Source organism: Colias eurytheme, chromosome 10, assembly GCF_061535395.1.
Source record: "Colias eurytheme isolate Ceu_HAF_F1 chromosome 10, ilColEury1 Martin Lab GWU primary, whole genome shotgun sequence".
NCBI lineage: Eukaryota > Metazoa > Arthropoda > Insecta > Lepidoptera > Pieridae > Colias > Colias eurytheme.
In genome coordinates this window covers 11,067,289-11,195,883 of record NC_142989.1, presented here as the reverse complement: position 1 = coordinate 11,195,883, position 128,595 = coordinate 11,067,289, and the positions used below count along the sequence as shown (strand labels likewise).

Sequence of the window (128,595 nt, the reverse complement as noted above, 5' to 3'; positions counted from 1 at the left end):
TCAAAATTATTTGATCATAATATCGTAAAATAGTTACATTAATTATTGGTAGAGGCGCTGCAAGCGGTGTGTTTATGTGATAAGATGGCGGCCGCTGGCGAAACTTCATAGTTCGATTTATTACAATATGAAGAAATTCATAGCAAAGAATTTACAACGAAGAGGTTCGAGTACTATGGAAACTGCGGAGGTCTTATATTGAAGAAAAAATGCGTCTAATATCCTATACATAACTATATTTATATATCCTACTACATATATTATTATAATTGTTACTTTTTTAAAAAGCGATTCGATTCTGGCACTCGCCCGCCGCTGCCGCGGCACTAACTTACTTAAATGACAAATAACAAGTTCTTAAAATATTCTGATTTTTTTTAATATTTTATGTATGAAACGTTGCCGATTTAACGATCTGATCAAAATATGTTGGCCATTTCATGAATGCGACCATTTCGTGAAATGATCAATCATTTCATGAAATGAGCAAATCTCCGATATGGCCACGACATTTACATAAACATTATAATTTAAGTACCATTCGTTCCGTATGGATTTACTACCGAGAAAAACTGCCAGGAAACTTTGTAGATGTTCTTTCATAACCATTCATGTTATTAAAAATCTATAATATAAAAATGAATCGCAAAATGTGTTTTTGTAAGCTCATAGCTCGAGAACGCCGGAACTGATTTCGTTAATTTTTTTTTATAATTTTCCTAGAAGTACGAAGATAATTTTTATGGAGATAAAACGTAAACATAATGTACCACGGACGAAGCCGGGGCGAACCGCTAGTAATTATATATAAATGTTCCAATAAGCTATTACGAGCTTTTTTATTAGGGTAAACGGATAAGCACAATAGGAAATATAACTTCATCTATCAAGTATAAATTATAAACAATTATTAATTTTATAATAAAAATTAAAAAATAATGTACATAGATGCAACGCCATCTAGTTTATTACTAAGTAAAGTAGCTATGACGGAAAACAACACAAACTATACGATTAGAACAAACCAACCTGAATATGTTTTTTATACATATAAATTTTAATTTAAAAACATTGTTAAATAAAAAAAATAATTAAAAAAGTTCGTTATAAATACTGGCATCGAACCCAACTAAAGCACAAATAAACGTTAACTACTGAGCCTATAAATTCTTTGAATATCACACTTATCATTCAAATATATGGAGCATTATTTTTACAATAATATATTCTTTCACATCTAAAAAAAGCTTTCGACGAATACTATCAAATCTATGTTCGGTAGTAAATTTGTATAACCTATTGTCAACTTTATTTTCATATAATTTAAGGGTGATAATTCCATATAAATTTGGTGTAAATACGATCTTTTGTTATTCAAAGTGACATCCGTCTATCCGCACACAATATATGTCATTGATCTCGCTTCAACTTTCTGTTAACATAACAATAGTTTGCTTGTCCGTTCGTAGCAGTTAACATTTGGTGGATTTTTTATATTTCCGGGCCCTTGTCACATTATAAGTATTAATGGTTTCATTTAGGATGTTTACTTTGTCTTGTAATTGTTTTAAGTGATTTATTATCAAGCCAAATTGAAGATGAGAAAAAATATGGTTTTGGAGGGATGTTTCTCTTTTATGCAAAAGCTTTTCGATTTGGTAAAGTATTTGGGTATGCAAAGAGGTAAATTTTTGAAGAGAAACTTCTCAAGGTGCCTTAGGAGTAAAATTTCAAGGTCGTCATGGCAATACCGTCACGTCATGGAGATTTCTGTGTCTTTGAATCTTGCTAAATAAGTTTCACTTTTGATACATGTGCTCGGTACATACGCTCTTTTTTATTTATTAGTTAGATTTGTATTTTTGTAAGCAAGTAGATAATATCTTAAGATTTAGAAATTATTTCATTAACAGAATTAAAAGAGTAATTTTTTTTCAATAATTCTTCTTATATGTACTTCGAACCCACGACCCTGCGTCAACAAAGTAATAGGCATTCATCCAAGTGCATTCTGCATCACATTCAAATAGTGAGTAACATCCTTCATTGTTATTCTTAATATTATCAATCGTATCACGCACAAACCATCCTTTTATAAATAGACTGACACATTAGCAAATTATATTGTAAAGAAAAGGAAATATTTACCTATGATATATAAAAAAGCTAGATACGTTACCCGCTCTCTATTTTGGCAAGAAAAAACTCAGCTAAGTGCCCGAGTTTCACTTAGTCACGCACCATTCAGCGTCGTGGCTGGACGTTCTTTTTATATTTTAATCGGCAGTTGTTATTACGAAGTACATGAGTGAGACATGTATTATGTCTCGTGCGTGAGAGTGAAAGAGAGAACAACTGTATTGGTGATAATGCGTTAGTAAGTAGGTATGTATTAATTACGCTGTTTTTTAGTGCAATGATGTTGGCGTATGCCGCGTCTACTAGTATAATAGGTCATTGATATTTACTAGATTTCCAACCACGGCTTCACCCGCGACCACAGAACTAATATAGTTCTGTGCCCGGGACGGCAAATGAAATTCTCAAGGGAATACGATGTTTCACCGCGGTAAAGAATAGCCTATATCACTTCCTGGCTTTTCACTATTTTCAGATACCAAATCAGAAATTTTAATGACCTCTTATAAAGGGTGAATTTCAATCATAACATCCAGGGTTCCCTTGTGAAGAGTAAGAAAAAACGACACAAACTGCTTATGATATTTCTGAAAAGGAAGAAAATGACGCCGACTTTCTCTCTTATCCAAGAAAAAAGAGCTTTATCAGGTGATTATTTATATATTTGAGTCATTAGTCATAGTAATATACAAGCTAATAACTAACCTAATAACGGATTAAACGTAATACTTAATTGCTCCTTAATTGAGTATGTTTTCAATAATTGGATAATCACCCAAAATGAGCCAATAAGTGTAAATGTGTGTGTACTTCTGAAACCATACCATAATCTGCGCTTAACAAAACTATGTGTTTTAGTACATAATTGTATACTACGATGGGACAAAAAAGATTAATTTCTATAAATAAATAATTTCTATGGTTCTGTAGGTATTTAAATACATATTTTTGTCTGAGTACATATTAAATGCTAGTCTGGGTGTAAAATTAATGTTTTATCTTCTTTTTTGTCTTTCTTCTTCTAAGCGTGGTGCTATGATACTGCAGATAATTTTTCTGCTCATAAAATGTAATAACAATCATATTTTTATTGCCACGAGCTAGCGTAAAATTTGATTGACGCGACCATATGGGGCTATAAAGTTTCTTCAAGGAGGTCCCTGTTTTTATACACGAGATGATTTAATTGAGAAAAAGCTTATTATAGATTGGATAATTAGATTAATATTAATGGTCTTTTCAATACTTTTTAAAAAAGATGACAATTTTGCCGGAATTGCTCATTTTAGTATGCTTATTATTACACGAATTAAATATATACAGGATTAGTTCATACCATAATACTACTAAATACTTCCAAAAAATCCTGACGCAAATTAAAATGTAATGAACAAGCGTATCCCGGTCGTTAACTAATTGTTCTGTATAATTATTGCACTTCAGTTTTAACGTAAAAGGAATAAGGGTGAGTTTCGATAAGTTGGCATAAACTGATTTATGTGAACATCCTTTCACACGCATTGATAGCTCATATTGTTTTTAAATTCCTTGCCATTTGGTTGTGTCCTTACAGGATAGCAAAAAAAAAAAAAACTTAAAAATGTGTTCAAAATTAGTGATCTGTGCTATATTTTTTTTCTGTGGAGTGATTTCGGTAGCGTCTTTGAAAGTGGATTCGCCTGGTGTTTGTGTGGTGACCAAACAGTATGTATGATATTGTTTTTGTTTATATTTTAAATTCTTAGTCATTTTATTTAAAGCATAACTGTTAGTTTTAATTAATTGCGTCAAAATTGTGGATAACAAATAATTAACAGTGTTTTATTATGAACAATATAAGTCCTGCCAAAAACTATATATATTATTTATTTCTTCACTTCTTCTAAGAAATTTTATAAATTATATCTCTTGAAATACTACATGATTTTTAAAATCGACGTGTGGAAGGCAATATTTATATTACCTGTGGGATCTCCATATGATATGAGAGATATGTAGTATATAGGGTTTCGGATCGATCTACCTAGTTTATTGAACTTATAGAAAAACTAGATTTCCGCCCGCGGCTTCGCCCGCGTTTGCAAAGGAAAACCCGCATAGTTCCCGTTCCCGTGGGATTTCCGGGATAAAACCTATCCTATGTGTTAATCCAAGTTACCCTCTATATGTGTGCTAAATTTCATTGTAATCGGTTCAGTAGTTTTTACGTGAAAGAGTAACAAACATCCATACATCCATACATCCTTACAAACTTTCGCCTTTATAATGTATCTAATATCTAATATCTAATGATATTAGATATTAGATACATAACAAGTTCGAGTATGCAGGTACTAATAATAAAAATTACATTATTATAAGTAAAACATTAGATCATACTGGGAGTCTTGAGTAACGTGTTTTTAAAATAATAAAAAATTACACGTAATTTGCAATTTTTCTAAGGAAGTTATTAGTATTACTTTTAAAACAGCACATCGACATAAAATTCCTAGCTAAATGCTGCTAAAATATAAAATTAAAAAAATATATGAGTTAAAAACATTAAATAGAGCTTTTACCCAAGAATATTGTGCAGAGCTTTTACTGAAGAATATTAAACAGAGCTTTTACTAAAGAATATGAAATAGAGCTTTTACTAAAGAATATTAAACAGAGCTTTTACTAAAGAATATTAAACAGAGCTTTTACTGAAGAATATTAAACAGAGCTTTTACTGAAGAATATTAAACAGAGCTTTTATAAAAGAACATTAAAGAGAGCTTTTACTGAAGAATATTAAACAGAGCTTTTACTAAAGAATATGAAATAGATCTTTTACTAAAGAATATTAAACAGAGCTTTTACTAAAGAATATTAAACAGAGCTTTTACTGAAGAATATTAAACAGAGCTTTTACTGAAGAATATTAAACAGAGCTTTTATAAAAGAACATTAAAGAGAGCTTTTACTGAAGAATATTAAATAGAGCTTTTACAAAAGAACATTAAAAAGAGAGCAATTTATTATAGAATTACCTCCAAACTATTGGATTTCTAAAAAAAAAAAAAACACTTACTTCACTCACCTTTTTGTAATTAAACACAACATTACAAAAGTATATGTTAACTGAAAAGTATTTTTAAACATTTTAAATTATTAAAAAGGGGTTCTAAGCGATTTTTTCGCCGTGATCACAGCAACTATACATCGTGGTTTTAATCTCTTGTAGAGGCTTTAATATCTACAAACCATTTCTTTAAACAAATTAAATTATACAATTTTAAAAACTAGAAAAATAATTCACACGACGCGGGATTTGAACCCGCGTCTTTAGCCTGAACAGCCTCTAGGCCACCCTGGCCACCCGTGGTCCCGCCAGAGCAATCGAATTTATTCTACTCTTTCTTTTTCTCTTCTTATTTTTAAATAATTAAATGTTATTTTTGTTTACAGAGTAAGGAAAACCAGATACACTTCAGTGACCTTCGTGAAATGGTGCAGAGGCAGAAGATGTACAGCTGTCAAGAAGAAACCTATAGTTAGTATTATTATTTATTTATTAATAGCAAAAATTACTACGTTATTAATAGTAAGGTAAACTACATGTACCTTTAAGATATCGGTCAATAATAATGTAAAGCTTGGAAATTAAATTAAAAATAAAATATATGAAGGTATGTAAGCTTTATCGATCGTAATGAAATGTGATGAACAAACAGATAAATATGATTATATTTTCATATGAATACTATTGCTATAAACTTATAATGCCTTTTCTGGCGAGACTAGGAAAAGAAGGCCATAAGCCGAAATTTACGATTTCTTTATAAAGCTTTTCATTAGAAATTTCAATTTAATCGAAATTTTCATCAATATGTATATAAGTATTACTATGAAGTATTTCTTTGAATTTATACTCATTATGTTAATTTAAGCTCTAATGATTTCAATAACATTCAATCCAATTTCTAATTTCAGGTGTACACAAAGGCAGAACGTCAAACAGTATGCTGTAAGGGATGGGTCTACGAAGCGACAAGCGACTCTTGCGTGCCGTCTTGCAGCACCGGCTGCTATGGGGGGCGTTGTGTTGCTCCAGACCAATGCGTGTGCGACCCACCGACCATACTCGATCCTCAACACAACAATACTTGCGTTACACCAATATGCCTTCCAAACCAACACTCTCCCTGTGTTAATAGCGAATGCCAAAACAACAGTTGCATCTGCAAGCCAGGATATGAGAGATACAACACGACGCACTGCTACCACTGTGAACCAGACTACCAGATCGATGAGGACTTTACATGCAGGCTACACTGCGATCTGGGATATGCTGTAAATGGAGACCAGTGTGAACCCGTGTGCTATACGTGTGTAAACGCGAAATGTGTACAACCAAACGTGTGTCAATGCTATGAAGGTTACCACGGTTTTGGGGATGTGTGCGAACCGGTATGTAACTGTACAGGTAGATGCATAGCGCCCAATGTGTGTGAGTGTCCAGAAGGGTATAGGAATATAAGTGGACAATGTGAACCGATTTGTGATGGGTGTGTAAACGGAGTGTGTACAGCTCCTAATGTATGTACATGTTATGAAGGTTTCGCCAAGAATACAAAAGGCGAGTGTTATGATTGTGAAAAGTCGTGTACTAATTGTGATGATGCTGGGAACTGCTTGGACAATTGTACTGCTATGTGAGTATATTTTGCATGTTATAGAAGTTAAGTTAAGCGGGTGGTATAAAAAGATTAGACTGCTTGGTGAAGAGCTTTTGAACAATATTGCATATATTGCATGGCACAGATAAACTCAAACTTAAATATTTATTTATTCAATTAGACTTCTTCTAGAAGCACTTTTGAATCGTCACAGTCTTATCATTAACCACCGATTCGGAAAGCAGTGTTTAAGGAGCAGAACCGAGAAAAAAACTCCATATTATGTCAAAGAATACTGCTTATATTATTGCCTATCTACAACGGAGAGCCGGTCAACTGTGAAGTTGTTAATTTTAATTTATATCAATTTTGCATTTTAATTTACATGCATAATAAATTATGTTAAAACTTTTTTTCCTGTGGTTTAAATTAGTGTCAAGAGAAATTTATTTTTCTACATGTTCATTAATAATTATAATACATGGCTCTCTGACTGTTACGTTTTAAATGCTGCTAAAAAAATCTACCTACATGTTGATAATGTTAATTTAGTGGACATTAAGTGATATTACATATAAATGTTCATCAGATCTTTGATTTGCTTTTATAATATCACTTGTCTATAATAAATTATACATTTTAAACACTTTAATAAAACACAGCCCGTTTATCTCACAAAAAATGTACGCCTTAAAATTAATTCACACCGTTTTTTATTATGACATTTCGAGATAATATTCATGGAAGGCGTTTTAAACTTTTAATTTAACATTGTTGGTTTATTGAAGTGTATTAAGTAAATTTATTATTTTGAAAACTAACTGCTTATTTATGAAAACTATGTCTCTATCACAACTCTGATAATTACTTCACCTTATAAGCACAGAATAAATAATAGTAGCTAAACGCTATAAGTCAAAATCCGTCTAGCTTAGGCTGTAGAGCTTGCTTAGAAATAAACATAAACACGAAAAACATAACCCTCCTTCTGTCGCAGTCGGGTAAAAATCTACGTCATACTAAATGCATTATTGACGCACCTTAGTGCGCATTTAAAAGCCCTGACCGAGTTCTTATTAAGCTCATATAGTAAGTGTGACAACAAAGAAACTTACAATTTAAATCTTTGGCTTCTAATACATGAAAAAAAATATATTTTCATTACATGCGCTACACCATTTTTATTCTCTTTCTTCCCGGTTTTTATAGCATTGTATAAATGGTATTCTTCAAAAGGAGATTAATTTACAATTTTGTTCATTGCTCCATGTATGAATTAAAAATGTTATAAATAAAGAAATAATAAAATCATACCTATGAATGAATTAAAAACATACCAATTAAAACACCTTTATTAATGAAAAAAAAAAGACGGGTTGCACTCCGCGAGTGCCGGCAGAAGTGAAAACTTGATTAATAACGTTCAGCATGTTTGATATTTTGGAATGGTATCCGTCTTACGCATGGAATATAAGGGCTAAAAAAAACCGTCTTACGCTTTTTCGATCAGGCCACGTGTCCTGACGCGAGTTTAAGATTTTATACCCAACGCTGCTAAAGAAGTTTTCATTTCAAAAACTGAAATATATGTTCCTACGCTTAGAATGTAGAACCTTTTAGGAACATCGGTTAAAAATATACACCTCATGGACACCTCTTACAAAAATAAAGTGATACATTACCTTACAAAAACTCAATAACAATGAAGATGCACATACATAATTAATAGCAACATCTTGTTAAACTAATTTAAATACATAAGTTATAAATAAATCATAACTTAAAGTTAATGAACCTATAAATTATGGTTCTCGTGTGAAATCAATGAATAATGATTTATCATTTTCGCGATATCTATTTCCTGTCTCCCAGTCGTACTATTTCTAAAATATGTAGTTGGAATTATCAACAGCAACATAAATCTGTTTGTTTGTTTGCTTGAACGTCCTAATATCAGGAACCATGAGTCTGATTTGAAAAACTATTGCACTGTTAGATATACCATTAATCTAGGAGGGCTATTTAAGAAATTTATAAGAATGAATGAATGAAAAATTATTTTTTATACTCCATATAGGATACGTTATATAAACTTAACGATAAATTAATCAATGTACAGTAGGCGGCCTTATCGCTGGCAGCGATCTCTACCAGGCAACCCAAAAAAGATGAAGAAATTAATCAAGAAATAGTTTGCTTTAAGAGCTTTATTATAATTGTTGATAAATGTATATTAATATGTACTTAGTTAATAAAAAAATGCATTTACTTAGGCAAAATAAAACTTACCTTTCTCAGGTTACCATTTTTATTATTTTTACTAATTATGACTAAAAAATTTAGCATAATCGTTTATTTATTTTTTCTATCTATATTTGATACAATTATTGTATGGTTCACTTATTTTTTTACTATTACAACGACGACTTTGTTTAAATTATCTATACAGTATACTATAATATTGTAAAGCTGAAGAGTTTGTTTGTTTGTTTGAACGCGCTTATCTCAGGAACTACTGGTCCGATTTGAAAAATTCTTTCGGTATTAGAACTTCTTACAATTATATGGATATTGCAATTATCTGAAATAAATTAATTAAATAAATAAATAAATTAGATAGCCCATTTATCAAGGAAGGCTAGGATAGGCTATATTTAATCATCTTGCTGAGACCAACAGGAGCGGAGCACAGCTAGTAGATAAATAAATCCGCAATGTTCTAGAAACAATAGAACATATTAATTAAACTTTTAAAATTCCTATTACACATTGTATTCGTTTTAATCAATAGGAAAATTCCTGTCCTGTGGTAGATAATGTAGGATATTGAAATGTTAAAAATATTTGAAGCATTGTATCCTTTAAAACAACTAGGATAAGCGTGAATATTCCTTGTATGATTTGATGTTTCAGAATTGAATATGTTACATGCTGTACAAATAGTATATTGTTCTATATAGAGAAATGACGTGCTTTAAGCTAGATAATAACTTTTCCCTGTTCTATGACAATAAATAAGTAATATCATAATATACATGCTTCATTTTAATAAATATTGATATTTAGAATAGAAATCCATACTAATACCTATTATAAATGCGAAAGTAACTCTGTCTGTCTGTCTGTTACTCAATCACGCCTTAACTACTGAACCAATTTGCATGAAATTTGGTATAGAGATATTTTGATACCCGAGAAAGGACATAGGCTACTTTTTATCCCGGGAAATAGGATAGGTTTTATCCCGGAAATCCCACGGGAGCGGGAACTATACGGGTTTTTCTTTGACTGCGCGGGCGAAGCTGCGGGTGGAAAGCTAGTATTGAATAATTGACAAATTTTCTTAATAACGATGGAGAATTTTATTTTCAAATGATTTTTTTTTATTTATTTATAATGGAGCTTTTATATTATTATTTGAAAGAAATCACTTTCAGATATACGCTTTCTTACGAAAATTATAACATTCATCAAAGTGTAAGAACAATAAAAAGATTTTTTTACTATAGAAACGGTTAAACGCACATACAATCATCGAAATAAGAGTCGTTTAACCAGATTGGGCAAATTTAATATATTTACATTGGGATATTCACAATACATATTTACTTACAAAATATTGTGCAATAATTTATTATTATTTACACAGATTATTACCCTTAGGGCCGATTTTTCAATGCTTGGATAAAACTTATCCGTCCAATAAAGTATTACACGATAATATTAAAATGTCACGTAAACTGGCAAATACGGGCAATTAGAATACGTTTTTAAAATGGTAGTTTTATACATTATTCTACGAATAAGTTTTAACCAATGATTGAAAAATCAGCCCTTAATGTATTTTCTTCGTAAAAATACATATTGCGAGGTTCTAGAAAACAGATTTAGTAAATCTATACTAATATTATAAAGCTGAAGAGTTCGTTTGTTTGAATGATTGTTTGTTTGAACGCGCTAATCTCGGGAACTACTGGTCCTATTTGAAAAATTTTTTCGGTGTATGATAGCTCATTTATCGAGGAAGGCTATAGGCTATAATCACAGGCTATAATATAATATCATCATGCTAAGACCAACAGGAGTGGAGCAATGCGAGTGAAACCGCGGGGAACAGCTAGTTGTTTATTTATTTATTTCAAATTCAAATTACACACAATATCACACTAGTTTGTCTATTTTTAGTTAAGTAATTTATTCAATGTTTGCATTTGTTTCACACTGTTCCGGATCACCCAAGTTAAAAGTTTAAAAGTTTTATTGTTATTGCTAAATAAAACACATAATTGATCGTTTGTGTTAACACTGAGTTTTATCGTGAGTATTAATTCACTAAAAGCTGAATAATTCCATTGATTTGATTTGTGATAACACTTTCAGAGGAAAATCACACAGTTATAAACAATATCCAATAAAAATATCTCACTTTTGTGCACTAAAACTATTTTTACTTTAAAGATTTTTGCGCATCCAATGTTTACTTTTGTGACGTTGACGTACGATGTTGATGTTGATGTTGTTTATAAGAATTATAGTAGAATTCAATGGATGTGAGATTATAAATTTATACGAAGAATAATACATAAGACTTCGTAATGGCGTTTATAAAATTCCTGTACATTGTTTTCCTTTGTTATTATTTGTTTTCAATAACGACGAGTTGCGGTTGCATTTTAATTTATCGAAAAAATATATTTCTTATAGTATCTACTATATAAATAAAGAAAATAAAATAAAATAAAACAGCTTAAAATAATAGCTAATATTAGTTTATAAACTTAAATTTTATTGTTTTATGGAGAAAGCTTTCTATATTACATATTTCTATTTTCTGTCCTAATTCTCAAGTTCATGTTTTAAAATACTTAAACTTATTTATTGCGATTCTTAATATGTTGTTTATATTGTGTATGTTGTATCTTATATTATAAATGCGAAAGTTTGTGAGGATGTGTGTGTGTGTGTGTTTGTTACTCTTTCACGCAAGTACTACTGAACCGATTACAATGAAATTTAGCACACATATAGAGGGAAACTTGGATTTACTAATAGGATAGGTTTTATCCCGGAAATCTTACGGGAACGGGAACTATGCGGGTTGTTCTTAAAAAATGCGGGCGAAGACGAGGGCGGAAAGCTAGTAGCCTATAATACCTATTTAGAATATGTATCTCACTAAAAAAATTTCACTAAATAAATCAATGAATTAGCTATTTCATATTGTTGTGTACAAACATGCTAATGGAGCAAATATATTTAATTTTAGAAGAAAGAGCTTTTCTATAGAGAAACAATTGAAAGTATATGACATAACAATACCATAATAAGTGATAAAATAACATTCAAGGACAGTTAATTATTCATATATAATTAAGTGTTTGATAATATTGCATTAACGTTGTTAAAATATATATACAGGATGGTTAAAAAGAGCTTTTTCCATAAAAATCATACACATATTTTTTTTGCCATCTTTTTATTGTTTAATAATAATTAAAATAGGTCACATGGCACCAAAAATGGTTAAGTGTGAGTCAGATTATGAACAATAAAATTTATTCTTACAAAATATACTATGACGTGAGTGTGACGTCACACAACCATTAGGGTTGTAAGTTGCAACCAACGACGTCATTGGCTTTGACAAGCAAAGAAAACTGATGGTCCTTCTTCACAGGGGATAGCGTTGGGCGAGTAGAGGCAATCACGATAGTATAGAGGGCCCAAATGCTCGGCCGCCATTGTTTGTTAATCGCCGTAATGGATGGCAAACATCGATGTTCATTTGTTGGGCCATCGCTGCCCATTGTGTAGAGAGCCTATAAGATATGTAGTAGTCGCCAACTGTCGAAATTCCACCTCAATATAATCCTGTATTCCATCGCGTGATATGTAGCTAAGCATTCGCCACATCTTCATAGTAATATTGCAATGTATGCTTAAAAGGGAACAATTATGTACGACCAATGTTTAATGATTAAGAATATACTTAACGCTCCCAAATTATTAACTAAATGCGAATAACGTCCCGCCGAAGGCCAGACACTATAAATCATTAAAAAAATGCTTTGTTGTTTTTGTACCTCAGATAGGTTGGCTATAAAACATACAGTAAGTAGACCGTAAAATAGCTGGTCGATTAGTGTAACGTGACACGAATTTCAATCAATGGCTCATCGTCAATCGCTCGTTTGATTTGGCTTTGTGAAATTAGGGATCCGTCAAAATGTGTATGCTTGAAATGGATGGAGGAAATTGAATGCATTTTGTGTTTGGTACGTAATGTTTGCGTGGGTGCTAGATGAATCTGTCATTTAAATCATCATCATGCTTCAAAAAGTAGATGATGATATAAGGATTCAATTTTAGTATTATTTACTGGGAGTAGGTTGTAGGAGTAGGAATAGCAGAATTTTTAATTTTTTTGGTGTATAATATTTCGTTAGTATTAACGAGCTTTCAAGTTCTAATAGAAATTAAAGCTAGAACTAAACGTAAACTTAACAAACGTTTCATATAAGGACAAATAGGTATGCAGATTTAAAAAACCCTTTAGATTTCACATGCATGATCAACATTGTTATATTTTCAAATATTATTAGTAATTAATAAAACATTCCTAAATTATAGGTGTGTAAACTAATTAATACATTTATCCTATATTGAAAAACTTTTTTCAACGGAACCCACGACCAAATCGACACTGCTCTCACCGATCTATCGTCATTTAATAATCGGCTTTCGTTTTGCACGTGCAATTTTTTTATGAGATACCCGACAAATTTGCATAGCAATTTTTGTATATTCACATCTCGTAGCAAGCATCGCCGGATGTTCCGCTAGTCGATGGGAAATGCCATTGTTTGAGCCGTAAGTTGTAGCCGAGAAATGTGTTTTTTTTAACCGACTTTAAAAATTGAGGTCTTGATAAGGAGGTGTTATGTCAGTTGTTAATTGATTTATTTGCAAGTATTTTGATACGTAAAATATTTTTAAGAGACAAACTACAAGGGAAAGGGTATTCTCTATACAATTTAATGACAATGCTATAAATATGTTTTTATATGAAAAAAATGTTGTGTGGTTTTATGAAACCACGGTAAAAGTGAAACTGTTCGAACGGTTCCGAACACTGCTTTGTGTAGCGCATGTCGCGTGACGGTCGGTTGCCGCGATACACGCGACATGCGCTACACAGACCAAAAAGTTTGAGACGATGTAATAAAAGTTTCACTTTAAAAAAAAATGTAGAGATATTAATAAATAAGTTAATATAAATAGCATCTAGTACGTCTACATCGCAAGGTTTGAATTCAAGATTCCGTTGGCATAACTCTTATCCGATGCTACGATTTATAGAACTTTCCTGAGCTTTTTTGTGTTATTCAAACGGCCTTTCGTTTTTATAAACATTAAAATAAATATATTTCTTATAATTTATACTTATAACAATGGATATTTTTAGATGAGCACCAACTTTTATGGAATATGCGTATATCTTACATTATTCTCAGTAATTTGTGAATAGTAGGTACCCTACAGTATGGATGATTTTTAATTGTTATATAGTATTGTTAACGATTGACTATATACAGATAAAATTCTGTATGTAGTAAATCGTCTCGAAGCTATTCAGTTCCTATTGTTTTGCCAGAATTTCAATTAATGCAGTACCTTCCTATATCAAAATTCAGTGTTAAGTTACATTAGAATATAATCTATAACACTATCTTTCGAGCTTTAAATTAACTCCATATATCTGAGTATTGTTAAATAAAAGACGATCTATCGCCCATAAAAAGCGAATCTCTTACAGAGGATCCGTTGTGAGGATACGATGCATACATCGTCATAATTATAAACATAAAACAACGTCCTGTATGTATGTTCCAACCGTCAGTTGTTTACGTGTAGTGCAGGGGACTGACCGTGTTTTTTGTTGCGTGCGGTTGTGATAATTATTATCAGTTAGTTAGTGGAACTATGGATGCTTTAAGGCTGTTGATTTTGCTCAGTTTGATGATAATTGTCGTGCTTGGATTGAAGGAGGGCGATCCACATGTTTGTCAAATGTAAGTGCTTTTTTATGGAGAAAAGTGGTAATTGTTAGTAGCTTTTGATAAGGCTTGTGGCCTCAAATCCACCCTATTATCAAATAGGGTGTATTTCAGGAATTGAAGGACCTTGTAAGTGCCTAATAGTTGATAGATAGCTTGGTACACGGGTTGGTTTGTAGTTTTTGATAAGGCGTGTGTACTATAAATGGCAGGGTGGATTTGAGGGGTCTTGTTAGATAGCCTGATATTTAATAGCTTATAGCTTGACACTGTTTAATATTGGTTGAATTATTTATTTAGTTAAGTGAGACATGTAAAGAGCATATTTTTTATTCTCATATTATGTTATCAATGATGATTTGTAATGTGAGTGGGTTACAAGTTCAAGGTCATTGATAGAAATTGTTGTACTCTCTATTATTTTTATTAATTGCAATTTCATTATTAATAAATTCAATTGACAACAAGTTTACATGCCGTTTAAAACAGTTGATGTTTACTCAACGTATTTTCTGCAATTTGAAATGATCAGCCATTTTTTGTATAAAAAAGTAACTATACCAACCATCAACCTTTTGTGGCTATAGTAGTATTTAGTAGAATAGATCGGTAACTAAATAATGAATATTCAATAGAAAAGCTCAATTCCAAAAGAACATAGTTTTGACGCGATCTATGTTAATGTACCTATATTATGGGTTCTCGCTCTCCGCCCTCTATCTCGAGAACGGTTCACCGTATGAATTTTTTTTAAAGATTTGCAGAGAATTTTGTATTCTACAATATTGATAACTAGCTGTCCTCCCCGGTTTTACCCGCAGTGCTCAGCTCTTCTCGTCTTAGCGAGATGATATATAGCCTTCCTCAATAAATGGACTATCTAACACCGAAAGAACTTTCAAATCGAACCAGTAGTTCCCGATGTTAGCGCGTTCAAACAAACAAACTCTTCAGCTCTATAATATTATAAGTATAGATAAATACAAAAAGGCATGAGAAACCCCCAACGATCATAGAGCCATCTTGTCAAAAATAAACACAGAGCTACCACAAACACCAACGAACATATTTTAGTTAATTATGTGCTGTTTATCTTCAAAACAAGTTATCTAATTGTAACGACATTCAATTATGACGGTTAATTTTCCGTTTAGGAAAAAAAAGCACGTGGTTTTGTTTGAATTAATTATGTATCTAATTATAAATTTTAAGTATATTTATATACGCTATAATTAAAACATCATTTTAAAAGTATGCTTTGTTAATTTCATGTTTTTTCTTATATGAATATATTAAAAGGAACCATTTTTGCATCGCTGCTCAATTTCTATCCGCCTCCTCGGTACAGTGGTTGACGCGTGAGCGTAACACCGAGGGGTACTGGGTTCGATTCCCGATGGAGACGAAGAAAAAAAAATGTCTTGGTCTGGTAGGACACAGAAGGCTGATCACCTACTTGTCCCTAAAGAAAATCGATCAGTGAAACAGATGTATAATGCATCTGCCCCTTACCCCACTAGGGGACATGGGACTTCACTTTTTTCAATTTCTATTGGATGTAGAAATTGAGCAGCGATGCAAAAATGTCGTAATGTTACATAATATTTATAAATAAACTATCAATACAAACACAAAAATACTTTATCAATTCGAAGCCAATAATTCCTGAGATTAATGCGTTGAACCAAACAAACAATATTTCGGATAGGGAAAAGTTACGAATAATACCGCAATTTTAATAGAGTACGTACAAATACGATTGTACGATAATATATTATTATCTCCGAATGATTCATTAATTTAAAGGACCGAAACACAAACATAATATGGTAAAGTTAATTAATAAATTAATTATAAGTACTTGACCGACATGCTCGATTGTTTTTTGACGATTTACCGCCCTTGAAATCTCCTGCATACAAAATTTCATGAAAATTATGGACGACGTTAAGTAACCGTAATAAATGTCTGGGTCTAAGATTCTAAGATTTTAAAATATATTATTATGCAGTATTTATATACATTAAAATTAAGTTCTTTTGTTTCAGGCGAGATCCGAAGACCAAGGTATGTACCTACATTTATTAGATGATGGGGATTTAAAGTATTTACTTCTACATTTAAAGTCGTATGTCCACACATAGTAGAATAAAATGCTTGAAGCATTTATCTGTTTGTATGTAACCAGTTCATGAAAATAATTGCTATCCCAAGTTTAATAGTCTGACATCATCTCTTTCAGCGATTGAGGTACGCGTGCTGTGAAGAATATTTCTTCAACTATACGACTAAATCTTGTGAACCTAAATGCAAAGATGGTTGCTTGCGAGGGCGGTGCGTCTCGAAAAATCATTGCACGTGTACACCACCCTTGATTCTGCATAATAACAATGAGTGCATTGACCCCCCGCCTAAATGCGATAAACCTTGCACAAACGCCAACTGTACAGCCACAAACACATGCACATGCTACGATGGATACGAACACTCCGACGCCTTCACTTGCATCCCCAAATGTACTCCATCTTGCGTACACGGGACCTGCGTCGCGCCGAATCTATGTGCGTGCTTACAAGGCTACACGATGAACAATAATTCCGAATGCGAACCAGTCTGCACAAGCTGTGAGAACGGCAAATGTACAGCACCAGACACATGCGAATGTAATGCCAACTATCAAAAGATAAACGACAAATGCGAACCGATCTGCCAACGACCTTGTGAAAATGGAATTTGCACTGAGCCTGATAAGTGCGCTTGTCATGTCGGTTATGAAAGAGACCCGCTAGATCCGTATATCTGCCGGCGGACTTGCGATACTCCATGCGTCAACGCTTCCTGTGTATCGGGCGTATGTATTTGCCACCCCGGTTACTCAGCAGTTAATTCGTCAACCTGCGCTCCAATCTGTGACGATTGTGCTCATGGAGACTGTATAGCTCCTAAAACATGCAAATGTCACGAGGGTTATTCTTTAGACGACGGAAAGTGCAAGCCAATTTGCAAACGGGGTTGTGTGAACGGCTCCTGCATTGCTCCAGATCAATGCGAATGCTTAGGGGGATATAGAAAGACTAAAGACATTGCAGTATGTGAACGCGATGAGCCCATTTGTGGGAATTGCGATAATGGGAGGTGCGTATCACCGAACGTTTGCTTCTGTAACGAGGGCTATATAATGGTGGATGGTTCTTGTAAAGCGACTTGTTCGAAGCCCTGCGTTAATGGAGAGTGTGTCGAGCCGAACAAATGCGAATGCCTCGATGGCTTTATTCGAAACGGAACAGATATAACGTCATGTTACAAGACGTGCTCGTGCGATAATGGGGTCTGCGTGGACGGTGAATGCATCTGCAACAGAGGGTTTGATTTGATGAACGATACCTGTCAAGAAATTAAGCCGTAAGTATCTTTTAAAGTATAAAATGAGTTTATTTTTGTGTATTCTTTTGTCATCGTTCGTGTTCAACTAGACATCTATTTCTTTATATAATTTTGCAAGATCAATAGTTTTAAGTGCGCACCTGTTGTATGAATTATTCCCAAATATTGTTATTGTTAAAAGTTAACGAACTGTGTGGGGTTTAGATAGTTTATGAATCATAATCGAAAATTAGCACTAGTTCTTAGTTCATCGTAACTATTATTATGGTTAAAAGCAATTGTTTGAAAAACATAGCGTGTATCTGTTTAATGTTAATACGCATATGAATTATCAACAATGTAGAGTTAATAAAAAACAGGATTTTCTTAAGATAAAATAGGTTATGTATAAATGTTTGCCTGTGCGAAATTTATTTAATATTAACATTGCGTATCAATTGAATTTAAGCCTAATATAATGTATTTCTGGACTAAGCATAGATAGAAGAAATAAAATAAAATAACAATTTTCAGACATAATATAATAAAACGAAATTAATTCGACCTACTGACCTTACATCCATACTAATATTATAAATGCGAAAGTAACTCTGTCTGTCTGTCTGTTACTCAATCACGCCTAAACTACTGAACCAATTTTCATGAAATTTGGTATGGAGATATTTTGATACCCGAGAAAGGACATAGGATACTTTTTATCCCGGGAAAAAGACGTAATCCCAAAAATCCCACGGGAACGGGAACTATACGGGTTTTTCTTTGACTGCGCGGGTGAAGCCGCGGGCGGAAACCTAGTTATACATATATACAACAACACAATCGTTAAATTAACCAACGTTCCGAAAATAATGAAGTTCTCAATTTGTAGTGAAGTTTTTATGAAAACTAATGACTCAAACCTTTTCATATTATTCATGATATACATAATATGTTGTATTTCCAGAATTGACTGCAACAGTTGTAATAGCGCCTGTCCTGATGAAGCCTGCTGGTGTATGGATGGTAGACCATGTTATAAGGTCGATAACAGCGCTGAAGAATCTTCAGCAGTAAGGTATGGTAATAGAGTTATTTTTTGAATTAATTGCACATGTTTTCTAGTGGTAAAAGCTGTAATCGATATATGATAAACTTATTTATTACAAACATCAGATATAAAAAAAATATGAAAGAAAACATGAACTAACAAATCATCTTTTTAAATAAAATATATTATATAATAAATATATTATGTAATTCAATGTAATTCACATAATGTAATACAATATTATATTGTACTGTTTTTGTATATTATGTATTTTTTTTTCATAGTTCCCAGGGGAACGGGAACTATGCGCGTTTACCTTAAGCTGCGGGCAAAAAGCTAGTAAATAATAACATATTTCCAGGTTGGCTGGCCTCGAGATGGGATGGCTGTTGGGAGGCTGCGTGGGAATCCTTCTGGTGACCGCGATGATCATCGTCATAGGCCATATCTGGAGGAAGCGGCGCGAGTGTGGAACGGAAACGTTGGCCAACGGTACGATAGCTAATCACTTAGTCATCCTTATCGCACTGCTAAATTGCGTTTGACTACCTCTATTATCTGTGAATACATGTATAATTTGTTTATTTTCAGTCCAGTTGTAAATTGTAATGGAGAATTAGGTTAATATTGCTATTTGTGTAAATCAAAACTATAAGGACTACTTATAGAAACAAATTTGAGGATCTACCAATAGGTGTTCCCAAGGGCCCTGTTCTAGGTCCCACTTTGTTCTTTGTAAAAAAGTTTGGCGTTGATTTTTTACTTAATAATGGGGATACATTTAAGCTTTTTCGATTATTTATATATCGTATTACTTACATTGTTAATTTACATAAAACTACGAACTCTCAATAAGTATAATACTTATATTTATTGGCAAAAAAAAAAATAACTATAAATCTCTTTATATCATACCTTTTCAGGTGAACTCGGTAATAGTCCTTGGAATGGCAGCGTCCTCTTCGCAGCTCCGGAAACACTAAAGAAGCGAAATCTTAGTTTGCATGATATTCATACAAATATCGACGAAGATGACGAAAATACCGAAATTGATCCTCTCGCGCCTGCTGTGGTTTCAGATCATAGAATATAACGTAGTCATAATGTAGTAAATATAATAGGTGCTATCTAAGAGATCTGATTGGTTGAAGATATTCTCATTGATGCACATGATTTGTCCGTTGCGTTGGTGCACATCATATTTTACTATTTGTTGGTTTTGTTTATTATACTGCGAGGTATAGACACTGAAATGTGGAATTTGTGTTGGATTTTATAGCTTATTAGATTAAACTAGAAAAGTCAATTTTAGTGACCTAATAGATATAATAATTTTGATAATGTCCTTGAAAATATAATGATCGAAACAAAATTTATATTAGGTGATGACGCGGATTTTACTTATTGGATGAAACAACGAATTACGAAATTAAATACGAAAATGATGAAGAGCCGTTGGTTTAAAATGCAATTTTAAAATCAATGGTGTCATTAGGTAATAGTTAAAAATAACTTTAGGTATATAAGAGTGAAAGCTGTGACAAAGGAGGTGCTGTAGATACTGACTGCTGCATTCAGAAACGTTCAACGATTTTCAATATTAGAGACATATATGTTTGTATTAGGGCTGATTTTTCAATCCTTGGTTTAAACTTATTCGTCGAATAATGTATAAAACTACCATTTTAAAAACGTATTCTAATTGCCCGTATTTGACAGTTTACGTGACATTTTAATATTATCGTGTAATACTTTATTGGACGGATAAGTTTTATCCAAGCATTGAAAAATCGGCCCTATACTTATAAATTTCAGGTGCGGTAGATACTAGATTTAGTATGGGTTATAAATAATTACTTTGAGAGACAGATAAAAGAAAAACATCAATTATTATTAAATTATGAACCTTTCTGAGTGCACTCAATGAAAACTGTCGCTCTTAGAGAACTTATAATGTTTCTAGAAGGTTCTGTGTGAACAGCATGATTGTAAGTAAGTAGATATAAGCTTGATATTTAATATCGCTCGAATTAAGTTGAATTTATATAGAAACGCTAGAGCTATTTTTAATAGATAATGTTTTTAACAACGAATTTTAACCGTGACAGATATTTTGCGAGATGAGAGATATACTGATAAAGGTGCTGATAGCGTACTTATCATATTTGGCGTATATTTTCATACATTATTAATTTAACTGGCAGATAAATGTTATAGAACATATCTAAATGTTGTGAATCTGGCTTCTAGTGTTCGAATAATACTCTTCTATCAACAAACAACCATCTCTTAACAATAATAATCCATGTAACAATATTTTTGACACTAATTTAGAAGGGTGATTTATTTTACAATATTGTACAATATTTTTTTTTTAAAACGGGTTTACGACATTTTGCATAATCTATAGTTTCCAGTGACAATAATAATTCTTCCATCTACTTATTACTTAGGGTCTTTTAAGATAAATACGTAATCTCTACGGCATACTCATTTCACCTGTAGTTTTCTTTTTAAATTCAATTTGAATAATAGAGATTATTTTACACTAGAGGTCCGCCTCGGCTTCGCCCGGCGGGTATCAATTCTATAGCTCGCATCTCTTGCATGGTAAAAATTAACCAAAATTTTTGAATGTAGGTATTGATTTTCATATTTATTGATTTATTTATTTTTATTTATACAAAATGCATCTTTGTGTATTTCTTGTAAATTGCCACTTGTTAATAGTTTCTCTTGTAAATTTTTATTTTTTATTACTTAAAGTGAAATGTAACTCAAAATTTGTTACCTTAATAAAGATCGATAATTTAAGATATGGTTTTATTGTTTTCCCTTTATATTTTCCGCCCTAATGGGGGATCTTTTAAGATTTAATTAAAGCTTTTGATACCGTTTCAATTCTGCTCCTTTTAGAAAAGTTGGAGTAGATAGTGTATATTTTGTAGAACATATTATACAGTGCTAATAAGACCGCCTCCTTGGTACAGTGGTTGGGGCTTGAGCGTAGAACCGAGGGGTCCTGGGTCCGATTCCCGGTGGAGACGAAGAAAAAAAAATGTCTCGGTCTGGCAGGACACAGAAGGCTGATCACCTACTTGTCCCTAAAGAAAATCGATCAGTGAAACAGATGTATGAATAATACATCTGCCCCTTACCCCACTACGGTGACACGGGACTTCACTTTTTAACAATAATAACAAATGTTGTTGTCTATACTAATATTATAAAGAGGAAAAGTTTGTATGTATGTAAGTATGTATGTATGGTTTTCACGCATAAACTACCGGACCAATTTTGATGAAATTTGGCACAGATAATCTTTAGACCCTGAGAAAGAACATAGGCTACCTTTTATTGCGAAATATGTACCACGGGCGAAGCCGGGGCGGACCGCTAGTACATTATAAAATGTTATAGATCTCATTAGACATCCAATTCACTTGCTTTTAATCGGTCCAATTTTAAGTTTAAAATAGAGTTAGCTAATGTTGCATTAATGAATTTTGCCTGTGTGTACTGACAGGGTACAATAAATCTTGAAACTTCCAAATCATAAAAAATCATCAACATGAGCGTTATATTATAATAATTATTCGTGAGTTGTTCACTTTAAAATTAAATAAAAAATTTAATTATTTATGGATGATGAGAGGTTTTAAGAATATGTCAAATTCATATGAATGACGGTTATATTTTAAAACATCGTCGAATATTATCCTGTGATAAATTAATAGATTTTATGGCTGCTGTACACGAGTAGAGTACACGGTAGAGTGAAAGCATACTACTCTACCAGTTCTCAGTACCCTACCAGTTTTAGAAGAGTAACTGTCATACTGCCACGGTGCCAGTCACTCTACCAAATTTTATAGTACATACTCTACTCTACCAATGGTGGCTACATTAGTATAGTATCTAAGTAGGATAGTAACTTAGTACTCTACCACTCTACTCTACCGTTTACTCGTGTACAGCGGCCATTAGCATATTTTTCCTTTTAGGTATTGAACATAAGTCTGAATATTATCGAAATTGGAAATACAATGCAAAGCTATGAAAAGTAATAATTGGCAACGAGGAAAATATACGTAATTTTAATTGATAAACGTGCTCGATCAATATATTTATTATTTATTTTAATTAATTATTTATTGGATCACACCATTGTAATATAAGTTTTTATAAACGAAAGAGTGGTTTAAAGCAATTAGGGATATTTTTCAGGCGGAGATGAAGGATAAATAAACAAATAATCGTAACTTCATAAATGAATGAAGAAAATAAATAAACTAAATATACTACTTATATATATTTAATTTATTATTTTTTATTCCGTATATATTTATTCCGTAGAAGTGAGATTAGTTCATTAGAACGAAGCATCAATTGATTGTTTTATAAAAAGAAAGAGGATGCAAATTTAAACTTACAAGCACGTATGTACATTGTACACGTATTAGATTTAGATACCACAGTTGAAATTTTTCGTAATAAAAAATTTGCTGGGCGTCTAGAAAACCATAAAATGGTTCTAGATTTCCCTGTCTACATCTATAATTATATATTGTTTACAACTTTTCTATTACAAATCTATACCTACTACAAAATATTTTTCACTAAAAGGAAGGAATATTATTATACAGGATATAAATACTGAAGGATATAATTCATCAATATCAAGTTTATTATGGTGTTAATAACACAACAAAAAACATATTACGTAGGTACAGCAGAGGGGCGTAGGCGGAAGGAAGTTTTTATGTTATATTGACATTATAATTTTTAATTCCCGGCACTAATATTTTGAGTTACTTCGTCTGTTTGCTATTTTTCTATACAAAATAAAAAGTGCAAAATATTGAAGAGGAACAAAAGAACAAGAGGTGATATCTCAGCTTTTATATATTTTAAGCTATTGCATAGCTTCTATCGCGGGCCTTGAGCGCGGGGACCGAATCCAGAAATTCCGTAACGAAAGAACCTCACGCTCCCCACTCCGACGGACACGGAGGTGTGGCTTGAAGGCATAGCATGCAATAGCTTTACCGCGGCAGTCCCCGAGTGCCACACGTCTTTTTTTAACTTATTTTTAACTTTAATGATCGTAAATCGTAAAAAGCAGCCAGTACTAAAAAATACACTTACTTAATTCAATTGTTTACCAATCAACAACCTTTCTGCAGCTTGATAATGTTTAAGTATTGATTCTGTTTCAGATATTATTTATTTGAATACACATTTTAATAATAAAATACTAATTATAGTGTACTATAGGGAAGTACTAGTAGGGAAGCTAAAATACCGCCTATGTCTTTTATTAAATTCAGGAAACCTATAACGACATGTACATATTATTATATTTAGTCATCTTAGGAGGAAAAAAGGAAGTAGAATAAGGTTGAAGTATAGGATTATGTAACTCAGCAGAACATTTAGAAATCATGTATTATCTAAAAGAGTTAGGTTAGGTCTTAACCTACCTAACATAACCTAACCCTTAGGTTAGGTTATGTTAGGTAGGTAGGTTAGGTTAGGTTATGTTAGGTAGGTTAGCTAACCTAACCTAACCTAACCTAACATAACCTAACCCTTAGGTTAGGTTATGTTAGTCTTCCCTATAAACTAATTGGTGTTTGACTTAGCGATCCTGTAGAAAACAAGGAGTTATTTAACACATAGTTTTTATAGCATTTTTATGCATATAAATGATATGTTTGTTATTAAACCAAAAGAGTTAGGTATTATTGAGTTTTTGTTTATTATTTTCGGTAGATTGAACATTCCTCGCGGCTCCTTTATCAGCAACACAAGTAAAAAAAATTTCAACGACATAATATGATCTAGGTACCAAGCAATTGGCAAGCTTGATAGATTATGGCCCAGTGGTCATGCAGTGTTAACAAAAGTGCTATACAGATTATATTTAATCACTACATAATATAAAACATGTCATCTATCGCGTATGTCTGTTCGCGATAAACTCAAAAACTGCTGCAAAGATTTTCGTCCTGTTCTCACTAATGGAGCGTGGTTTCAGCGTGGTTCTCGAAGAATGTTTTAGTATATTTTTTAAGTTTTAAAGCAAGTGGGCGAAGCTGCGGGCGAAAATCTTGTATTTAATCACTACATAGTATAAAATAAAGTCGCTTTCTCTGCCCCTATGTCCCTATGTATGCTTAAATCTTTTAAAGTACGCAACGGATTTTGATGCAGTTTTTTTAATAGATAGAGTGATTCAAGAGGAAGGTTTTAGTTTATAATTTGTTATGTTTTAGACAAAGCGGGCGAAGCCGCGGGCGGAAAGCTATTAAGATATATTACACTTGGAAATACTTACCTACAACTTATTACAGAATATTTAGGATAATTAGCGACAGGAAAATATGTTTATATACCTAATATCAAATCGCTAATTAACTCCAAACGCACTAATGTAAAAATATAAGGCCTATAGTATTATTTGCGATTATTTTAATGAGGAAACAGGAAACATTAATTATTTTTAACGTAAAGTTGTCAAATATTCCGCATTGAAATTTGAATAACAAAATCTGTAAATTTTATAATCTTATAATATAAAAATGAATCTCAAAATGTGTTCTTAAGCGCATAACTTGAGAACGGCTGAACCGATTTCGTTAATTCTTTTTTTATCATATTCCTTGAAGTACGAGGATGGTTCTTATGTAGAGAAAACGTAAATATGTCAATATTATGTAATTGTATACCCCTGCTTCGCCTGTGCTCTTGCAATGCCAATTCAAATTCTATATTAATTGGTCAAATCAGAAATTGATGGAAGAAAATGCAAATGCAAATGGAGGTACCGAAACCACATATTTTTTATGAAGTACACAATTTGGGCCCTCTTTCAATTTTAATTTCGGGTTGGCAGAAAATTTTATCCTTTCTGGTTAACGTTGAAATTTTTTATTCATAAACTATAGTGTTATACATATATTTAATACTAGCTTTCCGCCCGCGGCTTCGCCCGCGTTTTCAGAGAAAACCCCGCATAGTTCCCTTTCCCGTGGGATTTCCGGGATAAAACCTATCCTATCTCTCAAGTTGGATCGAACTTGAGAGATAGGATAGGTTTTATCCCGGAATTGATGCTAAGCCATTAAAAAAGTAATAAGTTAATTAAAATTAAGAAAAATGTAGAATATTTCAGGATATGAAAACTCAAGTATGAAAAATGTTATCACTTTATGAGAACTGTTTTTTTCTACTTCAGACTTGTTAGAATTTTACAAGAAGACGCGAGAAATTTCTGATAAAAGATTTAGCAATTTAATATGTCATTGAAGGAAATAAACTCGGCTCGAGGCTCGCCACAGTTAATAGACTGGGGTAGAAGCCTTTAAAAATAATGAAAAGATAAAAAAAATCGCAGTCGGATGAAACCCATTAGAAAAGGAGGGGAATATGATGAAAATAAAAGGAAAAATAAATTACGGTCAATCCGAGTTCGGGAAGTGGGAGGGGGGAGCTTTTAAGAGAAAAAAATGGTTTCTCCTGATTTCCGACAAAACTACAAGTCCTATAGAAAAAAGTTCAATGGCAAAGTTGTAGGTTATTAAAAGTTCTACAATTTTTGTATTCACAATTTTTTCACATAACCTCAAAATTTAGGTGAAAAATTCAAAAAACCAAGTTTTTGGTCTTTTATTTTTATCTACTTCAAAATTTATTTTTTTTCTACGAAATTTGGTGGAAACTTACTTTATTATGTCCCAAATACACTGTAATTTATTTGATTGAAAATATTTATTTTTTCGCCTTATTTTGAATTAATACCAAAAAAACAACCTAATTTTCAATCGAAAAGTCACCCGTCAAAATATCAGCTTTTTTCAAAAACTTGGGGTGCCTTTTATTCATTGAAATCTCTACTTTCATATGGTGTAAAAAAAAAATAAACACCACCATAGTAAATGTTCTCAGGAAATGCATACAAACAGTGTAATAATGAGCTTTTACTAAATCAGGCACATGAATTAATAATTCAAAATAAGGCGAAAAAATAAATATTTTCAATCAAATAAATTACAGTGTATTTGGGACATAATAAAGTAAGTTTCCACCAAATTTCGTAGAAAAAAAATAAATTTTGAAGTAGATAAAAATAAAAGACCAAAAACTTGGTTTTTTGAAATTTTCACCTAAATTTTGAGGTTATGTGAAAAAATTGTGAATACAAAAGTTGTAGAACTTTTAATTACCTACAACTTTGCCACTGAATTTTTTTCTATAGGACTTGTAGTTTTGTCGGAAATCGAGAGAAACCATTTTTTTCTCTTAAAAGCTACCCCCTCCCGCTTCCCGAACTCGGATTGACCGTAATTTATATTTCCTTACATTTTTATCATATTCCCCTCCTTTTCTAATGGGTTTCATCCGACTGCGATTTTTTTTTGTTTCAAAAATTATCTACTCTAGTCTATAAGTCGTGTTTTTATGACAAACTGTACATGTTTTTATAGAAACATTTTAAACAGAAATGACATGATCAAAATATTGGGAAAAACGCAGTACAAAACAGATTTCATGGAAGAGTCAAATCTCTAATGTATAGTGATATTTTTTTCGATTATTTTAGATTATAATATTTGTTAGCATTAAAGGAAATCACAAAACTACTATCTATTATAATACATATGTATTTGTAAAATTAAATTGTAAAACTGACATGATTAAAAGAGCAACTATGGAGTTTCTTGCCGGTTCTTCTCCGTAGATACTGCTTTCCGAATCGGTGGTAAATGTTAAAAATATGTAATGACGTTTCAAAAGTGCTTCTAGAAGAAGTCTAATTGAATAAATGAATATTTGAGTTTGAGTTTGAGTTTACTTAAAACACAAATAAGTTATATTAATTAATGTATGTAATTCTTTCATGTAGACACAGGGCAAGCATAAAATAACAATAAGTGTCCACAAACAATTCTTACTTGAATAAAGTGAATTCGCGAACATCGGCTTGTGTCTTAGATAAAAATATTTAGTACAACTCGTATTTGGTAAAAAATAAATAAATAACAATCTTTCATTAATACGCAAAACACATTGTTATAAATTACTTATGAAAGAAATTTTTAAAACGTAATTTTTTCGTATGTAATTATTCAAACAACTCACAACGCAAATTAAATAATTACCAAAAACTATCTGTCACATACCGCCTCCTTGGTACAGTGGTTGGCGCTTGAGCGTAGAACCGAGGGGTCCTGGGTTCGATTCCCGGTGGAGACGAAGAAAAAAAAAATGTCTCGGTCTGGCAGGACACAGAAGGCTGATCACCTACTTGTCCCTAAAGAAAATCGATCAGTGAAACAGATGTATGAATAATGCATCTGCCCCTTACCCCACTACGGGGACACGGGACTTCACTTCTATATGTCACATCTTTACAAAATACTAACTTCAAATAGGCTAATAAAAACCATAAAATAATAAAAAGCTGCATGAAAGCAGGATGCAACAGGATAGCGACTGCAGCCTACTCCCTACTTATAAGGATAACTGAAACGTAAAATATAAAATGGATTTACATACGATAATATTGGCACATATAGTCGAAACTCCGGTAAAGTAACACCTCTGGGGGTTTCACAAGATGTGGTCGTTTAAATTAGTGGTCCTGACAATATTTTTGGTAAGTACATTGCTAAGAAATACCTAATCACCTATCTATTCCTAGTTGAAGATTTTCGACAATAGTAGAATATTTTAAAATTCATCAGAATTTCCTTAAATTCTCTCCTTTTAAATTAATAAAATATAGTTGGAATAAAGTAAGGTTTGATAAACTATTCGTATTTTGACGTGATAACGTTTTTAAAATCGTTTTAGTCGGGTGACATGTTCAGAAACTTGTGTCACACCAAAACCTCACGAGCGCGATCGCAGGTATAACGAGAGAGAGACGGACCGATCTCCCGTCTCATCTCGAGCGCTGCCACCAATAAGACGTTATTACGTAAACATCTCGATCGTAAACCTACTTTACAAACAACCAATTTTTTTTAAATATTAAATTATACCAGACGAAGGCTCTAGTTTCCCTTACGTCTCGTGATCTTACAAGATTTTCAGAGCGATTCGAACGTCGCTTACTGTATGCAACAAATAGTTCGTATATATTAATGTTATTTTAACTGATAGATACGCTAAATAGAATATATGTATAAATTGTAGAAATGTCTATAAGTCTTTGAAATTTGTTTCAGGTTTCTGCCACTGCGAGACCCAACAATGAAGACAATAATGGGTAAGTAAATAGCAAATTTATGTGATTATTATACAATAATATAAATACTTATTTATTAAGTCAAATGACTGGAAATCTAGTCGATATAAATTCTCCTAATTATAAATATACATAAAATTTTGGTTTCATCAAAAAAACTATGAACGAAGTAATCCTGCAGTGGGATCTTATATCTATGTATCTATAATATGTTCCCGACATTTCTGATCCTATCGGTGGTTGCGTGATGCTTGAGCAACTGAGCAATTATTTCTTCTCAACGAATTGAATATCCAACACAAAATATTTTTGCAATGAGAACCTATAGTTTTTGCTATTCGATCAAACAAACAAACTTTTCAGCTAAATTATTATCCTTTTATAAATTCGAAAGCATTATTATATTGTAAACTAATTGATACTTATTACAGGCAAATAACACCTCCAGGAAATGGACAAAAAGGAAACCAGCCACTTTCTGGTCAAGATGCTTCTGGAGCACCTGCACAGGTAAAGATATTTACGCAGTTTTTATAAACATTATTTAAATATAGTTAATATTATAGTAGAAAAAAGTAAAATCACGTACAAACTCATGAAATTATTGTATAATCACCAATCCAAGTGTACAAAATTTGAATTAAATCTGTCCTTTTAAAATAATAATATATATGGATGAACTTAATGAGAGTTTTTAAAATACTGTTTCTCAAGTGAGTTATTTTTTAGTCAAGTTTGTGATCGTACCTATACTTTATTTATTCTGTGTCACTAATTTATATTTTTTTTTATTTTCAGATTATTCCGACCACTGAAAGGGGGACAGATGAAAAGTGAGTGGTTCATTACAATTTATTGCATCCTACTAATATTATATTTGCGAAAGTTTATGATGATGGATGTTTGTTATTCTTTCACGCAAATATTACTGAACCGATTACAATGAAATTTGGTATGTAGGTCGCTGAAAATCCAGAATAAGACATATGCTTTTTATCCCGGAAATCCCACAGGAAATGACAGTAAAGGATAGGTGTGAAATAGTTCTGTTTGCAGATGATACCTCATTATTATTTAATGTGGATAGGCATGACGCAAATGTTGACGAAGTGAACAGTGCTCTTTTACACATATCAGACTGGTTTACTGCTAATAATTTATTATTAAATGCCAAAAAAAACAACATGTGTTGAATTTTTACTACCAAACGTTAAAAAGTTAAGCAGAAATATTACCTTGAACGGGGAGGTATTACACCCTACTGAATCGACTGTATTTCTTGGGTTAACATTGGACGAGAAACTACAGTGGGGAGCCCATGTCAACACCGCTGCAGGTAAGCTCAGTTCAGCAGCATATGCAGTCCGAAAGGTAAGGCATCTCACCGATGAAGATACAGCTAGATTGGTTTATTTCAGCTACTTTCATAGTATTATGTCCTATGGAATTCTACTATGGGGCAGGGCAGCAGATATAGAAACTATATTTATCTTACAGAAAAGAGCCATTCGTTCTATATATAATTTACGTGCTCGGGACTCACTAAGAGATCTCTTTAAGAATACTGGTATCCTTACTGTACCATCACAGTATATATTTAATAATATTTTGCATGTACACAAAAACGCCGACTTACACACAAGAGTAGGAGATAGACACTGTTATGGCACAAGGAACAGAAATAGAATTGAAATGCCATTTTTCCGATTAGCTAAAGTTAAAAATTCATTTATGGGTCAAGGTATACGCTTTTACAATAGAATTCCTCATAATATTAAAGAGTTTAGTAGTTCTAAATTTAAAACTTATATAAAAAATGTACTAGTTCAGAGAGCGTACTACAGTATTCAGGAATATATGGACGATAAAAACCCATGGAGGGTTGTCGCGAAAAAACCACTGGACAGTTCTTTGGCATGTTATTATAATATATGATGTTACATATGTATTTTGTAAAATTGTAAAACTGACATGATTTAAAAGAGCAACTATGGAGTTTCTTGCCGGTTCTTCTCCGTAGATACTGCTTTCCGAATCGGTGGTAAATTTTAAAATATGTAATGACGTTTCAAAAGTGCTTCTATAAGAAGTCTAATTGAATAAATAAATGTTTGAGTTTGAGTTTGAGTTTGAAAAAGAACTGCAGGTGCGGGATTTTCTTTGAAAATGCGGGCGAAGCCGCGGTCGGATATCTAGTATAAAATATATGAGTAATAATCTATATATCTTATCAGTTATCTTATCTTATATATAAATATGAATAGCAAAATGTGTTGGTAAGCGCATAACTCGAGAACGGCTGAACCGATTTCGATAATTCTTTTTTTATTATATTCCTTGAAGTACGAGGATGGTTTTTATGTAGAGAAAACGTAAATATGTACCACGGGCGAAGCCGGGGCGGACCGCTAGTATTCTATATATATATAAAAATGAAACCCGTTTCGCGTTGTCACAGAATCACGTGTGAACGGCCGAGCCGATTTAGATAATTCTTTTTTATTATATTCCTCGAAGTACGAGGATGGTTCTTATGTAGAGAAAACGTAAATATGTACCACAGGCGAAGCCGGGGCGGACCGCTAGTTTTAAATAAATGTGCATACTACTAATATTATTAAAGTGAAAATTTGTAACGATTGATGTTTGTTACTCTTTCACAAAAAAACTACGGGTTAGATTTGGATGATTTAGTTACTTGATTATTCCCGCGGGTTCGTCTGTGAGTGAAACCGCGCGGCACACCGAGTTTAAAATAAATGAGTAGGTATACTGTAAACTAGAATCTGATGGCAATTAGGGAAATCAAAATTTTGAGTAGGGTAAAAAAGTAAAAAAGTAAATGTAAAAAAGGTGAAAAGGAATATTATTTTAAACGGGGAGGTATTATACCCTGTAGAATCGACTGTTTTTCTTGGTTTGACATTAGATGAGAAGCTTCAATGGGGGGCCCATGTTACCACCACCGCTGCTAAGCTCAGCTCAGCTGCATATGCAGTTAGAAGAATAAGGCATCTCACCGATGAAGAAACGGCTAGATTGGTTTACTTTAGCTACTTTCATAGCATAATGTCCTATGGAATTCTGCTATGGGGCAGGGCTGCAGATATAGAAACTATATTTATATTACAGAAAAGAGCCATACGCTCTATATATAATTTACGTGCTCGAGACTCACTAAGAGATCTCTTTAAGAATACTGGTATCCTTACTGTACCGTCGCAGTATATATTTAATAATATTTTATATGTACATAATAACGCTTACTTACACACAAAAGTAGGAGATAGATATTGTTATGACACAAGAAACAGAAATAAAATTGAAATGCCATTTTTCCGGCTAGCTAAAGTTAAAAATTCATTTATGGGCCAAGGTATACGCTTTTACAACAGAATTCCTCATAATATTAAAGAGTTTAGTAGTTCTCAATTTAAAACTTATATAAAAAATGTACTTGTCCAGAGAGATTAAGAAATATATGGACGATAAAAACCCATGGAGGGTTGTCGCGTAACGTTTCAAAAGTGCTTCTAGAAGAAGTCTAATTGAATAAATAAATGTTTGAGTTTGAGTTTGAGTGTGCAACCCTAGGGAAAATGGACTGAACGATCTTGATACTGCTTATTTTTTATTTTGTCCTCAATATCATATAGTCACATTACATACTGTACTTGATAATGAGATATCCACATAATATTATGTAGGTACATACTTACATGTACAATATACCATATTACTTTTATATAGGTAAAGCATAATATTAAGTATTTACACATACCTATATTAATCAGGCCGTCAGCGCAAAAGTGGCCTAAGGTATTGATAATTAGTATCTATTGAGAAATTGCCATACTTACATAATTAAGTGAGAATTCAGAATATGATATTAATTTAAATTTTATCGTAAATTTAAATAATTTACTTGTATTTATTGTTTAAACTAAAATGCCTTTGTAATGGCATAAATTTTTGTAATAAAAACTTATATTTAAAATATTTTTGTGGGTTAGGCCACCTTTGCATTATGTTTTACGATAGTTTTTATAAGCATAGGCCAAAAATAAAAATGTAAATTCAGTAATATTCAGTTCAGAAAAGTAAAAGAACAACTTTAATTCTTTTTCCTAGATTTAAAACTTAGAAAATTTTATTCATCAGATTGTTAATCCACAAAAATGTCATCTGCCTCTGTTCCGGGGGTCTTCAAATTGTTGTAAAAGTCGTGATGACAAGGAGGAATGTAATTCAGTAGTTCAATTAAGTCTTTCTTCTGCCTTTCACAAATTGCATGATTAGCAGGATTTATAAAGTTTCAAGATTTTCAATAGTAATAGAGTTCTCTCGAAATGTAACCTCATCATTATTTGAGTATTTAAAATAGTTTTAAAGGATGCATTTGACAAAACATTAACCATTGCATCTTTAGCCATTCAACTTTACCTTTGTCTGCACAAAGTTTGCGGTAAGTAGTGTTTTATTCTAATGATTTGCTTGAGAAAAAAGTATCTTTGGTCATAGAAATTATTTCAAAGGGTTTAGTTTTTCAGGCAGCTAAAATAACTTGTTTCTATACTTCAGGTACATAATTTTTTTTTTAAATGCCGCTTCTGTTTTTGTACAAGACCAAAATCTTGGTCACATGACATGTAGGAATGTCCACAAACTAAAAATTTATGATCAATCTTAAAAATTTCGGGGTTAGGCCACTTTTACACTCTAGTTAATGAAGTAATTAGTTATGCAAAAACATTTTACCTGGTTCCATCAGCTATTATGTGCGTGGAAAATTATGGATAGGCCATTTTTGCACTGTAGAAATATGAAGTTCGAATATGTTTAATTGTTTATGCATATAACTTAGAAATAAGCAAAATGTTGGCTAGGCCATTTCTGCGCTGAAGACCTCTTGTATATATCATTATCATTATGCCATGTGAAAATATGGATGTAATTCGATTGTTTATATTTTTTTTATAAAATAAAAAAAAAAATATTTTTATTTTCATAAGTATTACCAGATACACACATTATAAAAATGACTTGGACAGCTTGGACTTGACGAATAGCCACATTGGAAACTCCTGTAATAAGTTTTCATAAAATTAAATTGCAATCCACAAACAATATTATATGTAGTTACCTACTTATAATATTTTTAATTTAAAGTATCAAAACGGGTAAGTCCAATTTGCCAATAAAATCATCCACGCGCTTCAAAATTTAAAATTGTGATGTGTTTGACCCTTCTTCATCGAATATTTTTCTATACACATTGTAAACAACACCTCCTGCTTGTGATCACAGCGGCTTTTTCGACATTTTCGAAGAGTTTGAAGGCAAAATCCTAAAAATTATTTAACAACTGCGAAAAAGACAAATAATTTGACAACCAATTTGATAGTTGTCAAATAAAGTTGCCACATAAAATCTTTTATTTTTTAAATATAAAATATGCCATCAGATTCTGGTATTGTTATTGTATGTACTTCAATATACGAGAGTAGCAACACTGCAAGCAATATTGCAAGAGAGATAGATATATGTTTCAAAACAAAAACTTTTACTTTTATTTCTATTTATTCGGTATAATTACGACTTAATAGTGAGATTATTATGATCATTATAAATACAAATAGGAATTAACAATATCTTGAATACGTGGCACAACTAAAATTTTACCGATACCACCCGTGATCATTCTCCTTTTGACTGGAAATCTAGTCGATATATATTCTCCTAATTATAAATATACATAATTTAAATTTTGGTTTCATCAAAAAAACTATGAACGAAGTAATCCTGCAGTGGGATCTTATATCTATTTATCTATAATATGTTCCCGACATTTCTGATCCTATTGGTGGTTGCGTGATGCTTGAGCAACTGAGCAATTATTTCTTCTCAATGAATTTAATATCCAACACAAAATATTTTTGCAATGAGAACCTATAGTTTCTGCTATTCGATCAAACAAACAAACTCTTCAGCTTAACTATTATCCTTTTATAAATTCGAAAGCATTTTTATATTGTAAACTAATTGATACTTATTACAGGCCAAAAACACCTGTGACAACTGAAAAACCAGCAAACCAGCCACCTTCTGGTCCAACTACTCCTGAAACAACTACAAAGGTAAATATATTTACGCAGTTTTTATAAACATTATTTAAATATAGTTAATATTATAGTAGAAAAAAGTAAAATCACGTACAAACTCATGAAATTATTGTATAATCACCAATCCAAGTGTACAAAATTTGAATTAAATCTGTCCTTTTAAAATAATAATATATATGGATGAACTTAATGAGAGTTTTTAAAATACTGTTTCTAAGTGAGTTATTTTTTAGTCAAGTTTGTGATCGTACCTATACTTTATTTATTCTGTGTCACTAATTTATATTTTTTTTTATTTTCAGATTATTCCGACCACTGAAAGGGGGACAGATGAAAAGTGAGTGGTTCATTACAATTTATTGCATCCTACTAATATTATATTTGCGAAAGTTTATGATGATGGATGTTTGTTATTCTTTCACGCAAATATTACTGAACCGATTACAATGAAATTTGGTATGTAGGTCGCTGAAAATCCAGAATAAGACATATGCTTTTTATCCCGGAAATCCCACAGGAAATGACAGGAAAGGATAGGTGTATATAAAAATGAAACCCGTTTCGCGTTGTCACAGAATCACGTGTGAACGGCCGAGCCGATTTAGATAATTCTTTTTTATTATATTCCTCGAAGTACGAGGATGGTTCTTATGTAGAGAAAACGTAAATATGTACCACAGGCGAAGCCGGGGCGGACCGCTAGTTTTAAATAAATGTGCATACTACTAATATTATTAAAGTGAAAATTTGTAACGATTGATGTTTGTTACTCTTTCACAAAAAAACTATGGTTAAGGCTGGTTCACACTTTGATTAGTACGAGTGCAGGTGAGTAGTGCGAGTGCAGGTGTGTAGTGCGAGTAGTGTCCAATTCAACTGCGAGTGCAGGTGATTAGTGCGAGTGCAGGACAATGGTGAAATTCGCGACGCTACACACCACGCTAAACACTAAACACTTAACACTCCTGTCCAGACGTGTTTAGGCAGGCACACTGCGAGTGAGGGGGAAGGGAGGGCGCGCGGGACGTGGCTACTCGCAGTCCACTCGCAAAAAAATAGAACACGCTTCTATTCACTTTACTACACAGCCTACTAAACACTCGCACTAAACAGTCGCTGTCCACACGTAGTACTACTCATCACCTGCACTCGCACTAATCAAAGTGTGAACCAGCCATTAGATTTGGATGATTTAGTTACTTGATTATTCCCGCGGGTTCGTCTGTGAGTGAAACCGCGCGGCACACCGAGTTTAAAATAAATGAGTAGGTATACTGTAAACTAGAATCTGATGGCAATTAGGGAAATCAAAATTTTGAGTAAATGTAAAAAAGTAAAAAAGTAAATGTAAAAAAGGTGAAAAGGAATATTATTTTAAACGGGGAGGTATTATACCCTGTAGAATCGACTGTTTTTCTTGGTTTGACATTAGATGAGAAGCTTCAATGGGGGGCCCATGTTACCACCACCGCTGCTAAGCTCAGCTCAGCTGCATATGCAGTTAGAAGAATAAGGCATCTCACCGATGAAGAAACGGCTAGATTGGTTTACTTTAGCTACTTTCATAGCATAATGTCCTATGGAATTCTGCTATGGGGCAGGGCTGCAGATATAGAAACTATATTTATATTACAGAAAAGAGCCATACGCTCTATATATAATTTACGTGCTCGAGACTCACTAAGAGATCTCTTTAAGAATACTGGTATCCTTACTGTACCGTCGCAGTATATATTTAATAATATTTTATATGTACATAATAACGCTTACTTACACACAAAAGTAGGAGATAGATATTGTTATGACACAAGAAACAGAAATAAAATTGAAATGCCATTTTTCCGGCTAGCTAAAGTTAAAAATTCATTTATGGGCCAAGGTATACGCTTTTACAACAGAATTCCTCATAATATTAAAGAGTTTAGTAGTTCTCAATTTAAAACTTATATAAAAAATGTACTTGTCCAGAGAGATTAAGAAATATATGGACGATAAAAACCCATGGAGGGTTGTCGCGTAACGTTTCAAAAGTGCTTCTAGAAGAAGTCTAATTGAATAAATAAATGTTTGAGTTTGAGTTTGAGTTTGAGTTTGAGTGTGCAACCCTAGGGAAAATGGACTGAACGATCTTGATACTGCTTATTTTTTATTTTGTCCTCAATATCATATAGTCACATTACATACTGTACTTGATAATGAGATATCCACATAATATTATGTAGGTACATACTTACATGTACAATATACCATATTACTTTTATATAGGTAAAGCATAATATTAAGTATTTACACATACCTATATTAATCAGGCCGTCAGCGCAAAAGTGGCCTAAGGTATTGATAATTAGTATCTATTGAGAAATTGCCATACTTACATAATTAAGTGAGAATTCAGAATATGATATTAATTTAAATTTTATCGTAAATTGAAATAATTTACTTGTATTTATTGTTTAAACTAAAATGCCTTTGTAATGGCATAAATTTTTGTAATAAAAACTTATATTTAAAATATTTTTGTGGGTTAGGCCACCTTTGCATTATGTTTTACGATAGTTTTTATAAGCATAGGCCAAAAATAAAAATGTAAATTCAGTAATATTCAGTTCAGAAAAGTAAAAGAACAACTTTAATTCTTTTTCCTAGATTTAAAACTTAGAAAATTTTATTCATCAGATTGTTAATCCACAAAAATGTCATCTGCCTCTGTTCCGGGGGTCTTCAAATTGTTGTAAAAGTCGTGATGACAAGGAGGAATGTAATTCAGTAGTTCAATTAAGTCTTTCTTCTGCCTTTCACAAATTGCATGATTAGCAGGATTTATAAAGTTTCAAGATTTTCAATAGTAATAGAGTTCTCTCGAAATGTAACCTCATCATTATTTGAGTATTTAAAATAGTTTTAAAGGATGCATTTGACAAAACATTAACCATTGCATCTTTAGCCATTCAACTTTACCTTTGTCTGCACAAAGTTTGCGGTAAGTAGTGTTTTATTCTAATGATTTGCTTGAGAAAAAAGTATCTTTGGTCATAGAAATTATTTCAAAGGGTTTAGTTTTTCAGGCAGCTAAAATAACTTGTTTCTATACTTCAGGTACATAATTTTTTTTTTAAATGCCGCTTCTGTTTTTGTACAAGACCAAAATCTTGGTCACATGACATGTAGGAATGTCCACAAACTAAAAATTTATGATCAATCTTAAAAATTTCGGGGTTAGGCCACTTTTACACTCTAGTTAATGAAGTAATTAGTTATGCAAAAACATTTTACCTGGTTCCATCAGCTATTATGTGCGTGGAAAATTATGGATAGGCCATTTTTGCACTGTAGAAATATGAAGTTCGAATATGTTTAATTGTTTATGCATATAACTTAGAAATAAGCAAAATGTTGGCTAGGCCATTTCTGCGCTGAAGACCTCTTGTATATATCATTATCATTATGCCATGTGAAAATATGGATGTAATTCGATTGTTTATATTTTTTTTATAAAATAAAAAAAAAAATATTTTTATTTTCATAAGTATTACCAGATACACACATTATAAAAATGACTTGGACAGCTTGGACTTGACGAATAGCCACATTGGAAACTCCTGTAATAAGTTTTCATAAAATTAAATTGCAATCCACAAACAATATTATATGTAGTTACCTACTTATAATATTTTTAATTTAAAGTATCAAAACGGGTAAGTCCAATTTGCCAATAAAATCTTCCACGCGCTTCAAAATTTAAAATTGTGAATTGTGATGTGTTTGACCCTTCTTCATCGAATATTTTTCTATACACATTGTAAACAACACCTCCTGCTTGTGATCACAGCGGCTTTTTCGACATTTTCGAAGAGTTTGAAGGCAAAATCCTAAAAATTATTTAACAACTGCGAAAAAGACAAATAATTTGACAACCAATTTGATAGTTGTCAAATAAAGTTGCCACATAAAATCTTTTATTTTTTAAATATAAATATGCCATCAGATTCTGGTATTGTTATTGTATGTACTTCAATATACGAGAGTAGCAACACTGCAAGCAATATTGCAAGAGAGATAGATATATGTTTCAAAACAAAAACTTTTACTTTTATTTCTATTTATTCGGTATAATTACGACTTAATAGTGATTATTATGATCATTATAAATACGAATAGGAATTAACAATATCTTGAATACGTGGCACAACTAAAATTTTACCGATACCACCCGTGGTCATTCTCCTTTTGACTGGAAATCTAGTCGATATGTATTCTCCTAATTATAAATATACATAATTTAAATTTTGGTTTCATCAAAAAAACTATGAACGAAGTAATCCTGCAGTGGGATCTTATATCTATTTATCTATAATATGTTCCCGACATTTCTGATCCTATTGGTGGTTGCGTGATGCTTGAGCAACTGAGCAATTATTTCTTCTCAATGAATTTAATATCCAACACAAAATATTTTTGCAATGAGAACCTATAGTTTCTGCTATTCGATCAAACAAACAAACTCTTCAGCTTAACTATTATCCTTTTATAAATTCGAAAGCATTTTTATATTGTAAACTAATTGATACTTATTACAGGCCAAAAACACCTGTGACAACTGAAAAACCAGCAAACCAGCCACCTTCTGGTCCAACTACTCCTGAAACAACTACAAAGGTAAATATATTTACGCAGTTTTTATAAACATTATTTAAATATAGTTAATATTATAGTAGAAAAAAGTAAAATCACGTACAAACTCATGAAATTATTGTATAATCACCAATCCAAGTGTACAAAATTTGAATTAAATCTGTCCTTTTAAAATAATAATATATATGGATGAACTTAATGAGAGTTTTTAAAATACTGTTTCTCAAGTGAGTTATTTTTTAGTCAAGTTTGTGATCGTACCTATACTTTATTTATTCTGTGTCACTAATTTATATTTTTTTTTATTTTCAGATTATTCCGACCACTGAAAGAGGGACAGATGAAAAGTGAGTGGTTCATTACAATTTATTGCATCCTACTAATATTATATATGCGAAAGTTTATGATGATGGATGTTTGTTATTCTTTCACGCAAATATTACTGAACCGATTACAATGAAATTTGGTATGTAGGTCGCTGAAAATCCAGGATAAGACATACGCTTTTTATCCCGGAAATCCCACAGGAAAAAGAACTGAGGGTGCGGGATTTTCTTCGAAAATGCGGGCGAAGCCGCGGGCGGATGTCTAGTATAAAATATATGAGTAATAATCTATATATCTTATCTTATCTTATCTTTCTATAATATAAAAATGAATCGCAAAATGTGTTGGTAAGCGCATAACTCGAGAACGGCTGAACCGATTTCGATAATTCTTTTTTTATTATTTTCCTTGAAGTACGAGGATGGTTTTTATGTAGAGAAAACGTAAATATGTACCACGGGCGAAGCCGGGGCGGACCGCTAGTCTTATATATAAAAATGAATCGCAAAATGTGTTGGTAAGCGCATAACTCGAGAACGGCTGAACCGATTTCGATAATTCTTTTTTTATTATATTCCTTGAAGTACGAGGATGGTTTTTACGTAGAGAAAACGTAAATATGTACCACAGGCGAAGCCGGGGCGGACCGCTAGTTTTAAATAAATGTGCATACTACTAATATTATTAAAGTGAAAATTTGTAACGATTGATGTTTGTTACTCTTTCACAAAAAAAAAGACGGGTTGCACTCTGGGAGTGCCGGCAGAAGTGAAAACTTGATTATTAACGTTCAGCATGTTTGATATTTTGGAATGGTATCCGTCTTACGCATGGAATATAAGGGCTAAAAAAAAATCCGTCTTACGCTTTTTCGATCAGGCCACGTGTCCTGACGCGAGTTTAAGATTACGGTTACCTATCTTAATCTCGAATTTTAATATTCCGAATATCATAATCCAGAAAACGTTTGGACATTTTTTCATAACCCCGAATTTTAAAATTTCGAAGTTTTGTTTGCCATATAATCGCAACTCCGAATTTCATTTGCCCATTTCTTCATTTGTACGACGTTTTACAATCCAGACGAATGAGTTCCAGACATACGAAATCTAAATGCACAAAATCCAGATGACCGTAATCCATATGCACGAAAGCCAGATTTTTAAAACACAAATTTTTGAAATACAGTTGATTGATATCCAGACAAACAATGTCCAGATTTTTGAAATTCAAATAAACGATATCCAGAAAAACGAAATCCTTCCAGGGGGTCGCAGCACGAACCTAACCTAACCTTCTGAATAGATTTTAACACTTTAACCTTTCTGTAATGGGCAAGTGAAACAATAGCGAGTCGGTTCTGGCACTCGCCGGCCGCTGCCGCGGCACGCTCGCTTCGCTCGCTCGGCTCGTGCATGGGAGGTCACAGTTCAAACCTAACCTAACCTACTGAGTCGAATTTGACACTTAAACCTTTCTGTAATGGGCAAGTGAAACAATAGCGAGTCGGTTCTGGCACTCGCCGGCCGCTGCCGCGGCACGCTCGCTTCGCTCGCTCGGCTCGTGCATGGGAGGTCACAGTTCAAACCTAACCTAACCTACTGAGTCGAATTTGACACTTAAACCTTTCTGTAATGGGCAAGTGAAACAATAGCGAGTCGGTTCTGGCACTCGCCGGCCGCTGCCGCGGCACGCTCGCTTCGCTCGCTCGGCTCGTGCATGGGAGGTCACAGTTCAAACCTAACCTAACCTACTGAGTCGAATTTGACACTTAAACCTTTCTATAATGGGCAAGTAAAACAATTTACTTACTGGTAATGTTTATTTTCAGGCAATAGTAAAAGGTATAATCACGATTGTATGGGAACCAAATAAAGAGATTATGAAAATCTGGCAATAGTTTATCTGCTATACGATTATATGGGAACCAAATAAAAAGATTATGAAAAGTTGGCAATAGTTTATTTGGAAAATGGTACGATGGGAAACAAAAAAAAGTATTCTGAGAATCTGGTATAACTATATCTGGATTATGAGAATATGGGAAACAAAAAAATACTTTTTAAAAATCTGGTTTTGGTGCATCTGGAAATTGATTCATCTGGGAAATTAAAAAAGGAATTTTAAAAAGTTGTCATTCATAACATCTGTCTTTTAAAAGTTCTAACAACCGTTTTCGGGATTTTAAGATTCGGGTAATAGAAATTCGAGTTTTTAATAGGTTACCTAAGATTACCTATACCCAACGCCGCTAAAGAAGTTTTCACTTCAAAATTAGGGGACAGATTTGGATGATTCTCTTCCCGTATTATTAAAGTACTCTTTGTTCTCTTCCCCCCAGACCGTCGTTAGATGTACACGTTTGCGCGGTTGTAATTTATTAATTTGTTGTTATAAAAGTGATTTAATTCAAGTACGAAAATAGGAGTGCATAAGTTTTGAAGTGAGAATTCAGCTTAACTATTATCCTTTTATAAATTCGAAAGCATTTTTATATTGTAAACTAATTGATACTTATTACAGGCAAAAAACACCTGTGACAACTGAAAAACCAGCAAACCAGCCACCTTCTGGTCCAACTACTCCTGAAACAACTACAAAGGTAAATATATTTACGCAGTTTTTATAAACATTATTTAAATATAGTTAATATTATAGTAGAAAAAAGTAAAATCACGTACAAACTCATGAAATTATTCTATAATCACCAATCCAAGTGTACAAAATTTGAATTAAATCTGTCCTTTTAAAATAATAATATATATGGATGAACTTAATGAGAGTTTTTAAAATACTGTTTCTCAAGTGAGTTATTTTTTAGTCAAGTTTGTGATCGTACCTATACTTTATTTATTCTGTGTCACTATTTTATATTTTTTTTTATTTTCAGAATATTCCGACCACTGAAAGAGGGACAGATAAAAAGTGAGTGGTTCATAACAATTTATTGCATCCTACTAATATTATCGGTTGAATGCATTCAACATGCGCTGTCTGCGTAGTATTCTTCGTATAACATGGAAGGACCGAATAACTAATGAAAAAGTCCCAGAGATTGCACAGTTGCCCAGTCTTAGAGCCCTGCTTAAGCAGCGTCGGTTGCGTTGGCTAGGACATGTCCACCGCATGGATCCTTCCCGATTGCCGAGGCAAGTAATGCTTGGTGCAGTTGCACATGCTAAAAGAGGCATCGGAAGACCTTTGCTGCGTTTTAAAGACAGTGTGAAACGTGACATGTCTACGTTCAAAATCAACCCCCCAGACTGGGAAAAGCTCGCCCAAAACCGAACATCTTGGCGTAGTCTAGTTCATGAGGGTTGTAAGGCACACGATCGCAGTTGGTTCGATGCTCTGCGTGATCGTCGGACTAGATTAAATAATTTATCACCAGTCACATCATCAACATATAAGTGCAGGAGTTGTGGGCGCTCTTGTCGCTCCAGAATCGGGCTCTTCAGCCATGAACGACGCTGCCCTAAATTATAACAATAATAAAATAACTCATATTACAATTAATTAAATTAACTTAAGTATGTACTAAATTGCTGCATTAATAGAATTTTAACTTCGTAATTAAAATGTAACTGCATATATAATCTACCATAGATTTAATAGGCCAACGACGACTAATATTATAAATGCGAAAGTTTGTGATGATGGATGTTTGTTATTCTTTCACGCAAATATTACTGAACCGATTACAATGAAATTTGGTATGTAGGTCGCTGAAAATCCAGAATAAGACATATGCTTTTTATCCCGGAAATCCCACAGGAAAAAGAACTGCGGATGCGGGTTTTTTTTGAAAATGCGGGCGAAGCTGCGGGCGGATGTCTAGTATAAAATATATGAGTAATAATCTATATTCTATATATATAAAAATGAAACCCTTTTCGCGTTGTCACAGCATCACGTGTGAACGGCTGAGCCGATTTAGATAATTCTTTTTTTATTATATTCCTCGAAGTACGAGGATGGTTCTTATGTAGAGAAAACGTAAATATGTACCACGGGCGAAGCCGGGGCGGACCGCTAGTTTTAAATAAATTTAATGTGCATACTACTAATATTATTAAAGTGAAAATTTGTAACGATTGATGTTTATTACTCTTTCACAAAAAAATTACGGGGCAGATTTGGATGATTTAGTTACTTGATTATTCCCGCGGGTTCGTCTGTGAGTGTAACCGCGAGGCACACCGAGTTTAAAATAAATTTGTTATTGTATGTATTTTCAATATACGAGAGTAGCAACACTGCAAGCAATATTGCAAAAGAGATAGATATATGTTTCAAAACAAAAACTTTTACTTTTATTTCTATTTATTCGGTATAATAATTACGACCCCATTGACCACCGAGCGCCCCGATCGGGGCGCGACACAATAGATTTTCTATTGTGTCTGTGATTCCGGGGACTGATGGATTAGTGATAAATATGATCATTATAAATACAAATAGGAATTAACAATATCTCGAATACGTGGCACAACTAAAATTTTACCGATACCACCCGTGGTCGAATGACCACGGGTGGTAAGGAGAATTCCTTTTGACTGGAAATCTAGTCGATATATATACTCCTAATTATAAATATACATAATTTAAATTTTGGTTTCATCAAAAAAACTATGAACGAAGTAATCCTGCAGTGGGATCTTATATCTATGTATTAGTTAGTTCTTTAAAGAAACGAATCTTCAATGGCGGCGCTTATCATTCCCTCTCGCTCACACACGGCCGTACGGTATGCAAAAAAAAAATGGAAAAATAAAATCACTAAAATGTATTTGATTTTCCATATAATAGTTTTTATCATAAATTTACAATGACAATTATGCATTTGCGAAAGTAAATAATGTTTTATTGGAATTTGACAAAATATGTTCTTTGGGAAAAGTTGTTCAGTTTTATGGGCTTATTACAAGTATAATGAGGATTTTATTACATTCTGTATACGTAAATATGATAATTCATATAAATACACAAATACAATAACAAAAAAGTCTGTCAACAAACAATTTGAAATAATTAATAAAATAATTATCAATTTACGTTATTTTTATTTTCTTTTTTGATGATCCTACCATCTGTCAAAGTCAGCTTTGGCCGCCATTGAAGATTCGTTTCTTTATTGAACTGACTAATATCTATAATATGTTCCCGACATTTCTGATCCTATCGGTGGTTGCGTGATGCTTGAGCAACTGAGCAATTATATTTTCTTCTCAATGAATTGAATATCCAACACAAAATATTTTTGCAATGAGAACCTCCTATAGTTTCTGCTATTCGATCAAACAAACAAACTCTTCAGCTTAATTATTATCCTTTTTATAAATTCGAAAGCATTATTATATTGTAAACTAATTGATACTTATTACAGGCCAAAAACACCCGTGGGAACTGAAAAACCAGCAAACCAGCCACCTTCTGGTCCAACTACTCCTGAAACATCTACAAAGGTAAATATATTTACGCAGTTTTTATAAACATTATTTAAATATAGTTAATATTATAGTAGAAAAAAGTAAAATCACGTACAAACTCATGAAATTATTGTATAATCACCAATCCAAGTGTACAAAATTTGAATTAAATCTGTCTTTTTAGAATGGGCCCATGAGTCGTTTCCCGTTACACACAAACATACTAAAATTCTGATTTAAAGGAAATTAATACATGGTCTGAACCACAGAATATATAAAAGAGGTTAGAATGGCAATAATTCGCCGTTGATTGATTGTTGATTGATTTTAGGTAATCCAAATATAATAAATAAAATTAATTAATATGACATAAATTTAATAATTAAAGACAGAAAAATTGACCGAGTGGGTACCCGAGGCTCGAAATTTAGGTATAATTTTTGACGAGAACTTAATAATATAAGAGCCCACGACGGCCAGACTTTCCTTTCTTTCGGAAAGTTGAAAGTTTCTCTGTATATGTCTCCTATACAGATAAGAACGACCAGCGACTATCAAGTTTGGGTTGTGGTTACTTTGGCAGGAAACAGGTAGTGAAGGTGTATAAAATAGTACCTAACTTTCATTATAGTTTAAAAGCTAAATTTTATATATGTTACTTGGGGACCTATAAAAAGACATTACCTTAAGAGCCAGACAGTTTTCATGGTTCTTACATCTAGCCAGACACATTTAAAAAATAACTAACATATTATCAAATTCACATAACTACCTAAAAGCGTAACAAATATGAAATAACCCACTAAAAACATTAGTTAACTATAATTATTAAAAAAATAAAAGTATAATATATAAGTAATAAAGTTATTACTTATCTTTTACTTAGACTTATGTTGATGGAATTTCACGTATCCCGATGACTTTTTTATTGTGTCATCGAGATACGTGAAATTTCATCAACATAAACCCCCGTAAAAGATAAGTAATAACTTTATTACTTATATATTATACTTTTATTTTTTAAATAATTATAGTTAACTAATGTGTTAGTGGGTTATTTCATATTTGTTACGCTTTTAGGTAGTTATGTGAATTTGATAATATGTTAGTTATTTTTTAAATGTGTCTGGCTAGATGTAAGAACCATGAAAACTGTCTGGCTCTTAAGGTAATGTCTTTTTATAGGTCCCCAAGTAACATATATAAAATTTAGCTTTTAAACTATAATGAAAGTTAGGTACTATTTTATACACCTTCACTACCTGTTTCCTGCCAAAGTAACCACAACCCAAACTTGATAGTCGCTGGTCGTTCTTATCTGTATAGGAGACATATACAGAGAAACTTTCAACTTTCCGAAAGAAAGGAAAGTCTGGCCGTCGTGGGCTCTTGATCTATAAGATTCGAGAAACATATCAACACTATTATTTCCAATTTTATTGCTTTTATCGCTTAAAAATAGAATATAGAATACGAAAATACATTGATACATCTCTTCGCATTCGCCTCTGTGACGCGCTTGTACTGTCCAAGTTCATTTTTTTTTTTTTGTGTGGTGTCTCTCAATGTTAGCCAGAAGGGCTTCTACATTTTAACGCGGACGCGGGGGTGAACTGAAGGTTCACCCTGGTAGCGACATGCACAAGGGCGTCCCCCCTTGACGGGGATCTCGAACCTCGGCTTGGGCTGTCGCTTGAGTGGAGGAGGCCAGAAGGGCCCTAATCGGACGGGGTCCAAGTTCAACTACGCTGATACTATGTACGGGCCTAGATTGCTCTCACGGACCAATTCATATTCATATATAGTTTCATATTATTGAGACCCGGTTCTCAAGATCATCAAAAAACCCGGGTGCATGGCCTAGTCACGAGTGGCTGAGTTTTTCAGGCATCCGCCCCGGAATGGCGCGTAAGGATGCGGGTTCGAGTCCCGCCTCGTGATCGAATTTTTTCTATTATTTATAAATTTATAGTCTTATAAACATATTTTTTTATTTATTACAGGGTGAAGGTGGTGATGCAGCTGAAATAAAGTAAGTAACTAAACTATCCAATCAGTACTGGCCAATAAAAACAAGTCTATATTGGAACATAATATAACCTCATTTAAAAAGTCGGTTACAAAAGTAAACTTATAATTATTACACACATTTTTTTGGAATGAAGTTCCTTATCACGCGTTGCGAAAGGGGGCAAGATGGAATTAAGCCCAAAAGTTGTAAGTAACGATATTTATTTCTATAGCCGTGCCGTGCGACGTGCGCGTATTTCTCTGTCTTTCTCTCTCTCTCATAGAAAGCAAGCCAGTTAGTTTAGTAAGTTCGTTCCATCCTGTCCATTGACACCTCTCAAGTACATATTTTAATATAATTTTCTTTTCTAGGGCGGAGAAGGGCATGAGTACGGGGGCCATTGCAGGCACATCTATCGGCGTCATATCGGGGTGTGGGGTCTTAGCTTGGCTCGGAACAATCGCGTACAAGCGCTTCTTTTAATTCAATTATATATGTAGTTCAAATACGTAGTACATATTACCTCAATGGTTCAAATAGATTAGTATCGTCCTAACATTGTATGCAAATTTTAAAGCAATAAGTTTAGGCCTGGAACTTTTAAACTTTATGGTCCTGTAAATAATTTTTTTTTAGTTGCAACTATCCATATTGTTTCAGATAAAAAGGTTTCTAATCTAATGTAACTCATCATTGTATTTGTAAAGCATACATAATAAGCAATTAAAATAGGTTTATGTATTGAACATAGACTTTGATCGCATTGTTATTGTATGTTTAAAATTACCTAACAATTTATTTAAAATGTTCAGTTACAGCTTATAGTTTCTTTAGTTTGTATTCAAGATAGTAATAAGATTAATTTTTGTACGAAGTTATTGCCCAATGTGTTTTTTAAACAAATGACTGAGAGAATAAATGTTTTTTTAAATACTTGTGCTTTTTTAATCTAGTCCCTTAAAATCTATTGCTGATCGTTTGTAACGCTAAAATCATAGAAAATATTTGGCTGTACCCGTTTTCGCTTGTTTTGATCTTTATATTATTTATATATTTGTGGAATTTTTACAAACGCTGATAAACAGAAACAGTCTAGGGAAAAGTGAGGGAAAACATCTTTCACAGATCAACACAAAATATTTTTTAATTTATAGTTTACTGCCATCTAGGGAGAGAATGTTGAAGCATTTGTTTTGTTTGAGCTATTAAAATAACCAATTACATTAGTTCAATACAATTTGTACAGATGGCGCTTTACGTAATAAATGATTTTTGAATCAAAATTTGGAAAATCTTCTTTTTTGTGGTGAAGTCCGTTGTTATTAATTGGGCTGTGTGGTACAGATAACAAAGAAAAGGCTTTCTTAACATATATAAATTACTAGTGGTCCGCCCCGGCTTCGCCCGTGGTACATATTTCGCAATAAAAGGTAGCCTATGTCCTATCTCGGGTATCAAAATATCTCCATACCAAATTTCATGCAAATTGGTTCAGTAGTTTAAGCGTGATTGAGTAACAGACAGACAGACAGAGTTACTTTCGCATTTAAAATATAAGTATAGATTAGTAAATTTTAAAAGTTGTGCTCTAGTTGTGCCCTTTGGATTAGCCGCGAAGAAAACCACGGACAATAACTTTAATTCTAATTTCTTTATTAATTTTTGAATAAGAAGTTGCGTATTTATGGTTAGCATTACATATTTTAATTCAACAATTCATCCATCGGTATATCATCAGTAGACATCGGATTATATGCACTAACAAAATGCCAAAATATGCATGCAAATATGCACTAAAAAAGGCCGAAATATGCACTAAAAACGACTGATATGCCTAAAATATGCACAATACAAAATCAAAAAACCTTTATTATTTTTATATATTTAAATCAAAGATTGTACAAAAACAGTGAAATTTTCTTGAAATTAAGTATAGTTTTTGTGCCAATATACAATTAAGCATTTTTACCAAATTTTCGAGCGCATATTTGTGACGTTTATCACCCGCGAGCCCAGTGTTGCCACTTTAGACTTTTCCGGGCTAAATCTAGCCCTTTTTTGGAATTCAACCAATGTTTTAAGTTTTTAGCCCCAAAAGGGTAATCTAGCCCTATTTTGAATGACTCATAATTTACTTAAAATGGAGCCCATTTTGTAATTTTTTGCCATTTTACCATGCCAAAATAGGGTTTTTTTACTCGCTGAGCGTTCTGATTGGCTAATAAAGGTTAGTCGACCAATCAAAACTCCCGCTACTTAACGAAATATGCACGATTGGGGAAAAAGGCTAAAATATGCACTAACGCCGTAATTGGAGAGTTTTATGCATTTGCATATGCAAATATGCAAATGCATATAATCCGATGTCTAATCATCAGTATATCATGATGATGATAGTACCTATATCAGGATGATATACCTATTTAGGTATAATAATTAATGAGAATCTAGATAAATTTAAGTTTTGTGTAAGGAATACTGAATTCAGCTACATTCGATTCCAAATTCTTCATAGTTCTTCAGCTTCAGATAGCACTATTATTTATTGTGTGGCAGGCGGCTCAGAATATAATACATACGAACTTATAATTATTATAAATTTATAATCATGCAGGTACACAATAATACACTAAACATAGCCTGGTCCGAATCTAGATATATTAATTACTAGCTGCTCCGCGCGGTTTCACCCCCGTGGCTCCACCCCTGTTGGTCGTAGCGTGATGATATATAGCCTATAACCTTCCTCGATAAATGGGCTAACACCGAAAGAATTTTTCAAATCGGACCAGTAGTTCCCGAGATTAGCGCGTTCAAACAAACAAACAAACAAACAAACAAACTCTTCAGCTTTATAATATTAGTATAGAAGTATAGATAGACGCGATAGGTATACTTAGTATAAATGGAAAATAAATTTGTATGATTTTAAAGAACAACTACCTAATTAGAGTTTCTTGTCGTATTTTCTCTGTTGAAACTGTATTCTGAAGCTTTGGTAAATTTTTTTTTTTTTTTTTTTTTTTTTTTTATTAAATAAGGTTGCTAATTAAAATAGCACCTTATACAAATTACAATCTAGCCTACAAGACTAATAAGTAATTTTATGTTAACCTAAATTTCTAAATAACTTATTCTAAGAGAGTGTCCATTGTCACTTGCTTAGTGTCTGTTAAGGGGAAGTAAGTCACTTTGCTCGTGTGCTTTGGTATACAGATAATTGTCACTGTTCACTTTTCACTTATCACTACACTAACTCAAAAGGTTTAGTCCTTTTTAGTCTTCGCACTAGGTCCGTGGTATCAAGGAGCTGGATAGCCTCAACATTCACGTGATGATGAAGTCGATGTTGATGAGCTTCTGCATGTTTTTGAACAATTTTGTCCACGGTGTCCACTTTTAGGTCACGGTGGAGGTCACCATTACGGATGTACCAGGGGGCATTTACAATGTCTCTCAGTACTTTATTTTGGAAACGTTGTATTATGTTAATGTTGCTTTTTTTGGTACAGCCCCACAGCTGAATACCATACGTCCATACTGGCATGAGGACTTGTTTGTATATGAGAAGCTTATTATGTATCGACAACTGGGAGTATCTTCCAAGAAGCCAATACAATTTCTTATAGCGCAAGCCTAATTCTTCTCGCTTCTTCTTGACGTGAGCCTTCCAGCGTAGCTTAGCGTCAAGCGTCATACCAAGGTATTTCGCCGTGTTAGCATAAGGTATTTGTTGGCCATTAAGGAGTATCGGGACAATCTGTGTTCTTTTGTTTGTAAAATTTATGTGAACGGATTTTGATTCGTTCAATCTTATCCGCCATTTCCGAGTCCATTCATAGACCTGGTTCACAGCTTCTTGGACTTTATCTCCTGCTTCCTGGTAAGTGATGCCTGTGGCCATGATAGCAGTGTCGTCAGCAAATGTTGCAGTAATGTTTTTTTCTAATACTGGGATGTCACACGTGTACAAAAGGTATAGGATGGGACCTAAAACACTTCCTTGTGGCACACCAGCTCGTATTTCCTTGAGGTCCGAGAAGGCATCGTCTTGTCGAACTCTAAAGACTCGATTGGTTATATACGATTCTAAGATATCTGAAATTTGTTTTGGTAGCATTGTTCTTATTTTATGAATGAGACCTTTGTGCCAAACCTTATCAAAAGCCTGTGCGACATCTAAAAACACTGCTGAACAGACTTTCTTTTCTTCAAACGCTTTTTCGATGACATTTGTTAATCTGTGAACTTGATCTATTGTGGAGTGTTTCTTTCTAAATCCAAATTGGTGTTCTGGAATTATTTTCTTCTCATCAAGTATTGGCATGATCCGTTTAAGTAACAGTTTTTCAAAAAGTTTTGATACTATTGGTAGCAACGAGATCGGTCGATATGATGTTACATCGTTTGGCGGTTTTCCTGGCTTTAATATCATAATAACTTCAGCAACTTTCCACAAATTAGGCACATATTTCAACCTAAATGCAGCGTTAAAGAGTGTTGTTAATTTGATTATAGCTTTGCGAGGCAAATTATGCATTATTTCGCCTGTGATTAAGTCAAACCCCGGAGATTTTTTTGGGTTAATACTAAACTTAATTTCGTTGGAGATTTCTTTGGGTGTTACAGACTTTATTTGTAATTCTTCATTAAGGTTTTGATCTTCAGGTAGTTCATTTGCGTCATCATCATATGGCTTAAAGATATTTTCCAGATGTTGCGCAAATCTTTTAGCTTTTTGTTCATTGTGGATAGCCCATTTTCCATTTTCTTCCTTAATTGGTGGAATATGCAGAACGGGTCTATTCATATGTTTCGTAGCTTTCCAGAGTGAGTAGTCTGTGCAGCGATCGTTAGTCAGTTTTTTGAGATATGACGTCATATTAGCGTCATTTAGTTTTTGTATCTCTCTTTGTAGCTGTTTTGTGAGATTATTTAGTAGCTTTTTATCACCAGGAAAACGAGTTTGGTGCCACCGGTTTCTCTGTTTTCTCTTTTCACGTAAAAGTTCGATAATGTTCTTCGGGTAGACTGCTCCCCTGTGACAAGGGCGACTATCTGGTGTGTTTCTCCATGCTGCTTGTTGTATGTCTACCATAAATTTTTCGACTTCAATGTCAAGTTGTTCTGGATTTTTTAATGGTATATTAAGTTTTATATGTGTGTCCAAGTCGATTCTAAAACTGTTCCAGTCTGTTTTCTTATTTACTAATCTTAGGTTATTATTCTTATTTATAATATTTATACATAATTTAAGAATTATGGGCGAGTGGTCTGAACTCATATCGTTCATACTCTTTATATCTAAATAGTTAGATGATATATTTTTATATATAAAGAAATCCAATAGGTCGGGTATTTTGTTTGGATCTGTAGGCCAATAGGTTGGTATGCCCGTAGATGCAAAGTTACAGTTCATATATTTCATGGCACTTAGAAGTTCTTTGCCTTTAGGTGTAATCAACCTGGAGCCCCAATGGGTATGTTTGGCGTTAAAGTCACCACCAACAATAAATCTGTCGCCAAAACTCTTGAGAAGGCTAACGTATTTCTCTTTATTAAAAGATTCTCTCGGTGGGAAATACAAGGCTGATATAGATACAGGACCACGTTTGGTTTCAACGCATACTGTTACGGCCTGTACTTCTTGTTCTTCGATTTTACTTATTTCATAGTGCTTCAACTTTTCTTTTATTATCACTGCACTTCCACCTCTAGCTGTATTATTTGGGTGAAGTGCAAGATATACTTTGTAACCTTTAAATTTAATGTATGATTGTTTGGTGAAGTGTGTTTCCGATACTAAGCACACGTCAATATTTTCTATTTCAAGGACAATTTGTAATTCATTGTGGTGTTTAAGAAGCCCATTGGCATTCCATTCCATTATGCTAAGTATTTGAGTCATTTTTTGGCAGTAGATGTAGCATTTCTATTGCTACTTTCCAGTTTCCTTAGTCTCTCGTCAAATGTGGACATAAGGCTTAAAATTTGGTTGAGTTTTCCTTCAACGCTGTCTTTCATTTGGTTGCTTCCTTTCGTCTGGTTACCACTCGCGATTTGTGCAAAAGTGATGTGCTTACTTACTTGCCTGCTTTCTTTCACAGCTGGAACCACTTTTGTATCTGCTGTTTTCCGCTGATTTGGGATATTTAGTTTTTTTGTCGCTTTATTTTTAAGCGTCTGCATTTCTTTTGCTACCATGCATCCTCTATAGTTCGCAGGATGTGGAGCGCCACAATGCACACACTTTGGCTTTTCTTCTGCTGGCTTTTTACAATCTTTAGTTAGATGTTTACCAGTGCACTTTACACATCTTGGATCCTTGGAGCAATATTTTTGGGTGTGCCCGTAGGCTTGACATCTTTTACACTGAGGAACTAATTTAGAGGTTTTCAAGGGATGGATTTCCACCCTGCATCCTAATATAGACGTTATCTCATAGATTTTGTTTATTTCCTCTCCGTTATTAAAGGTAAGCATGAACATATTGAGAGGTGTCTTGTCCTTCCACCTCAGCTTGTTTACTGCCTCCTCAACTTTGAAGCCTTTTCTTTTCAGGTCTTCTACAATTCTATCTGGGTTGCATGTATGGTGCAATTTCTTAGCTATAACTCGTATTGGTCTTAATTGTTTGTTTTCATAGGAATGCCAATGAAAGCCATCGGCAGTCAAAAACTCTGTGATGGTCCGATATACTGTTTCATTTTCAGTATTAATTTTTACGGTTTCTCCGTGCATAATTTTAATTGTAAAGCCGCCCCCTGGCGACTTTTCTAAGAGGAGATCAAAGAACGATTGGTAGTTCCTGATGTCATCTACTATTATAGGTGGAGGAAGTGGCACCTTTTTGGGTTTTACTTTCTCCTTACTTTCCTCATTTCGCTCTTCTTTATCGGAGATATGAGTGGGTGAAGTGTTCAATTTGCGTTTTTTCCTGCTCTTGGTTCTAATCCACTCCGTTTCTTTGGCAAGTTCTTCTTCATCAGTACTGTATTCTACATGGGAAGAACACTTCTTTTCAATTTCTTTTTTCTCTGGAATTTCCGTTTCCACTGGAGTCAAAGAGTTCAATTTTTGTTGAAGAAGTTTTACTTGTTCTTCCAGATGCCTTACGTGGGTTTGAAGATTTTCACGTACATTTTTCTCTTCGGAATAGTACTTGTACAACAGATGTTCAGTTTCAGTTCTTAAGTTTATTTTTGATTTATCGGTATTCATGGTTATTTATTTTAGCGAACGAATCTTACTTCGCCTTAATAATTGTTTTTGCTATCGGAGCGCAATAACTAGGTCATTGCGGCCGGCCGCAGCGACGGCGTTGTTGTGATGTGTTAGCACTTTTTAGTAGCTCGAGCGAGACGTCTACTCTCAGCAAGATCAAACAAACACTGACACTGTCATTGCGTACTAAGACCCCTGTAGAACCGCCATCCTGTTACAAATGACCCACAATTTCGCGTCATTTGTAACAGGATGGCGGTTCTACAGGGGTCTTAGTACGCAATGACAAAAAGAAAAATGATGGTCCGAACGCTGATACCGGATGCGTTAAGATACTGTAATATAAAATATAACAGTATCTTAAGATAAAATATTATAGTATCTTCACCGTGTGTGACGCGCTTTATTGATAACGACCGTCGTATACAAACTAAGTATACAAATATAATATATTTAATTAGTCATTTTTCATAGGGCGCCCAAGGCACTCCGGTCCCCTGAATGCGGGCCTGTTAACGTTGTACTTATTTCCTCGTCATAACAGGACTACGCCCCACGATTCCGCCAATTTATCAAACGACATTTAAAATAAATTTCCGCATCTCGATGGGGATTCGAATATTGGCTATATTGTAAACACCAAGCCCTCTTCCTATATCCTGAATGAATTTTTGCCGACGTGTCGCTAATTTGTGATTGTGGCTCTTAAATGTAGCGGAGTAAAAGGTCTCTAAATAATTACAAACATTTGTATGATAGATAATTTTTATGGTTTCTTGCTAATAATTATTCTACTTGTTCTGTTCTTGTCCTCCAATAGTGGTATTATTGCTTGTTTTACCGTGGTTGCCTGGAAGAGATGACTAATAAGTGATAAAGCCGGCAAATAAGTTGTACTTTGTCTTTTTCTGTAAGTAGTTGTAAGGTCTCCTGTTTGTGCAAGTGCATTAAAGTGTTAAATAAAATAAATACCACAAGTTTTATTATATGCGCTATAGCACTGGCGCAGCGACGTATTTGCTTTTGATTTCGTATTTTCTTTGACAAGGGCGACGGGCGGTTGTCATGCTCCATCTGCCTTTTATTTTGTAATCTAATCTTCCACTAGATTGTAGGTTTTGAATAAAATTGAATGCATTCTTCCACTCTAAGCTTCCACTATTATAATTATTAGGGACTAGAAGAAGCCTTTTGAGCTTTCATACAAAAAATAATAACAATATGGTCCGGGAGCCAGCAGCAGATTTTATGACCAAGTTCCTCTCAAGCGGTAATTAGTAAAATGCTTCAAAGTATAGTATTATGAAGCCTCGTGAACGTCAGCTGGAGCTCGGTTGGGGGGAAGAGCGGTTGTAGCCTCCCGTATCAGCTGACGGTTTTTCCACCAAGATACAGCCAGCTGACATATATATTTATCCACAGTTACATATAAGCTATCATCAGGTAAATTTTTGTTTGAGAGGAAATAACGGAAAATAAATTTTTCTTTAAATTTAACTTTCATGTTCGAGACACCAGCTGACGTATAATACACCATGTTGTAACCAGCTGACTATTTTTTTTCGTTGAGATATTGGGTTAGCTACAATTTGACAAATTTTTAGCTGAGAGGAAATGAATGAATGAATGTATTTTTTTTCCTATGTGCGTGGGAGGCTACAACCGCTCACCCCCCCAACCGAGCGCCAGCTGACGTTCACGAGGCTTTATAATACTATACTCTCATGCGTCTGACGAATTATCTCTTGAGAGGAAATAGTTAACCAAATTTGCACCTGGCTCCCTAACCAATAGAATTTCTATGAAATTGACACAAAATCTATAACATGGGATTAACATATGGGATGCTTTTATCTCGAATAAGATATAAGGTGACTTGACAGATAGAATTGACATTGATGTAATAGAGATGATAAATGTAGATATGTATGACAAGCACACAGAAGTGAGTAGGTACCTACTTCTGATGATGAGCCAATCAAAATAAAGATGATGTTCTGACGCACTCTTGTTACATAAAATTGTAAGGTTTCATAAACAGAATTCACAGGTAACTGATAAGTTCTGTTAATTTGATAGCTCTTATGGTAGTTACTTAACTTACTACTTTAAATACATACTTCGATAATTTTAATAAAGGCGTCATCTGATATTATTATGTGTTGTATCAGTACAAAATCCTACTTTCCGAACTTTTGGACACTAATTTCTATGTACTATTCGATTTTAAATGAAATAGAAACGAAGAAAGAAATATTTGGTGATGAACTAAGAATCTCTTGGGTGCGAAATAACTAATTTCTGAACGATGTCCTTATGTCCTTATGTGTGTTCTGTCCTTATAAAAGAAAGCTACCTAGTTGAACAAAGAAATGTTTTAGTTTTAATAATCGCTTATCGTCATACAATTTTCTATGACCAAAGTCTTATAACGTTTTTCCCGCCCTCGATATGAAAATTAGCTGATACTTCGAGACTTAACACCGGTAATGGCGGCTTTGCCTCTAAACGATTTTATGATTGAATTTCGATAAAGAGGTTATGAATATTTCATCTTCAATTTCTATTTATATCGACTTTATTTCTTTCAGCGGTGGCAAGGTGACTGATGGGTTTTTTATTTAATGTACCTATATTAATTGCTAACATTTTTATATGGACTGTTATTTACATTATTGACTCTATTTTTTGGTAGTTTGTATTTCCTAAAGTCCATCGAAAAAACGATTTTATAAATTCAAATTCAAATTATATTTATATTTATAGTAGTTACAAATAATAGATGTTTTAATTTTGATTTGATGATTGATGAGTTAATTTTTAATTACAATATTATGTGGCTAATACATTCTACCCGTTGATTAGTGTGCAAACTGCAAATATTAAAAAAGAAAGTTGAGCGTTCGTGCAATTTTCACAATTACGCGAACGCACTACGTTTTACACGATTATATCACACACTTATCACACGCAATTCAGTTTACACTATAAATTCTTCAATGACATAAAATTGTTTTACCATTTATCTAGGTTATAAAGATTTATTTAAAAAAAATGATGTTTCGAATTGAATACTGTTTAGTATCAATCTGAAATAGGTATATGGAGTAATATATAATAATTAAATAATTAATTGAATTCCTTATTATTATGTGCAAATAAAAGGGGTATTAAGTATTTTTGCTATTATAGGTTGTATAATATTACGAAGGTTCATTTATGCCATGTCACAATTTGTAAAAGTTAAGAGAAAAAATTTCAAGGACGAGATACCGTCACATAGGAGGGCGACGATTTTGGTATCTTTGAATTTTGCCAAAGAAGTTTCACTTCTGACACGTGTGCTCGGCACACAGGTTCTTTCTCTATTTTTTGTCCAATTTTCAACCTCTAAATCTTAAGGCTCCTATATCGATTACTATTAAGTCAGGCCATATATTGACGTGTCTGGTCCAATATTAATCAGGGCCTTGTCCGGGCCGCCAATCGCACTTGGCACTGACAGGCGTAATTAGTGACGTCATAGTCCTGCGGGAGCTGCGCAGGTTAACCGACTGGGCAAAAAAGGATAAATAGTTAGGTATCAGTTGTAAAATATGCTGAGAATTTTATTTATTTATAACCATAAATGTCTGGCAGAAATCGCTTAAAGTGGTAAGACCGCCCTCTGTACATATTTTAACTTGTATCGCTCTTATTTTGAAATCCTGTATTTTTGTGTGCAATAAAGAATTTTTCATTCATTCATTCATAATTTACACAATGACAGACTTCTAGGTGATCCAATTTGCCACAACGCTAAAAAATAAAAAGCTTTCCATACTAATCTTATATATATAAAAATGAATCGCAAAATGTGTTGGTAAGCGCATAACTCGAAAACGGCTGAACCGATTTCGATAATTCTTTTTTTATTATATTCCTTGAAGTACGAGGATGGTTTTTATGTAGAGAAAACGTAAACATGTACCACGGGCGAAGCCGGGGCGGACCGCTAGTATTAAATAAGAGTAAGTATGTACTTCAGTAATAACTATCCTGACTACATAATTTAGAACTTGAATCTCGGATCTCGCTTCATGGCAATACCGTCACGTCATGGAGTAAGGCGACGATTTTGATATACCTATTTAAAATTTAAATCTTGTAAAAGAAGTTTCACTTCTGACTCGTGTGCTCGGGACGCCTATTCACATTTGGCAATTTTCCACAGAGGCTCTAAGTATGATTGAAGTGCCATATATTCCATACCAAAGCTGTCAATACACCAACATATTACTTACTATGCTGATGTTTTCTCCCAGGCGTTCCCACGTTCGCACTACGTGTGATGGAAAAATTACAAACATGATATTAATGTCCCCGGAAGAATATTAAAAACCGGCCAAGTGTGAGTCGGACTCGCGCATGAAGGGTTCCGTACTATGGGGAGGTCCTTGATATATTTTTTATTTTTAGTATTTGTTGTTATAGCGGCAACGGAAATACTTACATCATTTGTGAAAAATTCAGCTTTCTAGCTATCACGGTTTATGACATACAGCCTGAAGACAGACAGACAGACAACGAAGTTTCAGTAATAGGGTCCCGTTTTACCGTTTCGGTACGGAACCCTAAAAGCGAGGTTATTAAGGGTTCGATCGGAATGCGTTTTATTGGATTCTCTCATAAAATAATATCGGGTGACATGTTTTCTGGTGCTATGGGTAAACGGAGTGGTTGGTAGAAATAAAGAGGTAGGGGAAAGGGGCCTAAAGTGGGCACAGAGCCTAAAGGGGGCACTCAGTATAGTATCGGAATTTTAAATAATGGCGCGCGCGCGACTCGTGAGCACGATCCCCACACCCCTCCCACCTCGCGGCAGTCGTTGGATTCGCTTGCGAGCACGCATTTACAAGCTGCAACAAATAAATGTTTTTCGACGATTTTTGAAAAATATTGCAAGGTATGTAATATGTGTTCTTTTTATTTTGGTGTTTACAATCCTTAAACCAAAATTTGTTAGTTATTAAGTGGCTATCTGGCCATATTTTGGTTCCATAAAATTCCACGTGTCTAAAAATTTTGAGGTAGAATTTCGTCTGAACCTTTCAAATGTCGAAAAAGGCAAAGCGGGCAGGGTAAAGCGGGCACGCGCCCGCTTTGCCCCGTCCGCTAAAATGTTACATTCTTTTGTTAATTTGCTTTTTCCTTTCAGATGACCGCTTATGACCGGCGTAAATATAAGCGTAAAACTTCACAAGCCTCATGGCAACGCTCAACTATGCAGCAAACAAAACGAGAAGTGCAAGAGTTAGGAAAACCTGTCAAAAAAGTAACAACTAAATATGGGATTCCAAGAACGACATTGCAGACATCTTAAATTGGGTTCGTGTAATGTAAAGCTTGGTAGGTTTACTACTTACTGTCTTTTCTACGGAACAAGAAATGGAGCTTTTGGAATACGTATTCCACATGGACTCTTTATTTTACGGGCTGTCTAAACAAGAATTTTTGGAATTTGTATACCTACCTATTACATTATTTTAGGATTTATAAAAAAAAATATATATGAAATAATTGTATCGCTTATTAGAGACTAAATAATGATAGACTGTAAACAGGGCGTTATTTTTTTAAATATTATTTCAGATATATCTAGAAATATTGTACCTAAAAGTTTAAAGCTCCTAAGAAGTTCCTTTGTTTCATATATTCATTTAAAAATAATTGTATGACTGTTTGAAATACATAACTTATAAAATATTTTTGTGTCTTTTATTATTGTATATATTATTTGTGACTGGATATTTTGAAATCTACTGTTTAAATCCAGGCATGCCCGCTTTACCCAACTACTGCCCGTTTTGCCCTAAACGAAAGCCCGCTTTAGGCCTCCCCTTCGGGCAAAGCGGGCAATCGTAGGCTTTTAGTAATCTGTTAATAATTATTATATACTTTAACTTTTGACAAATTTAACCACTTAGCATTCAAAAGTATTTATTAATGGAACTTTTGGCTAAAAAATAATTGGATTAACTTCTTTTCAAACTTCATTTTTTTTAATTTTCCCGTAAGGTGCCCCCTTTGGGCCCATCTCCCCTATGTTTGTGTGTTTGTTTGTAAGAATAGCTGGAATTATTTAACTGTATTGATATTTTTTCAACGGGAGTTTCCTCCTTTTATTGCTTCTAAACTGTATATCGTATTTATAATAAAATATTTATGAGCATATCTTTTAGCATATTTTCGGATTATTCCGGGAGACTAAGATACGAGTTAGATACTAAAACAATATTTAACATAATATAAATAAAATAAAACTATTCCAACTTAGGCGTACCCAACTGATTTTTTTTGTGAAACCTTTTCAGAAAAAACAAAAAATCGTATAATAGTTGCTGTCAATTGTCTGTTTCATATTGCGTTGAAGAAACAACTAGCAGATTAATCAGCCGTTAAAAGTGCAGCCTGCAGCCTCTGTTGAGCAACTGAAAACTAAAAATGAAAAATAAAAAAGGCAGTTGTTATCTACAACAGCCACTCGACAACAACGTAACAGCATCCATCTTCTAAGCAATCGAATTGTCAAATATGTGATGCCGATGTCAATTTGCTTCTGCACTATCTGTACCAATTCTTCCTTTCTTTCTAGTTTTCAAGAAAATAAAGCAAGCAAATAAGGGAACTGGTTTCTAAGATAGATTATATGGGTAACATAGTTACGATATAATCCGAAGGGTGGGAGACAATTACACATTCTCAGCTGCGATCCGAAGCAATGTTATGAACTCACTGTACCTTCAAATTAGAAGATGGTTTTGCAGATGTGTCGAAACGCTGTTTACGATTGGGTCAAGTTTTGAGCTAATAAATACTTTTTATCGATTATGTGTTGTTTTAATTATATAGTTTAAGAGCTTTCTCAAAGTATGATCGTCTCTTTGGTGCAGTGGTTATCGCGTGTGTCTAAAAACAAGGGTTCGATACCCGGTGAGGACGAACTCACATTCGTCACGAAAAATGATCGGTGAAACATCACAAGGGGACACGGGACTTCACTTTTTTTTCCAATTATGATTTTTTAATTCAGCCTTTATTCAAGAGATAATGTTAGGTTTATCGTAGAAAGAGCCAATGAGAAATTACAACTAACGTAGCAATCATGTAGCTTTCTACTGCAGTCAGAATATAAGAAACTGATTAAGTAGTTTTTCAAGTAATCAAACAAACAAAAATCGTTTTATTTTTCTTTAATTTGTTTCTTATTATAGAGAGTCTAGTAAATGTTCGCTTGCACTTGTAACTCAGGACTAATGACATAAGATAAGGAGGTTCGCGTTCAAAAGCCAATCAGTTTTTACATATAAAACGCTAAACAGATGCAAATGTGGGAAATTAAATGCAATATTTTTAGTTTTCTACTTTTACAAATAATCAACAGTCAGAACTACAGACTATTGCATCAAAAATTAAAGAAATACAGGAATCCAATCACAATATAGACAATTCCATCGCCATGCTAACAAGTCAAAATGAAGAATACAGAAGAAAAATACAAGATATGGAAATTCAGGCAAAGAAGGATAGAGAATATATTGTCATGCTAGAAGAGAAAGTCGAAGATACACAAAGGGATATTCGTAAAACAAACATTGAGATAAAAAATGTTCCAATACAAAGTGGAGAATCTAGGGAAGATTTAATAAATATGTTTTTACACCTGTCCAGAAATATTGATTGTAAATTGGATAAATCTCAAATTCGGGATATTTTTCGAGTGCGTCCCAAGTCCCGCAATGGGGATACTGTAAAGAACTCAACTATTGTAATCGAGATGGTTTCTGCATTATTAAAACGCGATATACTGAGTATGGCGAAATCCTTCAATATTAAAAACAAAACGAAACTACAAGCGAAACACTTGGGACTCATGACAAATGGTGACACCCCTATTTTTATCTCAGAACAATTAACTCAAAAGGGCGCTCGTCTATTCTTTCTCGCAAGAGATCTCACAAGATCGGGTAACTTTAAGTTCTGCTGGACGTCTTTTGGTCGTGTATACGTAAGAAAGGATGAAAAGTCTTCAATTATCACTATAAAAACCGAGTCACAAGTTCATCAGTTAATGCAGCAACAGCAAACTTCGACACAAGCATGACTCGCGGTACTACTATCTGTTTTTTATTGTCTCTCATTAACTGCTCTAGTGTTAGTTTTATATATTATTTTTTACTTTACTTTTAATTTTTGCATTGTATCTAAGCATATACAGGAGTTTGAAATGTTTGATGCCTCAACTAGTATGAATTCTCGATGTATCTCAGTACACTATTCTACTCACCTAACTACTCATATTTCAACTCACACCACACTTAATTTAACTATTATCATAAATTACACTACACACACATACACAAAATCCGCACACATATTGCTATCATTCAAACAGTCTTACGAGTTCATAAAACTTGGCTTTTTATTGGGGGAATCTATACTAACTACCGTATATTTTAGCATCTCATACATAACCTGTTTTGATTATGACATTATTATCCAGTGTCAATTTCTCTCTGAACTAATACAATATTTCTGCTTTTTAATAAAAGCCTCACTGATACATCATGTGTACACTTACTTAAAAAATGGCAGCAGTTAATCAACTTTATGCAATAAGAGACTTAGACCAAACAATGCCATTTCCACAAATAAGTTGTGATATACAGGACCTTACTAAATCCATAAATATTTCAAATGCAGATCTTACTATAATGTGCCAAAATATAAGAAGTATCTACCGTAACCTAAATGACTTCCTAACAACTGTATCGGTACTAAAATCTGATGTGGACGTACTAATTTTTACAGAATGTAGATTAAATAAATTTAAACCTATCCCACAAATACCTGATTATACTGCACTAGAATCGGTATTTAATCAAAATCAAAACGATGGAGTTATTATCTATGCTAAATCCTATCTCAGACCTAACCTAAAAGAAATTAAATTGGTACATGCATCTTGTGTGCAGCTTGAAATCCTTGACCTTACCATTTTGGGCATCTACCGATCGCCCTCTAAACAAAATGCGTCCGAATATATAGAATCTCTTAATAACCACCTTGTAAATATAAAATCACATCGTAACATAATTATAACAGGTGATATAAATATTGACATTCTAAATAGTATGAACGAACAATCTTACGAACGTAATAATAGAGTTACTTATTTAAATATGCTGGCTGATCATGGTTTTCTTGCTGCACATACGCTGCCAACGAGAGACTCTAGTTGCTTAGACCACTTTATGGTGAAGCTAAACAATTCAAAATTTTCGGCAAATTCTGCTGTATTAAATACCAGTATCACTGATCATCTAACAATTTTCTTAAGTATAACAAAACTTAAAATTCATACCGTAAATACAAAAATTATTGAATATGTGAATTATGATGAAGCCTATGATAGGCTTCTTCAAAAGAATTTAGAGTCTCTGTTATTGTGCGATGATCCTAATTTAGTCACGGAGTGCCTACAGTTATATCTATCTGAGGCATTAGATGAGAGTAAAACAATAAGAAGAACGACCAAAAAACACCGAACTATTAAACCGTGGATAACAGCAGGTATTCTCAGGTGTATCCGAAATAGAAATCAAATGCAACTTAAAGTCAAAGCGGACCCTCTAAACGATATTTTAAAACTTACATACAGACGTTACAGAAACCATTGTAATAACTTGATTAAAAAATTAAAACGAAATTATGACAGAGAAATGTTAAGTAAAGCAGCTAAAAACTCAAAAGAATTATGGAAATCGATAAGACAAATTACCAACTTTAAACCAGCTAAATTACACAGTAAAGATCTTCTCAAGTCGGATTCTTCTCCTTGCAAATCGGTAAATTTGGTTAATGATTTTTTCGCTGATGTCGGTAAAAAGTTGGCAAATCAACTTTTGACTAAAAATTCTAATTTGGTAAGGAACCCTACTCCAAACACGACTAACCTAAACAGCTCTTCTTTCGTTCTTCTAAAAACCGATGTCAGTGAAGTTAAAACAATAATCACGACGTTAAAATCTGATAGTGCCCCAGGGTGGGACAAAATACCTACAAAATTTCTTAAAATTTGCTCTTCTATTGTAGCTCCTGCTATTTGTCACTTAGCGAACTTATGTTTTAGTACAGGTATATTCCCCGCTCAGCTGAAAAAGTCAGTAGTTGTTCCGGTGTATAAGGGTGGGGATGGATCCGATGTCAATAATTATCGCCCCATCTCAGTTCTGCCAGCAATCTCTAAAGTTATCGAAAAGCTCATTAATAGTAGACTCCTTAATTACTTTGAAAAATATAACATCTTCTCTGACTCACAGTTTGGGTTCAGGCGCGGTCTTTCAACCGAAGATGCTGTGCTGAAATTAACATCTCTTATATCTGACAGACTGGATGAAGGCAAAAAATGTTTGGCTGTTTTTCTAGACCTGAAAAAGGCCTTTGACACCGTTTCCATCCCTATTCTTATCCGTAAGCTGGAGCATGCAGGCATTCGTGGTACACCCCTTAATCTAATGGAAAGTTATTTAACAGAGCGGACTCAATGTGTAAAAATAGAAAATTATATTAGCTGCGATAGAGGCGTTACCTGTGGTGTGCCACAGGGAAGCGTTCTCGGACCAACGCTCTTTTTAGTCTATATCAATGATCTCACTAATTTAAGTATATTAAATGGAAAAATCTACTCTTACGCAGATGATACGGCGATAGTGTTTAGTGGGAATTCATGGCTTTCTGTATTTAACGCGGCACAGATAGGTATTTCTAAAATTTCTGATTGGTTAATAAGTAATCTCCTCACTTTAAACATTAAAAAAACTAATTACATATGCTTCTCAATTAATAATAAAACACAACCTAATCCTAATCTTAACCTTAAGCTACACGAATGTGATGGAACTAATAATTTAAATTGTACTTGCGACACTATTGAAAAAGTTTTTACTACAAAATATCTCGGCATCATACTTGATCACCGCTTATCTTGGCATTCACACATTGATTATATGAACGAAAGAGCACGGAAACTAATCTGGATTTTTAAATCTTTGAGACATGTAACTTCACATAAGCTTAGGAATCAAATATACAAGTCCTTAGTTCAATCAATCTTAGCATATTGTATTCCTATCTGGGGGGGAGCTAACAAATCTAAATTCATAGAAATGGAGCGTGTGCATAGGTGTCTTCTGAAAGTCATGTATCAAAAACCTCGCCGGTTTCCAACGACAGATCTGTATAAACTATGTGATATTCTATCAGTCAGACAACTATACATCTTACTTATTACAATAAAAACACACAAAAAAACACCATTTATTTATACCACAGTGGAGGGAAGAAGAAGGAAGGAGGTAATTAAAACTCGTTGTACCAAAACTGTTTTTGCCAGACGCCAGTACTCAGCTAACTCAGCTTATATATATAATCATCTAAATAAATTATTTAACATTAATAGACTAACTTGTTGTGATTTAAAAAATAAAATAATGAATTGGCTAAAAACACTAAATTATGATGACACAGAAAACCTTCTTGCTACGTCATGCACTGTGTAATTATTACTTTTATATTATTTATTTAACTATAACCACGTGTAATCATTAGCTGGTAAATATTAATTGCTATTTAAATTCGTTCACTCACAAACTCGTGCTCATACATAAACCGACAAACACACACACACACACACACACACACACACAACACACAATACACAAACACATCACACACACACAATCATACACTCCACACTTAACTATTAATATTTAGTTATTAACAGTTTATTTTTTTCATGTAGATAACCTATTTTAAGTTAAGGAAGAGCGGGTCCTCCTGACACAGGTTTTATCTTAAACTTACTAGGAGGGCCCTACTACTCCAAATTGTGTAAAATTTAGAAAGGAAATAAACTATTTTTTATTTTTTATTTATTTTTTTTATTTTTAATATTATCACCGACATTGCTAGAGTAATGAATGTTATTTGGATGCCAGACTAAAATAATGAAAAAAAAACTTAGTCATTTGTATTTTTTACATTTGATTTTAATTTCTATACATTTTCTAGGTACTAAGGCAACTTTAGGTTTCGAATTTAGTTCATGAATTATTTTACATTTTATGAATTAATTAAATATGAAATATACATATATATTAAAAACAAAATATGAATTATTTTATTTTTAACATTAATTAACCCAGAAATTTTATATTGAAAAAACAATCATAACAAGGGTTTTCGAACTCTACCTTCATTATCCATTGATTTTCATCACCAATTAATTTAGAACAACTAAAACAAAATGAATAAATCGCGTTTAAAATCCGTTAAAGTTTTTAATTTCCAAACTAAAATTACTCAAAAAGTCGAAATCGAATTCGTACCGATGTTATGCCCTCCCATTTCCCAATCTCACACATAATATACATAGAAATAGGTACGACTTAATACATATATTTTCACGAAGGAGCCGATATAATGGTATCATTGAATATGTATTAACTCTAACAGATCGGACGTGGCCCAGAAATTGGCTTGTTATCATAATTTTATTACTCACAATAAGTACTGGGCTTGACTTCGTTAGCTGGTAAACATTTTTGGGAAGATCGTCGTATAGACTTGTATATTGTGTCGTAGTACATGTGTTATACGACAAAATTCATATATCTATACTAATATTATAGAGCTGTAGGGTTTGTTTGTTTAACGTGCTAATCTCAGGAAGTACTGGTCCGATTTGAAAAATTCTTTCGGTGTTAGATAGCCCATTTATCGAGGAAGGCTATAGGCTATATATCATCACGCTATAAGACCAACAGGAGCGGAGCCACGCAGGTGAAACCACGGGGCGCAGCTAGTGTAATATAATACATATATTATACGATAAAATGTAGTATTATATAATATTGTACATAGAGATATAGAAAAAGGACATTTAAATATTATGTTATTAACAAGACGGTGTGTTTCAAACTTCTGGTAGTAATTTGTAAGAGCGTAATCATCAGCGTAATATCTTTGTTTTTGTATTTTACTTTACGAGAAAGTATTTTTATTCTATTTCTTCATAAACATCTTGGATAATTAATATAAATTTTATAAGGAAGTTTGTAAGTTTGTGAGTTGAATTGAAGTCTCTCATATTGCATAATTCCTGGGATCTATATTTTTATTAGTTTTATCCTGGAAGCTAGCTTTTTATTTTTTGCTGGAACATTTTATTAAAAGCTCGAAAACGCTTTAAACTGAATTACCCGGGTTTTACAACTTCATAAAAGTAGGAGAAAGGAAAACAATAACACAGAAGTACTTTGCAAACTGACCCAGTTTTCGGATTGAATGCAGTTGGCCAATAGAGAAGCCTAAAAGGCACAAATAATCCAGAAGTGTACTAGAATAAAGCTAAAAGGATTTTCACAATAATTGAGATAACTATCTGGTGGATATCCTTTGTCGGTTTGTGTATTTGTTTAAGATGGACTATTTTATTATTAGTATAGGGTGTTTTATATTCTTTGACTAGCTTTGACTAGCTTTTGCTTTGTCTAAAACCTAATAAATTATATACGTCCTCTTGAATCGCTCTATCTATTTAAAAAACCGCATCGAAATCCGTTGCGCAGTTTTAAAGATTTAAGCATACATAGGGACAGAGAAAGCGACTTTGTTTTATATTATGTAGTTATGATGTATAAATCAATATCTGTAAGTTGGCTTTAATTTCGATAGTGCCGTGTTCCCTAGTGGGATATGGGGCAAATGTTTTTAATATTTTCTCCATACCATACAAGTAAAGATAATAGAAACAGATGTTGAGATTTCATCTTTCCTACTTATTTGCAGAAAATAGTTATAAATAAATAAATAAATAATTAAATATTATAGGAAATTATTACACAAATCGACCTAGTCCCACTGTAAGCTCAATTAAGGCTTGTGTTGTGGGTACTAGGCGACGATAAATATAATATTTAATAAATACATATATAGATAATAACACCCAGACCCAAGAACAAATAATTGAGTTCATCACACAAATATTTGCCCTGACCGGGGATCGAACCCGGGACCGTCGGATCAGTAGGCAGTTACTTTATCACTGCGCCAACCGCGTCGTCGAAGCGAAGTTGTGCGAAGTTGTAGTTGTCCTGCCTTCTGTGCCTACAACTTACAAGAATCAGAAATAAGACCGATCGTTATCGAGTATTGCGCTTAGCTTACAGATAATATTTTTGTTTTAATATATAACTAGCTTTATATTACTATCCCGGCATACGTTGCCTTACTCTTATCATTTATGTTGGCCGATTCTAAGATCTACCCAATGAGCACATAAAATTTCATGATAACCGGTCCTCTGCTTCGGAGGAGTATGGTTACTAACATTGTGGCACTAAAATTGTATATTTTTTACAGAATGAAAGAAAATCTATACTAATACTATAAAGCTGAAGAGGTTGATTGTTTGTTTGTTTGTTTCAACGCGCTAATCTCAGGAACTACTGGTCCGATTTGAAAAATTCTTTCGGTGTTAGATCGCCCACTCATCGAGGAATATATGTTACGCGGGTGAAACCGCGCAGCACAGCTAGTAAATTATATAGAGAAGCGATTGTAGCCTTAGTTTGTATTACTTGCGTGGTAGCAGTAGAAATCCATACTAATATTATAAATGCGAAAGTAACTCTGTCTGTCTGTCTGTTACTCAATCACGCCTAAACTACTGAATCAATTTGCATGAAATTTGGTATGGAGATATTTTGATACCCGAGAAAGGACATAGGCTACCTTTTATTGCGAAATATGTACCACGGGCGAAGCCGGGGCGGACCTCTAGTATTGTTATAAATATCGTAATATCTTTATGACGTCTTTGCTGACTTTTCCGAGACTCAACGCCCACTAGTTTCCTATTGGATTTAATATATAGTTATTAAATAAGTTACTATCGAATTTCGGTACAATCTAATCCCAGAAGGCTATCCATTGTGACTTAATATTTCACTTTTTATGACATAGGTGGGTCTGTAGGGTGACCATTAATTAGTAACTTTGAGAACTTAATTTTATGATGATTTTATGTACTGAAAATAGAATTTTACAATGCTGAGTCTACTTTGATGTAAGTTGAAAATATTAGTTACTAGCTTTCCGCCTGCGGCTTCGCCCGCGTTTTCAAAGAAAATCCCGCATAGTTCCCGTTCCCGTGGGATTTCCGGGATAAAACCTAGCCCATGTTACTCGTGGATAATGTAGCTTTCGAATGGTGAAAGAATTTTTAAAATCGGTCCAGTAGTTTATGAGCCTATTCATTACAATCAAACAATCAAACAAACAAACAAACAAAGTTTTCCTCTTTATAATATTAGTGTAGATGTAGATGTAGATGTACGTAATTTATGAAGTTGAAGTTGAAAAGCCCTAAAGTAGGTAGGCCCTGTAGTTTGGCAAAATAATACATGTTCACTATCCAAACATTTTTTAAAAGTGCGTCATTTTTTTCAGTAATGCACTATCATTTAGATACGGCTGGAAAAGGAACTTTTTCCATTGATTTTTCAATAAAGGAAGCAATTTCTATTGAATTTCCTTGGGAAACTTCACTGTCGTATATAAACGACTGTACAAGGAAGTAGGAACCTTTTCCATTGATTTTTCCATACATTTTCATTATCGAAGGAATTTTTTTAGAAACATTTCCCGTTAATCTGGTCACCCTTAAGATCAGAGTGGCGTAAAATATTGGGAAAAAGATGCGACAGGGAGTTTTACGGCTTTAGTAAGGGACTGTTTTTAGTCGCCTCTATAAAGAAGCCTCCATTTTGCACATCTATTACGTTTCTTTTACGTTATTATCAAATTAAAGCTTCAAAAAGTACTTGAATTTATTCTTATTGGTGTTAGATCGATCGACTGAAATTATACCGATAAATATTATTAAAACTGGAGTAAATGATTTTATTGGTATTAGAAGTACCTTAAACATTGAATTTTGATTGATTAATTATAATAAAGCTCAAGAAAAGTGCGCTACTCAAATTAACTCAGTTCACTAACATAGTATTTTATGAACCATTTATTAAGTAGTTGTGAAGTCGCATGCCCCCAAGTGGAGTAAGGGGCAGACATCTGTTTCACTGTTCGATTTTCTTTAGGGACAAGTAGGTGATCAGCCTTCTGTGTCCTGCCAGACCGAGACATTTTTTTTCTTCGTCTCCACCGGGAATCGAACCCAGGACCCCTCGGTTCTACGCGCACGCGTCCGGCGTCAACCACTGTACCAAGGAGGCGGTACTAAGTAGTACATAGTGCTTAAATGCGCAAAAACTGTTATTGAATAACCTTTTACTCTTTCTCATAATAGTTATTTTTTCACCACACTTTACCTGTCGTTTTCCACTAAAATATACGCGGTGGTAAAAGCTCACTTTTTATGCAGAGAAATAGAATTGGTTATCCATTAAAAATACGCGGCTATTCCATACGTTTTATTGAGTTGCGTATAAAATAGAATCGTTCTACATTCCGATATTGGGCCATAAGTTCCGCCAATACAGCGATAGAATACAAAACATAGGCCAGTGGGGCTCATATTTGAAATACAGGGCCGGACTATAGTTTTCAGTTTTATTTTGATCTTTAGAGCGTGAAAATTCGTAAATTGCAGTGTGATGAGTTAATGTAAAGATATTATTATGTATGAAATCATTGCATAGAAAGCCCTTAGAAATAATAAATCGATATTATAGTTTGTAGTTCTTGTAGTTTAGTTATAAGTGCTTTAATAATAATAATGACACAAAAAAATATAACATTGGAAAATAAATTCCCAATACCAAATCAATCAATCAACTTTAAACATATGAGTAATATATCAATTAAATGGGAAATAAGTTTATATTTTAATGATTTCAGATGATGATTTAATTTTGGTTATAATTTTAACAAAGCACATGCGTTATAATTGAAATCTAAACTAATTCTGTATCAAATCAGTTTGAATCGACCATTAGTTTTCACATAAGAAAAATGTAAATAATAATAAAATATACAATAAATGCAGGGCCTTAAAAGGCCCGAATCCGGCCCTGGCACCATCGTGTTTGTGAATTTCCAGCAGTTCGTGATTGATTAAGTGTCACCGACTCGGCCTTTATGAATTCTGTTTGCGACCGCTTTCAGCCTAATGTATGTAGCGATACAAGAAATAAATTGATTTCGCTGTACGGCCCAATTATTAAATAGTATGTTTATTTGGGTCACGTAGACAGGATTGGGTGAAATTTTGAGTATGGGGAGTATTGAAACTAGTTAGTATTTTTTTTGTAAGTAGTATTGATCTTTATAATTCTATTTAATTCAATGTCTTCTTTATTGCAATTTTTTTTCTTTTCTATCAAAGAACATGCTATTTCGACTCCACTTCCTTCACCAAATTGTAAATAATATTACCATAGAACTAAATTTGCTTATAAAATTGCCCATACACGCAATATGCTACAATAGGAGCCCATATAATACGCCCATAAAGAACTACTATACAGAACCACTTTAGTACAGGTTGCGTAACATTACCCCATCATGCATGGATATAAAAAGCCTAATCATTGTAAACACAGCGGTGGTTAATGAGAATGGCCGTCATTTCGCGTCCCGGAGGCCCGAGATCGAGCACTGTGGTACAATGTAAAGGTTGTCGTAGATTATGTAGCATATGCAAAATGTTTGTAAAAATGTTCGCGATCTACATTGTTGGCAAATTAATTGATCAAGATTGTTCATGTGTCAATGTTATTTATATAGATATTTATATATCTACATAAGCACAAGTCATACAATATTCATAATTTTAATAAATTAATGTAATAAACATGTATTTAATATTTATTAGTAAGAGGTTATTATAAGATTCAGTTGGACAAAGTCAGAACCAAATCTATTCTAATTTTAAGCCAATTAAAATGCTTAAACGATATTAACACTAAATAATTTTACAGAGGTTCGTACATATTGCATTCAATTCTAATTCTATTATTCCGTAAATATTCAAGCATCGAAAACAACTGCCCATCTATGATTCATAGCATGAATGGCAAGCATGACATGTCAATTGAGCGCGCACCTTACCATATTCAGTAATATAGTTGGACAGCGATTAACAACGCGTAAACTGATTTAGTTCAAGCTGATTCTCAGTGTATTGTGGGGACATTTCACCTGTTTGTGTAATGGACCATGCTACCTTCATTTGGAGATCTTATTTTGATACTGTTTTGGGACGTTTTGATTGTGTGTAGTGGTTTTGAAAATTGAGGTCAGTTTGGTTGTATTGGATATGGTTTTGTTGTGTTTATTTTGTATGCCTTTTTAATGATAGGTATGTATTGCAAAGTAAGGTAAAAATATATTGTAAAATATAAATGTAAGAAGCTTAGAACGAAATAACTCGTGTAGTTTATAAACGCTTCTAGAGCGAAATAATAAATTTAATCAAACTTTCAAGGTGCTTGTGCTCTAGTTTAATATTCATTATAATTTTTATACTTTAAATTAACGTTTTCCTTTTAACCGATCATGAAATAAAGTTATAATACTTATACAGTATGACAGGCTATAATTGTATGTAGGTACGATATAATGGGCGTATTAATGTAACATCACTGAATCTTTTTATTTCTTTTTTTTTGTGGGATCTTTTAAAATGATTTTAAGTGATATTTTGACAGTAAATTAAATGAAATATTTTTGAAAGGAAATTTAGAAAATAATCTGTCGAATTTGACTCTACATCTAATAGTAGCTTAATAGAAGATACAATTCAAGAAAATTGCTTCCTTTATTATGTATACAATCAATAATTAGTCTAAAACAAAAGAGAATGAGTCGATTTACCCATACAATTAAAAACAACTTAATGCTAATTGGTTTACAAAATCGCGTTGTCAACTAGTTTTATAAATATATTTATCTTACCTCATTAAGAGGCGCCGTATCAGCAAAACGAAATATACGTTTTATGGACCATTAGTGAAGGGTAAAAGTAAATTTGCTGGAACTAAAATTGCGCCTTGCTACCATTAGGGTAACGAGGGGTCCGCTGACATTGCGCGGAGAGGGGCGGTTGCACATTGATACGTTTTTTATATAAAAAAAATAAAAAAAGTGGCTAATTTAAAGTTGAGATGTTCAAAAAAGTGTGTTGATAACATTGAGATAATATTACTACGTATGGAGGAGACACCACGAACAAAATCTGTGCACCATTTTTTTGCTCTAACTAAGTTTTAAAAATTATTATCTAGTTAGGTACTTACCGATAAAAATTATTCCTTTGCACTTTTCCGTATTATTTGTATTATTTGTGCAATATCGTAACACACACGAAGGCATATTTGATGCGTTTTACTTTAAAACAAATAAAAAATGAGCGTGCAGTTACGCCATATGGCGTATGTTGAGCGGAACATAAGTGATGTAGGCGGTGTCGTCTCCATATGTATATCTCAATGGTTGATAACGTTCTAAATTTAAAGATAAGAAAGTTAAGAGGATTCGTGGTTTATGTTCGATGTTTAAAGTTAAAATATTAAAAAGTAATTTTGGATTACGTTCTATACTTAAACTTGGGAAATATATCCTACGTTATATTATATTCACAGTTAAAATCTTTAAAAAACTTGTCATGGTTTTATATTTAAAAGTAGTATTATACGTATAATACGCAAACTTCTTGTTTAATACGCAAAAAGCTTTCTTAAGTATTAAAAAAATTGCGATTCTAACGCGCATGGCTATAATATATTGCGTTGATTTTTGCTTATCAATCTATATTTTAATAAAGGTTGCCTGGCAGAGATTGCTTGAAAGCGATAAGGCCGCCTATTTAACATGTGTACCTATCTTATATGTTTTTCTCTTTTCCTTTTCTTATCTTCTGTATGTGTGTGTTAAATAAAGAATTTTGTATTGTATTGTATTTTTTTGTACATTTTACAGAAGAAAAGTAGATTTTTTTTAATAACGTAGCGTAGTAGTGCGAGAGACACGTTATTACATAACTGAATTGCTTATTTTCAATTTACTTAATTTAACCCAATTTTATTAAAACCAATGTGGCAGTGCCCTTACAACTAATGAAGCAAGACATCTGAACTACAAAATAGCTGGTTTCACATGGATTTAATAGACTTACAGTAATTTTGGTAATTATCATAGTTGATTGTGCTTTTTAGTTTTCTACAGACTGCAGAGAAATAGTTTTTCTTTTCCTAAACCTTTTAACCCGCTTAAGTTAATTTCAGCACGTGGCTTCACTCGTTTTATTCAGGCTAAGATTAGCCTATGTGCTAGGAACTCTAGATTTTAATCTTCTAAATTATTAATTTTTATAATTTCTTATTGTGATTGTGGCCAAAAATGAATCTTCATTTATGGACTACACATACACTGCGTTCACTTGTTCATTCGAAGCTACATACTTTAGTAAATAAATAAAATAAGAAAAAATTAAAAACCTTACAGATTTTAATAGTGGGGTATAATTAAAATGCGTTATTGTGTCTCTTGAACCATGAAGCCGGTAAAATAATGAAAAGATATGAACATAATATTATATTTGTTGAAGCACAGTTGACGGGGCATTTCCTGACTATGATTTATTTTGGTCATTTTAATATACGATGAACAGGATACTGACGAGTCGGAGTCCAAGTGAATGGGCATTATTACAGTAAAATGACATGATTTCTTTATTCATAAAGTGTAGTCCCATGTCCCCAATTGGGGCAAGGGGCAGATGCATTATGCATACATCTGTTTCACTGATCGATTTTCTTTAGGGACAAGTAGGTGATCAGCCTTCTGTGTACTGCCAGACCGAGACATTTTTTTTTCTTCGTCTCCACCGGGAATCGAACCCAGGATCCCTCGGTTCTACGCACACGCGTCAACCAGTGTTCCAAGGAGGTCTTTATTCATACGCGTTAACAAATGAATGAATGAATGTCTGAATTAACAGATATTGTTATTTTCTTGAAGTGAAACTTCTTTACGCGCGTTGAGAGTAAAGTTTCAAGATCGCGTTATGGCAATACCGTCACGTTATGGAGTAAGGCGACTATTTTGGTATCTTTGAATCTTGCCAAAGAAGTTTCACTTTTGACACGTGTGCTCGGCATACACGCTCTTTTTTTGTCATCGACGGTTAAAGAGCTTGTGGGTTACCTGATGGTAAGCTCCACTACTGCCCACGAACAATTCCTGAGGTTTGTAGACCTTATGCGTGTTCAAATAAATAAATAAATAAATAAAATAAAAATCGTTTATTTAGTACTAAGTAATACATAACACAATACAATTTGAACTCGACGATCGCCTCAACTAGGTATAAACCTGTGCTAGAGGCGACCGACGCCTTCCACACAAGACATAGCCGGTAATAGTACTGCACAAAAAACTAAATTAATAAATATTATAAATTACAAAATACATAAAGAAACAAAGGCCGGAATTAGACACAAGGTACGTATTAAATAAAATATCAGGCATGCAATGTGTGTATGAGTATGAGATTGATTGTGAGCGTGGCGGTGTGTGTGTGTGTGTGTGTGTGTGTGTGTGTGTGTGTGTCAGGGTGCGTATGTACGAATATGTGTATATAAATTTGATAAAAATGGTTTGTCGACTTTAAAAGGTATGGGAAAAACATTTACGAGAGGAATAGAAGTAAGTTTCAAAGAGTATTGAAAAGCTCTCTAGAAAACGTATAGTTATTATATATTAAATTCTATTTATAATTAATTGTCTCTACACTAGTTCAAACTCGACATTCAGTTTGATACAAACAGTAACAAACTCCTGGTTTAAATTAATACAAACATGAAATACAACGAAAACAAATTAAATTATAAAGTTATAGAAATACGTTTAATTTCAGAAAACAACGACCAACATTTAATTAATTGATAGAGTATGCGAATGACGGTATTGTCATAATAATTTATTATCTATTTTAATGTAGATATATGTTACCGGAAATGTATGAAATCAAGGAATTGTATACAAATCCTAGGAAATGTGTAGAATTCAGATACCATTTAGGAAATGTATAAAATTATGTTTAAAAAACTATTTAATGCATATACCTACCTATGTATATCCTAGGAAATGTGAAATGTAAAATGTTTTACATTTCCGATTCCTATTTAGAACATATATAGATTTCCTAGGAAATGTGTAATGTGTAAGTATAAAATAATTTATTTCACACATTTCCGTGCGATTTTAGGAATAACATACATTTCGTATGAATTGTATACAATGACGGATTACATACATTTCCGGTAACATATACAAATAAGTGGAATTTAAGTGTCTGTTTGTTATAACGTAATTGATAGGTTTTTAATAAACACTGTTAATACATTAAATAATTTGTATAACAAAACAATAATAATTTAAATTATAAGTTATATTATATTAAAATTAATATCTATTTTGTGCTAGTAAAACGCAAACAATCGAACAGCAAAAAATTTAAATAGATACCGTTCTATGTGTTTAAGCAACAACCATCAAAAATCGAAAATAAAAAATTGTAGGCACAGTTAGAATATAAAAGATGCACATCTTATATTTATTAAGGTCTCTAGATATTTATTTCCATGAGAAAGGTCCTATTAAATAGATAAGTGAAAGTATTATAAGCAACACAATAAACATAATCTTCCAAGAATAAATTTAGGGTGAGATGAATTCAGTTCCCTCCTTTATTGAGGCTTTAATAAAAAACGAAATCTCCATGTTTCCATAAGCCTTCGTTATTGTGAAAATACAATTATTAATTTTCCTCAACATTTTTACTATTACTTCCAGGGTAATAAATTCGAACCAGTATGATAAGTATCGTTTAAATCATAGTTCCGAACAGCCCAACGGGGAGCAATCTCGGAATGCCCAAAAAATATAACGTACATTTACAAATACTTGCGATCTCAAAATATTAGGGAGCGCCGTATGACATACATAGTAAAAGTCAGTTGACTATATAAAAATGAGGGTTGAATGCAGAGCGCCGGCGCTAAGAGAAATTCTCCTGAACGCAGTAGTTGCCTCAGACGAGTCGGCGCCGTCGGCCGGGGCGGACGTGTAGAGCAACCGTTCTAACCAAAAATTATCACGTGTGCACCTTCGTTACTCGACTGCGCCGGTAATTGAGTATGAATGACAGACAGGTCGCAATTACTCACCGTTCCCACACCCACCATGCGATCGCGAGCCCCTAAAATGCTCCGGCAAGTGCTAAAATATCTCATTTTCAACCCAGCATAAGTTTCAAGTCCGAAATGGCTTTCAAAGTGTTTTTGATTGTTTTCATAACGTGGATTGTGAACTGTACTCCGTGTGACGTTTGTTGTAATGTGACGACGTGTGATTGTTCATATGTTTTGAGTATCAAAGATAGTGGTGACCGCATACGATGTTGTGAAGATTCTCTCGTTTCAAATAAGACGTTTAGGGATGTGTCAATACGATTTAGTGAAAAATGTGACCTGAGCAACATTCATCTCAATCTACCAACATTGGATACCCTTTCGATCGCTATGACAAATAATAGTATAGTGAAATTAAAAATCAACGTAAAACCGAATAATCTACGTGAAATGAACTTATCTATGAATAAACTGGTTTACATTAACAAAGATCTATTCAAAAATTATACAAATCTCCGAGTTTTGATTTTGAGTAAAAATAGCATAAGTAAAATATCTTCCGAAAGCTTTTCTGGCCTCACGAAGTTAGAGACTTTAGATTTATCAGAGAATAACCTAACAAAATTAGAAAATATTTTCGGCCCGCTGAAGAATCTGCAACATCTTAATTTGAGTAGGAACAACATTGAATTCATTCTTGAAAACTACTTCAATAACTGGTTGCTTCAACATTTGGACGTATCGCATAATAATTTAAGGAAATTAGCACCAGGAGCTTTGCAGCTATTGCCGAATCTAGCTCGATTACTACTGACAGATAACCCGCATTTGGGGATTACACAGCTGGATACACAATTGTTGGTAGGCACCGGCCGCAGACTACAGCAAATCGATGCATCTAGGACCGGATTATACCAAGTCCCTGAAGCGTTCACACATTCGGTTCGATTTCTATCCCTCGTCGGGAACAAGATCAGCTCGATACGCTGCGGTGACCTCGATAGTTATCCCTTATTGCAATCCTTAGACTTCTCCGACAATAAAATTAAAACTATAGAAGAAGACTCACTAGGAAGATTAGAAATGCTTCTTTTTCTAAATCTAAATAAGAACTTCCTTACAATAGTACCGAAGTCTCTACCAGATGAATTAAAGTACTTATCGATAAATAATAATATGATACACAATTTATCCATACCAGACTTCAAAAGCTTGCCAAATTTACGAATTCTGCTCTTAAAAAGCAATGATATCCATTTTATTCAAGACCACGTGTTCGACGATTTATTATCGCTGGAAATATTAGATTTGTCAAATAACCCATTGCAAATGCTGTCACCGAGTACATTCGATGGACCTTTATCCCTCCGCGATCTCAGATTATGCTACTTGAATATTTCCGTGCCTGCGAAAGATGGCTCGTTTCCAATGTCGTCCCCGGAAAGTGTGCAAATGCTTCATTTACAATCCAGTCCAGGACTCGCTAGACAGTTTTTGGCCGACTCAGCAGCGCTCGCCGCCTTCTCGCATTTGCAGTACTTGGACCTGAGAATGAATAATTTACCGAGCATACGTAACGACCTACTGTTCTATCTGGTGCAATTAAAAACTTTGAGGTTACACGGCAATCAGATAAACTGCAGCGCCGAGCTGTGGCTCTCCGATTGGATGAACTGGAATAAAAGTTTATCAAACAATGAAACATGTTACTATTCGACGTCCGAAGCGAAGACAGAAATAAACAAGTACAACTGCACGTTCCCAGAAACTTTTACAATAAACGAAAGTTTGCCACCGGTTAATTTATACAGCACAGAGATGATAAATAAACTGTTGAGGTATTACGGTTATTTAAATAATAAAACGGAGCGGTCGTCCTTTAAACGTAATTATAACGGCGACAAGAACAATAGACAAACGCTGAGTGTAAATGATACTTTTGTTACGAAGCTTGAAAAGAAAACTCTCATGAATAAAACAGCGAGCAAAGAAGATGAGAAATTAAGCGTATACAGGAATAAGAAAATAAATCTTCGAGATTATTATAATGAAACTCGACTGCGATTGGGCAAGTCATTGAAAACAGACGAAAAATACGAGCGAGCGACTGACATCGATCGGTTGGATATTGGAGCGTTATCATACCGGCATTCAAATAAAACGGATCGAAAGGCTTCGTGGAAACGGTTAAACACGCCCGTGGCGAGCAAAGATGCTTTAATAGCTGAGAATCAATACGTACAGAATGGTACGGAGAAAAATGATACATACACGACTCCGAATAATAAATTGGAATACTCTTATGTCCGACCTACGAGTCGCTTGGCCCAATACCTTGGTACCGCTTCGGTTACGTTTTTAATAGTGTCGTCAATGGTATTGTGGCTCAGTGTACGATTGAGATATAAAAGGAGGTATGTGGAGGTCGACAGTGGAGACCAGATAGAGGTGTCGAATATATCCGGAGGGGTGCTGTGGTGACATTTGCGTGCAGCCGATCCGATGCCATTCGAATACGACTCGCTTTTGACATAGTACTTAAGTAAGTATTGGAACTTCTTTTAAAGCTTTAGTTTTGAATGGTATATGTACTGGTTATATGTTGATGCATACTGAAGATCAACCTTTTAGTTTCGTTTATCGATATTACAGTAGTAATCTTAATAATGTTGTTAGTTTGAGGCTATAAAAAAAGGTTCTGAAAGTAATTAATTTTAAATCCTTTATATTTTAATTATAGTAACTGAAATAATCGTTTGCAATTTCCTTTGATCATAACGTTTTAGCTTTTTATTAATAAATATTGTTCCATTTTTCGTCAATCGGTCGAGTAAAATGTAGAGTCAATTTTTTACTTATTTTGATGGTCTTTTCAGAAATTATTTATGCGGAGAATACTTTAATTACTTTTTTAAAATTAATTAACTTCAAATTTTGTAGTATAATACCAGTACCTTGTTATCATTGATCTATATTATTTAATTTAATTGTACTAATATTAATTAAATTTGTTTTTATTCAAATTTCATGCAGTATTTCAATTAATAATTTTAAAAGCTCTTGTAAAACAATGAATACAATACTTAAACTATTTCTTTGGAGCGATTTTTATTAAAATATTTTGTTCGTATTTTGCGAATGTGAATTTATTCATTTTAAAATTATAAAGTGAATACATTTCGAGTTTTATAAATGAATAAACAAGATTCCACTTATCTATTTAATTAATTTATGAATACGGGTTTGTTTTGGAAATATTTTTTATAGAATTATTATTAGTTTTTTTTAACTGTGCCAAGGTTATTTATTTATTTATGTTGATTATTTATATGTTTCGTAACTAACGTACAGGAGAGTAATTTATGTTTTACTTTCTATATTCGAAATATCAATGATAAAAAATGAATACACATACAAAAACTTATTCCCTATACTCATTTTTCCAATTCAAACCAAAAACATAACCTAGTTTGTTAAAAGCTCTCAAAGGTACACATTTTTGAAACACAATACGTAGAGTATGTTTTCAGTAATATAGGTGAGGCAATTGAATTGTTATTTATATATGTTTTCATTACAGTCCGGGGGTCGGCTGCAAAAAAACTCATGTGATATGATTGGACGTACATATTTTTCTATGAGTAAGTACAAATAGTGATTATAGTTAGCAATAAGTCATATATTCATGTATAATTTGTAAATAACGTAAGGCCTATTTTTATGGACTGTATATATATGTATAAGTGTATATAATATGTATAAAAGCGTAATTACATAATTTGCTTGGAAGTAGTGAGAAATTTCAATACGTTGAACTGTAACTACGCTTTTTTGTATTGAAATATATAACTTTAAATTGATTTTATTGATTCCATCTATTCTAAAGAATGCATGTATACATCTTGTACTTCCATAACCATTATTTCAAACAATTTAAAACACGATTTGTTCATTAAGCCTATTATTTACCTGCAATCCTATTATTCTACAGAATGCGTATTTAATTAATTTTAATTGTAATTTTATCTCAGATTGTCGCAAGATCTTACTGTCTTCCTAAATCGTTCTAGACTTTTCTATTAAGTGCCAAAGTAAAATAAAATGTAAACATCTTAGTGTTTGATAAGGGACTGAATAATAAATTGTACTTGTAAAAGTTTGTTGATTTGTTATAATGTATGTTTTGTTTTCTTCTGATACTTTGTTAATGTATGAATTACACTGATATTATTGTGAATGGTTTACTTTATGTGATGTCTGTTATCAATAGAAACGTTTGGGTGCCTAACTTTTTATTGGCACATAATTTTTTTATATACTTAGACAAATTTTCCAAAAATTTTCATTAGTATAAAGTAACCGAATTGATGCTGTGTGCCAAAGGTTTGCTTTCTCTATGCTTTACGCATTTATAATACCTGCTATCTTTTATATTTTTGCCTCACAATTACATTGAATACTTGTATAATTTATGCGAATTTAAATTATATAAACTTACATGTTTACAATTCGATAAAATATACCTACATAATACGTTTTATTAATACTTTTTGATTTAAAAACGATTTTGTGAAAGATTTAATAATGTATAAATTTATTGCAAAGGTAAAATTTGTACGAGCTTAAAAGCGTCACAAGTCACAAACATTTTCAGAATTTGCTTGCAATTCTAGTCACTATTATTTGAAACTAAGTGATAATCCTGTACAAGATAATAAGTACTTACTCAGTTTGTATTGCTTATATAAATGGTTTATTACTGGCGATAATTAGAGGTCGTTTAAATCAACCAATAAATGAAGTTACGCTAATGAGACTTTTCTACTATAATTTATTTCGGTTAAATCCTCACTGCTACTAATTGTATAATATGTTATATTAATTCGACTTAGAAACAGATAATTATTTAGAAGAATAATATGACTTTTTAGTGTTTTTCCGTAACAATACTTTTACCGTTTTTAATCATTATTATTCAAGTATTATTTCCGAATAGTTATTGCTTACTGAATATGATAAACCTTAGATGATTTGAGTATTGGAATTGATGATAATTTTGTATTTGTTGATGAAATTAGTGATAAAATGTTTTTGTATTATGGTTTTGATGGCGAATTGACTTTTTAATAACATGTTCACACGCACAATTATCTAAATTGTTATAGTTTAAATCATGATATCATATTATAGATAAGATGAGATATAAATCGATATAATTATGTTCAGTTTCAGTTTACATGTGATATGAAAACTGTTTTTAATAGTAAATATTGAAAATGAAAATAAAGACAAAATAGTAAATTCGAGTCAGCTCTCGGACTATGCCAAAGTACGGCCAATTCAATTGCATTCATTTTAAAAAACGGCTCGATTCACAAACTGAATGCAACTATAGAAAATACATTTGCTTTATATGTATAGATTTCTATTTTTTTTAAGTTAAAAATAAGGTCCAAGAGGTGTTTATATTTCCGCCATATTGTTTGTTTATTAAACTTTTTCTTTTGTAATGGCCACTAAAACCCTTAAAGACTAGTCAGATAATCATAAATATTATTGAACCTAAGATAAAAACTTATTGTTATTTACCGCCTCCATTGGTACAGTGGCTAACGCGTGAGCGTAGAACCGAGGGGTCCTGGGTTGGATTCCCGGTGGAGACGAAGAAAAAAAAATGTCTCGGTCTGGCAGGACACAGAAGTTTGATCACCTACTTGTCCCTAAAGAAAATCGATCAGTGAAAAAGATGAATGAATAATGCATCTGCCCCTTACCCCACTAGGGGACATGTGACTTCACTTTTATTGTAGTTTAATCCTATTACGAATACTAATGTCATTATATAAGTTTGATTATTCAACTAAATTCTAAGATTTATATCTCATCCTATCCACGTACTCATACTATGAAACTATGGTTGTAACTCGATACATAAAGTTTTCAAGAAAATTGTGGATAGTTATAAGTTTTTACGTAGATATGATGTACAAATAGCCGAAGATAATAAATCTATAGAGACGACTGAGTTTTTTTATTTATTCCTTTGTCTCTTAAATGCATGAGGAAAAGTAAAGGCAATAAGATAAGATTATATAGGTAACCTATCTATAGTAACCCTACTTATACTACCTTTGAAACTACCTTTGAAATATTAATATGTATTATTTTGTTAACAATGACTAAACATTTTTTTTCATACATGCATGACTGTAATACTCAAAGAAAGACACTCTTTCCATGCCTACTAAGTGCTGTTGTCTTATATGTATAAGAATTATAATAAACAATTTTAGTAGAAGGTATAAATAAAACCTAAAAACCTTTAGCCTTGGCCACTAACTACTGAGCTGTAGAGACAAAAACATAACAATGACGAATATATAACAATTTTTCTACACGAAAAATGTTACCTCCGATCCAGTTAGTAAATGGTCACTATCGAATACATTTTTGTATATTCCAACTATACGAAATTGGTGAGAAACGCCAAATCCAATTCAATATCGACATTTGTGATTGAAAATTCATTTTGATCATGAATTACGCACGTGAATTCAGGAGTTATTCTCCCATGCTTCCAATGAATCGGGTGAATTGATGAAATTATAAATGTATTTTGAATTCACTAATATTTTACGGTGCTAAATATGGTTGTTGGTTGAAAATCAGCGCTGCACACTTGCACAGTATGTAGTGCGTGCTGAATTACGCTTAGCTTTTTAGACTTCTGGAAAGGTTTTATTTATTACTAACTGCGCTCCGCAGTTTCACCCGCGTGACTCTGCTTCTGTTGGTCTTAGCGTGAATATAGCCTATAGCCTTCCTCTATAAATGGGCTAATTAACACCGAAAGAATTTTTCAAATCGGACCAGTAGCTCTTGAGATAAGCGCGTTCAAACAAACAAACAGACTCTTCAGCTTTATAATATTAGATACCCTTTTTGATGAAAACATTTAACATTAAGGTCGCTATGTCGTTCACTTTAGATGTTGTGAATGGATCCCTCAGGATAATTGATGTCTGAGATTTAATAAAGAGCATTTGCCTTGATGCTTCTGTGCATCGAATATTATTGCCTCAATTAAAGTGACGTCACACATTTTTTTTGTTCAAACGAACGTGAAACATGTTAACTCAATAATATATGTAATCACTTCTCGATCAGCAATCACATAAATATTCCCGTTTTTACATTACAACAAGAGAACGTTTTACTTTTTACAAAAGTTGCAATGGGCGGAATTGAACGTTGTTAATCTTGTTAAGCACATTTTCACGTTAATGACACAGTTATTATATGAAATAATTATCCTACTAATATAAAAAATGCGAAAGTTTGTGAGGATGTGTGTGTGTTTGTTACTCTTTCACGCAAATACTACTGAACTGATTACAATGAAATTTAGCACACATATAGAGGATAACTTGGATTAAAACATAGGTCAGGTTTTATCCCGGAAATCCCACGGGAACGGGAACTATGCGGGTTTTCCTTTGAAAACGCGGGCGAAGCCGCGGGCGGAAATCTAGTATTAAATATTTATCACCTTTTTCAATTGTAATCTTAGTAGCATTTACTCAATTTAATGACTGAAAGACAAACTAAAAACGTTTGAAATTGTGAATTGAAGCAAAGATACTCTCAAAAATCTCGAGTCAACATGCAAGCCGCAAGCCCTGAACAAAGTCAGAGCTCCATTCAATTGTACCCCCTTTTTCAATTAGTTAAGGTCCAATATCGAAAAATAGGGAAACTCGAAGCAAACATGCCCCTGGTTACAATACTAACAAATCGGTCCGTCGTCTGTTGATATTCGATCGACCTTTCTCTGAATTTTGAGATGAATTATTCAGTCTCGTTCATATTGTTCTTGATATTTATAATGTTTATAAAACTCTCATAAATAAAGCTTTTAAGATTGAAAGTCTGTGAAGTGGATAGTGAAATTAAAAAAAAAACAGAAATGTTTATTTATGTCCCAAAATCTTTGTCCTCGAAGAGCCGATTTTGCATTAATTCAAAACTAGCTTACCGCCCGCGGCTTCGCCCGCTTTGTCTAAAACCTAATAAATTATATATACTAAAACCTTCCTCTTGAATCACTCTGTCTATTAAAACATCCGCATCAAAATCTGTTGCGTAGTTTTAAAGATTTAAGCATACATAGGGACATAGGGACAGAGAAAGCGACTTTGTTTTATACTATGTAGTGATATTTCAACAATAAGGCAGGAGTGATGTCCAATATTTTTTTTTAATCATTATATTATTATGTTTTTCGATTTAACTCTACGTTATTGTTCTCGAAAAAATATAAACTTGAGGACAAAGTGTTTTTAAATTACTGAAACTCAAATATATCGCGTCATTCATTTAACACTGGGATAGTCACTTCAGAAGTGAAACAACGTTGTCGTATAATATTAAAACAATGTATGACGAATGTATCTTAGTTTGTATTGTAAAAAATATGATAATAATATTCATACTTTTATCGTAAACTTTAGTTATTAAAGTGAAACTTTTATTACATCGTCTCAAACTTTTTGGTCTGTGTAGCGCATGTCGCGTGTATCGCGGCTGCCTACTATACCTACTCGGCAGCCGACCGTCACGCGACATGCGCTACACAAAGCAGTGTTCGGAACCGTTCGAACAGTTTCACTTTTACCGTGGTTTCATAAAACCACACAACATTTTTTTTTAATCCAGAAAGTTCTAATCTAGGTACATAACCTGGCTTGTCAAACATACAGTTTTTTAATAATATAATAATAATAATAAAATAATTTTTAATAAAATAATTTTTATTAGGCACACCAAATTACCACCACCAACACAAACAAAAAAAAAAAAATAAAGAAACAATATAAAAAAACACTCTTAAATATAATCTAACATAAAAATTAAAACTAAGAATATGATTTGTGTGGCGACTGGCGACCTAAAGGGTAAGGCCGCTCAGCTTATGCTATGCCGATATGGTCAGCATAGCGCTGGTTTTCAGGGCCCCACCAGACAACAAAATGCTTAAGTCTAAAGTGTCTCTCTCTGCTGTTATATAAGTAACGTGTATAATATCTCTGCTGTTTTAATAGTAACGTGTATTACACAGAACTTGTAGTCATTAAACATTTGCCAGTCAAAGCTAAAACTTTCCTCACAAATCCACTGAAATGAATGCGAACTTTTAATTACAATTCTTTACAATAGAAACATCGTATTTGCTTTGCGGAGGACAAATAACTGTTATATGACTAGAAACTTTTTAAATTGTGTCAAGACAGTAGGTATTGGGAAAGATCTGTCCCAAATTTATTATCTACTAGGTTTCCGCCCGCGGCTTCGCCCGCGCAGTCAAAGAAAAACCCGCATAGTTCCCGTTCCCGTGGGATTTCCGGGATTGCGTCATTTTCCCGGGATAAAAAGTAGCCTATGTCCTTTCTCGGGTATCAAAATATCTCCGTACCAAATTTCATGACAATTGATTCAGTAGTTTAGGCGTGATTGAGTAACAGACAGACAGACAGAGTTACTTTCGCATTTATAATATTAGTATGGATAATAATTTTTTTATGAGCAAAGTAAATTGGTACGGTACTATATGAGATCCTGCTATAGTATTCCAATTTTAAGATTTTCTTATCGGAGTATTCAATTTTGATGTATTTAAATTTTATAATAGACAATTAAAATTCAAAAATAAAGTGTCACGTATTTTTTTTAAACGACGTATGACGAAAAACGACGTAATCGCGGACGCAGTCGCGGGCAACAGCTAGTAGTTATAGTTAACAAGGACAACTTGCGAATCTTTTATCATAAACTTTTTATATTGCTGTAGCATTTAAGTTTTATTCTGAGCAAAGTTAAAAAAATATATATTATACGGTCGGATTGAGAAACTCCTCCTTTTTTGAAGTCGGTAAAAAATAGTTTTATTATAAAATCTTTATATTTTTATAATAAAGTTTTATTCTGAGCTTTTTTACAGGAGTTTAAAAAAGGTTAAGAATCAGTGACTAAATACCTAAATTAAAATACTTTTTGCATTTTTTTGTTATTTTCCCCATAGTTGGTAATATATTATTTACAAAACAACTAATGTGTAGTGTGAACCTTATATAAACCTCTTGAGACGGTAAAAAGTCGACTAGAGGACTATTAGGTTTTTGCACTCTATTCAACCAAAGCCACACGCGAATTTTCAATTATAGTACATTTAAGATTGTACGTAAAAGCCCTTATGAATTTCTTATTCAGTTATAACTTTGAGTGCTTAATTGATCAATAAATATATAAAAGAATATAGTTAATTACTTTAAAGCTTCGTTTTGCAGCTATAAAAACATATCTACGTTATCGTGGTACACTTGCGAATAAAACCAAAAATTTTTTTCATCTCCTGTTTCATACCAAATATCATCCGAATCGGTATCGTTTTTTGAACATACAGTTTATCGTATTTAATAGTACCTAGTAGATATTCGATCGAAAATGTAAATTACTTTATTTGTGAATACCTATTTAAAAACGTTTCATTCATTCTACACTTTTATACTTATCAATTACTAGCTGTGCCGCGCGGTTTCATCCGCATTGCTCTTCTCCCGTTGGTCTTAGCGTGATGATATATAGCCTATATGGCCTTCCTCGGTAAATGAGCTATCTAACACCGAAATAATTTTTCAAATCGGACCAGTAGTTCCGGAGATTAGCGCGTTCAAACAAACTCTTCAGCTTTATAATATTAGTATAGATTACAAAAGCCACTCCAGGAAGGTTAAACAGTATCATTTAAACTTAATTTAAATAATTTAATAACACTTAATAAATCATACCTCAGACAAAGGTGGTTAATCTCTAGTCTTAATTGGCTTCTATTTTAATCTCAACTTCAATAAGGATTTAATTAAAACTGACTTACCTGTTAGTTGTTAGCTGCATAAGTGTGCTATCAACAAACGTAATTAAATGGTTTAAAAATATCTTTTCTACTTTCACTGTTTTACTTCCAAGTTTTTGTCTTAAGTCTTGTCGTGTTTTCAGTCAATCTAGATTACTTAATTAAGAGAAAAAAATTGTATTTTAGTGTATAAAAAAAACTCAAAAACTATTATATCGATTGAGTATTGTTTTATATTTTAAATGCCTCTTCCTGGAAAGACATCTTTAGCATGTAAAATAGGCTATTTTCCTTGGTCAACGCAGGCGAAGTCGGAGTATGCAGCTAGTCTTTAATATGTATAATGAAAATGTAACATGTCATGTATTTGTTTGCGTTTATGTATGTATACCTATAATATTTTCAATATATAAAAGCTGCAATCAATGTAAAGTTATAATCGAAGTAATGGCTTGATGGCATTTTTGCAAAGGAATTTTCACTTATATGAAACTAGAGGTCCGCCCCGGCTTCGCCCGTGGTACATATTTCGCATTAAAAGGTAGCCTATGTCCTTTCTCGGGTATCAAAATATCGCCATACCAAATTTCATGCAAATTGGTTCAGTAGTTTAGGCGTGATTGAGTAACAGACAGACAGACAGACAGAGTTACTTTCGCATTTATAATATTAAGTATGGATTGAGTGTTATATAATTGTTACTAAATGGTGCATTTATAATATAAATTAAACATTGCCTATCTCTATATAAATATTACAATAATGACCTTTTAGTTGACATTAATATAAGTTGGTCCTTATATTATCTTGTACATTTTCTAGTGTCAATCTTGAAGTGATAAAGGGTGGGTGAATTATGAACGATTATGACGTCATTACAAATTCAAAATGGCCGACGAGACAAGCGCACAGGAGTAAATGCTTGTTCCAGTCTATTGTCTGTCACAATAGGAACTAAAACCTTTAAATTTTCTCACAGCCGTTCCTCTAATTTCTAACAATGGAGGGAATTTTTTTAATTATTTAAGAAACCCGACGAAGAATTCCCTAATTAATTATAAATTCCAGAAATTTCCAGCGACGTCGGAGAATATATTGACTCGGCAAATATATTTATATTGGGGTTTCAATGTTGATAGCTTGTTAATATTTAAATAGTTGATTGAAGAAAGTTTCGGCACGAAATTTTGGTAATTCAAAGTAAGGGCTGAATATTAAAAAGAATAACTTCTAAGATTAATTAGCTTGGAGTCATGTAAATATTGGCGTATAATAAACTTAGCTGGAATCCAATTATATAACCGGTCAAGATAGAGCCGAACTACTGTGATATTTCTTTAATGTTTTTATGTTGGTATTCGTATTTCATACAACCGACTGGAGTTATGGATGTCTATAACTACATAAATATATTATATCAATGAACTTTGTATTTTTCTTCTTAACTCTGTTTACGATGTTATAAAAAAATAGAAATACAATTTGAAACCAAATAAATACCTATATTTTAAGTGTTTACAGACTTTGAAATACATTCACTTCAACTCGGCTTTTTCAGTAATATTTCGTTTTACGACGTTCAATTATTGTAAGTTCATTAGTTAATTAACACCTTAACTGGTGTTACTGAAAACCATCGCTGAAGAAACTTTAGCTTCAAATTATATGGGGACCATTTAATCATCTTTGTATATTTATGTTTTCCCTAAATAAATCGGTATCCTTTCTTTTATTTCCCTGTCTATATCTTAATAGTTAAATCACCTAGGTATAATGATTTCCCAAGCTTGCTTCTATCCATACATACAGTTTTATCCCATGTAATCCAGCACTTAGGTATTGTGTGCTTGTAGGAGCCGGGTTTTAATACATTTTTAAACAGTTTTTTGTTGGACAGCGCTCTGTTAGAGACTATGGAGATTAGCTGTTAAATCCCAGCACATTTTGGATTAAAATAGACGAGTGATTAACGTAAAACTTGGACAAGTTGATGGAGAAAAAATTGCGTAAGTATTTACTGGTTTTAGAGGTAAATGTTTATATTGTACCTATATCATAAAACAGTTATTTTTGTGGCAATCTCTTGAAGTAAAATTCAAATATTTATATTTAGTCGAATAAATAAATATTTGAGTTTTAAACAACACTTTTCAGCCTTTGAATGTCTTAGTAATAGGTTGCCATTTTACCCTTTGGTTACGGGACTCTAAAAAGAGTCGCTGAAATTGATCATAATTTGTGGAAAACACTCATATTGTAATAAAAAATAAACAGTAAAAATGAACTTATCTTTACAACTAATAAAGCTCTTTTTTGAAGTGTTACAACAAGTGAAGCCAGGGCATAACACTAGCAGCATTTACATTTGCAAATTTCAAAGCAAGATACTCAAACTACACTGCATCAATTTCTCATTATACCCTCGTAACGATTGTAGCTCAATTCGACGTTACAACAAAAGATTCATTTTCAATGGAAATGCCAAATTTCAATTTATTCGATATTATAATATGTATTTGATTCGAACTTGGCAAACATCGTTTTACAAACTCATTTTGAATAAATTGTTGGGCAGTGCTTTTATTAATTTGTATTTGGTTAATTGGTTTTATTTTATGGTTTTATTAACAGACTATTTTTGTTTGAATCTGAAGAAGAGTTCATTGAATATATAGTATACTAGCTTTCCGCCCGCGGCTTCGCCCGCGTTTTCAAAGAAAAACCCGTTCCCGTAGGATTTCCGGGATAAAACCTATCCTATGTCCTTTCTCGGGTATCAAAATATCTCTATACCAAATTTCATGCAAATTGGTTGAGTAGTTAAGGCGTGATTGAGTAACAGACAGACAGACAGAGTTATTTTCGCATTTATAATATTAGTATATAATATATAGTATATTATTATTACTTAACGTTATATTCAAAATCAAACATTCATTTATTTAACTACAGTTCTTTTAAAAGTGCTTTTAAATTGTTTTAATACAAAGGAATTATTTACTGGCTCGGAAAGCAGTTTCTACAGAGAAGAGCTGGGAACTCTGTAGAACTGCTCTTTTTATTTATAATATCTACCTATGTTCAAATTACAATTGGAGTCACCTGATAAATATTTTTTTTATGTTAGAGCTTTTTATCTGATAGTAAACGATCTCTACAACTATACCGAGTATGTACATTCTATATATTACCTCTTATCTAACAAAAATAAACCTTTGCTTGATCTTGAAAAAAGAGTAGTTTAAAAATTATGCTCTTGTAAAAATAGGCATCGCTTTTATAAACTGTAACAAATTACGCCTTTTGTATTTCATAATTATTCCAGTAGCATTTGATAACAATTCTTACCATTAATACTTTTTATAAAATACAATCTTCAATATAACCTCCGTCGAATATCCATCAATTATTTTTGCTAGAATCCAATTTATACACAATACAGATGGAACAGCCTTGATCTGAACGCAATTGGCAAAACCATAAATATAACGGACAATAGACAATAAAATTATATTATGCTTTATGGTTAAATGGCGGGAAATATCGACGGATATTGTGCGCAGATGTAGGGGATAATGTTTCGTTTTTATGTTGGTACTGGTTGGCTTTTTTTTTCTGTGGTTTAACGCGCGCATTGCACGTTAGCGCGCGAAATGTTTTAGTTTTTTTTCTCTTTTCTAGTCTTGTTTTCGTTATAAAAATTGCTTTTTTGAAGGAAAAGATGTTAAAATAAAATTGAGGTTAATTATGTAGTAGCTACTATGTACATGGTTTATAATAGCTACAGAAGCGTAGCGATTTATTTATAGAAATAGTTAAGGGAAAATGTTATTCAAATAGTAAGAAAAGGTATTAGGAGAAATCTCTAACAATACTAAATGAAAACAGGGTTTACAGGTCAATATTCTATTTTTAATTCTTTTAAGTAAGTAACACTGAAATAAATAACAAAAGAAATAATAATAAAAGTAACCATCCCTTCTCGAATACGTATAGATTTATGAATGACTAGATTTCCGCCCGCGGCTTCGCCCGCGTTTGCAAAGGAAAACCCGCATAGTTCCCGTTCCCGTGGGATTTCCGGGATAAAAACTATCCTATGTGTTAATCCAAGTTACCCTCTATATGTGTGCTAAATTTCATTGTAATCGGTTCAGTAGATTTTACGTGAAAGAGTAACAAACATCCATACATCCATACATCCTTACAAACTTTCGCCTTTATAATATATAATATATATTAGATATATTAGATGTTAGTGTAGTATTTTCTCTACACAATACGTCAAATAAATTATCAGCCTTTATTTCAACTCCTTCGAGATTTATTTTCTCGATAAAAGCACTCTTTCTTAAAAGGTCACATCTTAAAGGTTGTTTACTTTAAAGGTCATATTATACTAAATAAAAAAAATACTCTTTGGTATAAATATAACAAACGTTTTTAGTTATTTTATCATTGCACTATATTAAAGTTATTATTACCTTTTATTATATGTTTTTCAGGTATTAACTAGCTGATCCGGCAGGCGTTGATAACCCAGCAAAAATATTGAATTTTCAGATCTACCGAATATGAATATACATACAATTTTATAAATATCGATGAAGCCGGCACTGACTATATACTATAGGTAACAGGTACTATAGGAACAGGTACTTTCGTGTAACAAAAAATGTTACACGAAAGATTTATATATGTGACATAGCTATATTTGAAATCATATTTACTTTGTAAGACCATAATGAGAGCATTACAATAATTCATAAATACTCCTACTACTATTACAAACTACCTATTCTCATATCTATAAATAACTAGCTTCCGCCCACGACTTTGTACGTGCATCCCCGTTTTTCCCCGTTCCCGCAAGAATTTCGGGAAATCCTTTCCTAGCGGATGCCTACGTCCTAACATCTACCTGCATGCCCAGCCCGATACGTCCAGTGGTTTGGGCTGTGCGTTGATAGATCACTATATCAGTCACCTTTGAGTTTTATATACATATATATAGATACACTCCTTTATTTATAACTAGCTGTGCCCTACGGTTTCACCCGCATTGCTCAACTCCTATTGGTCTTAGTGTGATGATTATAGCCTATAACCTTATAACCAGCAAATAACCTTCCTCGATTAATGGGCTATCTAACACCGAAAGAATTTTTCAAATCGGCCCATTATTTCCTGAGAATAGCGCGTTCAAACAAACAAACAAACTCTTCAGCTTTATAATATTACAAGCTGCTCCGCGCGGTTTCACCCCCGTGGCTCCACTCCTGTTGGTCGTAGCGTGATGATATATAGCCTATAACCTTCCTCGATAAATGGGCTATCTAACACCGAAAGAATTTTTCAAATCGGACCAGTAGTTCCCGAGATTAGCGCGTTCAAACAAACAAACAAACAAACTCTTCAGCTTTATAATATTAGTATAGATTAGTATAGATATAGTTATTCGTCTGATTTTCAAAGCACACTCTCATTAAGGCAATTAACATGCATGCATACACATTATTTCTCAGGTCTGTGAAGTGAATCGTCGGCTTCCCGCGCCTAATCTCTCATCGGTTTATTATAAGGGCATGTATCCAGTCACATAGCTGGGCTAATTAATTACTATTTATTATATATAAAAATTCATTTGTAAGTAGGTAAGTAATAGAGAAAAGCTTGAGATTTTTATGCCTTCTTTAATATTAATGTTGTTCAGTTTTTATAAGTTAAGAAATTGCATAAGTTTTCCTTCTTGATGCACATATTTGTGTTGAATCGTTGATCATCAACGATTCATTACAAATATGTACAAACTTATCATAGGTATTATATATATTCTATACACTATCCATTTTATATATTACATTTATTTTATGTAGGTATCCTTCCGCAAAAGTCTAGCACAATCAGCCAACGCGTTTCGGATATTGACGGTAGTGACTCACACAAAACAAAAGGTTATTTTATCACACATGAAAACATCACAAAAAATTTCTCATAATAAAAAAAAATGATGTTCAGAAACGATATATAATTTTTATATCTATCGCTTCGCCATACCACTGGATAACCACGCTCCAAGTTATTTTAGCGTCAACAGTTCTTGGTAATTTTACATCCCTTTATCTCTATGGAACTTGTGATGTCTTTTGTGAAACTTTGCCGACTATGTAGATAGCACACTTGAATAAATTTCGTTATAGTTATGTCTATAAACGAACCTTGAGTATATATGACAAAGTTTGGTTACACCTAATATATGGAGTGGGTACATAGATTGTTCTGATTTGATTTTTGGTTTTGTCTCTAAAATTAAATTATTTTTTTCAACCAAAAATACAAAAGATGGCATTGTTATTGGTAAGATAGAGCTTATTATTTATTTAATTTCTCCATTTTTTTATACATAAAGACGTATACAGATAATATTATAATACCTACTAGTAGATAGTATGACCAAAAATTAATAGCTGATCCAATTTTTTGAGACTCAACTCTTTTATATCTGAAACTTACAGATGATATATGAGTATTGACGAACACATTTCAGTCAATTCTGCTTATCACTACATAGTATAAAACAAAGTCGCTTTCTCTGTCCCTATGTCCCTATGTATGCTTAAATCTTTAAAACGAAACGGATTTTGATGCGGTTTTTTTAATAGATAGAGTGATTCAAGAGGAAGGTTTTAGTATATAATTTATTATGTTTTAGACAAAGAGGGCGAAGCCGCGGGCGGAAAGCTAGTCTACAATAAAAAAAATTACGTAGCGCATCACCTAACACAAAACTATCTATCTAAAATCTGCCCCATGCCCCCGACAAAGTAAAGCAGAATAAAGGAACAGTGTCGTTTGACAAAGGCATTTGGTTGTTAATTACATTAGTCGGAGTTTCACAGGGACAGTTTGTACAAGTTTCTACCAATATCCTTTTGATTATGAACTGATGCTTTCTGAATGTGATTTTGGTATAGCAAATAAGGTTTGAGGTTTCTATTTATATGGCAGTATTAGTTTTTAACTTCAGGACTTCCTTGTGTGTAATAAATACAAAAGAGGACAAAGGACAAAAGAGGAGGTATAGATAAAATATCAAACTCAAATATCTAAAATCTACAAATATTATTATATCGATACCTTATAATATTAACGATGACAAAAGTAAACATAACCTACCTTTCAACCTAACTATCGTGAAATGTTAACATACTCTATAGTTCTGACAATAATTGATAATCTTTATTAAAATCTTCGCTATCGTTCATGTAAGTATTAGAAAAACGGAATCAAGAGTCTCTAAAGCGGACAACAGAATATCCGTACATCTATAGATAAAGACGCCATTACCCTACGTTTTTACTCTATAGAGCAAAAGCGCATATAATGATTTTTAAAGTAAAGAGCTTGCGATATTATTTTAAATTGCAAACGACACTATGATATTTAATTAGTGTCGTAATTGAAATAAGTTGTAGAATTAATATAAAATAAAAAAAATCATTATTGAAAAAGTTTTAAAATAATACATTTTATATATTTGGGGAAATTAAAGCCTGTGTTAGTTCAAAACTGTGTTACAGGCTTTAGAATCCCCTAAAAATTTTAGTAGATTGGTATAATTTTACAAATTAAAAAAGGGGATTACAGGAAAAAATAATATTAAAAGAAAAAATCAATTTGTTAGATAACCTCCCGAGCTCAGCATTTCCGGACAGATACGACTTAGGGTAACTTCAAAAAGAGAGCGTACTCTTCCCTAAAAGGCCGGCAACACACCTGCAACCGTACAGGTCTTGTGGGTGATTATGGGCGGCGCCAATCATCGCATTAATCCGGTGACGCGCCAGCTCGTTTGCCCGCTAATACATAAAAAAAAATTTATAGAAGGAAATTATATTTTTCTACGAATTTACCTTCGAAACATTCTCAGTTTTGGAATCAAGATATAGGAAGTTTGTATTAAAATAATAGTTTCAATAGCAAGCAAACTACCTTGGCGGCTCTCTAATTACTTTAGTTGGCAAGTTCCAAACGCTAACTGGACAATACTATGTTTGCGGTCTATTTGATGTCAATACCTTTGGGAATGCGAAAATTTGTGTTTTATGTTTTCAATCGACATTTAAAAGAGGGATGAAAAGTATACAAAAAACAAGTACCTATACAAATTATACGTATGAAATTCAGACATTTTATACATGACTCGATACTTCCTTTAATTATAAATTGTTATTGTGATTTTTTTCTTTGCATATTTTATTTGCATAATATTAATTGTAGAGTAAGTTGTTAAGTATTGAACATAATTCACGTGTCTGTGAAAGATAACGTAAGTAAGGAGGCTATACATTATAATATTATAATGTTTATACAATGATGTGTCAGTATTTTTCGTCGATAAATCCAATTTTCCATGGAAAGTTAGATTTTTCGACTCCTGATGATAATAAGAAATTATCTTAGGATCGTCAGGAGTGTTTAAAAAGGCGTAAGTACCAATATCTGCTTATTCACAGTAATAGAATTGTCAGGTCTTTAAACCGTTAGATATAAATAGATTACGAATCGAGCTTTCGCAGAATCAGTTCTAAAATATGAATTTATTTATAGGCCTGCAAGCTGACAACTTTGTTGGAACTTCTCGAACTCTCTAACAACAAGTCACTTGGTGACACCTGAGAATTTTAAACAGTTGGTGAACTACAGCGAAATATTTATGCTTTAATCTTACGGAAGATAACAATGAAGTGTATTAATAATATTCTGTTGTGAACCTAGTTTGAACTTTGAACCTAACAAACAAGATGAAAAACTTATCAGGGTTGAGTAATCAAACAGCTACATAGTTTTTAAAATGTTTTCAGACTTATGCACTGTTATAAGATAAATTAATGTATTCATTGAATAATAATATTATTTGAAATAGATCGCTGTAAAACTTTAAAACGTTAGAATTGCTTTTTAATAGCTTGTAAAATAAAACCTTCATTGTATAGGTATTCGTACTAAAAATTACATATAAATCTATTATTACTTTTGATGTAATGGATAATAATGCATATTACTATGTCAATAGTAATATTACGTAGTAACTATTAAATACTCTATGTGTATACTCTGTGTCTTCAATTAATTTATTGAGAGGCACAAGTTGAGACAATTTGTGTATTACATCCGCAAAAATCCAACTATTTATATAATAAAAATGAATCGCCAAATGTGTCGCAACTAAAACTCGAGAACGGCTCAACCAGTTTTATTTTTAACGTTTTTGTTTAGGCACAATGCTCATAAAATAAAACACAAGTCATTAATCCAACTTACATACAACATAACCCACTTGATATTCAGAGATACTTCAATAGTGTACAAAAATACTTGTTCCCTGCTAGACATGCCAAATTACCACATTATACAGGCCCGTATCGCTTTACTGCGTAGATAACGTCGTGGTCTTGCCAAATTGTACTCTATATAATAATATAAGTATACTAGCGGTCCGCCCCGGCTTCGCCCGTGGTACATATTTACGTTTTCTCTACATAAAAACCATCCTCTTACTTCAAGGAATATAATAAAAAAAGAATTATCGAAATCGGTTCAGCCGTTCTCGAGTTATGCGCTTACCAACACATTTTGCGATTCATTTTTATATATAAGATAGGTATGTTATGTACACTTTTTATATGCGTAATGACGTCATGCAAAAAATGCGAAAGAAATAATATAACTCAATAAACAGGCTTCGTGAGATTTCTTAACTCTATTATAGAGATATTGAGAGATCGTAGCTGCTGTAGGTTCGATTTTAAGATTGAAAAATGTTGTTAGGATACTGTAACGTATTGATTAAAATTGGTTTGAACTTTTCGTATATATTTATAATTCTTTTACAAATATTTTAATACTGAAATCTTATATATAAAATTCTCGTGTCACAATGTTAGTCTGCAATCTGCATACTCCTCCGAAACGGGTGGACCGATTCTCATGAAATTTTCTGTGCATATCGGGTAAGTCTGAGAATCGGCCAACATCTATTTTTCATATGTACCACGGGCGAAGCCGGGGCGGACCGCTAGTAATTTATAAGAATTGATTTTAACCCTTCGCACTTATTTCTAAATCGCTTACAATTAATATGGTAAGCTTTTTTAAAGTTTTCTTTATCATTGACTTTAATCCCTACTAATAATATAAATGCGAAAATATCTTTATTTGTCTGTCTGTTACGCTTTCCCGCTTTCCCGCTTATCCGACTCCCGCTCCCGATTTTGATGAAATTTGGCACTATCTTTAGACCCTGAGAAAGAACATAGGCTACCTTTTATCAAAACACCACGCGGGCGAAGCCGCGGGCGGAAGCTAGTATAACATAATTCAATATGATGTAGAAAATAGTAGAATATTGTGATATCTTCGATATAAATTTATATAATCACGGTAAATTAACTTAATTAAATTACAAGAATAAGTTATACGTCATTTTATAAAACTTAAATTTAAAAAATCTATTACAACATAATCAAAAGCCGTCTAGCCCTGTCTAGCCATACTTAGTATTTAGACATGAAAATTCGAGTTCTATTTCTGAAGCTACATTTCTAACATAAAGAAACTTAATCTCAATCTAGTACACAGCCCGTGTGTGTAGGAGGCTCGATCTAGCTGAATCGATAGCCTCGTGTTCGACCTCTGAATAACTGGAGGGCAGTCCAAACACCCTGTATATGTTTAAGCTTACATAATAAATATTGTGTACTTTGAAGTAGATTAAAGATTATTTATTTATTTTATATTATGTTTACATTGTAAAAAAAATATCGTTAAAGATCGTATATATGTAGGTATATTGTACACTTCCAATAAGATATTTTTTTTTGCAAAGAACAGTATATAAGCATTTACAAACGTATTATAATAACATAGATAACAGTTGTATATTGTTTCATATTTCAAACTAAGAAATATCGAGAATTTCTTGAGAATTTCTTGAGTATTTGTATCAAATACACTGTACATAATAAAATGAATAATTTGATATTACCGATAAACATTCTTGTACAATAATAATTTACCAGACTATAAATAAACTCTTTCAACAAAAACCGTATATTTCACGCAATTTCATAATTCCTAGCAATTTATTACACGACTTTTATTAGACGTAAATTCATAAGAGCTTAGTAAAACCTAGGCAAGGCTACTATAAAAGTTAATAAACAAGTTTAACCATAATAAAGATAACACTTGATTATAAATCTCGGTTAAGTTGAGGCTCATATTTTCCAAGCTAGCGGTTAGCGTTAACCTAAATATACTGGAAATAAGGAAAAGTGATATTAAACAGCAAAATGCTTAGGAAATTATTTATAAAACATGCAAGTTTACGCTTAGGGTTGTTCTAAGTTGGAAATATATTTTTATATCACATATTAAAGTACGTTTATAAATATGTATCTTAAAATCTTAATACTATTATAAAGGCGAAAGTTTGTATGGATGTATGGATGTATGGAGGTATGGATGTTTGTTACTCTTTCACGTAAAAACTACTGAATCGATTACAATGAAATTTAGCACACATATAAAAGGTTACTTGGATTAACACATAGGATAGGTTTTATCCCGGAAATCCCACGGGAACGGGAACTATGCGGGTTTTCCTTTGAAAACGCGGGCGAAGCCGCGGGCGGAAATCTAGTTATTTATAAAACATGCAAGTTTACGCTTAGGGTTGTTCCTTGAGTAAGTTGGAAGTAAAATATATTTATTATTTTAAACTACTTTTATAAAACTAGCTCTCCGCCCGTGGCGGAAGAAGAAAAGCCGCATTGTTCCCGTTCCCGTGAGATTTCCGGGATAAAACCTATCCTATGTGTTAATCCAAGTTACCCTCTATATGTGTGCTGAATTTCATTTTAGGGTGCACTCACACACATCAGTCACCGTCACGGCACGTCACCGGACAGGATTAAAAAAAAATATGTATCAATAGTTCTAGTATGACTCTGTTCCCACACGACAGTCGCCGGCACGAAATCTATCAGTGACGTCCCCGGTCAGGCACGTCAAATAATCTTTCCATACATGTATCATACTTTTATCCCCACTCACCCGGTGCCGTCACGTCTCAGTTCAGTCACCGTCGTGCTACCGTCAATTGCTACATGTTCTCTAGCGTGACACACGTCTAATCACTCACTAACCTGATGTATGTGTTCAATGATTCAGTCAAACCGGCGACGTGACTGACGGACAACATGACGGTGACTGGTGTTTGTGGATACGTACACAAACCGTCACCGATCAGTCATCGGTGACTTGACGGTGACTGATGTGTGTGAGTGCACCCTTAATCGGTTCAGTAGTATTTGCGTGAACGAGTTACAAACACACACACACACATATCCTCACAAACTTTCGCATTTATAATAGTAGTAGGATATTCGAATCAATGTGAAATCTCTATTATATATATTATGATTATATAGATAATAATTTCTGTTAGACCTTGGCTTGTTCAAGAATTGTTGATTCTAATTTCATAAATTGGTGTTGTGATTTATCCATGAAAGTACAGATAAGAAATAGAATTTACATTTGTAATATCACACTCTACAAAAGGCCATTTTTAATTAAAGTTACTTACTTTGCACTTTATATAATATTAATTATTGTTTTTAAAGTGAAACTTTTATTACATCGTCTCAAATTTTTTGGTCTGTGTAGCGCATGTCGCGTGTATCGCGGCTGCCGAGTAGGTATACCTACTCGGCAGCCGACCGTCACGCGACATGCGCTACACAAAGCAGTGTTCGGAACCGTTCGAACAGTTTCACTTTTACCGTGGTTTCATAAAATCACACAACATTTTTTTTTTCTCTTTATACTTGTTTATGTATCATGGATGCTGTTATATTATGTTTTTAATATACCAAACAATTCGTTACGGAGTTGTACCAAAATCAAGACAAGTTAATAAGACCGTTTTAATTTTGCTCGCTCCCGCTGACCGTCGCTAATCAGCTTATCCTCTTTGAAAGGGATTTATATCTTCCCTCTGACGTTTTCCTAATGAATATATACCAATTAATTTTATACCAAATTAAATATACTGATATGTTGGTGGGATTTGTTTCCAATTAGCTAGAAACTTTGTAAGTTGCTGACAGTTTTGCATACAATAAAAATTCTGTATTTTTTTTTATAGTAATATATATAGCTATAATACACTTTTTAGTCTTTAACTGTCATTTAGGATGCATTAAAAATCGATTCTGCATATATTATCTTCGTCATAGTCTATCGCGTGTGTCTATAGTGGTGTTTCTTTAAAATGGTTTCATGCTGCACAGAGACAGACCACAATATGATTAAGTATTTGTTTTTTCTCATGAAAAATTTATTTGTTATTGTCTATATTTTTTTCTTTATTTTTTTTAGTTCAGTTGCGCTTATAAACCTTTTTTTAATAACAGACCTGCCAGTAAAAAAGGTAGTACAGAAATCCGAAAAATAAACAGTTAGCCCCCAAATGCGCAACACTTCAAGACCAATCAATAAACAGCTTAATACGCTGGAACCAATTAAATTGTTCCATGGGTCCATATTTTAAGTACCACTATAGCCATTTCTCTGAATCGAAAACACCGCACCTGTATCGGTAATCAAATTGAATGGATTTGCCGGTACCAGTAAACATTATTGAGTGAGGTACGGTCCTTTATTAAGGGTATTTTATTGTAGCGTCCATCGGTTGTACAATGGTCTTTGTTTCTAGTGTGAGCTCTTAAAAATGGCCGGTCTATTTGACCGCGCGTGTGGTGTTGTGTTATTAGGTACCGCGTTTGAGGGTTAGGTTTGAAAATTACGTTTTGATCAATAGAACTTGAATTATGAATTAAATAATGTATTCGTGGAATTAATATTGAGCAAATGAATTATATATCATGATCATATTACAAGATATAGGTAAGTACATACATGTTTTTCTGAATTTCAGATTTTTCATCCATAAAGATAAAATACTTAATTAACAATTATCTATTTAAATAAGTGTTAACGTTTTTCTCAGATATAATGTCTACTATCAAATCAATTTAGAAATTATCCACACAAAAACAACTTAATTTTATTTAAATAGAGGATCGATCATAGATATTATATTCGCCACTTTCTTTATAACTTTTTTTATAATAGCTACTTACTAAGTAGTACCATGGTAGTACTTATTATAAAGCCGAAGAGTTTGTTTTTTTGTTTGTTTGAACGCGCTGATCTACTAATTGATCCGATTTGATAAATTCTTTCGGTGTAAGATAGCCCATTTATCAGGGAAGGCTATAGGCTATATATCATCACGCTAAGACCAACAGGAGCGGAGCAATGCGGGTGAAACCGCGGGGCACAGCTAGTAAATGATACCAATGTCACTGATAATAATACTTTAATATCATCAATTCAGTATAAAATATCGTACGAACATAAAATGTTCCGTTACATAACCTGAATATTACTGTAATATTTATGACCATATTACGGCCATAATGAAGTTATAAATGAAATATGACTTTCAATACTGAATCCATAATGTTGTTACATTTGCAAGCTCCGATAAAAGCGGTATTATTTATATATTTGTTTAGTAAGCTTGTGATAATTGAGTGTAAGAGGATTGTGGGTTGATTTTATTGAAAAGTAGCTGAACCCAGCTCGGTTTACAGTGGGTTTGAATATAAAAAAAATATACCATTAAATGCGCTGTACGAGTAATATAGCTGGCAGTTAAAAAACTTTTAAAGTTATCTATTACAAACAAAAAAAGAGCATGTGTGCCGAGCACTGAAGTGGCAACAAAACATCATACAAGATTCAAAGATAGGCACTCCATGACGCGCCTAAAGAAGTTTCACTTCAAAAACAAAATTAAAAGCTTTACTATTTATAGTCCGTCTAGACTGTTTGATCTACTTGATTTGTCATCGTTAAATGATGAGTCTTCCAGGCTCTTATTATCTCTTCTCTTTCTTTGCTTTTTGTCTCACAAATCTTGATAGTTGGTGTCACATTATGAAAAGCAGTAAAAAGCCATATAGGCAAACACAAGCTTCATGTAGTTCTGTAAAAATCGGTACAGTTGTTTCGATGATTTTCTGGAAGAAACATACATTTTGAAAGTAACTATTCACACTATAATATCTCCATATTCGTCCATGCAATTATTAAAACATTAATTAGACTTTGCAAACAATGAATTTACATTTATTTGAATATAAATAAATATGTTTATAATGATGAAATTAATACAATAATATCAACGTATTTCATAACTATATATTATATTTCTCGATTCTAGGAAAATATGCATTCGTTAACAACGTTTTGTGTTTTTAAATAAATGTTTATTTGAATTTGTTTTAATTTAATGCATTTATTTCTTTACTATAATTTTCTGGCTAGATTAATTAATATAATTATACACTAACTGCCAGGATATCCTTACCATTTTGAGGTAGGAAAAATATATTACGACAGATTTTACACTATTATGTATATCATACTCGTACACTAGCTGTGCCCCACGGTTTTACCCGCATTGCTCCTGTTACATATATAGCCTATAGCTTTCCTTGATAAATGGGCTATCTAACACCGAAATAATTTTTCAAATCGGACCAGTAGTTCCTGAGATAAGCATGTTCAAACAAACAAACAAACTCTTCAGTTTTATAATCGTTTAACTTTCGTGTATAAAAGGAAAGGCGACCCCATTGATTTCTATATCCATTTAAATTCACTTCCCATGGCATTTTGTTATACGAATGTAGGATAAAGGTTTTCTATTGATATTAGTATAGCCCGTCGCAGCACCACCTGTAACAAAAAGATACATATAAAATGGAAATACCCAATTATGTAAAGTTCTTGCCTCGATAGGGACGATGCATAAGACATTGATCGATTATTTTAAAATCAACTGAGCTTATGGGTTCAGATAAAGATAATCTATTAGACTAACATCTAAGTCAGTTTGAAACTGTGTTTTAATTTAATATTAGTAGTTGGTTTCATTGTTCACGCAATCAGTACCAGGATTATCAACATTGAACTCGGAATGTATAGTTTAAAAGTTTTCATTGTTTCTTTTTCTTTCTATAAGGCATCCAAGCTATTCGACGAGATCAAAAGTTAATATTAAAGAAATAGTTTGCTCATAATTTCTTCGACAAACAGACAACAGGTATTGCAAACAGAAGCATTTTTGTAAAATATTAAAGCTTGCTCTTTTTTGCTCTTATGTCCTTGTCAACGCGATAAAAACTTAATTGTACCTACTTTACCGTTTTTGTCATATATTTTTAATGACCCCATTAATTTAGTATCCCAAAGAACCCTTGCTTATCGTCCCGTGACACGACGCTCATGAAAAATATACGTAAAAATGTTCATAATCATAGAAATTAATCATTTCGTCCGGTCAAATAAGTCTTGATTGACGCTAAGCCTCACCTGCGATACATTTTTATCCAAAATCCTAATTAATATTCTGGCCACAACCTGTCCCCGGGGGGAAAGGGGAGTGGGGGGGGGGACATATGGACGTACGGGGACAAAATACTAAGTTGATCCCAAGATTCTTTATGCCTTGTTTAAATGTATTTATTATATTTTTTTCGTTATGCCCATGTTATGCCTGTGGGACTTTTGTCATGGAAAGTTTTAAGAAATATTTTATTTTGACGGCACTTATTTTGATTGCTACTTTACTATTGTGTGGGTGTCTAAATAGAGCGCTGGTATTTAGGTCAGACTTGTCCTGAATGTGTTTTAAGAATTGAGGATAGTGTTTTTTGTTGTACATTGTTTAGTTTATCTACTAGGTACGATTCTAGTATTCTTTCTTGTTAGTGAAACATACATTTAGTGACTTTTAAGACAAAGAGAATCTGGGTAAAATTGAAGGAACAAATGGCGGCACAAACAAGAGAAATAACAGAAGCAGTCACTAAAAACGTTACAGAAAGCATAAATGAGAAACTAATTGCTCTTACGGAAGAAAATAAAAACCTAAAAACGGATGTTAAGAAACTACAAGATAAAATCAAAACTATGGAAGAAGATAGAAGACGAAACAACCTCATATTCTTTGGCGTAAAAGAAGAAAATCGTTATGAGTCCCAAATTGATCTGATTATAAACTTGCTTGATGAGAATATGAATATCCGTTTGAATCATCATGAAATTAACAATGCATACAGACTTGGAGAAAAGAACCATAAAAACATGCGCCCTATACTAGTAACTTTCACAACAAATTGGAGGAAAATGGAAATTCTCAAGAATAAAAAGAAATTAAACTCGGATATTTACATAAAAGAAGACTATAGTAAAGAAGTTCTAGAAAAGAGAAGACAGCTTTTGCCCCAACTAAAAGAGGAACGAGCGAAGGGTAAAATCTGCTACCTCGTTAAAGATAAACTGATTACTAAGGAAAACAAAGAAGATCAGAAGGACAAAAGAAAACGAGATCGCAACGAATCTCCAAGTAAATCACCAAATCACGCAACCATGCCTGCTCCAAAGAAGGTTAACAAAACAAATATGTTGGATTATGTTGCTAGAGGAAGATCTTCGTCACTAACCATTCCAACAACTTCAAAAAACTGTTAAATGACATCGGCAACCGGAAACAAAAACAAATAAACGAAACTTCTTTTAATATCAAAAAAACCAATCAATACACCCCAAGACGGCTGGTCACCGCGGGGAAAAGCGACCACTACCCTCCAATCAATTCCACATCCGCGCCAATCGTTTCAGAAAGCGATAAACGAAATTCAAAACAAATTTTTCATATAGCAACATTTAACACGCTGTCATTAAGGTTAGATGAGAGTTTACAAGAACTAATTTTAGCCATCCAACATATTAAGTGGGACATAATAGGCCTTAGTGAAGTACGACGAATGGGTGAGGCTATTGAAGAACACAGCGAATTTCTTTTCTACTACAAAGGAGAAACACCCGGAAGACACGGAGTTGGTTTTTTAATAAAAAAAGAACTCAAAAGTTTTATCAAGGAATTTGTTGGCGTCTCAGAAAGAATTGCGATATTAAACATAAGACTTCCGCCAAAGAAAGAAAATTGGTCTATTATACAGATTTACTCCCCGACTGAGCAATCGTCTAATTCTGAAATTGACTCCTTCTACTTATCTCTAAACAATGCCATCAATGAATACACATACAAAAATTGCATAGTCATGGGAGACTTCAACGCTCAAGTTGGAGTTTCAAGAACAGGAGAAGACATCATCCTAGGTCCTCACAGCAAAGGTAAAAGATCGAGAAACGGGCAAAAATTATTGGAGTTTGCTTTTGAAAATAACTTGAAAATACTGAATAGTCTATACAAGAAAAGAAAATCAAAGAGATGGACATGGGTATCACCGGATGGACGTTATAAGAACGAAATCGATTATATTCTCTCAAACAAAACGAAATCATTCGAAGACTGCAGTACTATCGCAAATCTAAATTTCAATAGCACAGAATGATGCGGGCTCATCTAAATACATCGTCAGGTTCAGACAACAGTCGCCCTTTTAAAGTCAAAACTCGAACGCCAACTAACGCAACATCATCGGCTACGATTAGAGATAAATTAAATTCTTTGAAAGGAGCGCTTACTCAAGACCTAACTACTCAACAAAAATATGATATGCTCTATAAAATATTAATAACAAAATCTGGAAACAAAAAAACAATTAAAACGAAATCGACAATATCTGAAAAAACTAACGAACTTTTGGAAAAACGGTTAAATCTAATAAAAATACCTAATAAATCTAGAAGCATAAGAATGGAAATAGGTAAGTTAAGTAAAGAGATCAAAACACAAATGAAAAAAGATCGTAAGAGTTTTAGACTAAAAATCTTTGAGAAACATATTGCCAAGACAGGGGGAATTAAAAAAGCTGCTAAGTTTGTAATAGATAAAACAAACTGGATACCAAAGATGAAAGACCGAAAGGACACGACGAAGACCAAAAGATACGATATATTAAACATCGCTACCAAATTTTACGAAGACCTGTATTCCAAAAAAAATAAAACCGACGAAACTGACTTACAGAGCAACGAAACTGTTCCACCAATACTGAAAGAAGAAATAATCAAAGCTATAGAAACACAAAAAATTGACACAGCTCCCGGACCAGACTCTATCAGCAATGCACTATTAATGGAGTGTAAAAGCGTTCTTGCACCAATACTGCAATATATATTTAATGACATACTGGACACGGAAACCATACCAACCCAGTGGGCGAACTCATCAATAACCCTTCTCCACAAAAAGGGAGATAAGAGTGAAATCAACAACTATAGGCCCATTAGCCTGATGTCTAATATATATAAAGTATTCGCAAAGATCATCCTCCGTCGAATAACCAGGAATCTAGACGAGAATCAGCCTAGAGAACAGGCTGGTTTCAGGGCAGGATATTCGACGCTGGACCACATACACGCAGTGAGACAGATTTTTGAAAAGAATAAAGAATACAATATACCGTTCTACTGTTGTTTTATTGATTTCAACAAGGCATTTGATTCAATCGATCACGAATGCATCTGGCGAAGTTTAAAAAATCAAGGAGTTGAATTAAAATACATCAGAATTCTAAAAAATATTTACACAATTAGTACAGCGAAAATAAAATTAGAAAAACATGGAAAAGAAATAAAAATAAACAGAGGCGTACGACAGGGAGATCCTATTTCCCCTAAATTATTTACCGCGGTCTTAGAAGAGATCTTTCGAAAACTCGATTGGGATCAATATGGCTTAAATATACATGGACAACACCTAAACAACCTGCGCTTCGCCGATGATATTGTCATATTCGCGGCATCAAGTACTCATCTCCAAAGCATGCTAGAAGACCTAGAGAGGGAAAGTCGTAAAGTCGGCCTCACAATGAATATAACAAAAACTAAAATCATGACGAATGCTACGGAATCTCCTATTATATTAAACAGTAAACCCATTGAATATGTGAAAGAATACACTTATCTAGGCCAACAGATATCCATAAATAATGTTATGTCGAAAGAAATCGATACAAGAATTGGTCTTGCTTGGAAAAGTTATTGGAGACTGAAAGAAATAATGAAAAATGAGGAAACAAAGGTATACATTAAGAAGAAGCTTTTTAACACATGTGTATTACCAGTCTTAACTTATGGTTGCCAAACGTGGTCACTTACCAAAGCGCAAAACTCAAAAATAAGGACATGCCAGACGTCTATGGAAAGGAGCATGTTAAATATTAGGAGAAACGACAGAGTAAGGAATAAAACAATCAGAAAGCGTACGAAAGTAGAAGATGTGATATGTAAAACACGGAAGCTTAAATGGGAATGGACTGGCCATATATTAAGAGGATGTGAAAAATGGAATAGAACATTGATTTTCTGGTATCCCAAAAATGGAAAAAGGAAACGGGGGAGACAGATTAGAAGGTGGGAAGACGAAATCGTAGCAACAGCGGGAAAAACTTGGACGAGAACAGCACTGAACAGAAAAGAGTGGAAGGGAATGGAGGAGGCCTTTGCCAAATTAGGGCAAACAGACCAATCTGCCGATGTCGACTCATCAGAGTCTTAATTAAGTTGTTATATGCACATATTGTTTACCATTGTTGTGTCTGATTAAGGCTAATAAATAAAATAAATAAATAAATAAAGACAAAGAGATTACAATGTTTTAACCGACTTCAAAAAAAAAGGGGGAAATTATCAATTCGGCCGGTATATATTTTTTTTGATGACACAGTTATGCATATATTATAAGTGGAATTTACGCTTACAGATAATATAATAACTATAGATAGCTCAGAGAATCGATACATTCGAAGAAGTGATTCAATTTTATTGTGTAAACAACAACATTTACTGAATTCAGAAAACCACGAAATCACAATTGTATTGATAACCATATATATCTTTAATTAATCCAAGGAATCAGATAGACGTGTTCCAAGAATCACGAAACAACGTTTTGGTTAAGTTGCTAAGGGCTTCTGTGAACTGGGGGAGTTGTGAGCAAGGCTGGGTATTGTAGCCTTGATGTATTGTACATGAAGGACAATTTAATGTTAGAGGAATAGTATGCAAACATTTTGAACTGAAATTTCATATGAATCTGCTTCTTGTTTGCATAGCTACTGACCTACTGATCAAATAAAAGAAGGATGGATTGTTGAATTGTCATATTATTATCAAAAATCACCTACTTGATGTATTTAAAGTATTCACCTACTTGATGTATTTTTGGCAACAGAACTAGTGAACTAGTGAACAAAACTAACTTACTTTTTAGGTGTATTGACCTAAATTTCGACTTATTACTACTTACTAGGTAAGTAATATACTACCTAGTAAGTAGTAATAAGAATGATACTCATTTACGACCCTTTCTTCAACCAATATCTAATATTACTTCCCTACCTTCCCTTAACAGATTATCATAATACCACAAAATGAAAGTGCCGTTCGAGTCTATCATGGCGAGACCAACATAAAAGCGATGGAAGTTGGTTGCAGTACACTTAAACGGAATCATACGTTTCATTCATGAGTCGATATTTCGTACTAATGGCCCTTAAGTTCCCTGTGTATTGTTGGTTCAGGAGACAATGAAATAATATGAGGCACAAACGTTAAGGCAAATATAGGGAACGCTATGTACAATGGTAATGACGTTAGCATGGATGGTTCCTTTTTAAAAATTATACTAGAAGAAAGATTATGTACTACGTTATGTGATGATAACCTTGTCCATAAGGGCAAGTATATTATTTCCCTGGAGCTTTGAATATAAGTGGGTTATATCCGATATCTACAGATTAAATAAAAGTGTGTCTTGCTTTTAAGTGCCTGTGTTGCGGTAGCCTATTGGGTACGATCCACAAAACAAGTACCCTTTTAGTATTATGTACTTCTTAATACAATATTTAAAGTCATAAGAAAATAATGCTTTCAGTGAGGAAATTGTTATTTGTTATGGACAATATACGCAATGCTCCAGGTATAAAGTTAAATGATTAGGTTTCCTTTGTTCCATCTCACCGCTGAGTGGCAAAGTTCCCTAAGGATCTTATTATTTAGATAACCTACTGGTTAGTGTTCTGTCTGGGTAAGTAATCTGTTGGAAGAAGGAAATCCGCGTTTTCCCAAAGATACATTTAAGTCGGACTTCTACGAATTACAACATACTGAATTTTAAGTCACTACTTGGTCCCTAAAATCCCTTAGGATATAGAATTACCCTTGAACAGTGATAAGTATTTATATTAGCAAGAAGAGTAGGTATCAACTATACTACTTTAGTACAGGTATACTTTCTACTTTACCTTCATAAAGAACACAAAGAAAGACATAAAGAACATCCTAGTAGTAATTTAAGTAAAATCCTTACACGTATCTTAGTCTATGGAACACAAACATCATCAATCGACCGTCTCGATAGCTTTGACACGACACGCCCTAGCATGCATTGATAACGTCTTATCACTGTATATTGTGACAATATTCCAATTGGAATTGATGGGATTGAAAGAGGAATAACGAACAGTTAAAATCCAAGATGGCGGAATGACACGTGTGACATGTACACAGATAACTAAAAATACTTTTAAAATGTTTTGATTAAAAGTTTCATCCAGAAGAAAACTTTAAAACAAAAATAGTAGTAAAATAGTAATAGTAGTATTAGTAAAGAAGTATTTTATTGTGTTTGATTTTACATTTAGAAATGAGAAAGGTTAACCTTAAAGTTATTAGTCGAAAATAGTACACAGTATTGTAAGATGTTCGCCAAATTGAACAATTTTGAATAATATTAATAAACTACTGAAAAATATTTTCCCTAAACTTAAATAAATCACTTTCGCAAATTGAATTAAGTTTCATAAGAATTTAATACAAAAATAAAAGCAAGGAGAAAAGGGAGGGATTAATTCGCATCTGAAAATTTAATGCCCGTGTTTAAAATACGAAATTTTGATCCTTTAAATCTTCTAAAAGGTTTTTACATACTTTGCTTTATAGAAATTGGGATTTATGTTTTATTTTTATTGAGGCTAGAATATCTAAAAAATTATTAAGACATTAAAGTAGAAATAACAAAACTATTATATTGTACTAGCTGCTCCGCGCGGTTTCACCCCCAAGGTTCCTTTCCTGTTGGTCGTAGCGTGATTATATATACTTCCTCGCCTATAGACTTCCTCGATAAATGAGCTATCTAACACTGAATGAATTATTCAAATCGGACCTGTAGTTCCCGAGATTAGGGCATTCAAACAAACAAACAAACTCTTCAGCTTTATAATATTAAGTATAGATTTCAGTATCTAGATAAGACGAGAAAATCAAAGTCCACAAAACCTTTTGTTAATAACAATAGCAAAATAATCATCTCGTTACACACATTAAAAATACATAGTTAAATCACAGATAATATAATGTATACTAATCTATACTAATATTATAAAGCTGAAGAGTTTGTTTGAACGCGCTAATCTCGGGAACTACTGGTCCGATTTGAAAAATTCTTTCGGTGTTAGATAGCCCATTTATCGAGGAAGGCGATAGGCTATATATCTTCTCGCTAAGAACAACAGGAGCGGAGCACTGCGGGTGAAACCGCGGAGCGCAGCAAGTACTAGACATACTAGTAGTTAATTTATAAGAACATCCCTATTGAAGTCAAAAACACACACACATACACAGCTAGTATGAAAACTTATTTATTATGCTGTCAAAGGCTCACATTGAACTTTTAAGTGTATATCTAGACAAAGCGTTAACGAGTAATCATAATTTATAAGTAAAGATTTCGCAAAAGTTACTGCGCGAACTTTGAACAAAGTCATGTTAAATTTTACGATTCTTGAGCCATAATGGATCAGTGGTGACGTCATTAGATTGTAACTTTTGCAATTTGAGTGTTATAGTAAAATTTTATTGAATTTACGGCCTATTTGAAATACCAATTATTTTCGACAAAGGATTATCGGGTAAAGCTGGATATAGTCAGCTTTTTATGTATTGTGGCTTGTATACCGATTTGTGTGAAAGAAGTATCATGTTTACAATATACGTAGTAAAGTATGGGTAACTACTGTACTGTGTAATTACATGTGTACTAACTACATGTAATTTTGTTTTTGCGTATAATTTATTTATCCGCGCTATCCAGATATTAAGTTTATTTGTGTTTATCTATTAAAATGAAAAAGATAAGCAACCAGATACGCAAAGGAATTTATAGTTGAACACTTTAATTTATTTAAACATTGTCTGAAATATTTTATCAAAAATTCTACGTCTCATGGATAATTCCACAGATAACGAATAAATTCACTTAGTACTCCGAATAAAATTAGGTAATCCCAGAATGTTTTCATAAAGGAGATATTCAAAGTTCCTTACGCCCTTTTTAAGGGTTCCGAACCGAAACTAAAACGGGAAAATATTACAGAGACTTCGTTGTCTGTCTGTCTGTCTCCAGAAATTTTCATAAATGATGTATTTCCGTAAAAATTAAAAAAATATATATATTAAGGGATAGTACGGAACCCTTCGTGCGCAAGTCCGACTTGCACTTGGCCGGTTTTTTCTCTTATCGACGCTCGGCAGAACTTAAAACTTCGATTAAAAGCAGTTTTACTGCGTTCTTTCTAATATAGTTTTAATCCACTTCAGGATAATCCATGTAATTAGATTAAGTATTATTCAGGACTTGTACTGGAGCTCAATCTTTATTAGTCACTTTTGTAAAGAAATGCTAGCTAAATGTATAAAACGTAGAAGTAGATGTAAAAAGATTTTCTTTCTATGTACATTTTGTTTTATATTTTATCCGCTTAGAACAACCGAGGTTGTTGTGGCTTTATCTTGATAGTAAAGTTCATCCAAATTAGTTTAGCATTTTAACTATGAAAGCCAAATATTTTTTGAAAAACATCATGTCGAATAAAAATTTTATTAGAGTGTGCTTTTTCACATTTAAAATATGGATGAAAGTAAGCTTTTAATTGAATAATCAAATACAAACTAATAAAACAATTTGAAACTTGCAAAATGTTATATTTTTTAAGAGGGGAAAAAAAAAAATACAATCTACATGATTTCTGGTCAAATAAAAACTTTCCTACAAATGAAACCCTATAGCAAGACAGGAAAGCCTCATATTTATGTAAACACTAACAAGTAAATAACGTATCGTATTGCCATAGACAAAACGAATAACATAGCACTGTCCTTATAACATACTAGTTTCCACCCGCGGCTTCGCCCGCGCAGTCAAAGAAAAACCCGCATAGTTCCCGTTCCCGGGGGATTTCCGAGATAAAACCTATCCTATGTCCCGGAACAAAAAGTAGCCTATGTCCTTTCTCGGGTATCAAAATATCTCTATACCAAATTTCATGCAAATTGGTTCAGTAGTTAAGGCGTGATTGAGTAACAGACAGACAGACAGAGTTACTTTCGCATTTATAATATTAGTATGGATAATTCGATCGAGGCATAAGTTAAATTCACTTTACAGTGAATTAATAAAAAAAATCATATATTTTAAATGATTTTAATTAAAAATAAAAATTACAAGTACGTGTTATCATGAGCACGATGTTTCACAATATATTTTAATTCTAATATTATAATCTATAGGAATAAGACGTTCTCACGATCGAAAGCACACCGTCAGCGCTTCACATTACATATAGCGTTGGGTTGTCACATAACTCCTCCCCCCGCAGATCCGCAACTATTTTAGGACATTGAGTGAAAATGTTGCGGCAGGATCAACTTCTGGGGCTGATGTATTATTCGATCTCTGAATGTTCATTTTCTTTGATCTGTAGCGACGATAGCACAGGAACATTGAAGTGGCCGCTGCGCACAGTAGAAAGATGTAAAGTGGTATTGTCGTATGGTAGATGGCGAACTCTCTCTCAGGGGCGACCGTCGTATAGACTTATATTTGCTTCTGTAGGTTGTGTAATCCCTGTAGGTTGATGGAGTGCAGTCCCAAGGTTTTTAGCGGTCTCGTCGGGATATTATTGATTGGTGCAATTAAAATTTTTGTAGGTGTCCCTTTAATTTCATTATTAATATTTACAATAGTGAGGTCGTCAGTACGTAGAGAACAGTTTGTCGGCAACGTTGCTATGAAACTGCCTTTGAGATGAAGGTATTCCTTATGATTGCAGGATAATTCAACTTTTGTGAGATGTGGGAAAATAATGGTGTAGTGACTGTCGTCCAATTTCTCCATTGCTGGCTTAGTTAATGTTAGGCAGGTGGATTCACAGTCGCTGGATATCTCTTGCGTGGTGATGAGGTTTGCAATACAGTCGGGTGAACTTCTTGTATGGTGGTTAAGAGTCTCTTCACATAGAAACCGATTGCTCAACTTCGGGCATTCAGCCTCTATGTACACATAAATATCTTTATTGGTTGCTATGTAGGGATAGGGAGGTATGATGATATGATTTGTACGATTAGGCAAGACGGATAGTTTGTAAAGGTTATAAGTGTGAGGAGTTATAATGGGGAATCTAAATATAATTACTATCCTATTTTTACTAAATTATGATCCAGTTCGAATTATACTACGTAATACAATATCTATTCCTAACATAACATGGCGCGCTCGCGATGTACGCGTAAAAGCTAAACTATCCTCTATATTTCTTATATAACTAAAAGTAAATCATTAATATTATCGTCTAAGGGACCTGGTTATTCTGTAGAACTTTATAGCGTTTAACAAGCCACGTTTTACACGCCCTGGTTTTAAAGCCTCTAACAAGGACGATGCGTTATCCAAATTTCCAATTTTTCGTTTAAATGTTGAACCTCAATTTTATATAGTATCTTATAATGTACGATTATCAAAATTCTTTTCAAATTCTAACATTTACTTTCTAGCTAAATTAATTTTTAAATCAATGTCGTCTTATATAGTGTAAAAAGGTATGGTAATGGGTGATAACGTTTATCAGGCCTAGGCTAAAGGGAAGAAGTGGGTTTTGGAGTACGTTTGAGTCGGGATTTCGAAACAGGTAAGCGTTTTTTGGAAGTATATACATGTATCGGTAAATTAGACACAACTTTGTCTTTTATGAATCGTGAAGCTAACTTTTGCCTCGCGGCTATCGGTTTACGTATATATACTTCTTGATCAGGTGCATAGTCAATCTCAGGTTCTCTCCGGGTATTATGTCGCGTCATGATTGCTTCACGTTCTGCGAATGATGAGTCGTGTATTAATTTATAAACTGTCTCCATGTTAATTCGATGGTTATGTATGTATTGTTGTAAAAGTCTTTCCGATAAATTTAAGTCAGTTGGGTCCCTAGGGTCATAATGTCCTGTAATTACATCATAAGGTCGGCATTTAGTCAGACTGTGTACAGAACTATTATATGCTAAGATCGCGTATGGCACTAAATTTGCTGCAGTTTCATTTTTATGCTTTAATTTCAATATTCTTATATGCTCGATAAGGGTGCTATGGAAGCGTTCTATCATACCGTTTTCGTTGGGGGTATTAGGAGCAATCATATGATGATTAATCTTATGCAGACGTACAAATTCGGAAAATACTTGATTTGTAAATTCAGTACCCCGGTCAGTAGTTATCGACATAGGTGAACCATGGTGCGTCATGAAAAGTAACAATGTTTTAATGATATTCGGTGCGGTACTGTCGCTTATTCGGTACGCTTGAGCATATTTAGAGAATGAGTCAATAATAGTCAGATACTTATCCTGTTCTAGAGTCAATACATCAGCATGAACAATCTCAAATGGTTTAGAAGGAGGAGGCACAATTTTAAACACTGGGCGTACAGGGTTACGGTCGTATTTTGCACTGTTGCAAATTGGGCATGTATTTATGTAACTTGTTATGTCGGTTTTCATTTTAGGCCAGAAGTATCGTTGGGACAAGGAAAGGTAAGTCTCGTTAATACCGCGATGGTTCGTTTTACCTTCGTGATATTTTCGAATAGTATCTTGTTGGACTAAATAATCAGTTATATCTTCAATCTGTCGCTTAACAAGAAATAATTTCATACATGAATTTTTAAAAGTATTTTGGATTAAAGGTACTATATCGAACATTTTACTAACAGGATTGACCAAAATTGCAGTACGAATTTTAGGATCTACATACTTCTTAATCAGCTCTACAATGTTTTCTTGTAAGCTGTCTTCATTAATTTGTACTGAGACACGTAGGAATGTTTCAAATGGTTTCTTTATGGTAGGTTTCGTTGAAGGTGAGTTATTCGTGATTTTTATAAATATCTGTTTACGAAATGTGTTAAGTGGGTCATCACTTATAGGAATGTCAAGAATAGGATTTTCACGGCTAGTATGTTTTGTGCCCTCTGGTTTATTAATGTTAAGAGTTTCGTCTGTACCGTAAGCTCTTAAGGAGGGGGCAGTATCTGTCGATGATTGGCTAATTAAAGGTCTGTCGTCAGGTGCAGAAACAGTCGATGATCTACTATTTAATGGTCTGTCATCAGGTGCAGTTACAGTCGATTCAGAGTCAGAAATATTCACTATCATAGATTCTACGTTTTCATTATGCAATTCTATACGTGACAATGCGTCCGCGTTCGTGTTACATTTACCTTTCTTATAAACTATCGTATAATCATATTCAGAAAGCTTAAGGCGCCAACGAGTCAGCCGAGAGTTCGGTTCTTTAAGATTCATTATCCATTGTAAGGGCTTATGGTCTGTTATAATTTTGAACTTTCTGCCAAATAAGTACGGTCGGAAGTATTTTGTTGCCCATACAATTGCCAATAACTCTTTTTCAATGGTACTGTAATTCATTTCACTATCATTTAAAGTACGTGAAGCATATGAAATAGGTTTGTCAGAACCGATTGGGCCTTGGGATAATATGGCACCAATAGCTACGTTGGATGCATCAGTCGTAAGTATAAACTCTTTCGTAAAATCTGGGTATTGTAATATGGGGTCATTCAATAGAAGTGTTTTACATTTTTCGAAACAATTGACGTATTCTGAATCTAGAGTAATTTTACTACCTTTTTTCAAACATCTAGTTAACGGTTTTGTAACACGGGCAAAGTCAGGGATGAATTTTCTGTAATAACCTAGAAGACCTAAAAATTGCTTTATTTCTTTAGAAGTTTTTGGAATAGGGTATTTAGTTACAGCTCTAATTTTATCTGGGTTTGGTTTAATTCCGTCTCTACTAATTATGTGTCCCAAATATGCAGTTTCTAACCTAAGAAATTCGGATTTGTCCATTTGGATTTTAAAATTTGACTCACGGAGACGTTGGAATACTTTTTTAAGGTTAACAATATGTTCTTGTAAACTGGTGCTAAAGACTATAATGTCATCTAAGTAAACTAGGCATATTTCGTTCTGTAGACCGCGCAAGACATTGTCCATAACCCTCTGAAAGGTGGACGGAGAATTCTTAAGTCCCATGGGCATTCTCAAAAATTCGAAATGCCCATGTTCCACGCTAAACGCAGTTTTAGAAATATCATTAGGATCCATCTCAACTTGTAGAAACCCGCTAGCTAAATCTAGTGTACTAAAGTATTGACACTTGCCTAATTTGTCAAGGACGTCAGTAATGTTAGGTATAGGATATTTGTCATCAATAGTTTTTTCGTTTAATTTACGAAAATCTACGACTAATCTCCATTTCTGCTTCCCTGAAGCGTCTGCCTTTTTGGGAACAATCCAAATTGGTGAGCTCCAGGCTGAGTCTGAAGGTCTTATAATACCTTGACTTAACATTTTTGAATTTGATCTCTAACTTCATTTCTATGTACAAATGGATACCTATAGCTTTTAGAATGAATTGGTACTTCGTCCGTGGTTCGTATGCGATGTTTTATTTTATTAGTAAATGTAAGTGGTTCATCTTCTATATAGAAAACGTCTGAATACTGTGCAACTAATCTTTCTAAGTTAGCTCGCTCTTCCTGATTTAAATGATCTGTACGTAACCGAGATATAACGTCTGATGTACGGGTTGATAACTTATTTGAATTAAATAATTCTGTATTATAAATTTCACCGGAGACATGTCTATCCATTGAGAAAATGATATCATGTTGAGTTGGATTACGAACCTCTAAAATTCCTCTGTTATTTTTAACCGACGTTAAACAATAAGGTATAACGCAATTTGAAATAAATTGTTCTGGTATTAAAGTGTCACCATTTGGTACATTAACGGGTAATTTAAGTAATTTGGAAGACTCCGCTGGTAAAACGCATTCATATAAATTTACATTGGACGAATTATACATTTTAATAGGGTTAGTGGCATTACGCGTAATAAACTGTCGAGTTTTTAAGTCAATTTTCGATTCCAATTTTTCGAGCAAATCAAGGCCTATAAGTCCGTCAAATACGTCGTGAAACTTATATACAAAAAGTGTAATTTTATCAGTCTCTTGAAACTCTTTGAAACATGGTATAGTAATAGAGAAATCGTTCCTAGTGGTGGCATGTATATTAGTGACTTCAAAAGGATCGTAATTTAATCTTATATTTGAATAAAACCTTTGAACCGCTTCGGGACTTATAAATGACTGATTAGCTCCTGTGTCTAATAAAAGTTTTAATGGTGGGTCTAAAATCTGTATGTACGGTAGCTGCCTTTGTGTCTGCAAATTAATTTCTATCTTGGCTTTCTTGTGAGGCTGGCCTTCGGAAAATTCTCATTGTCTGTCGAGTCAGTTTGTTGGTTAGTATCATTACTTTCATTAATTTCACATACGTTTTCTGATGGCATGTCGTAATTTTGATCATAAATCGCGTCATAGTTAGAGTAATTATCGTCAGCATAGTCAACATAATAGTTGTTATAGTCAGCGTCATAGTAGTCATAGTATGGAGAGTAATATTCATATGGCACACATTCATTAACATGAACATCACGAGTTTTAAAATAGTTAGTAGGTGGTGGGTTACCATGCTTACGCCAGTCATGTCCAGTCGAGGGTGATTCCTTCGTGACATAATGACTCACGCCACTCATTGGCGTTGGACCTTTATAATAATTTGGTTGAGGACGTTGTGGTAATCGGAATACGTTGCTATGGGGGTTATAGTTAGGTGGAATAGCTCGGAATATTTGTTGGGTACGTGTGGGCATTCTAGGAACATGCTGCTGGTTTTGAACAGGCATTCTAAATTGATACGGTGGGTTTGGTCGGACTTTAGGAGGAAACATATATGGTTGAGGTACATAGAGAGGCTTGGGTACATGAAAATTGGATGACGGCATTAAAGAATTATTATATATAGACTTAGGTACATTATTATAATTCGAATTACTAAATTTGGATGAAGCATCGTTTCTTTGTTGTAAGTAAATTGTATTTAATTCCTCCTGAACATACTCTAATGCTTTTTCTATTGTTTCGGGCCTCATACATCGTATACGCGACCCGAGGGGTTCTTTAAGACCCCTAACAAAAGCCTGTTTCGTCAATTTTTTATATAGGTCACGTTTTGCGTCTATAGTACTTTTAAGTGATTCATGTAAAGTTACGTAAGTCATCATGGTACTGAATAAAGACTGTAATCTATCATAAAACTCTTGGGGCGAGCTGCCGCCCTGGGTTTGTGACGCTATATCATTATACAGAGCCGTCTCGTCCCTCTGGTCAGAAAAATTGTTAACTAGGGCCTCACGGATTCCACCCCAACTATCAGGAATACCGTTAGTATTAATGAGGCGTGCCGCCGGTCCCGTGATTTTATTTAAAATGCCATTTATCAGCGATAAATTTGAAAGAGTGGACTCGGGGTCATCTTTTATATATTTAATAACTAATTGGTCGCATATTTTAATAAATCTTGTTAATACATGGGGGTTACCATCAAAATCTGGGACCACCCTTAAGCATTTAAAAATTTCTTCCGTGTCAAATGACATATTAAAACTATCAATACTTCTTATCCTATCAACTAAACTATTTCTTGAGGACTGTTGGCTATTAACAGCCTCGTTACCCCGGGATTTCCTAGGATGGAAAATCGTGAAGGTTTATTCTATAGGAATATATTATAGGAAAGCAACACAATAAAATAATTCTGTGCAACTCACATTAACATGGTTTCCGTATCGATGGCTGGATACTGCTGATGTTCTGGATACTCGCTTGGGTTTTTAAAAAAACCGGTCGGCCGCGCGGGGCCTCGGAACCGATATTTATTTCGGATATATCTTCCCGCCGGGCGACCCGAGTATCCTACCGACTGCGCCAGTTAAATTCACTTTACAGTGAATTAATAAAAAAAATCATATATTTTAAATGATTTTAATTAAAAATAAAAATTACAAGTACGTGTTATCATGAGCACGATGCTTCACAATATATTTTAATTCTAATATTATAATCTATAGGAATAAGACGTTCTCACGATCGAAAGCACACCGTCAGCGCTTCACATTACATATAGCGTAGGGTTGTCACATAACTCATACGACAATAAACAACATGATGTTATGTTGGTATACTATAGCAATTCATCTAGTGGGTTTTATAAATTTTTGGCTGACCAAGACTACATATTTTAACATATCTTTCTTCTTTTTCTTCTGTCCCTTGCGTAGGTCAAACCTAAATTTAATTTTATCGACCTGGCTTCCTTTCGTAATGGTTGCCTAGAAGAGATCACTACTAAGTGATAAGGCCATCTATAAAACTTTATCTACTGCATTTTTTTATACAGGGTGTAATCGTTAAGTGTGCACAGGCGATTTTTCCGTAAGTATTACAGATAACAAAAAACTTTAAACTGATATCGAAAGTACTTAACTTAATGAGTAAAATAGCAGTAATAAATTTTTAAAAATAAATCGAGAAATAAGAATAAGAATAAGAATATCTTTATTGAAAAAGTAAAATAATACATTTAAAATTCATTTAAAATACATTTAAAATATCAAAAAAATTATCTTTAAACACTCCCATACATTAAGTATGAAATATGAATATCCCATATACATTTAATATGAAAGATTTTAGCTTTCTTTTTCTTTTTTCGTTTTCTGCTTTAATTACTTCGAAAATTTGAAGTGAAATTTCCCCGTTTTTCCGGACATTTCCACGCATTTTCCGTACATTTTCACGCATTTTCCGGGTATTTTCCAGATATTTACCAGGCATTTTCCGGACATTTCCCTGACATAGCCTGTAAATGTCTGGAAAATGTCTGAAAAATCCCCGGGAAATAGCCGGAAAATGCCTGGGAAATGTCTGGAAAATATCCGGAAAATGCGTGGAAATTCCCGGAAAATAACCGGAAAACGCCTGGGAAATGTCTGGAAAATATCCGGAAAATGCGTGGAAAATTCCGGAAAAACCGTGGAAAATGCCTGGAAAATCCCTGGAAAATATCCGGAAAATGCGTGAAAATGTCCGGAAAATATCCGGAAAATGCGTGAAAATGTCCGGAAAATGCGTGAAAATGTCCGGAAAATATCCGGAAAATGGGTGAAAATATCCGGAAAATGCGTGAAAATGTCCGGAAAATATCCGGAAAATGCGTGAAAATGTCCGGAAAATGCGTGAAAATGTCCGGGAGAAGCGTGGAAATGTCCGGAAAATATCCGGAAAATGCGTGAAAATGTCCGGAAAATATCCGGAAAATGCGTGAAAATGTCCGGAAAATATCCGGAAAATGCGTGAAAATGTCCGGAGAATATCCGGCAAATGCGTGAAAATGTCCGGAGAATGCGTGAAAATGTCCGGAAAATATCCGGAAAATGCCTGGAAATCCCCGGAAAGTGCCTGAGAAATGTCCGGAAAATGTCTGGGAAATGCGTGGAAAATATCCGGAAAATGCGTGAAAATGTCCGGAAAAAGCGTGGAAAATGCCACTTCAAATTTGCGAAGTAATTAAAGCAGAAAACCAAAAAAGAAAAAGAAAGCTAAAATCTTTCATATTAAATGTTACATATTATGGGATATTCATATTTCATACTTAATGTATGGGAGGGTTTAAAGATAATTTTTTTTATATTTCTCGATTTATTTTTAAAAATTTATTACCGCCATTTTACTCATTAGGTTAAGTACTTTCGATATCACTTTAAAGTTTTTTGTTATCTGTAATACTTACGGAAAAATCGCCTGTGCACACTTAACGATTACACCCTGTATAATACTAGCTTACCGCCTAATAAAACCTTCCTCTTGAATCACTCTATCTATTAAAAAAAACCGCATCAAAATCCGTTGCGTAGTTTTAAAGATTTAAGCATACAAAGTGATATAGGGACAGAGAAAGTGACTTTGTTTTATGCTATGTAGTAATCTAGTAATAGTTTCCTATGCATAGATTTATTAAAGAGTCCTACGTAAATTAAAACCAAGGATCGAATACAGGAATTTTTTGGCCTATATATCAAGCTCAAAACTTAGTTATTTTCAGTTTTCCAACAGCAGCTTTGATTGAATGTCCTCCACGCTATCACATGGCAGGAATTTCTCATACCAATTTGGAAGCCCCTATTTCACCCTTGAAGTAGTGTTTTCGTGATGAAAACTAGCGTCAAAAGTTCAATCGATATATTTTTAGAATTTCATCAAATCCAAATTATCGGTCCTCAATATAAATTATTTATGTATTATGTATTGTTTTGAACCTCATGTAGTAAAAAAGCATTTTATCCTTCACATGTAGAACCATATAAAATGTCTGATAATTAAATTTATAGCTTTATAAATAAGAAATTTTTCAAGTAGAGAAAAATTCTCTAGCTTTATACATTGTTAAAGTACAGAGAAAATTCGATCACAAGGCGAGATTCGAACCCCGTATATGTATGTTTTTTCTATTCTTTAAAATAATCTCACTTGTACATGTCCATGATTGTTATTTTCATGCATTCAAACTTTCGCATCATTTCACACTTGCGTACGTAGGTTTTTCTTATACAAGCAAAGTGTGACCGTAAACAACCTTCTCCCAACTATCCTAACAATATATAACAATTTGTAGGAATAAAATAAAAATAACAACCTGATACCGACTTCGTTATTTGATGTCGTAAATATAGTACATAACAAGCAGTGCTAGGGTTGGCAGTGATGTAAAAATTTATTATTTTCATGGCGTTTGTATTGTCACAATGTATATGGAATGTATAAAATATACAACGAACAGTTGTTATTGTATTTAAGTATGTTATTGTGTTGATACACCAAAATAATAAAGGCATAAAAGGGTAAGAGCGATGTTACTTATAATATGTTTTGTGTTTTGTGAAAATCTCACTGTAGGTAGACAAACTAACTATAATTTTTTGAGTTATTTAGCATTCTATGGGTGATGTCAATTACCTACTCAATAAATTTCGTTTACTTCTCTGTGTGTGTTAATGGGTTATAAAAATTATAATTATTTTGCATACAGTTTTGAATAGCATACCTACTTGGTACTTATTGAGTTTGATTGTAGTAAAAAATAATACTTACTTTTTACTCAACTCGTTACTTGTATTTGCTTTCTACAAAATTTACTTCACAATTTCATAATATACTTTACTACTTCAAATAGAAATAATATTGTTAAAATAAAAACTATTTTTGCGACAGCCCTACGTCTGAAATACGAGTTTAAGATAAACTAAGCTACTTTCGAAATAATAGTAATCGATTTCAGGTTTACATTATTTGTTTTAATAGAATATCGTTTAAACGAGGGAAAAGGGATTTAAATGGACAATTTAATAAGATACATTTGTGTAAAATCGTCCTTATGTAAAAGTCTGTTTTTCGAATTTACTACTAAACAGCTGAAGCTATTTGCATGGAATTTTGCATAGTGATAGATAATACAAGGTCAATCTGTAATAACAAGATCAATTGTTTAAAAAACAATCTAATAAGAGACTATATATATATCGTTATCTAAGCTTAAACGTGGAACATAGAGTAGCATAATTTATTTATGCTAACTATATTATTCTATAACTGTGGTAGCACCCCCAATATTTTACTATTCACTACCGGGAATCGAACCCACGACCTCTCGGTACTACGCTCTCGCGTTACCATGATAGTCTAGACTCTAGGCTGTCCGACTTAGATGTCGGACCGCAATATATACAACGAAGGTTGCCTGGCAGAGATGGCTTTGAGCCATAAGGCCGCCGTTTGTACATTTTAAATTGTTTTGTTTTATGTACTTTCATTGTAATATGTTGTACAATAAAGAGTAAATAAATAAATAAATAAATAGCTTTCCACCCGACGCGGACGAGCGACGTTGCGCATCGCATGACAGCAGCAATTGCGCGCGACGTTGCCACTCCTATATTATAAACAAACACTATGAATACGCTCGCGAATGCAAATTCGGGGATTTTCTAATTTTGCTAAATAATAATTGAATTCGTTTTGAAGTACTTTATAATTTTTAGTGTTTATATAGACACTAGATTTCACCCGTGTTTTCTAAGAAAAACCCGCATAGTTCCCGTTCCGTGGGATTTCCGGGATAAAACCTATCCTATGTGGTAATACAAGTTACAATTTATATGTGTGTTGAATTTCATTGTAACCGGTTCAGTAGCATTTGCGTGAAAGAGTAACAAACATACATACACATACACCCATCCTCACAAACTTTCGCACTTATAATATTAGTAGGATACAATAAATTTTACCACATATTATAGTTATTATATATGTAAGTTGTCTGTTGTGTTGTAACCATGTTTGATTGCAAATAAATGATTTGATTTGATTTGATTTGAGGATAGTAGGATAGGATATACAATTTAGGGGGTGCTACCATAGGGTATTGTTGTCCTTACATCTCCAATCGATAGTTGCAGACATGTTATTTGAACATCAATCGCATAGGCAATCCCATCTTAATCCCACTGGAACATAATCGCACTTAATTAAGGATTACATCGTTGGTTAGCGCAATGTCGGATAATGTAATTGTAAGCCTTTATTGAAAATTATGACTATCCCTTGATGTGTTTTAGTGATGATTAACGTTAATTAACAGTTTGTTAGATTGTGTTTTTAAATTCAATACTAAATGGGTGATCTTAATGTGATAGAGTTATTATTTTTGATTGCTTGTAAATGAGAGATACTGTCTCTTATTTTCTATATCTGCTGTGATGTGTGTATGTGTGTATATTTGCTGTATATATCTTCTGTGACAATAAAATAAATCGGTGTATTTTTATTCGCTCACTGAAAAATGGATCGAATGTGTTTTGCACACACAACATTATATAATTATTTCTTCCAGAAGACTATACTTATAAACAATATCATAGTTAAAATCTCTTACTTTTGTTTGTATGTTTATTTGTCTATCGTATAAATCCAAATCAAAATAACATTAAAATAATAAATACTTAATAATAAAAAGCTTTATATTTTATCCATACCTTCAATTACACTGTGTAATGTGTATGTCACTCATTTTATATAAGCACAGTACTTAAAACTAACTAAAAACTATTAAAAAAACTATTCTCTTCATTACCCAAATCTAGTACAGTAAATAATACCAAAATGTACACATAAAAATTTAAAGGCATTCCCACGTGCATACAAAACACGATTGGCAAAAAGCATTCAAAATTCCCAATAAACATTTTAGTCACAACTATTTTAAATTTCAAAAGTGAAATTATCCACTCCAGCTGAATTAGCCGGCCATTCAAAAGGGCTGAATTAAAATAATTGAGAAATAAATAAAAAAATATAGTTACGCTCTGCCGGCGAGCGACGTTCAAATAAAAGGACGATTGATTCGAATACCTGTACTATAGTCTGAGAGCGAAATGAATAGAATTGCTTGTTATATATTTTTTAAATTGATGCGTAATAGTGTGATTTCGTTTAACTTTAGTGTTCTGAATTATTTGGTGTTCAACTACTTATTGTGTAAAGCAGAATGTTTGTGTATGTATGTATTTTGTAATCGGTTTAAAGTGTAATTGTTTGCTCTTTTTTATTGTAATATAGAACTAATTTCGTTGGAATTTAGTATGTTAAAAACTAGACTATTAAATGGGCAAATACTAAAATTAAGGTAACATGGAATCAGTTAACGAATCCGACTCACACTTGGCTATTGTAATAACTACATAAATGAAATTTGAATTTGAATTTGAATTTGAATTTACAGAACGCATTTAACCTTTTAGCCACGAATCTTTTACATATTATTCAGTACTAATCTAGTTTTCTGCTAGTGAAAAAAAAATTAAAAACAGGTAGTAATTTTGCATTTCAGTACACAATATTTCCTCTTTATAACAAAGCAAGAGAAATGTTTGTTAAACCGTGACATTGTTCTAAAATGAACTATTTTGTAATGCCCAGGCTAATAAACCCGTTTTATTCAGCCCAGTGACATGTTAAATGTGGGACCGAAGTAATTCCAGTTTGTAAACTTCGTTATTCGCACCACTGAACATCAGAGGTGAAATTAAAATTTATATAGTTTAGTCTATACATAATGTTCATGATTAGGCGGTTTCGTTCTGTTACATGATAGTATTTAAACTGAAGAAACTAAAATAATTATACCTTCAAATTCAAATTCAAATTCATTTATTAATTGCTTGAACACGTACGGTCTACATTAGATGTTTTTGTATTACAAAGAATTGCGTAACAGTGTTCGCCATGTGAACTTGGCATGCAATCGTATAGTACATTACTTATTGATACATTTACGAAATTAATTTAAGTTAATTGAATACATTGTAGTAGTTCCAATTCGATTAAATACCTTATAAAATTAGGTCTAAATTATTCTAATGTCACAGTTTAAAAATATACATTATACCTACAATCTACATATACCTTTCTCGAAAACAAAACTACTCAATGAAATCAAACTGAATGGAAATTGATCTAGTAGTTTTCTGAATTTAACAGACAGACGGTGGGAGTGGAGTTTGTTTTATATATTAATACTAGCTGCGCCCCGCGGTTTCACCCGCGAGGCTACGCTTCTGTTGGTCTTAGCGTGATGATATAATATAGCCTTCCTCGATAAAATGGGCTATCTAACACCGAAAGAATTT

At 33.2% G+C, this 128,595-nt stretch overlaps 6 protein-coding genes across 6 annotated transcripts; all 6 read left to right on the top strand.

Moving 5' to 3' along the window:
• Nucleotides 1-3,708: 3,708 nt before the first annotated feature.
• On the top strand, nucleotides 3,709-20,871 carry LOC149905457 (uncharacterized). The gene is made up of 8 exons (XM_090106753.1): nucleotides 3,709-3,843; nucleotides 5,575-5,659; nucleotides 6,100-6,821; nucleotides 16,891-16,909; nucleotides 17,085-18,244; nucleotides 19,170-19,280; nucleotides 19,615-19,745; nucleotides 20,177-20,871. The coding sequence occupies exons 1-8, from the start codon at nucleotides 3,740-3,742 to the stop codon at nucleotides 20,344-20,346; spliced, it is 2,502 nt and encodes an 833-aa protein (XP_089962879.1). The 5' UTR covers nucleotides 3,709-3,739; the 3' UTR covers nucleotides 20,347-20,871.
• A 7,943-nt stretch (nucleotides 20,872-28,814) lies between these two features.
• On the top strand, nucleotides 28,815-48,962 carry LOC149905456 (uncharacterized). The gene is made up of 11 exons (XM_090106581.1): nucleotides 28,815-28,914; nucleotides 29,489-29,529; nucleotides 29,940-30,018; nucleotides 30,307-30,341; nucleotides 35,567-35,645; nucleotides 35,933-35,967; nucleotides 40,208-40,286; nucleotides 40,575-40,609; nucleotides 43,113-43,191; nucleotides 48,022-48,050; nucleotides 48,401-48,962. Exons 1-11 carry the CDS (start codon nucleotides 28,876-28,878, stop codon nucleotides 48,510-48,512), a joined length of 642 nt encoding a protein of 213 aa, XP_089962707.1. The 5' UTR covers nucleotides 28,815-28,875; the 3' UTR covers nucleotides 48,513-48,962.
• A 10,978-nt stretch (nucleotides 48,963-59,940) lies between these two features.
• Nucleotides 59,941-60,998, top strand: LOC149905455 (uncharacterized). The gene is made up of 3 exons (XM_090106580.1): nucleotides 59,941-59,959; nucleotides 60,020-60,198; nucleotides 60,451-60,998. The coding sequence occupies exons 1-3, from the start codon at nucleotides 59,941-59,943 to the stop codon at nucleotides 60,613-60,615; spliced, it is 363 nt and encodes a 120-aa protein (XP_089962706.1). The 3' UTR covers nucleotides 60,616-60,998.
• Nucleotides 60,999-62,751: 1,753 nt separating this feature from the next.
• Nucleotides 62,752-63,396, top strand: LOC149905454 (uncharacterized). Its single transcript, XM_090106579.1, has one exon. The coding sequence runs from the start codon at nucleotides 62,752-62,754 to the stop codon at nucleotides 63,394-63,396; it is 645 nt and encodes a 214-aa protein (XP_089962705.1).
• A 15,216-nt stretch (nucleotides 63,397-78,612) lies between these two features.
• On the top strand, nucleotides 78,613-82,761 carry 2mit (leucine-rich repeat-containing protein 2mit). Its single transcript, XM_090106669.1, has 2 exons — nucleotides 78,613-81,053; nucleotides 82,092-82,761. Exon 1 carries the CDS (start codon nucleotides 78,644-78,646, stop codon nucleotides 80,990-80,992), a length of 2,349 nt encoding a protein of 782 aa, XP_089962795.1. The 5' UTR covers nucleotides 78,613-78,643; the 3' UTR covers nucleotides 80,993-81,053; nucleotides 82,092-82,761.
• Nucleotides 82,762-106,391: 23,630 nt separating this feature from the next.
• On the top strand, nucleotides 106,392-107,093 carry LOC149905452 (uncharacterized). Its single transcript, XM_090106578.1, has one exon. The coding sequence runs from the start codon at nucleotides 106,392-106,394 to the stop codon at nucleotides 107,091-107,093; it is 702 nt and encodes a 233-aa protein (XP_089962704.1).
• The last annotated feature ends 21,502 nt before the right edge of the window (nucleotides 107,094-128,595 follow it).

What these genes read in the sequence shown, in the direction of transcription:
- LOC149905457 (XM_090106753.1), top strand. Translation starts at nt 3,740, where the DNA reads ATGTGTTCAAAATTAGTGATCTGTGCTATATTTTTTTTCTGTGGAGTG. An exon ending in CTGTCAAGAAGAAACCTATA is followed by an intron (nt 5,660 to 6,099) that starts GTTAGTATTATT and finishes TTCTAATTTCAG; the next exon opens with GTGTACACAAAGGCAGAACG. An exon ending in ACCTGTCAAGAAATTAAGCC is followed by an intron (nt 18,245 to 19,169) that starts GTAAGTATCTTT and finishes TTGTATTTCCAG; the next exon opens with AATTGACTGCAACAGTTGTA.
- LOC149905456 (XM_090106581.1), top strand. Translation starts at nt 28,876, where the DNA reads ATGTGGTCGTTTAAATTAGTGGTCCTGACAATATTTTTG. An exon ending in CTTCTGGAGCACCTGCACAG is followed by an intron (nt 30,019 to 30,306) that starts GTAAAGATATTT and finishes TTTTATTTTCAG; the next exon opens with ATTATTCCGACCACTGAAAG. An exon ending in CTCCTGAAACAACTACAAAG is followed by an intron (nt 40,287 to 40,574) that starts GTAAATATATTT and finishes TTTTATTTTCAG; the next exon opens with ATTATTCCGACCACTGAAAG.
- LOC149905455 (XM_090106580.1), top strand. An exon ending in TTTTTGAAAAATATTGCAAG is followed by an intron (nt 60,199 to 60,450) that starts GTATGTAATATG and finishes TTTTCCTTTCAG; the next exon opens with ATGACCGCTTATGACCGGCG.
- LOC149905454 (XM_090106579.1), top strand. Translation starts at nt 62,752, where the DNA reads ATGCTAACAAGTCAAAATGAAGAATACAGAAGAAAAATACAAGATATG.
- 2mit (XM_090106669.1), top strand. Translation starts at nt 78,644, where the DNA reads ATGGCTTTCAAAGTGTTTTTGATTGTTTTCATAACGTGGATTGTGAAC.
- LOC149905452 (XM_090106578.1), top strand. Translation starts at nt 106,392, where the DNA reads ATGGCGGCACAAACAAGAGAAATAACAGAAGCAGTCACTAAAAACGTT.